At 31.2% G+C, this 115,122-nt stretch overlaps 11 protein-coding genes and 1 long non-coding RNA gene across 21 annotated transcripts; 7 read left to right on the top strand and 5 right to left on the bottom strand.

Moving 5' to 3' along the window:
- Window positions 1-18,319: 18,319 nt before the first annotated feature.
- Window positions 18,320-19,664, bottom strand: LOC124929154 (photosystem I reaction center subunit psaK, chloroplastic-like). The gene is made up of 3 exons (XM_047469443.1): window positions 19,496-19,664; window positions 18,709-18,795; window positions 18,320-18,609 (listed from the first exon to the last, which is right to left on the bottom strand). The coding sequence occupies exons 1-3, from the start codon at window positions 19,574-19,576 to the stop codon at window positions 18,382-18,384; spliced, it is 396 nt and encodes a 131-aa protein (XP_047325399.1). The 5' UTR covers window positions 19,577-19,664; the 3' UTR covers window positions 18,320-18,381.
- A 7,988-nt stretch (window positions 19,665-27,652) lies between these two features.
- LOC124929152 (protein kinase PINOID-like) lies at window positions 27,653-29,305 on the top strand. The gene is made up of 2 exons (XM_047469441.1): window positions 27,653-28,434; window positions 28,509-29,305. The coding sequence occupies exons 1-2, from the start codon at window positions 27,929-27,931 to the stop codon at window positions 29,284-29,286; spliced, it is 1,284 nt and encodes a 427-aa protein (XP_047325397.1). The 5' UTR covers window positions 27,653-27,928; the 3' UTR covers window positions 29,287-29,305.
- Window positions 29,306-31,364: 2,059 nt separating this feature from the next.
- LOC124929155 lies at window positions 31,365-32,791 on the top strand. The gene is made up of 3 exons (XM_047469444.1): window positions 31,365-31,449; window positions 31,514-32,356; window positions 32,734-32,791. The coding sequence occupies exons 1-3, from the start codon at window positions 31,365-31,367 to the stop codon at window positions 32,748-32,750; spliced, it is 945 nt and encodes a 314-aa protein (XP_047325400.1). The 3' UTR covers window positions 32,751-32,791.
- A 112-nt stretch (window positions 32,792-32,903) lies between these two features.
- On the bottom strand, window positions 32,904-35,665 carry LOC124929153 (BAG family molecular chaperone regulator 2-like). Its single transcript, XM_047469442.1, has 4 exons — window positions 35,347-35,665; window positions 34,911-35,167; window positions 34,620-34,766; window positions 32,904-33,206 (listed from the first exon to the last, which is right to left on the bottom strand). Exons 1-4 carry the CDS (start codon window positions 35,573-35,575, stop codon window positions 33,036-33,038), a joined length of 804 nt encoding a protein of 267 aa, XP_047325398.1. The 5' UTR covers window positions 35,576-35,665; the 3' UTR covers window positions 32,904-33,035.
- Window positions 35,666-42,409: 6,744 nt separating this feature from the next.
- Window positions 42,410-43,236, top strand: LOC124928624. The gene is made up of 2 exons (XR_007098569.1): window positions 42,410-42,489; window positions 42,933-43,236. It is a non-coding gene; the product is annotated as an uncharacterized LOC124928624 (long non-coding RNA).
- An 8,182-nt stretch (window positions 43,237-51,418) lies between these two features.
- LOC124929897 lies at window positions 51,419-53,087 on the bottom strand. The gene is made up of 2 exons (XM_047470279.1): window positions 52,314-53,087; window positions 51,419-52,090 (listed from the first exon to the last, which is right to left on the bottom strand). Exons 1-2 carry the CDS (start codon window positions 53,085-53,087, stop codon window positions 51,419-51,421), a joined length of 1,446 nt encoding a protein of 481 aa, XP_047326235.1.
- A 4,456-nt stretch (window positions 53,088-57,543) lies between these two features.
- Window positions 57,544-59,952, top strand: LOC124931154 (putative hydrolase C777.06c). The gene is made up of 9 exons (XM_047471550.1): window positions 57,544-57,833; window positions 58,119-58,257; window positions 58,351-58,478; window positions 58,557-58,704; window positions 58,789-58,894; window positions 59,033-59,091; window positions 59,374-59,409; window positions 59,505-59,614; window positions 59,693-59,952. The coding sequence occupies exons 1-9, from the start codon at window positions 57,637-57,639 to the stop codon at window positions 59,748-59,750; spliced, it is 981 nt and encodes a 326-aa protein (XP_047327506.1). The 5' UTR covers window positions 57,544-57,636; the 3' UTR covers window positions 59,751-59,952.
- Window positions 59,953-62,907: 2,955 nt separating this feature from the next.
- LOC124931233 lies at window positions 62,908-65,038 on the top strand. Its single transcript, XM_047471658.1, has 5 exons — window positions 62,908-63,517; window positions 63,695-64,268; window positions 64,344-64,433; window positions 64,512-64,688; window positions 64,801-65,038. The coding sequence occupies exons 1-5, from the start codon at window positions 62,970-62,972 to the stop codon at window positions 64,837-64,839; spliced, it is 1,428 nt and encodes a 475-aa protein (XP_047327614.1). The 5' UTR covers window positions 62,908-62,969; the 3' UTR covers window positions 64,840-65,038.
- Window positions 65,039-80,243: 15,205 nt separating this feature from the next.
- On the bottom strand, window positions 80,244-81,131 carry LOC124929896 (probable CCR4-associated factor 1 homolog 11). Its single transcript, XM_047470278.1, has one exon. It carries the CDS (start codon window positions 81,129-81,131, stop codon window positions 80,244-80,246), a length of 888 nt encoding a protein of 295 aa, XP_047326234.1.
- Window positions 81,132-89,036: 7,905 nt separating this feature from the next.
- On the top strand, window positions 89,037-92,022 carry LOC124930894 (CBL-interacting serine/threonine-protein kinase 23-like). The gene is made up of 14 exons (XM_047471263.1): window positions 89,037-89,684; window positions 89,766-89,828; window positions 89,915-89,986; window positions 90,052-90,159; window positions 90,230-90,310; window positions 90,389-90,442; window positions 90,540-90,665; window positions 90,745-90,834; window positions 90,923-91,042; window positions 91,116-91,241; window positions 91,330-91,446; window positions 91,514-91,570; window positions 91,674-91,748; window positions 91,819-92,022. Exons 1-14 carry the CDS (start codon window positions 89,487-89,489, stop codon window positions 91,891-91,893), a joined length of 1,362 nt encoding a protein of 453 aa, XP_047327219.1. The 5' UTR covers window positions 89,037-89,486; the 3' UTR covers window positions 91,894-92,022.
- A 10,420-nt stretch (window positions 92,023-102,442) lies between these two features.
- Window positions 102,443-111,054, top strand: LOC124931796 (transcription factor TCP2-like). Of its 10 annotated transcripts, none has more exons than XM_047472355.1 (6): window positions 102,443-102,644; window positions 102,784-102,839; window positions 103,436-103,510; window positions 106,155-106,185; window positions 106,327-107,980; window positions 110,844-111,054. In XM_047472355.1, the coding sequence occupies exon 5, from the start codon at window positions 106,534-106,536 to the stop codon at window positions 107,734-107,736; it is 1,203 nt and encodes a 400-aa protein (XP_047328311.1). In that variant the 5' UTR covers window positions 102,443-102,644; window positions 102,784-102,839; window positions 103,436-103,510; window positions 106,155-106,185; window positions 106,327-106,533; the 3' UTR covers window positions 107,737-107,980; window positions 110,844-111,054. The 10 variants fall into 10 exon arrangements, with proteins under 10 accessions (XP_047328311.1, XP_047328310.1, XP_047328309.1 ...); XM_047472354.1 differs by having other exon boundaries at window positions 106,155-106,244; XM_047472353.1 differs by having other exon boundaries at window positions 106,111-106,185.
- Window positions 111,055-111,822: 768 nt separating this feature from the next.
- LOC124931570 (F-box protein At5g46170) lies at window positions 111,823-113,606 on the bottom strand. Its single transcript, XM_047472067.1, has one exon. It carries the CDS (start codon window positions 113,283-113,285, stop codon window positions 112,128-112,130), a length of 1,158 nt encoding a protein of 385 aa, XP_047328023.1. The 5' UTR covers window positions 113,286-113,606; the 3' UTR covers window positions 111,823-112,127.
- Between the last annotated feature and the right edge of the window lie 1,516 nt (window positions 113,607-115,122).

Raw genomic sequence — 115,122 nt, 5'->3', positions numbered from 1 at the left:
CAATATCAAGAAGTTCAATTGGTGCAAATTTGTACTTGAAGGATTAGTTCAATCATGCGCAAAAGTGAAGCAGAATGAAAAACGACATTTCCAAGGACCACATACGTTCTTTATCGTAAGTTATCACTCATTCATTTTCATGTTTTCAAAAATATTTAGTTTTAACATATGTATGTTTTCAGCTATGCTACGTGTATAGGGTGAGCAACCCTGTACTGGGAGGAGTTACTGAGCGACGATTTCCTATACTGTCATGTTGGAATGACACAACGTTGAAGTTTAGGCTGGATACAGAGTTGGATAATGGAGGATTCGGACTTGGAAGCGTTCTGGGACGCATTCCACTACCCGGGATGTGGAATGAGAGCGACGACGAGGATAATGATTTCAGAGAGAACGACGAGGAGGAGAACGAGGAGGGTGATATTGATGGGGTGTCTCAGACCCCAAAGGAGGCGGCGGCAGCAGCAACAGAACCTAGGAATAGGTCACCTCCTCTGAACACAGCTCCGGATGAGGTCGGAATTACATTTACAGAGAATTTGGTGTGCGTTACGAAATGTACAGTGATGCTTGAAAAAGCGATGAGAAAAATGGAATGTTTAAGTTCAGGCTGGGATGCAACACCATTGTATGACAACGCCATGCACATCATTTACAGAGCAATGGACAAGAATAAACTTTTCAGGGATGCCATGCATAAATACTTCAAGGATGAAGCACCTTCTGAAACACAATGTGACAAAGATGACGAGGAGGTGGGTCTTGATGAGGCCGGTGACAAGGAGCCTGCTCAAAATGACGGTGGTCTTGATGAGGCCGCTGACAAGGAGGTGGGTCTTGATGAGGCCGGTGACAAGGAGCCTGCTGCTCAAAATGTTGAGGGGAATCACACAGATGACGATGGAAAAGAGGTGCCTCCAAGAAAAAGAAGGAAAAATCCCGTGCGACAAATGAAAGTTCCAGCAAACCTTAAATCTCCATATATGACGCAGGACAAGCCAAAGAACTTCGAGTCTGCCCAAATTCATCGGGATGCAGGATATGAATTGCAGGTTCAAAAAGAGGGTGGTGAAGAAGTTCCTATATCGGTGTTCAAAGGAAACAAATTTGTCATCAAAAAACCTAAAAAAAATCCCCAAGAAGTCACGAAAATTCCACCACGCCTTCAATGTCAATATTTGAAAGAGAACAGAAAAAGATATAAAAATTTCTTCAATTTTGTCCGTTTAAGTGACAAGGATGAGATCGTTTTGGCAATGGTTTTTGACAATAAAGCTGATGAGGATGCGAGGTAAATCAATCTTTCTTAGTTCATTTGTTTTTGTCAATATTCTTTATGTGTTTGGCTGAATTTAGGGTCCCGAAAGGTGGTTTCGGGACCCGAAATGGTTGGTTTCGGGACCCGAAACGGGTGGTTTCGGGACCCGAAAGGTGGTTTCGGGACCCGAAACGGGTGGTTTCGGGACCCGAAAGGTGGTTTCGGGACCCGAAATGGATGGTTTCGGGACCCGAAAGGTGGTTTCGGGACCCGAAATGGATGGTTTCGGGACCCGAAAGGTGGTTTCGGGACCCGAAACAGGTGGTTTCGGGACCCGAAACGGGTGGTTTCGGGACCCAAATTTGTTTTTTTTTAACTTCATTTCTTCTTTATGTGGTTGGTTTCAGGAAGGAAGAAGTGTATGTATCCGAGAATACCAATATCAACATAGAGCAATTTCAATCGATGAAAAGTAGATGCCATGTTGAAAGTGGTATTATTGATGCTTGGGCAAACGTTATGACACTGCACTGCAAAATGGGCTCCGAAGCGAAAATCGTTTTTTTCAACAGTCCTTACGGTAAGTCTCTATATCTTTCATTATTGTATAAACCAATTGTCTTATTGTCATGTTGTCTTTGCAGGACTTTTGGAGAACGAAAGAGCTTTTTATTGAAAGACTGATTGAAGAAATGAGAATTTTCCAAATAACACCCGAAGACATGAAAACTACTAATCTGGTAAGTTCAATATGCTTATATTAAATACTTATTCTTGCTCATATATGTCATCTGATTCATGGTCATAATTTTGCAGATATTTTTCCCAATTTTATACGAAAGTCATTATTATGTTGTTGTCATCAACATTGCGAAGAAAGTAATTGAAGTCCTCGACAATCTACCACTCGACCCAGATATAGAATGGGAACATAAATATGTTACAGTTCGGAAACTGGTATTGTTGAAGTGTTTTTTACACATAATGTATGTTAAAGTGTTTATGTTTATTAACTTCTTTTGTAAAACAGGTTGAAAACGTTGTGGAGTACTTCAATACTATCGACCAAGAGATCTCAACCCAAATTGCCCAATTCCCGGTCAATGTTTTAAATTTACATTGGCAAGACAGTTCAAATAAAACGGATTGCGGAATATACTGCATGAGACATATTCATACTTACATTGGCAATGCAGATTGGGAATGTGCTATAAGCCAAAAAAATGTAAGTTAAATATTTTCACATTTTATTTGTTTCACAAATCTTTAATAAATAACCGGTGAATTATCATTTTCTTAGGCAAAGGGAATCATTGAAGCTTTGCGAGCCAAATACACCGCAATGATCATCCGTTCAAGTTTGAACCGAAATCTGAGGAACCTCTTCATGAAGTATGTGGAAATTTTAAAAGAAGATTGTCCTGATACATATAGGTTGTTTGAACCAATTATAAGCCAAGTATAAATTTTTTGTATTCAATTATTTTCTAGTCTTCAATTATAGTCTTCAATTATTTTCTAGTCTTCAATTATAGTCTTCAATTATAGTCTTCAATTATAGTATGAGTTAAAAAACAAGAAACAAGTATAATATGAGTTGAAAATGCCATTTCGGGAAAAAAATAGTATAATATGAGTTGAAAATGTCATTTCGTGACAATAAAACAAGTATAATATGAGTTGAAAATGCCATTTCGGGACAAAAATAGTATAATATGAGTTGAAAATGTCATTTCGTGACAATAAAACAAGTATAATATGAGTTGAAAATGCCATTTCGGGACAAAAATAGTATAATATGAGTTGAAAATGTCATTTCGTGACAATAAAACAAGTATAATATGAGTTGAAAATGCCATTTCGGGACAAAAATAGTATAAATGGATGGTTTCGGGACCCGAAATGGATGGTTTCGGGACCAGAAACTGGTTGTTTCGGGACCCGAAACTGGTTGTTTCGGGACCCGAAAAATTGTTTCGGGACCCGAAATGGATGGTTTCGGGACCCGAAAGGTGGTTTCGGGACCCGAAAGGTGGTTTCGGGACCCGAAAGGTGGTTTCGGGACCCGAAAGGTGGTTTCGGGACCCGAAAGGTGGTTTCGGGACCCGAAATGGATGGTTTCGGGACCCGAAATGGATGATTTCGGGACCCGAAAAGTTGTTTCGGGACCCGAAAGGTGGTTTCGGGACCCGAAATGGATGGTTTCGGGACCCGAAATGGATGGTTTCGGGACCCGAAATGGATGATTTCGGGACCCGAAAAGTTGTTTCGGGACAAGAAACGTGTGGTTTCGGGATAAAAACATTATCAAATAAGTACTATCTTCGTTAAAGATATGATAAAAAAGTAAAAATATTCAAAGTGACAACAACATTATCAAATAAGTACTCTCTTCATTATCAAATAAATACTATCTTCGTTGAATGTTATCCCCACACGCATTATCTTCGACATATACTTGAGAGGACAAAAGTGATGTAAAGGATAATTGAGTTGAAAGTGGATCATTCCATTGCTGTTGTTGTTGTGTTGAATCCAAAACTGTAGATGTTGTGGCCGTATTTCTCTTCTTTTTGGATCTCGAAGTCTTGGGGATTTTTTCAATTAAGGATTGTTTCCTCTTTGTTGGTGGTCGTCCTCGACTTCTAACTTTGTTAGGAGAGTGTATCAAAATGGATGTAGCTGGAGATTGAAATGGAGATGGAGATGGAGATGCTTCTGTGCTTTGGTCTTTAGATGCTTCAGTATGGCTTCCATGATGATTAAGTGACAGAAACTGTTCCATCAAGCCTTTTATTCCGTTCATCCAAAAAGAACAGCTGACTTCAGATTTTACTCCAACTTGTTGAACCTCTTGCATCAATCGAGTTAGACTATTGTGACGTTTTTTTTCTTCAACAGACATATCTGAATCATAAATGTTGGTGATATTTTGATACCCACGCTTAATATCTTTACGCCACCGGTCCATTATATAATGCATTGGTACCTCATTCACCCTCATTTTTTTCAATACAGCCATGATATGCCTACACAAAACACCTCTGAACTCAAACAATCGACATTGACATTTCACATTGCAATCATTTTCTGTGTAATGTACTTTGTAAGAAACATCTCTTACATGTTCTCCATTAACCCCCAGAATGATTTCCTCAACTCTAAATATACTAACTGACCCTTCCTCTTCAATGACTGAGATGTCGCACAACATCAAACCTCTAACTTCTTCTTGAACCAATCTAAATATATCAGGAGTGTAGAAGGTTTGGTATTGTCTTTCAAAGGCAAATCCACTTACAGTTGGTATCAAAGAATTAAAAGATTTGAAATCCAATTTCTTTTCTCTCTCGATATTTCGCAACAGAGCCCTATCATATTGCTCGACGAATTGTTTGAGAGATGTTTTGGACTGCACGTAGTCATCAAAGAATGCGTTCATACTTTCACTCCGTTGAGATGTTGACATGCCGGCCCAAAATTGTCCTTTGACATAAACAGGTATCCATTTAGATCTTTCCAAATACAAAGATTTCAACCAAACATTATCTTCCAACTGATAATCTTCAATTAATCTATTCCAATCCTCTTCACATTGTTGAATATTTATGGAATTGTATACTATGTTTTTCAGCCTCTTCTTTATTAGATGATATTCAGTATGGCTTCCAAGTTTTATAGGAAGTTTCTTCATTATATGCCACAAACAAAATCGATGATGAGTTTTAGGAAATACCTTCTCAATTGCAATCGCCATGGATCGACATTGGTCTGTGATTATGGCATTTGGAGGTCTATCATGCATACATTCCAACCAAGTTCTAAACAACCAAGTGAAAGAATTTGAATCCTCACTTGACAATAATCCACATCCAAGCAAAATGGATTGACCATGATGATTAACACCAACAAACGGAGCGAAAGGCATGTCATAGCGATTTGTCAAATAGGTTGTATCGAAAGAGATAACGTCATGAAAATCTTCAAAGGCAGCCCTGCACCTACCATCTGCCCAAAACACGTTTTTAATTCGGGATTCCTCGTCCAAATCAATAAGGTAGAAGAAGTTTGAGTTCCTGGTTTGCATTCTTAAGAAATAATTAGTGAGTGCTTCAGCATCCCCAATCCCTAACCTCAACCGTCGTGCTTCTGTAACGTAATTTCTACATGTCCTCTCATCGAAAGACATGTTTTCATACCCTCCAGCTTCAACTACAAGTGATTGAAATGTTTTGGCCACAGTTATTCCAGCTTCATCGTTTGTATCCAATCTTCTTTTTACATTTCCGTCAATCACTTTGTAGGATCTAACATGACGTATTCTCTTTGGGCTTAATGTATGGTTGTGCTCAAGAGAAATACTTGTTATCACATATTCCCCTTCATTTCGAACAACAACATTAATCTTTGCTTTACAATCTGTCTTCGTTATTGGTCTAGGCTGATGAAACTTATTTTTTGCCTTCGATTCTTTCATAAAACTCTTGGCACAACCAACGCTGAAATATTTCCTCTTACCACCTACATTTTTGCTCCCTAATTTGGTAATGCCGAATCCCGTTAAGTGGGCATATGATGTGTAGAATTCAAGAAGTTGTTCTTCGGAGGAAAATGTCATTCCAACACTAGGAATGTGACTGCAAAAATTATGTGAAACCGTAAGAAAAAGTCCATAAAACACCCATTTCGGGTCCCGAAACAACTCGTTTCGGGTCCCGAAACCACCTTTCGGGTCCCGAAACCACCAGTTTCGGGTCCCGAAACCACCCGTTTAGGGTCCCGAAACCACCCGTTTAGGGTCCCGAAACCACCTTTCGGGTCCCGAAACCACCTTTCGGGTCCCGAAACCACCATGTTGTCCCGAAACGACCTATTTCGGGTCCCGAAACAACACAATGTTTGTCCCGAAATGGTTGATTTTGACCCTTTCTTGTCCCGAAACGACTCATTTCGGGTCCCGAAACACAAAATTTTTTTACCCAAAACACAGCATTTTCTTACAAGACACCACACATTTCGGGACAAGGAAGGACCCTTTCTTGTCCCGAAACCAACCATTTCGGGACAAGGAAGGACCCTTTCTTGTCCCGAAACCACTAGATCTGTTCAGGGTACCTTTGGGGTTCAACGGGGGTGGATCTGTTCAGGTTAAGTTCTTCATCTACTGGGTTGTGCAAGTTTGGTGCTTCTGTATCCTGAAAATTCAAACCGTTTAAATCCCATATATACATCTGTAAAATGTAAAACCCTAGATCTGTAAAATCTAAACCCTAGATCTATAAAATCTAAACTCTGGATCTATTAAAAAAATAATAAAGATCCTTAAAAAGGATACCATTGAGAAGTAAATGCAGCCGTGGAAAAGAAATAAATGCAGCCGGAGAAGAGAAATAAATGCTGCCGGAGCTGGAGAAGAGAAATAAATGAAGTTTTTCAGAGAGAGAAAGAAATGCAGAAATATGAAACCCTATTGGGTGAAAGAGGAGCAGAAACGTTTTAATTTTTTTTTTTTTTTTTTTTTTTTTTTTTTTCTCTCCTAGCTGGCAAGGCCACGTAGGATTCGTGGCCTTGCTTTCGCTAGCCATTCGTTGGCTTTATCATTTCTCTTACGATAATTGTATACTTTTTTTTATAATTTTAATGAATTAATTTGCATATGTTATCAAATAAAATAGCATCCACAATGTGTTATATTTTCACATAAAATAAATATTACAAGAATGAGTTAAAAAAATTAATAATAAAATATCTTAAAATAACTAGGATGATTCATGTGCGATACACATGTATAAACAAAAAAAAAATAATTAAAAAAGTTATGTACTAATGTTTAATTTTTTTAATAAATCATGAATATTATATTAAAATAAAAAATAGAACACTCTTCTTCCACATTTTATTCACTTCGGTAAACCAACTTATCTTCTCACATATCTCATCACATAATTTTTTTGAATGAACCTCTCATCTCGTGACCTTACACTTTCATTTTGATCAATCAAATATTTGATTTATATTTTTTAACATTTAGCATCGTGACCTCACACTTTGATCAATCAAATATTTGATTCATATTTTCTAACCATTTTCAATTGATACTAGCATCCATCCGCAAACCACATGTCAATCACACTTGGTTATCGGATTGTATTTGCTGTGTTATGTTATAAGTTTAAAACATACCTATAGTATTTTTAATTCTATTTTAATCATTTGAAGTTAATTAGCGTGTCAACCCACAATCCGACTCAAATATTCATTACTCTCACATATATATCCAAATTAAGCACAACTCTCGATCCGACAATCTAGAGACTTTAAAAATTAAGTATCATTGTATATATATATATAGATTAGTTAGTTAAAAAGTCGAACTTCTATTGTTAAAATGTCTCACGTTCATCAAATTTGGTGTTAAATTTAAAATATAAAGTCTTATTAGCTTAGTTGGTTAAATGGTTGTATTTGTTTTTGTTAGGTTATAAGTTCGAAACATACCTATAGCATTTTTATTTTTAACCGTTTGAAGTTTATGGCGGATCAACCCACAATCCGACTCAACTATCAATTTACTCTCACATATATATCAAAATCAACCACAATTCTCAATCCGACAATCCGAAAACTTTCAAAAATTAAGCATCATATTATATATATAATTAAGAAGTTGAATTAAAATGTTCCACGTTCATCAAATTTGGTGTTGAATTTTAAATATAAAGTCTTATTAGCATAGTTGTATTGTATTATTATGTTGCAAGTTTCCGTTTAAAGTTTATGGGCGGATCAATCAACAATTCGACCCAAATATTATTTATATATATATATATATAATTAAAAGATTATCATCTCATCTTAGAGCATGGCTATCCATGACCCAAAAATTGGTCATGATGCCGGTTGTCGTTGATTGTGTCGTTGATTGTGTGGGTTTATCATGACCAATTGGTTGGTCCTTCAATGACCAATTGGTTGGTCATTCATGACCAATTGGTTGGTCCTTCAATGACCAATTGGTTGGTCATTCATGACCAATTGGTTGGTCCTTCAATGACCAATTGGTTGATCATTCAATGACCAAAACTACAATCAGTTCATTGCGTCTTACTTTTTGTCAAATTTTGACAAAAATCACAACCAAACTCATCCAATAAAATCCTGTCATTTGTCAAGCCTTTGATTGGTTGCCTCCCGATTTTAGTATTATTTATAATTTTAAAAAATAAATAAAATATATACCAAAATTCATAATTTTTCAAGATCTATAAATAGAGACCACTCTTGCTATATTTCGGAGCACAAAAAAAAATCACAATTTTCTCCATTTCTTACTAATTATCCTTCTTTATTTACAACTACGAAGATTCTCGTGCGATGCACACAGATAAAAATATATTTTTACAACGTTCCCGCGTTCATCAAATTTGGTGTTGAATTAAAAATATTAGCCTAGTTGGTTAAAAAATTGTACTTGTTTTGTTAGGTTGCGAGTTCGAAACATACATATAGCATTTTTAATTTTATTTTTAATCGTTTTAAGTTTATGTGCGGGTCAACCCAGAATCCGACCCAAATATCTATTTACTCTCACATATATATCCAAATTAACCATAGCTCTCGACCTGGCAATCCGGACACCTTCAAAATTAAGCATCATTATATATATAGATTATCCATAATTAATACTAAATTATTATGGATAACTACAACAATAATCCAAACACTTCTGCTGATTTTGATCTCGATTATGAAAGTTTTCGACCGTTCAAGCGTAATAATCCAACCGGGTGGCAAAATATGATGTCTCCGGGAGATAAAAATTGATAGGAATGCTCTTATGTGGAGAATGAAACAAAAAGAAAATAGTTTGTACAAAAACTTTGCCGCGAATAAGAAACTTCTAGAGCTGAGATGGAATGGAAGATCCTCAAGATGCTCGATCATCCTTTCCTCCCTACTCTACACGCCGAATTCGAAGCTTCAAATTTCCCATGCGTCGTCATGGAGTATTGCTCCGGCGGCGATTTGCATTCCCTAAGACACAAATAGCCTCAGAAACGCTTCTCGTTAAGCTCCGCAAGGTACATTTACATTTACAAATCACCATTAATCTATACAATCAGCCATTAATGTGTGTTTTTTCTTCTCTCTTGACAGGTTTTATGCTGCAGAAGTTTGTTGGTAATATTATCTCGTAAAAAATTACACGTAAATAATATATGAATACAATAAAAGGATAATACAACAGATACAATAGATTATGTAATGAGATGAAAAAATGTCTTCTCGTTTGCTCCGAGGCCTGTGAAACACAGTTCCCTTATAACAGTTTCAACGTCTCCCGTTTGTGCTGAAGAGTTTCGTCGGTGGCTGCTTCCCAGGGTACAACGGAACCTGTAATGATTTAGCACAGAAAAACCACTATAACAGCGAACTAGACAAAAGTACCTGAATCACAATCACCGGGTTTTGCACAGAAATGATCGAGTCAAGAAACTCGAAGAACGTTCACAAGAACACTCACAAGAACAAGGAAAGACTTTAGAATTCTAGAGAGAGAATTGATAAAATAATGTATGGAGAGGAATACAATGTGAAAGGATATTTATAGTTGAAAATTAAACTCATAATCAATTCTTTAATCCAACGGTCACTAATCCATCATCCATTCATCCAATGGTTATCGTTGCTTTCCTTTTCATCATCTTTGCAAGTTACATCCTACAATAAATATTTTGTAGTTACAATGGCAATTAACATCATTTGTTAATTGCCTCATTCAAGACATTTATGTTAATTGTAACAATTAACAAATTTAATTCACAATGAATTTGATGTGAATTTCATTTGGATGAAATTTCACCTTAATTTACATTTGAATTTCATGTGAATTTCATTTGGATTAATTTCACTTTAATTCACATTTGAATTTCATGTGAATTTCATTTGGATTAATTTCACTTTAATTCACATTTGAATTTCATGTGAATTTCATTTGGATTAATTTCACACTTAATTCACATTTGAATTTGGTGTGAATTTCATTAGCCCAAATATCATTTGCATTTAATTAATGGAATTAGTTTAATTCCAACAATCCCCCACATTAATGGAAATTGAAAGATTAACCCGGTGAAAGGTTCAACAGTTGAATTTTATATAGGATAGGTAGGTGCAACCCTTTGAACTTTCCCTTATGAAAGTATATAACTTTACTAGCCGATTAGTAGACTCGATGTCCTTGAACTATTCTACCTTTTGTGTAAACGATTACACACTTTCACATAAAATTCTTCCTGATACACGTCAGTTCTCATGATTGTGTTCGTTTTGGTCATGAACACTCGCCTGGTTCAGTGAGAGGGTTTAGAATTGAGCCGTGCAATTCTTTCGAAGCGCCCCCACTTCTCTCTCACATAGGTGATCTCTTTATTCATAAAGAATCATTAAAAGCCTGTGTGCTTATCCTTTCCCGAAATGCTATTTTATCGTAGGATTTTTTACCCATAGCAATCTACCAAGTTTAGTACAATTAGGTTGTCCCATTGAACCTAGTTCTTGGGATCTCCAGTCATCATAGGTTGGGTTTCCCTTCATACTAACTTATTGTAGGCTTAAGTCTCATTCCTTGTGAGGACTTTAACACCAACTCTCTATTTAACCCTTTAGTTAGCGGATCCGCAATATTATCTTTTGATTTTACGTAATCAATTGAGATAATTCCAGTAGAGAGTAATTGTCTAATGGTATTATGTCTACGACGTATATGTCTAGACTTACCATTATACATATGACTCTTAGCTCGTCCAATCGCAGATTGACTATCACAATGAATAGGAATTGCTGGTACGGGCTTAGACCATATTGGAATATCTTCTAAGAATAGACGTAGCCATTCAGCTTCTTCACCACATTTGTCAAGAGCTATAAATTCAGATTCCATCGTGGATCTAGCAATAACAGTTTGTTTAGAATATTTCCAAGATATAGCTGCACCTCCAAGTGTAAATACATATCCACTTGTTGACTTAGAGTCTTTCATATCTAAAATCCAATTAGCATCAGTGTACCCTTCGATAACAGCAGGATGTCTCGTGTAGTGCAGACCATAATCACGAGTATTTCTTAAATACCTAAGTAATCGTACAATGACTTTTCAATGATTATTACCCGGATTACTCGTGTATCTACTTAGTTTGTTTACTGCATAGGCTATATTTGGTCTTGTACTCATTAAGTACATTAGACTTCCAATTATTCGAGAATATTCTAATTGAGAAACACTCTCTCCGCGATTTTTAGATAGATGTTGACTCGTATCTATCGGAGTCTTAGCCAATGCAGAATCATCCTTGTTAAATTTTTCGAGGATTTTATCCACATAATGTGATTGACTTAGAACTATCCATTACGATGTTCTAATCACTTTGATTCTAAGAATCACATCAACCAATCCCATATCTTTCATGTCAAATTTTGAATTTAACATATCTTTAGTGGATTTAACCATTTTATCATTACTTCCAATGATAAGTATGTCATCTACATAAAGACATAAAATGACGTAACCATTTTTTGTGTCTTTAATATAAATACATTTATCACATTCATTGATCTTAAATCCACTTGAGATCATAGCATGATCAAATTTCTCATGCCATTGTTTTGGAGCTTGTTTTAAGCCATACAATGACTTAATCAATTTACAAACTTTACTTTCTTGCCCTTGAGAAGAAAACCCTTGAGGTTGATCTATGTAAATTTCTTCTTCCAAGTCTCCATTTAAGAAAGCTGTTTTTACGTCCATTTGATGAACTTCTAGATTACGCAAAGAAGCAATCGCAAAAATCAATCGAATAGAAGTTATTCTCGTAACTGGAGAATATGTATCAAAATAATCAAGACCTTCTCGTTGGCGATATCCTTTTACCACCAGTCTTGCCTTATATTTATCAATTGATCCATCAGCTTTCATTTTCCTTTTGAAAATCCATCGGCAGCCTAGTGGTTTATTTCCCGGAGGCAGATCCACTAGTTCCCATGTATGGTTTTGTAAGATATATTCTATCTCACTATTAATTTCCTCTTTCCATTGAGGCCCTTCAGACGAGTTAATTGCCTCATTATACGTTTGAGGTTCACTTTCCATCATGAAAGTAATAAAATCTGGACCAAATGATTTTTCGGTTCTAGCTCGTTTACTTCGTCTAAGTTCAACCTCAACTTCATTCTCCTTTTCTTGTTCATCTAGTTCAAGAAATCTTTTTGGAGAACGTTGTTCTTCATTAGACTTATATGGAAGTACATGTTCAAAGAACGATGCATTTCTCGATTCCATTATCGTATTCTTATGAATATTCGGAATGTCCGATTTAAACACAAGAAAGCGATAAGCACTACTGTTATGTGCATATCCAATAAATATACAATCAATAGTTTTTTGTCCAACTTTCACCTTTTTAGGTAATGGTACAGCTACCTTAGCTAGACACCCCCACATTCGTAAGTATTCATATGATGGTTTTCTTTCATGCCATAATTCATATGGACTCTTATCTAGCTTTTTTCGTGGAACCTTATTTAAAAGGTAATTAACTGTCAAAATAGCTTCTCCCCACATGTTCTGTGGTAGACCAGAACTTAATAGAAGTGAATTCATCATTTCTTTTAATGTTCTATTTTTTTCCTCTCAGCCGTACCATTTTGCTGAGGAGAATAAGGTGTTGTCGTCTCATGGATTATACCATGTTGAGCACATAGCTCGGCAAAAGGTGATTCATATTCACCTCCTCTATCACTTCTTAACACCTTGATCTTTTTACCAAATTGGTTTTCAACATCATTTTTATTGAGAGTGAATTTCTCTATGGCTTCATCTTTACTTTTAAGAATATACACATAACAATATTTTGTGTTATCATCAATAAAAGTAATGAAATATTTTCCTCCACCACGTGTTGGTGTTCCTTTTAAATCACACACATCTGTATGAATTAAATCAAGCGGTCTATTACTTCTTTCAACGTTTCGAAAGGATGATCTCGTCAATTTCGCTTCAACACAAATTTCACACTTGTGTTTTCTTATTAATTTCGAATGTAGGTATACTATTCAGTTTTATTAATCGATGCATCGAATCATAATTAATATGACCTAGTCTACCATGCCATAAAATGGAAGACTCCAACAAATAAATAGAAGACTTATTCTTTTCATTCATACTTGGCTTAACTGCCATTACATTTATCTTAAAAAGCCCATCAGTAGCATAACCTCTACCTACAAACATTCCACCTTTGGATAAAATAATTTTATCCGACTCAATCACAATTCTAAAACCATGCTTACTTAGAAGAGATCTGGATATCAAATTTTTCCGAATCTCCGGAACATACAACACATTAGTCAATGTTAAATCTTTCCCTGAAGACAACCTTAACACCACTTTTCCTTCACATTGTATGTCAGAAGTGGCAGAATTCCCCATGAACAGTTTTTCACCATTCTTCACTTCTTCGAGGCTTGAAAATACTTCTTTGTTGGAGCAAACATGTCTTGTTGCTCCTGTGTCAACCCACCATTCTCTTGGATTAGACCCCACCAAGTTAACCTCAGATATTACCGCACATAGATCCATGTCCGATAATCCTTGAGTCAAGTTAGCCTCTCGAACTCTTCTCGGCTTCTTGCAATCGGAAGATTTATGTCCCATACCATTGCAATTGAAACACTTGCTCGTGAACTTCTTAGAAATTCCTCCTTTAGGATTAAGGCTCCGGTTTTTGACAAAAGAATTGTGTTTCTTCTTGTCTTTACCATGCTCAACCACATTTGCTTTAGCCATATATTGACTAAAGTATTTCTTTGAGGCGCTTTTATTTTCCTCTTTAATGCGTAGACGAATCACCAATTCTTTTACGTTCATCTCCTTTCGCTTGTGCTTAAGGTAGTTCTTGAAATCGTTCCAAGACGGTGGCAACTTCTCAATAATAGCAGCCACTTGGAAAGTTTCTCCCAAAATCATGCCCTCGGCATGAATTTTGTGCAAAATAACTTGGATGTCTTGAACTTGTTTAATGACCGGTCTTGAATCTACCATTTTGTAGTCCAAAAATCGACCGACCATAAACTTTTTTGCACCCGCATCTTCTGTTTTGTACTTACGTTCAAGAGATTGCCATAGTTCTTTGGCCGTATTCTTCTCACTGTACACATTGTACAATGAATCTGATAAGCCATTCAACACATAATTTCTACATAAGAAATCTGAATGGTGCCAAGCATCAATGGCCGAAGCCGCTTGCACATCAACTTTCGGATGCACGTTTGCATCCGACGATGAAGCCACGTTTGGCTCATCGATTTTGGGAGTGGGAGGATCCTCCGTGAGGAATCGCGCAAGACTTAGGGTCGTGAGGTAGAAGAACATCTTCTGTTGCCATCTCTTAAAGTTAAAGCCATCAAACTTTTCTGGCTTATCCAGATGGTTAGCTGGAACTGGCATCCTCATGTTAGAAGCAGGTGTTTCGGTAGTCATTTCTGAATCACAAAACCAGAAACGTGTAAGAATCTGAGATAAGTAATATTTGCTAACTGTTTTAAGATTGTTGGTAATATTATCTCGTAAAAAATTACACGTAAATAATATATGAATACAATAAAAGGATAATACAACAGATACAATAGATTATGTAATGAGATGAAAAAATGTCTTCTCGTTTGCTCTGAGGCCTGTGAAACACAGTTCCCTTAAAACAGTTTCACCGTCTCCCGTTTGTGCTGGAGAGTTTCGTCGGTGGCTGCTTCCCAGGGTACAACGGAACCTGTAATGATTTAGAACAGAAAAACCACTACAACAGCGAACTAGACAAAAGTACCTGAATCACAATTGCCGGGTTTTGCACAGAAATGATCGAGTCAAAAAACTCGAAGAACGTTCACAAGAACACTCACAAGAACAAGGAAAGACTTTAGAATTCTAGAGAGAGAATTGATAAGATAATGTATGGAGACGAATACAATGTGAAGGGATATTTATAGTTGAAAATTAAACTCATAATCAATTTTTTAATCCAACGGTCACTAATCCATCATTCATTCATCCAACGGTTATCGTTGCTTGCCTTTTCATCATCTTTGCAAGTTACATCCTACAATAAATATTTTGTAGTTACAATGGCAATTAACATCATTTGTTAATTGCCTCATTCAAGACATTTATGTTAATTGTAACAATTAACAAATTTAATTCACAATGAATTTGTTGTGAATTTCATTTGGATGAAATTTCACCTTAATTTACATTTGAATTTCATGTGAATTTCATTTGGATTAATTTCACTTTAATTCACATTTGAATTTCATGTGAATTTCATTTGGATTAATTTCACTTTAATTCACATTTGAATTTCATGTGAATTTCATTTGAATTAATTTCACACTTAATTCACATTTGAATTTGGTGTGAATTTCATTAGCCCAAATATCATTTCCATTTAATTAATGGAATTAGTTTAATTCCAACAAAGTTCTTGTGGCTCTAGAATACCTTCATATGTTGGGAATAATCTACAGAGATTTAAAGCCGGAGAATGTATTAGTCAGATCAGACGACCATATAATGTTATCCGATTTCGATCTCTCACACAAGTGCAAAACTCTATTTATATATATATATATATATATATATATATATATATATATAACAAATAAAATGTTATGGGAAGAATGCCAATTTTACACACTAAGTTGTAAGAAAGTGTCAAATTTACTTATTAAGTATCAAAATTCCATTTATATGTATGAACTTGTCAAAAAGTGTCAAATATATTTAAAATAACAGAAATGTTAAACGGTGTTAGAATTTTTGCCACATGTAATATCCACATATTTTTTATTTTTTTTAAATTGACATTACTTTAATTATTTTTTATTCAAACAAAACATTAAAATCTTTTCTTATTTATTTTCTCTTTCTTTACCCTCACAACTTACCATTTTCTTTAAATATTTCTCTCTTCATTTCTCCACCTATGAGTAATTTTATTATTAATAATAATATTTAATTGATTAATTATAAAAATTGTTCTAAAAAGTAACGAGTTATTAAGACTTTGTCACAGCACTGGCAATTTAGGATTCGGCCAACAAAGACTTCACCACAACATTGACAATTTAGGATTCGATCAATGAATGTTTCAACCAATGATGATGATAGTGTAAGATTTAACTGAGAAAGACTTGGATTTGGGGGTTACGTCTGGGAGCTGATAAAGTTTAACATGGTGAGAATTATGAAAACTAAAATTAAAACAAGTCGGTTAAATGAGATTTTACCTTGATTCGGCATTGTCCGCTAATGGCGACAATAATTTATGGTTCGACTAATGAAGATTTTGGCCACAACGTCTATGATTTAGGAATCGGCCAACAAAAACTTCCACCAACGATGATGACTATTTAAAGTTCAGTTAGGGAGCACTTGGAGGTTAGAAGAAGGTAAAAATCCAAAAGAACTTGAGTTAATCAAAGAGAGAAAAGTTAGAAAAAAAGGGAGAGTTGTGGAGGGATGAGAGAGAAAGTAAAAATAAGTTTTGTTTAAATGGAAAAATAATTAAAGTAATGTCAATTTAAAAAAATAAAAAATATGTGGATATTACATGTGGCAAAAAATTTAACACCGTTTAACATTTCTGTTATTTTAAATATATTTGACACTTTTTGACAAATTCATACATATAAATAGAATTTTGATACTTAATAAGTAAATTTGACATCTTCCTACAACTTGGTGTGTAAAATTGACATTCTTCCCAAAATGTTATTCGATCCTGGTTATTTGATTAACCAAAACTATAAAATATCATAAATTACTCTTTTCTCTTTCATTAATTACATTGCTCAATTTATTAAACAAAATATTAAAATATTTTTTATTTTAAATTATTATTCATTATTTTATCATTAAAAAAAATGGGACAACGGATTAAATATGTAGCCCGCAAATGCACTTAACCATTTTAATCAGGCGCAAAACATGCGGCCTGACAAAATAACTCAAGCATCTCTTAATTGATGATTTCCAAGTGCAAAACTCTATATATGTAACAAATAAAATGTTCTTCGATCGTGGTTATTTGAATAACAAAAACAATAAAATATCACGAATCACTTTTTTCTCTTTCATTATATCATTTAATTCATTAAACAAAATATTAAAATATTATTTATTTTAAATTATTATTTATTATTTTATTATGATAAAAAAATGTAACAACAGATTAAATATGTAGTCCGCAAATACACTTAACCATTTTAACTAGGCGCAGAACATATGACAAAATAACTCAAACATCTCTTAATTGTTGATTTCCAAGTGCAAAACTCTCTATATATATAACAAATAAAATGTTATTCGATCGTGGTTATTTGATTAACCAAAACTATAAAATATCAAAATCACTCTTTTCTTTTTCATTACATCGTACAATTCATTAAATAAAATATTAAAATATTCTTTATTTTAAATTATTATTTATTATTTTATTATTATAAAAAAATAGGACAACAGATTAAATATGTAACCCGTAAATACACTTAACCATTTTAACCAGGCGCAGAATATGCGGCATGACGAGCTCGAACCCAGAAACTTAGGGTTAATATCCACCTCTTATTGCTGTTAGGCTAGAAGAGGGGATAAAATGGGACAACGAATTAAGTATGTAGACCGCAAACACACTTAACCTTAACCAGACGCAAAAGTTAACGCCTGATAGGCTCGAACCTAAAAACTTATAATTAATATTTACCTCTTATTTTATTATTAGGCTAGAAGAAATAATTTATTTTATTATTATATATTAATACTTTTTAAATCTTCTTAACAAAAAATAATTATCAATATTCAAAATCATCACTAACTATTCTTTTTCAAATAACTATATTTGTAATAACCTCAATCAGAACAGCCCCATAGTGTTGATTTCCAAACAAAGCAAATGAATTCAGATCAAGTTTGAACAACATAAATATGAATATTAACATGCACATGCAATCAACAATATATAGATGTTTATTTAAAAGTTCAAGGATGATAAAATAAATTACAAATATTGTTATTACAATGCACCAATGTTCTTGAGACCAAGAACTACCCCAACTCCAATAATGTGTCCAACACTTCCACAAGCAAGAGTATCAGCTAGTGTGAATCCAGCCGGATCACCGGTCTGCAGCCCAGATTCCCTAACCTCAAGCTTTAACCCCGCGGTTGTCTTTCGGTTAGCTGATGGAGCCAAACCGAACCGGCCCGCAAACAGCATCAGGCTCGTAGATGTCACCATTATCTGCATGCATAGGATTTGAATTGTAATGTCACAATTTATAATATATAGTCTATTTGCATTTTCATAATTTAATTTTCCATATTAAGTAATCTTAATTACCAAGTTGGTGGGTGAACCAATAAAGTCACACTTAGCGCCCAAAGCTCCATTTCCCTTGCGCCTCACACTCAATGGTTGTAGTGCTACCTGCATTATCATTATATTTGTTTTATTTTCATGTTTAATATAGTTAGTTACAGTACTTAAACAATAATTATTTAATTTTATGCACTAAACCTTTTTTTTAAATCATGTCCAATTAGATGGTTTTTAGAGTTTTTATTTTTAATTTAGAAAACCGGTACTAACTTAATTATTAGATGGCTCATGCATTGTTAGTTGGGATTTTTAAAAATAATTTAACCTAATTAAACAGAATTCCAATTTTATCATTTTCTTTTACCAAAAATACTATACTTTTCAAAATCATCAATATTAAAATACTCTTTATTTAAAATAAATAAATTATTTTATTATTTTCTTTAAAAAAAAACTATATTTTTCAAAATCACTCGAATTAATTTTTTTTACTATATGCATAATTAAGAATAATCAAAACATTATTTCATTCGTAAACGTTAAGATGTTAAAAAGTAATATTTAAATAAATTAAAAATATATATATGTCCGAAGTCCAAACCCAAACATGGCCAACAATACACAATTTTTTAAATAACCCACCTTAGAGTTCAAATCATTAATAACTTAAATTGAGTTGGGTTATCAATGAAAGTTCTTAAAATAAAACTAAACTACAACCTACAAGTGTCTAATAACTCTATAATTTGAATTATATAATATAATTTTAGAGAATTAATGAAAAGAAAAGAGTGGGAAATGGACTAACCAAGTTCTGAACCGGAGAGAGATTTGTGGATCTGAGTCCGTTGAACTGTGGGATCGTTGTCATCGTCATAGCAGCCGCCATTTTTGTTTTTTCAGATCAACCTCTTAATTTCTCTCTCTATATATTCTCGTTTTCTTCTTTCTTGTTAAATTAAAAATGTTTTTGAAAAAGAATTATAAGATGACTGATTGTCTTTCCACCTTCAAAGATCTACACGAACAGGTTTTGTGGCTTACGAACCATCCTATTGGATACATTTAGATACTTCATGCTTATGTGGCATTCTCTTATTGGCTTCTTCCTGTGGATAAGATATCATTAGGACACGTGTACTGGACATAAACCCATTTTATAAATATTTTTATTTAAATAAAATAAAACATTAATAAATTTATAAATGTTTGTTGATGATTCAAAATGAGTAATGTATAGAGTTTGGATTTGGACTCTTCAAATCCATTCATCAATATGGGCCATTTTCATATGGCTAATGCCCATTTCCGGCCCAATCAATTCTCAAATCCATTTCAAAGTTCTTGAATTTTTATTTTATTTGTGAAGTCAAAAATAGAAGATAAACAATTTTGTTTTCACAAACAGGACTCTTAATAATAAGCTTAATAACTTGTTATACAAATGATATCAAACCAAACATCTTATTTAGAATACATGAAACAAAAAAAATCTAGATATGGATCCATTTATATCATTAGGGTGTGCGATAATTTAAGATTAAAATTGTAATAGCAATTAAGTTGAATTCAAAATAATGTAGTTTTGTAATTTAAAATCTCACTCTTTTTAGTTCTAATTTTAATATTTATTTTATAATATAATTTATTTATTTTTTAATTTAGAAAGTAAAATATTGAACCATTTTTTTTTAAATATATAAGTTAACATGTTGAATAATATTTTTTTTTTTAATGAGAATTCAATTTTATATTAAATTTTTTTTTTTTGACATTCCAACTTTCTAGTTGGACATGTGAAACAGAGATGGTTAAAATCTCGAGTTAACACTTAAAATTCTACGATTTTACGATTTCGCATTAGGTTAATGAGTTTTAAATAAACTTTTAAAGAGATAATCTCTTACGATTTTAAATTTACGATAATAATATTTTACAAGTTTATAAATATTTTAATTTCACAATTATATACAATTTTACATTTAAAAAATAATTTTATATTTAAAAATTAAAAAATAAAGTTATTATTTATTCAAATAAATTAATTAATATAATTAATTTTGTAACTATAGATTTTTAATAGTGTTATTTTATTATTATTATTTAATTAATTTTATATTTAAATATATAAAAAAAATTAAATTAATTAAGTTAAAATACTTAATTATATATTAAATAATATAATATATAATTATTATTTTTTAAAATTAAATTTGTGTGATTTTAAGGAGTCTATACCTTGTCAACCATTTTACGTAAATTTTCTATTTTCACTTGTAATATAAATAATGTATATATATATATATTATATATTTAATCAATGTGCTTTGATTCAAAATTAGTAATAGTAATAGTTGAGACCAAGAGTTTGGAATCTTCAAATCCATTAATGAATATGGGCCATTTAAATCTCGCTAATGACTATTGCCGGCCCAATCAATTCTCAAATCCATTTAAAAGTTCTATGAATTTTTTATTTTATTTTTTAAGTAAAAAATAGATTTGTTATCTTAAACAAGATTTTTTATTATTATTTAATAACTTATTAGATAGATAATGTCAAACCAAACATCTTATCTAGAATACATGAAACACACACAAAAAAAATATATATATATAAATATGAATATTATAATGTGTTTGGTAATCTTGTAATTGAAATTAAAATTAAAATGAATGCTGTAATTAATTTTAATTTTAATGTTTGTCAGAATATTTAAGATTAAGAATTAAAATTTGAATTTTATTTATTTTATTTTAATTTTAATATATTTTTTATTTATTTTTCAAACAAAACATCTTTTATTTTATTATTTATAACATGGTAACGTGTTGAATCGTTTTTATTTTATTTAGAAAGTTAAATGTCGAATATTTTTTTTAATTTAAAAGGTTAAATGTCGAATTATTTTTCTTAAAGAATCGAATTCTTGAACGAATCCAGGATTATGAGTTAGGGTGGCTTGAATTTTTTTTGAGGTGGGCATAATAAAATAACAATAAAATTTGGAATAAAATGAGTAGATAAATTTTGTCAATTTTTTTAATAATTAATTAAACAAAAATGAATTAAATTGAATTTTTTAAAGAAAATTAAAGGAAATATCACATTTTTACTGTAAAAAAATTATTATTATTTTTTTTTGGGTGGGCTTCAACCCACCTAAGCCTCTATGTAGATCGCCTTTGGTGTCAAATCAATATCTTAGGGCTTGTTCGAATTGGAGTTTTTGAAAAAACTTAGAGAGAGAAAAAAATAATGATTGGTGATAATTTTGAGGAGGTGGTGATTATTTTTGGTAAAAAAAACCTAAAGGGTATTGATATATATGAATAAAATAAAAAATAATAATTTAAAATTGAGGGTATTTTAATATTTTGGTTAATGAAATGAGTGATGTGATTGTTGAGAAGTGATTGATTGAAAAATTGATTTTGGATGAATTTTTTAAAACCCAAAGAGAACAAGGCCTTAGTAATGTAAATATATATTAAAATTATTTTTATTATATATTTTTTAAATATAAAAATTACAATTCAATAGTGGAAAAGGACACTTAAAAAAATTGATGTTTAATGGAAGGTATTATTGAAGAATAGTTGTCATAATTAATCCTTTCACAATATAGTATAAAAACAACATTAGTGATCTAATAATTAACTAAATTAAGTTATAAGAAACATAATAACATGTCATCATCAAATGACAGTGGGACAAAATCTGTGAAACCATAATATTATAAATAAATAAATAAATTCATTAATGAAAATCTGTATCAAGCAGACATTACTCCTGCAATGTGAACTGTGAAGGGATAACATTAATTAAGGCCTTGTTTGGAATTCACTTGTTTAATAATTTTTTTTTGTAAAGATACCCATGCTCATGAAACAATCAAACAATAACAATATGTTACAAGTAGTTTTTGTAGATAGTGTTATTTTGATATATTTATATTTTCAGGTTGATTTTCTGTGTGGAAGCTCCAAGAAATGTAAATCCAAACAAGCCACTGGATTGTGCATAATTTTATTTAGAAATAAAAGAATTTTATATGTACATTATTTAGATCAGATTCTTTTGGTTGGATACCTTAATTTTATTTTAGTGCTGTTAATGTTCTTGACAAATTAAGTAGTGATGTTACAGACCTTCTATATATTTAAATTAATTTGTTCTCTAAAAACAATTAACTAATACTCATCCCATCATTAATCATTTGAAATAACAGATAAATATCAGACCAGATTAATTTAAAGTAATGAAAAAAAGGACAACTTGATCAGGATCCCCACTATCAATTAGATGTGGGTTAATTTTCTTCTTTTTTTTTACTGAAATTCTATATATTTTATCATATTGAGATATTATAATAATTGAATCCATTAAAAATTCAAATTTAATCAAAGCCCATTGCGGAGGAATCAAATTTATTCTACATGTTTGAATAAATGGAAAGAGAATAATAAAAAACCATTTAAAACTCCTTTACTTTATTTTATTTTTATCTAGATAGCTTATTTAATCAATGAATTGGTTTAATCTAAAAAAACAATTACGAAAAGGTTATAGGAGCTAAATTTATTTCAATCCAGAAATTAGCAAAATTATTTTTTCAATCCACAACATACATCGGGTTTACGCACACAACTTATTGTAGGAAATACGCCAACAGGAAGATCACACACAGCTTATTGAAGATGTAATAAAAATAATTTTGGTTAAAACGTTTTATAACAATAATTTCCAAAGCCAAATGGTCCTTATATTTCAAAAGAGTTCAATCACGGGTGTATGACTTGCAAACTTTTATTGGAACAGATGTGACTTATGAACTATTAACATACAAAACATTTTCATTAATCAAAAAATAAAGTTATTACAAAATTGATTGGTCATAGAAAGTAGAAACTTTGTGTTTCTTATACACTTCAACAAAAAAAATCACATAAAAAGGTTTGTGTATTCCATGAGTCCTTAAGCTTCTAACTATTATCAAATTATCCCATGAAATTTAATTACATACATAAGTAATTAAACTTATATTTTTTACAACCATAAACCATAATATGATCATTGTCAAAATGGTTCTTCAATATGTTATGTTTTGGAGTAAACAATTTGATTAAAACTTGTATCTTTGAAGAATAATGGAGACTTTGTATATATACTTTTCATTTATATATAAAGTAGTCTTTATATCACAATTTTTACTATCTTAATTAATTTAATTGGTAACATTTAAAAAATAAGCATATTAAAAACACTCATTAGGAATAACATCTATAACTATCCCTCGATTTGCGATCTTATCCTGTTAAGGACGGTTTTTCTTCGGTTTGACCGGTAGTTGACCACGGAGGGAGACTGAAGCGGAATGATATTTGTGTTCTCCACCTCGACTCCGTCCCGTTATCACCATAATTTTGCTCTGAATACTAGTAAACACAATCAAATATATAACATCATCTCTATATATATATTTTAATTTATAAGAGTTTTAAGTTTAGTTTTTTTAATAATATAAATTTTCATATATTAAAATATATATATTATTAAAAAAATAATTTATATATAAATTTATTATTTTTTAAAAATGAATATGGTATAACCGGACGAGAATAATAGTAAAAAAAATCTCCAATTATAATAGAATGGAAACGATAAGCAAATTCCTCGTCCAAAATTGTCTCATTATCATCCCTAATCACTTGTTAATATTTAGAATTGATTTAAAACGAAAATTATGATTACGATGGTTGAATTAGATTTCTCTAGAATAAAAAGTAGATTTTAAAAAAAGGAATTGCTTTGAGTATATACTTGTATACAAATTCCATACATTTCCATAATTTTTAGATTGTTAAGATAGGTGTATCAAAATTATTAGTTTAATTGTCAAAAATCGACTAAGTTAGTTAAAAAAAATATCTGTAAGAGACACTTGTCTCATATTCAATTCTCTTAAAAATATTTTAAATTAAATTGAAAAATTAATTAATTACTTAATTGAGACAACAATAACATCAAACTAATGACTAGTCACACTAATTTGATGGCAACTACAAATAATCAATTACACATTTACATTAGTATATATATATTTCAATATATTATTTGTTGGAAAATTAAGAGGTAAAAGAATCATGGCACATGTTTGTAGGGCAGTAATGTTTTATTTTTATTCTTCTATATAAAATGATAAAAACAATTATATAACTAAATGATTTGTGATGCCTTACATGAAATATAAGGATATTTGATTTTGTTAAAAGAATGAAATAAAAATAGTACTATAAATGACTATATATAGAATTATAATTGTAATATAGGGACCACAAACATGCAAAGCATTAGCTTTCTTTTTCTTACATGGTGGTTGTGTTGAGTCCATGTGAATGATCACAAGCTTTGATTTGAAGGCTAAAGAATTTGTCATTGTCCAATATTGCCATTGCAATTTGCAACCAAATATGGCCACTTAAATAAAGGCTGTTTCTTCTCTTTTAATTTAATTTATTTTAATTATTTTCTCAAGTATTCTTTGAGGGATCTGCCCTTTTCCAAGACAATAATTCCCACATACTCAAACTATCATTGGGTCCATACCATCAATTTCTGTCCTACTTTGTGAATGACTTTGTCTCCTTTATATCTCACATCTCTCTTATAATCTTATCCTACTTTTGTTTGTGAAAGAAGGGTTGCTTTCATATTTGTGATTGATCTGCAATTCATTTCATTATTTTTGTATAATAAGATTATAATTATTGAAAATTAAGTTGTTTCTTAATGTCCCGTCAATGAAGACCGCGTTTAAAGTTAATTTTTTTTTTTTATTTTTAGAAAAGTGACTTGTAGTAAAGTTTAAAAGTAAAAAAGTTATAATTGTTTTCGGAAAGTAAAACAAATATTTGTATGAATATATTTAGAATTTCAAACGGAATTAAACAATTACGTCATAATGTTAAAAATAATACATAAAATAAATTTAACTATCTCACGTAATATTGAGTTTTTTTTGTAAGTTCGACATATTTTTTAGCTTATTTAGATGACTGAGAATCTTCTCCACTTGCGAGTGATGTTGTGCATATAAGTTTGAATACCTCTCCAAATTGGAACGTTTGTCCATTTACTCCTTGAGAAAATTCTTGTGTTTTTTTATACCAAACTTGGTATACTATAGTTGTAAAGGTATTTTGAGGATGTTAACATATTCTATGTATCGATTGTGAATGAATACCTTCCAAATAGATGAAATGATGAATTCGTCATCTTTGTTGCGCATAGGACATATTGTGCATCCGATATAGTCATAAACTTGTCTTTTGACGTGAATCTCTTTCGTCACGTAAACTAAATGATAAAGCGATGTCTTAATTGGTTAATCTTTCAAATACGAGAACTTTTTAGAATAATTTGTTATTTTTTTTACTAAAACTTGATATCTTAAACTTTTACTAGCCCTTTTTTATAGGGAGATATTCACCCATTGTAATGAAAAAATTCTTAATGTGAATTTGAACATGATATCTTTTGAGCTACTCTTTTAAGTTTTATGGGTCCTCTCTTTTATCCTATCATGTTTTGCGCTTAGCTAGTTTCTCAATAAAGAAAAAGGTAATTAATTAAGAACACAATCAAACAAGCCCTTGATTTTAATATTTTTGGCATTGATTGGGTCATGAGGAGAAGAGACGTCAAGCCATTGAATTGTAGAGGGCCTTTTTTTGTTTCCATAACTGATGACATGTCATGCATGCATATAGTGTCCTGTTTGGCCAAATGGGATTTTATTATGTTAATCAATAAATTGATGTTCCTTTACCCATGAGGGGTTTTCGTCACCCTACCATATATTAATTTGGGGGCCATATGATAAGAATTCATATCCAAACAAGGATTACTATTCACCAAGTACTACTTTCAAATTATTATTTTTAATTCAAATCACATTTTATGATTTGAATCATTATTTATTGAATATGTTTTATTATTACATTTTATGTTTTGGTTTATGATACCAAGAATTTAGCACTTGTTTTTGATGCAATGACTCTAAGATGAAGATGTTGGAGCATAATTATGACTGGGTTTCTGTCTGCTTTCTAAATTCCAAAAAATTAAAATTGAAATACAATGTATACTCTCACTTTTAGAAATTATTTAGTACTAGATCCAAAATATTTCTCAAAAAAGCTTCAAAGTAAAATATGCAATTTTTTTGTCGTTGAATAAGTGTTAAATAAGAAAAAAGTATTGAGTGGGGTATTTATTATGTGTTAAATAAGGAAAAAGTATTCAGTGGGGTATTTTATTATAGTTAAAAATGAATGTATAATATTTTAAAATTTAGGGTTAAGTATGATTTAGTTTATTCACTATAAACTTCTTAGCTAATAACTCAGTCATAAATGTACGTATGATAATATTAATTTAATGGAATTCGTTTTGGAGGGTTCAATGAGAAATGATTTAGTGAGGAAATTGAGAGTTATTTCAATGCTATTTATATTGATAATGTTTGTATTTCACTCGTAAAATGACACATATACACAAAAGTGAAACATCACCTTCCTCATTTGTTGATTTTTTTTCTCTTTACATGTATGTATGAGTAGCATCCAATCGAAATTGGGAGAGTGAATTTGAAAAATAATTACATGATGCAATTTGGTACACTGAAAAAACAACAAATTTTTCATTTCTTTATATTTTTTCCATTTGATGGTCACCTCTAATTCCACGTGACAATTATCTCTTAAAAATTATTCTCCATGATTATAAAATCACTGTATTAATTATTATAATCTATATATTTTTTTTTTAATATTATATTTTAAATAAATTTAGCACATAAAATGATAATAATAAGAAGATTACTAAAATTAAAATAACAATAATATAAACAGGAAGGAACCCAAATTATAAATACCACACCGACCTTCTCCAGTGAAGACGAAGGCGGGAATCTCTCTCTTCTTTACTCATCTGACTGACTACTCTCATTCAAGCTCCATTAATGGCGGTCCAACTTAAGCGCACTTTCCGCTATCAATAATATTCAAATTCATTACTCTAATCCTCGTCTTATCTATTGTTTAAGTTAGGTGAAGATCCATACATTGTTTCCTTCTGTTTCGGCGCGCAAGATAGCTTATACAAATTTGAATTGTCCGATTGATCATTTTCAAAGAGCAGGTGTATAATGTTGGTGAAGTTTGGACCAGACTAAGAATGAGCACCGAATACAGTTGCACCAGTTTTAGCCGATTATCCTTCGACGCCGTCGATTTACCGTCATTGAAAGATCAAAAGTCGCCGGAGAATCTCTCTCTGAAGCCACACAGATCCTCCGATTCGTCGTGGCAGGCGATTCGATCGGCGCTTTTCCGGCGTAAAGTATCCGGACTTAGCTTCCGTGATTTCCGACTAGTACAACAGATCGGAAGCGGCGACATCGGTAGAGTTTATCTCTGTAACCTCCATGGCCACGACGATAATAGCTTCTACGCGATGAAGATCGTCGATAGACAGATCCTTGCCGCCAAGAAGAAACTTCATAGAGCTGAGATGGAACGGAAGATCCTCAAGATGCTCGATCATCCTTTCCTCCCTACTCTTTACGCCGAATTCGAAGCTTCAAATTTCTCATGCGTCGTCATGGAGTATTGCTCCGGCGGCGATTTACATTCCCTAAGACACAAACAGCCTCAGAAACGCTTCCCGTTAAGCTCCGCAAGGTACATTTACATTTACAAATCACCATTAATCTATACAATCCGCCATTAATCTCTGTTTCTTCTTCTATTGACAGGTTTTACGCAGCAGAAGTTCTCGTGGCTCTAGAATACCTTCATATGCTGGGAATAATCTACAGAGATTTAAAGCCGGAGAATGTATTAGTCAGATCAGACGGCCACATAATGTTATCCGATTTCGATCTCTCACTCTGTTCAGACACAATCGCCGCCGTTGAATCCCCTGAACTCTCCCCGCCGGACCAACTTCCGGCGGTGGATTCAACCACGCCATTCTCCTGCATCTCGAATCGTCTATTCAGATCTAAGAAAATCGAAAACCTAACGAAGAGTCGTATGTTCGTGGCTGAACCGGTGACGGCCCGATCATGCTCATTCGTCGGGACACATGAATACGTGGCGCCGGAGGTCGCCGGCGGTAGGTCACATGGAAACGCGGTAGATTGGTGGGCGTTTGGGATCTTTATCTACGAGATTATATATGGACGAACGCCATTCTGCGGGAACAGTAATGAAGATACGCTGCGTAACATTGTAAAAATGCCGCTTAAGTTTCCGACGACGATGGTGGGTAGCGCGAGTGAGATGCAGGCGCGTGATTTGATATCGGGTTTGTTGGTAAAGGAACCGGCGGTTCGACTTGGGTCGAGACGTGGGGCGGCTGAAGTTAAAACCCACCCGTTTTTTAAAGGGCTTAACTTTGCACTTGTGAGGACTCTTAGGCCGCCGGATATTCCTCAAGGAATTCGGAGACGGAAGATTCCACCGATCACCGCAGTTAGGTTTCCGACGAAGAATGTTAATAACTGCGCAGTCACGTTCGACTGTTTTTGATCTTTAGAATTCATTTGCCTTTCTCATTTTGGCTTAGTTTCACCTCAAATTAATTTGATGGCGATTTTTCTTAATCTTTATTTAAATTGATCCAACCAAAACCAAGATCACGATTTAGATTTGTGAAACCGCCAAACTATAAAACTAATTGAACAATCGAAATGGATTGTTTCACCGACCAAATCGAACCGAAGAATAATATGAAATTGATCGTAAAAGAAGAGCGAATGAGGTATACTTGATCCAATTAAAATGCTGGGCACTTCAGACATCGATTTGGAATCAAGAGTAGTCTCAGGCTCGGATTAATTTTTTTTTTAAATATATGTTGCTCTATAAAACAAATTTAAAACAATATTTATCATTCCAAATGATAAGTATATTAGACCCTTGGTTGAGGAAGAATCCAACGACTCATTGATGGTTATCATTGATGGTTAGTCGGCTAATATTGAGAATTCACATATTGTTGCGCCTTAACACATCATAAGACTTCACGTAGATAGGGAGGGTAATGAATACAATTGTTTGGAATATAAACGAATATGTGAAATTTTGATCTTCTTAATCAGATTGGTAATGATCTTGGAGGATTTATCGAGCTTCATGAAGACATTCATTTATTGCAGGAGACCGATTGAGTTAGAATGAGGACGCATAACTTAGATCTACATGTTCGTTATCCAATATTCATGTGTTGACAATGTAACACATATGTATAAGATGATGGTATGACCTAAACGTTCTACTGGCGTGTCTCTTTATCAGGAACAAACACATCGAATATACGTGTGTTGGAGTTGTCAATTTCGTTTAGGCAAATGAGAGAGTCAGTAATAACCTCATTTTATCCTGATCGGATTTGTAAGGTTAGCCTTGTTCGGGGAGATTTGATATGGGCTGAAGGGATGTCATGCATGATGAGGAGGGATTAAATGAGCCAGCAGATTTTCGTGAGGCTAAGGTTGATTATCCGTCTTCACAACCCTCGAGTTGCGGTGCCACCCTGAATGTCGAAAAAGGGGAATGCGGGTATGTGATTGCTAGGGACCAAGAAGGGTCCCTCCCATTCTATTTTGCAGGAGTCTTATTTGAACGTAATTTCAAATGACTCTTCTTTAATCATGAGATCGTGTAAAATGTTACCGGTAGTGAATATGCTCAAGTCATCAACATCCATCCTATTTCGTATTTGTTGTCCAAACAAAATGTGATTAATCATGTGTCAAAAGAATGTTGAATCGGCGACTCATTACTTTTACATTTTCAATGGGTTACTAGTATTTAAAATCTTTTGTGGAATATAATTAGGATTACTAGTTGACGCCCAAATTCTTGAGTAGTTGCTTAAAAATTTGAGTTGAATTAGTAGCTAATATGACATATGTACATATTTATCATTCCGATTATTTTTTAGTGGATTATCTAGTTGGAAATAAATCGTCGAACCTTCAACGATCCTAATCGTATGATGTATATTCATAATATTATTATTATTATAATATTTTGTAGATTCGTTTGAGAAAGTCGGTCAATTCGATAACTCGTTGGGTAACGTATTTGTATTCTTTTCTTCTTTTCTTATTTTTTGTCACTTTTTTTTATATATATAATATTATATCGTTGTCATTAAAGATCATTCAAAAACAAACTAAAATATTCATGTTCAAATTAAAAAATAAACCATGAAAATATGAATATAATAAGAATCACCATAATTTAATTCAAATTTAGATTTGTATGATCTGATCCAATCCAGATAATAATAATAAATAAATATAAAAATAAAATACACTAGTTAATCCAAAAATAACTTCCTCTTTAAAAATCCCAAAACCAACCATCCAATTCAATCCAAGCCCTTTTAAAAGAACAACCATTCACCCAAAGAATGCATGCAAAATGTATTATTACCCTACCTACCCCATTAGAGGACATAAATAGACAAAAACAAAGAAAAGAGATCTAGAGACAAACCTGATTATTCCTTCTTTCTGGGCAATTAATTAAAATTAGAGAGATTTCTTTTTCTGAATTCTTCTTCTGCTGCATACATATTAAGAAACATGTTACCAAACATGAATAAAATCAGAGTATCATCATCCCCTGAATTACATCCTCCTCCATCCCACACACAGAGGTTCGATGATTCAAGTCTTCAAGGTCAGTTTTTTTCTTCTTCTTTTTTTATGTCTATCCATGATTCAATTTCAACATCTTTAATTAGGGATTGCCGCAAATGTGAAATTACTTTTGAAACTAATCGAGGATCACAAGGAGGCATGTTCAAAGGAGCAGAACGATGGCAGAAGAATGTTAAGGGTGGCAGGAATGATGACCATCCTTGAAAACATCAGAAGCCGTATTCAACATTGCATGTCATCATGCAAGAAAAGAGACGCCGTTCTACGACGTTCTAATTCAGATCTCCATAGATCCATCCAACTCACCAGGGATAAGAAACCATCTAACAACGAAACCCCAGACGATAGAGATAAGCTTAAGAGAGATCTCGACTCAAGTTTGGCTGCAAGGAAAGGTCTGGAGGCTATGTGTTTCAGCCTCGGCAAAGAAAAGAAGATCATGGCCGATGAGTTAACAAAGAAGGCCCAAGAATTGAATGAAATGGAGGAGTTTGTTAATGATATGAGAGCTCAGAATGATGCACTTTTAGCTAGGGTTAGAGATTCCAATTCATCAAACACTGGATCCGGAGGAGGAGGAGATCATCAAATGCAAACGGGAAATAATCATTGGGCCTTACAGGAAAGAAACAAGACCTTGTCTGAACAGTTGCAGAGGCTGCTCGCCGGTTATAAATCTGCAAAGAGGAGATTACAAGAGTCTGAGATTGAAAATGGATCGGTTAATGCTACCATGGATCAGATGGCTATGGAAATGAAAGAGGGACGCTTGAGAATTCAAGGGCTTAGAGAGCGAATTGCAACAGAAAGGAATGTTGAAGGAGAAGGAGAAAGAGCTTCGTTTGATGTTGAAGAGGAGATCTCTGGATTGGAGCATATGTTTCTTTCCTTTGAAACCAAGCTCTCCAGAAACGGGAAGAGAAAAGGTATTCAATATCTCGTATTATCAATCAAAATACTAAACTATCCTTAAAACTTAAATCATATCGGTTCTTCTCCTTCCCTATCAAATGTATAAAAGACTATATTATACCGATTTGAATAATGTACGTATGATTGGATGGTTAATCTCATATGACATTAACCATGACCCCTTAATCACATTATTCAAATCATTAATCAAAATACTAAATGCATGTCTTTTTCAATAACCTATATGAAACAAGGTTATTTGAAATGAACCATTTGGTTATTCAAATATAACCCATGATCAAACAATTTCAAATATTAAATACAAAGAAGGATATTATAGTCTTTTCATGGAACAAGAATATCTGACCTTGAAATTTTCTGTAATTTGCAGCCAACAATGGAGCATAAGAATCTGAATGATGAATCACCAGAGGTCATAAACAGAAACTGCATTGGAGCTGGAAGTTGAGATGCCAGATATTCCTGCATAAAAACTGAACCTGGTTCTAGCAAGAGATTAAGAAAAAAAGGATGGCCATTGTAGAATTCAAAACATCAGTATTAACAACTAAAAGGGAATTTATTGCATAAAAAGAAATTTCAATTGTATCTACAGATTCTAAAACAAATGTAGAGGGATAAATCAATGATCAAGCAAAAGGCAATGAGGCAGGAGTACTGCAGATCAACCAATCAATCGAATAGTTCCCAGTAAGTTGTTATTGTAGTTGTTGGTTTTCTTATCGGGGGTGGAAGAGGATGATCAAATGTTTCCCATTTGGTTGTGATAGAATTCGGCTTAATTCTTGCATTTGAAACCTTTAGCATATCAAGGCTCTCTACACACTTCTGTATTCTCATTCCCTGCAATAATTAATAACATTAGAGTTTCCCAGTTATATATGTTCATTTCTTCTTTAGCAAACATTTTCATGTTTTTTGTTAGCAAACTTCAAAATAGATTAAGTTCTCATATATGCCAACATTATCTAGATTCTATATTAAAGCCTTTTTTAAATATGTGTAGCATTTATCATCTATATAATACTTGAGGGTTGAAGGTCTATATAATACTAATCATAATCTCCATTATTGAGATTAAATGGGTTGTTTTGAAAAACAAAAAACATAACACATCAGCAACTATTACAGAAAATCATACTTAGTGCCTAAACTGTTTGACTTCCCTAAACTGTTGGGATTTCCAACAGTTTCATCCTTGGTTCATGTATTCATATGTTTAAATAAAAATATAATATTTATTGAGTAGCATCATTTGTTCTACTACATGCTCTTTCCTTTTCATTTGGGATAACTGTACTAAGACAAATTTTAACATTTTAAAAAATAATTTTAGTGTGAATAATGGTATTTGCAATAGTTTAATAATAAAACTAACAATATCATATTTATAAATATAAAATCTAGTAAAAATAAAGTGCAACTAAGGTGATTGGTATATTTTTATCATATTTTATGATCCAAAAATCCATATTTATTATGTTTGTAGAAGATCAATATTAAGAAACAATCTAAAATATATACTAAATTAAGTCTAAATTATACAATAATCTGGATCTTGATCTAAAAGCTAATGTTTACATGAAGCAACCAATCACAATATAACTTGAAATATGTTGCAAAAAGTAATTTAAATCATAATAAAAAACAATCCTATACCAAATAAAAAGATGATAACTTATGCTTGACAAATTTTAAACGAGTTCAGTTTGTGATAAAATACTAGTTTTTCCATAATTATAAAGGATGGTAAAATAAGTTAACATTATCTTCTTTCTTTTTACATTTAAAAAGTGAGACTTTAAAAAGGAAAAAAGCCACATTCATTGTGAAAAAAACTAAACTATTACAAAAGAATGTATTATCATTAATAATTTTATTTAATTATTATTATTTTTTATTTGTAAATGATCCAGAGTGAAGGACTCGAACCATGACTATAAGAACATGAGTTTATATGCTCTACAACCAAGTTACGAGTCTCCACAAACATTATTATTATTATTATTATTCATAAACTCGAACCTATGTCCCCGCGAGGAAATGAGTTCACTAAGATATGAATCTCTACTTCTTCCTAATCTTAGTAAACAAACTATATGAGGAAGTATAATTATACATAGTAGCATATAGCATCTAGGTATAAGGCATCCTTAAGATTATTAGTGTTGGTATTGTAGCTAAACTAGATAACATACATAGAATGGATTGAACAGAATAACAGTATAATAGGTTAAGATGAAGAAAAATGGTTACCTGCAAATCCTTTTCAGCAAATAATTCTCCATCTACAGATATGCCATCTAGCTTGACTGCTTGAAGCATCAACATCTCTATCAACGTAGAGATTCGAACTTCTGCCACCTTCTTTCCATTTTCTACAGATTTCTCAATAGCAGATACCTATTACAGAAGAGCAGGAAATTGAATTGAAATTGAATGATTGTGGACTAACATATATACATACAGACTACAGTACAGTTTGAAATCAAACTGTAGACGACAAAAGCATATGTTAACGAGCATTAGAGAAAACAATCTGCTCACCTGCTCCGCAAGTCTACCAATCTCAGAGGTAGCGTCGGAGATCCTGCGATGAATTGCCTTGATCTTCGCGTCCCTGCGCAATTCGAGAAGCCTCTTGAACCTGCTGAGTTCATCCTCGATTAAGATGATCTTCGATCGGTCTTTCACTCCACACATATCCAAATAGTCACCGTTTTCTCGCTCTTTCCCTCTGTAATTCAGTCTCTGCTCGCTCGGCGTTAACCCCGTCTCCGTGGTCAATAGTTTCTTCACCTCCCCTGCCATTCTTCCGAATTAAATACAATTCGGTTTGAATTTTGAAATAAAATCTGCCTGACCTATTTAGACTGAATTCGGCGCGAAAACTTTCGTTGATTTGCCTACATTTTCGAATTTCGAATCTCTATGCATAAAAATAACTGAATTAGAGAAGACGAAGAAACGAATGCATACATACCGAATGTCATCTGATGATTAACGGAGATCTCGTATCGGAGATCGCCATGGACGACTCGAACTCGGAAGTGCGGTATTGCGAGAGTGTTGGTAATTTCGGTCCTTCTCTGCACGAACATGCCGCCAGGTCTCGTCTCCCAGTCAATCTGTTGTTCTTCAGAGGCGCTTAGCGACGCCATTGTCGATTTCATCGTGTTTTGGTTGAATTGCAGTGTTCGTTTAATGTTCATCTTCTTCGTATGATGAACTGAGAATGGAGAATTACTCTACCGACACTGAAGTTAGTAAGCTACTGTTGTATTAGAGAGAGAGAGAGAGGGAAGAGGAGAAGTTGGTTTTGGTTAATTAATGCACCTTTTTATCTTATTCTAAGATTTTTATTTTTGGGAAATTAAATAACATCTAAAAGATTATATAAAATATAAATTATTCAGTTTAGATTAAAAAAAAATAAGTAAAATATTTTTTATGATTTTAAATAGCCTCTAAGTAATATGCTTTCTTATAAAACTGTTCATTGTTATGTTTATTAAGATTTGGAAAAAAAATCAAACATTATTATATTATTTTTAACAACTATTAAAATATTTTAATTTAAAATTATTATTATTATTTTATTTATATATATTAATACGTTTTATCTTAAAAAAAATTATTACCTTCTTAATATTATTATAATCATCTCTCTTAATGTTTAAAATAAGTTAGTCTTTAGTATAAAAGTTATTTCTAAATAATCATCTAAATTATAATCTAGATTTTTAATTTTAGTTAGTATAAATAATTTTATGTGATTGATCATACTCTATATCAATTTCTAATATTATTAGAATTTTATTAAAAAATAAAAAAGAAATTAAATAATAATTTATATTTTAAAATATAATAACAAATAAATTATTACATTTTATTGTATAAACTTGTATTATGTTATTTTCTTTATCATAATTCACAATTATGGTTATGCACTTTCATTCAAAATTATTCAAATAACTTCTAGATAGAATTAACTTCTGAATTTTATCACTGGTGGTTATATTATGGAAATAATATATATAATCACCATACAATCCAATTTTCTAAATAAACTATTAATGCATTTTAATTTTTTAAGTCATAATTATATAATAAGTTATTAAAATAATTAAAAAATTAAATTATCGTGAATTTAAATTATTAAGCTTATTAAACACATTCAACGTTGACAATTTGTATAGGCTGAATAATATAAACATATTTAAACGTTTAGTGAATTAATTGAATTAAATTAACTCAAAAAATATCATAATTTAAAAGAAATAAAAAAAATTATATATGTTATTGTCATTCACCTAAATAACTTAAAATGATTTTTGAGTATCAATATTTTGGAACATAAGAATTAAGAAATTGTAGCTGCATTGACACTGAAGTTAATATTTTTTTAATAATAGTCTTTGTTGTTCTGTCTATTTAATTATTTTAAAATACAATTATAAATGTGTGTTGATGATGATTATTTTGTATAATAATGAAATTATTGTTTGTTAGTAGATAAAAACATATTTGAGTGGGCCATGATAATTATGAAAGGAAATGTGATGGGGAAATTGACCAATGAGGAGTCGACAAATCCAATGCTTTGTAAGGCATGATTGGGAACAGTATACGAATAAGAAAGTGCCAACAAGGCAACACGTCATGATGTCCTATCCTTGTCATTGTCGCATTCACGGACAGCTAAGCATTTGCTATTTGCCGACTATTTACGGAGATTTATTTATTTTTTTCTCTAAATTTATATTTTATATTATTATTCTTTATAAGTCTTCACTCGAAAATATAATAGTCAAGATTCTTGAATGAAAAATCAGAGGTGTAAGACTTTGATTTCAACTAAAAAGTCCTAAGAAATAGAGACCATTAGTCTAGTTTCATAAAATAAAATAAACATTTATTTATTTTTGAAATTTTATATTATATTTATGTTTTAATTTTTATTTTTATTCATACATATCAATTAAAAATGTAAGAATATTTTATATTTTTTTAATAAATACTAATACAATTAGATCATTACCCATAATAATTCAACTTTTCATTAACTCATACCAAATAACTGAAATCCCTAATGAATCATTATTATTATTATCTATAATTGAGATTTTAAAATGCACTAGCATTTAGCCCGTGCATTTGCACGAGTAATAATATAAAAAACCGTGAAAAAAATTACGGATAACATTTTTAATTTTATTTTTAACCGTTTTAAATTTATGGGTGGGTCAACACATAATCCGACCCAAGTATCCATTTACTCAACATCATTATATATTAGTTAGTTAAAAAGTTGAACTTATATTAATATTAAAACGTCCCGCATTTATCAAATTTGGTGTTTGAATTTAATATATAAAGTCTTTGTAGCCTAGTTGGTTAAAGAGTTGTACTTGTTTTGTTAGGTTGCAAGTTCAAAACATACCTCTAGCATTTTTAATTTTATTTTTAACCGTTTTAAATTTAAAAACGGGTAAACCCACAATCCGACCCAAGTATCCAAATTAACCACAGCTCTCGACCCGGCAATCCGGACACTTTAAAAATTAAGCATCATTATATATATATAGATTAGTTAGTTAAAAAGTTGAACTTATATTAATGTTAAAACGTCTCGCGTTTATCAAATTTGGTGTTGAATTTAAAATATAAAGTATTTGTAGCCTAGTTGGTTAAAGAGTTGTACTTGTTTTGTTAGGTTGCAAGTTTGAAACATACCTCTAGCATTTTTAATTTTATTTTTAAACGTTTTAAATTTAAAAACGGGTAAACCCACAATCTGACCCAAGTATCCAAATTAACCACAGCTCTCGACCCGGCAATCCGGACACTTTAAAAATTAAGCATCATTATATATATATAGATTAGGCCACCTAACTTGTCCTCACTGGGGTTTTGTATACTATTATATCTTTTTAATCTACATAAAACTAATTATAAGTTAGTGGTGGAATCTAAATAATATATATTTTTTTCATTAATATTAAAAAGAGATAATAGACCAAAAGTTAACTTTATCTTCTAATTATAACTTTCACTCTAACTTAAAAAGTTTTAAAAAATAATCAAATTATAAAATAATAAGTTAAATTGTTATGAAGTAAAACTATTAATTCTCAAATATTTAACTATGACATAAAAAAAAAATAACAATGAGTATGAGATTAGTGAGGAAGAAACTATTAATTATTACTAGATATAATATATGAGGTATAAATTATATATATATATATATATATATATATATATATATATATATATATATATATATATAAGAGAAATGATATTCTCAACGATAAGATAGCGAAAGCAAGGCCACGAATCCTACGTGGTCTTGCCAGCTAGGAGAGAGAAAAAAAATTAAAAAAAATTAAAATTTTCTATTTCCCCCCAAAACCAAAAATCCTATTATTTCTATATTTCTATTTTCCCAAAAAACCAAAATCTTATTCTTTCTCTCTCTTTTGTTTCATTCTCTCTCTTTCTCTTTTGTTTCATTTTTCCTAAACCCACCGGCGATTCTCTTCTTTCATTTTCACCGACTTCTCTTCCGATCGATCGAAATGGTAAGACTTCTTCTGTTAATGAAACGTTTTATTTTTTCCCAAAACCAAAACCCCCACGACAATCTCTCTCTTTATTTTTCGTTTCCATTTCCCAAAACCCAACCCACTGTCGATCTTACTGAAACGTTTCATCGACTTCTTATCTTCCGATCGATTGAAATATAAAGTCTTTTTTCTTTCTTTCGTTTATCTTCCGTTCGAAATGATTGTCATATCAATATTTATGTTTAACGTTTATGGTTTAGCTGCTGAATCGATTTAGATTAGAGTTCTAAAAGATCTGGATCTTCATACATTACAATAAGATTATTGACAAGAAAAGCTGGTTTCGGGACCAGAAAAGCTAGTTTCGGGACCAGAAAAGCTGGTTTCGGGACCAGAAAAACTGGTTTCGGGACCAGAAAAGCTGGTTTCGGGACCCGAAATGAGTGGTTTCGGGACCAGAAATGAGTGATTTCGGGACACTTTTTTTTAATTTTTTTTAATCTGAAACATTATAATGAATCTTAGAAAATCAAAAATAATTGAAGATAATGTTATTATACTAGAAATTTACATAATTAAACATTTATTTACAATGTTACAATCTGTCATTTATATCACATTTAAAATACAACCTACAATTTGAGAGATCTCAAATAATCTCATTTTTCATTAACTTGATCAATAAGAAGATTTGGATCTTCATACATGACCTACAAATCAAATTAACATTACAATAAGATTATTGGTTTATAAAAAAATAAAATAGCAATAAAAGATCGTATAGAAACCATTTCGGAGTTTGAAATCACCCTAAAATGGTTATTTCGGGACCAAAAATGCTAGTTTCGGACCAGAAAAACTGGTTTCGGGACCCGAAATGAGTAGTTTCGGGACCCGAAACGGCAAAATATTTTTTTTTTTTTTTTTTTTTTTTGGAAATTAGTGGTTTCGGGACCCGAAATGAGTGGTTTCGGGACCCGAAATGAGTGGTTTCGGGACCCGAAATGAGTGGTTTCGGGACCAGAAATGAGTGATTTTGGGACACTTTTTTTTAATTTTTTTTAATCTGAAACATTATAATGAATCTTAGAAAATCAAAAATAATTGAAGATAATGTTATTATACTAGAAATTTACATAATTAAACATTTATTTACAATGTTACAATCTGTCATTTATATCACATTTAAAATACAACCTACAATTTGAGAGATCTCAAATAATCTCATTTTTCATTAACTTGATCAATAAGAAGATTTGGATCTTCATACATGACCTACAAATCAAATTAACATTACAATAAGATTATTGGTTTATACAAAAATAAAATAGCCATAAAAGATCGTATAGAAACCATTTCGGAGTTTGAAATCACCCTAAAATGGTGATTTCGGGACAAAAAATGCTAGTTTCGGGACCAGAAAAGCTGGTTTCGGGACCAGAAAAGCTGGTTTCGGGACCCGAAATGAGTAGTTTCGGGACCCGAAACGGCCAAAAAAAATAATTTTTTTTTTTTTTGGGGAAATTAGTGGTTTCGGGACCCGAAATGAGTGGTTTCGGGACCAGAAATGAGTGATTTCGGGACCAGAAATGGTTTTTCTTACAACCTAATTGAAATTAGTTCTGCAACTAAACCCATAACAACAGCCAAACATTATATAATCATACTTTCGGGTCCCGAAATCACATTTTTGGGACCCATAACAGCCAAACATTATACAATCATACTTTCGGGTCTCTAAACCATCCATTTCCGGACTCATAATGCAGCAAATACACAATAATCATAGTTTTCTATCGTTAAAATCATTAAAATTATTAAAATCCCTAACCCTAACCGCAAAAAGCTAAACGATCTTCAAATCTTTAAAATGATCTACGATTCTAAAAAAGAAAATATTATTTACCTTGTCTTTTGAGATCTGGGAGATTTTGAAGTCTTGTATGGAGATGTACCTGGACCACCAGCCTGAAAAGATAGTATGAAGTGAACACGAAGGCAGACAATGAAGTGAACATACACGAAAGAGTTCTCTTACCATTTTCGATCGAAAGAAGATGAAGAAAGTAGAAGAAGTCGGGGATGCCGGAGAGAAAAATCGCCAGAGAAGAAATCGGGGTTCGCCGAAAGTGATAAATGAAAATAAGAAAGAGAGGAAAGAAGAAAGAGAGGAAAGAAGAAAGAGGGGGAAACTGAAATATTTAATTTTTTTATTTTGTTTTTTTTTTCTCTCTCTTAGCTGGCAAGGCCACGTAGGATTCGTGGCCTTACTTTCGCTAACCCTTTGTTGGGTTTATCATACCTCTATGTATAAATTGTAAGGAGGTATAAGAAGGTATAAGTTATATATATTATTATTGTTTGGTTGGAAGTATAAGATATAATATAAATTGTATAAGTTTATAATTTGTGTTGGTAGATAGTATAAAATTTAGTAAAAAAATTAAATATTATTTTTATTTTTGGTAATTGTTTTTTTAATATTATTTCTAGTTAAATTTATTGATATTTTAAATATTTATATTTTATTTTAATTAGTTTAAATATTATATCAAATAAATAAATAATAATATAATTGTGTTATTCTTAAATTAATAATATTATATAAAAATAAATAATTAGTAATATTATATAAAAATAAATAATTATAATTAATATTCATATTATTATTATTTTATACTACTAATTATAAAATTAACGTTAATTTTTTTTATTAAAAAAAATTAACTTTTTAATTATTAAAATTCTTAAATAATAAAATTTATAAAATAAGTTTATTTTATAAAAAAAAGTAAGTAATATATGTTAAAATTAAAAATTATTTTTATTTATTGATTAAATAAATGTTAATATTAAAAAAAATAAAAATAAAAATAATAATAAAAAGAAATTAAAATTTTAATACTGCCTTGTAACAAGTAGGATGTGTTACTAATTTATACCTCATCCAAGGTATAAATTATATCATTGGTTTTTCTGTACATATAAAATTAATCAAACCAAACACTTTTATAATTTCATTATTACTATAAGTATACTATTCTAATAGTCTAATACATCATACCAAACACTACCAAAGCATACAAAAATATGCTGACATTTTTTAGACGGTTCAAAATAATAAATGATAAAAACAAAATTAATATTTTAACATGAGTTTATAGTAACAGAAAACCTTGAAGAAATTTACTATTTGAGTTCATAATAGAGATTCTGAGTTTATTTGTTGTATTTTATTTTCAGTGTAATTTTTTTTATTCAACTTATTAAAATTAACTTTCTATGTAGTGATTGGATAATGAATATATTTATTTTAATATTCTAAAAAATAAAATAACAATAATATAAGTCATGGTTACAAAGTATAAATGTTTAAAGCTGAAGGATTAAATGAAAGCTTAAAAGAAGTTTAAAGTCTAGTTTGTAATTGTGTACCACTTTTCATTGTCTTATTTACGTGAATAACATTAGGGCTTCATTGATTGATTTTAACTCATTGCCAATCCATCATGTCTCTACCTACGGCTGCCGAAGCTCAGGAGCGGCTTGATCATCCCGTAAGTCCATTTTGCTACTGATTTCATTACATGGTCACAATTCATAGCTTATTTTGTTTATTGATTAAGTTCTAAGGAGTGGAGACCTAGTTTTGCAATTGTATTTGTTAATGAGATAGATCTTTGTTGTTTATAGTTTGTGATTCGGTTCATGCAAGTTTTTTGAGTCTTGATTAGAATCCAGATTGATTTGTTAATGGGTTTGTTTCACTGTTTATCAGAGCCTCATGATGAAAGGTATATTATGAGGTTTAAATCAGTGACAGAGCAAAACAAGGTTTTCATATTCCTTCTGATCCGGAATGGTCAGATGGGTTGATGATGTTTGAACAACTTGTTACATTTCAGAAGTTTGATTTGACTTCTCATGCTACATAATCTCTTCTTTTATTTCAATTTCAGATGAGACACATGAACTAATGTAGTTTTGTTTTCTCAAACAGATGGATTTGGATTTGGGTTTGGATTTGGATTTGAACATGATTGGTAACGATGGGTAATAGGGTACTTTGAATCCTTTTGAAAACTCTTAAGACCCCCTTCAAGTCTAGACAGGGTCCTTTGTGACCAAAATTCGTCTGTGCCCATGTGGATTTTGGTCAAATAGGACCCTGGCTGCTTCAAGCCATGTGGTCCTTTTCCTTAGTATAAGGCTGGTTATTGGGTAAGCCAAATCATGTAGCTCATTTGATACAATGTATTTTTATAATTGTTTTTCTGAATAATAGAATGTTTGTTTCTGGTGAATGCTAAGGGGTCACAATAAAATTGTGTAAAAAATGTCAAAATTATATAAATGAATATGAATGCAAATCAAAATTGAACCAATTCCTAGTGTTAAGCAGGTTGAGAAAGTGGTATTGGTTGGTTTAGTGATAGTGCTAAAAACAGATCATATCATGGTTAAAGTTTTAAAATATGCATAATTCCGTTGAAGTCAATTAGTGTTAATTCGATTCGACATAGTCTGTATACCTCTCATAAAGTGACACACACTCATACACAAAAGGTGAAGTATCACCTCCTTTATTGATTTTTTTATTCTCTTTATACATGTGACTTTATACATGTGACGCTTTTTTAATGGATTTAGGTAGATTGAACTAACCGTCAATTAGATATAGTTAAATTTTTGTCTTATAGATTTGGTCTGTTAGATTATGCAGACAATTTAGTTGACCATTTTGTTATACCAAGAACTGAATAACTTACCCTCAATCTGAATTTATTTTGAAAAGTTGCATTGAAGCTGAAATTGAAGCTGAAATTGAAGCCACTTAGTAGAGCTCTCCTTAAACTTATAGAATGCATGTTGATATCAGTTGGAGTTTGTCACATTAATTCTGGATTATTTGTATTTAATTCAAATTATTTTATTTTTATAATAAATTATATCAATCATGTCATCAATTAGTATAACAAATATTCATATTTTACATTTTATAATATGTAAAGATTATTTTGATAATTGTAACTTAAATAATCTACTTTTAAATTGAAAAAAAAATCAATCTAATTTCCTTCAAATAACAACTATCAAATAAGGTGAATAATCTCAAATAATTGATGTATCATGAAATATTCATTTATTCATAACAAAAATCCATAACAAGCATTAAGAAAGATTTTTATTAATTGGAACACAACACAAAATAAACCATTTTATTGAAGTATATTATGGTTTTGTTCTCTTTTGAGTTTTAAAAAAAACTTAATTAAAATCAGTTTTTAATTTAATCACTTCTCAACCATCGTATCATTAATTAAAATACTTTCTATTTTAAATTTTATCTTTTATTTTAATTACATATATTAATATTATTTAAGTTTTTTTATTAAAAAATAATATCACTTTCTCAAAATCATTACCAATACTAATATTATTAATATATTTAAGTCTCAATTCGAACAAAGCCTAATAATTTAACAAGAGTCATCAAAATTTAATATATAGTTAAAATATTCTATTTATTAATATTTTTTAAAATGTGTCAATTTAATTGAAAATTAATATATATTTTAAAATAATTTTTTTATTTGAATTTATCCTCAATTTAATAATTATAAATAAAATATATATACAAATTAAAATTATTAATTTAATTAAAATTTCAAAAAATAATAATTTAAAATATTTTTTACTTTACTTTCATTTTATTATAAATAATTAAGTTAATCAATTAAGTATTTAAAAAATATTTTTGACTTAGACCGAGTTTGTTTGGTAACCTTATAACTATTAACTATGTCTAGTTTCAATTATTATGTTGAGTAGATTTTTAATATTAATAATTAAAATTTCAATGAAATTTAATTTAATTTATAATTAAATTCACTCTTTTTAGTTCAGTATTATATTTTTAAATTTTATTTTTAAAAAAAAATTTCAAACAAAATAACTTAATATAATTTTATCATTTAAAACACTATTATCATTTTTAATGAAAAAATATATATACTTTTTTAATTTGTAATGTTAAAATATTGAATCAATATATATATTTAATTAAGTAAGTTAATATTTTAAACATATATATATTTTTAATTTAAAAAGTTAACTTAGAATATAAATTTAAACCAAACAAATTTTTTTTTTCTTACACTTAAATTGGGAAATTTGAGGAAATGACCTAAAAAAATGCCCTTATTTGAGCTGGTGGTAAATTATAATTTTAATTGCTTTCGTGGTCGTTTATTTTTTTTTTGACGAAATTGCCCTTTTCGCGAAACGCTAAGGGGCTTAGCGTTTCGGGAAGTGGATTATGTTTAGTATAAATATTGTAATTTTTTCATTTTCTTCATTTTTTTTCTCTCTCTTCTCTTGTTCCCTCTTTCACGACGGCGGCTGCGGGGCGACGGTTCAATTCATACAGATTTACAAGATCTTTATTTCTAACTCTAAAATCGATTTATGTTTTTATTTACACGATCTTCATAAACCCTAACCCTAAACCTATTTTGCATGCAGGTCTCCGATTCTAAGGATTTGAAGGTCGAAAAAGATGTTCATTTCAAACCTAAACCTAATTCGAGTTATGTTCATGTTTCCATTTTCTTCATTTCAAACCCTTCGATTTAACATGTTCTTATTTGGTTCATATTTGTTCATATTTGTGGGTTCATATTTGTTATTTGGTTCATATTGGTTCATATTTGAGCATTTCGTTAGGTTCATTAATGGTTTTTGCAGAAAATCTCGGATCTTATGGGTTTCCGTTTCAGGGAAGATTCGCTAAGTGCGTTTCGCTAAGTGTATTTCGCTAAGTGCATTTCGCTAAGTGCATTTCGTTAAGTGCTTAGCATTTCGCTAAGTGCTTATTTATTTTGATTAATAAATAAGTAATGTAATGCTTATTTATTTTGCTAATGATGTTTGAAGGATGAATATTGTGCTAATTTAAAATATATTTTAAATAATTTGGTGCAAAAATTTAGAAGAGATAAATCTGGAAAGTTATCGTCAAATATTCAAAGAAATTGGTGTAAATGGGGAATACTTAGAAAGCATGTCAATGTTCACGATAGAACAAATACTTAGGTTTATAAGACGATGTCACATGAAATGGGGTGACTTTATAACCTTTGCAAGGAACTGAGGCGAATTAAAGGTTGGTCGATTTCTTGTCCTTCCTTTACTCTCTTCCAAAACTATAATCTTATTAGCTTTAGTTTGTTGATAATAAGAAAATGAACTTTTTTTCAGTGGTTTGTTTGAAAGGAGAACAAAGGGTACGAAGGCCATGGTGGACACCTCCTTGTTTGGCGGTTGTTTTCGTCAAGTCTGCGAAGAGTAATCGGCAAGCCAGAGTTTTGTCGCTGAAACTTGAACCTTATTAGATTTTGCTCTTTTCTATGTATGTAATAATATGTATGTATGTGTGTAATTCTCATTTGTTTCATGACTTTAATCATCTAAAATTCATCTTTTAGTTCTTCAATGGAGAATTTATGTGAATTTCTTTCCTTTTTTTATTAGATTTTTTGGTTTTATGTTTGATTTTATCAGTGTTTTCCTATTTTAAATCTATGTATACAACTTTATAATGAAAGGAGTGCATTATGATCAGGATATATATGATATATCCAACCAATAATAGTCTACTTTCTTTATATGAATATTTATTGGACTCTTTTTCTTATGGATTATTATTTTCATCTTGATTATGATAAATGGGTAAATTTTTTTAAAAATTATGTTTGTCAAAATTAAAGTATAAATTAAATTACACTTTAAAGTAATTTTTGCACCAAATTATTTAAAATATATTTTAAATTAGCACAATATTCATCATTCAAACATCATTAGCAAAATAAATAAGTATTACATTACTTATTTATTAATCAAAATAAATAAGCACTTAGCGAAACGCTAAGCACTTAGAGAAATGCACTTAGCGAAATGCCTTTAGCGAAATACACTTAGCGAAATGCACTTAGCGAAATACTAAGCACTTAGCGAAATTCACTTAGCGAAATGCACTTAACGAAATGCACTTAGCGAAATACACTTAGCGAAACGCACTTAGCGAAACGCTAAGCACTTAGCGAAACGCTAAGCACTTAGCGAAACGCTAAGCACTTAGCGAATCTTCCCTGAAACGGAAACCCATATGATCCGAGATTTTCTGCAAAAACCATTAATGAACCTAACGAAATGCTCAAATATGAACCAATATGAACCAAATAACAAATATGAACCAACAAATACGAACAAATATGAACCAAATAACAAATATGAACCAATATGAACCAAATAAGAACAGGTTAAATCGAAAGGTTTGAAATGAAGAAAATGAAAACATGAACATAACTCGAATTAGGTTTAGGTTTGAAATGAACATCTTCTTCGACCTTCAAATCCTTAGAATCGGAGACCTGGATGCAAAATAGGTTTAGGGTTAGGGTTTATGAAAATCGTGTAAATAAAAACATAAATCGATTTAGGTTAGGGTTAGAAATAAAGATCTTGTAAATCTGTATGAATTGAACCGTCGCCCCGCAGCCTCCGTCGCCGCCGCCGTGAAAAAGAGAACAAGAGAAGAGAGAGAAAGAAAATGAAAAAATTACAGTATTTATACTAAACCTAATTCATTTTGCGAAACGCTAACCCCCTTAGCGTTTCGCGAAAAGGACAATTTTGTCAAAAAAAATAAAATAAACAACCATGAAAACAATTAAAATTATAATTTACCACCAGCTCAAATAAGGACATCTTTGGGGAAATTTGACGAAATGACCTTACAAACTGAAGTATTTGACCTGGTGGAAAAATGATAATTTTATTGCGCTCGTGGTAATTTTATTTTTTTTGGACGATTTTGCCCTTGTCGCGAAACGCTAAGTCACTTAGCGTTTCGCGAAGTGACGACATGTGAAATGTCCAAATTGCCCTTACTATTTAATATAACCTGGTGTACTTTTTTTTCATTTTTTTCTTCTCCTTCTCTCTCTTCCCGCTCTTCTCCTCCTTCTCTCTAAACTCCGGCGGCGGCGGCGGCGATCTCGTCGGAGAAGTTCGTTCGAAATCCACTATGAGCTCGACGACGTGCACGAGCACTGTTCCAATAGGTACGTCTATTTGAAGCATGTTTTATTGATGTTCGTTTTCTGAGATTGATTAGGGTTTACTTCCCGTTTCGCTAAGTGCCTTACGATTCGCGAAGGACTTCTCGTTTCGCTAAGTACCTTACGATTCGCGAAGGCCTTCCCGTTTCGCTAAGTTCATAGCGATTCGCGAAGTCTTAATTATCCGTTTCTTAATCAAATCATGTTTTTATATTGCAGCTGAAGTTTTCGTTTTCTATAATGGAGAGTGGAAACTTGATGCTGATGGAATACTGTTTTTTGATGCATCTTCAATCAAAACATTTGATCTACCCCAAAATACTCGTTATGCTGAATTACTTGATATACTCTACGATAGACTTAATCTCCAGATATCAGCATACGATTTAGTGCTCCAAGTGAAGTATGATATTCCGAATATCAGAAATCCAAAACCTGTTTTTATTGATAATGATGGGGATTTGAACACATATCTATCACGCTTGATTTTGGGTCGAACAGTGTCACCATTGTGTGTATCTGTAGTGGAGAAGTCAGCGTTTACTAAAGAAAAGATACCACTACTTACATACCCAACTCAAGAAAGTATACTACCACCACAACTTACTCAGAAATTTGTTCCACCTGTTGTACCCTTGGAATTCTTTGTTGAAAGTCAAAATGAAGCCGGAGAAACCTCTTTGCCTCACATCCCACTTACTCAGGACTTGCATGTTAATAGTGGTGAAAAAGCATCAATACCTATACATCCAAGTGCAAGAAGATCATCATTGGGTACACCAACTAGTGCAAGAAAGGCATCAAATGGTACACCAACAAGTGCAAGAAGATCATCAATGGGTACACCATCTAGTGCAAGACGATCTTCAATGGGTACACCATCGACAGACCCGACAGACACATCACCGCCAGACCCCACATTTGCGATGGCATTAACTAGTGAAACCGTATTGGAAGTTGGTTCGTTCTTTGAAAATAAAAAAGAACTTCAACTTGCTCTATATAAATATGCGATGGCCAATCATTTTGAATTCAAAGTGGAGAAGTCAAGAAAAAATCTTTGGGAACTCAAATGTTTGGATGAGACATGCAAGTGGAGTTTGCGGGCTGTGAAAGGTAAGTTTTCTGAGATGTTTGAGATCCGGACATTTGAGCATCAACACTCATGCTCAACTTTGTCGAGGCCGAAGAAAAAAATGCAAACACCAGCATGGGTTATTGGGCAGTGCGTGAAGAGCAAGTACATGGACCATCATCATAACCACTTGCCTAAGAAAATAATTGAAGACATGCAGACAACTTATGGGATATTTTTGACTTATAATAAGGCATGGAGGGCAAGGGAAAATGCTTTAATAGCGGTGCGAGGGACGGTAGAGGATTCTTATGGAATACTGCCATCATACCTTTACATGTTGGAGAAGTGTAATCCTGGTACCATAACCGACATACAGACAGACGAGCTCGGTCACTTCAAGTATATGTTCATGTCCCTAGGCCTCTCAATTAGGGGTTTCAAGTCCTTTTGCCGTCCTGTATTATGTGTTGATGCTAGTTTTCTTAAGCACAAGGTGGGTGGTCAATTATTGGTGGCTATTGCATTGGATGCGAATGAGCAACTATATCCTGTCGCATTCGGCGTTGTTGATTCAGAGAATAATAACTCCTGGACTTATTTCATGCAAAAACTGAGAGACGCAATTGGATTAGTTGATGATCTCGTCTTCGTATCCGACAGACACCCAAGCATCGCTAATGCCTTGTGTGCTGTTTTCCCAGAAGCAGACCACGGTGCGTGCACATATCACATAAAGATGAATATTGTGGCCAAATTCAAAAGTGATAAGTGTCATGCGGAGTTTGATTCGGCTTCAAGGGCATACACTGTCCACGAATTTAATCGTTGGTTTCAGAAAATCAAGGTTAAAGATCACCGGATTGCTGCCTATTTGGAAGAAATTGGGTTCCCAAGATGGAGTAGAGCATTTTTTCCCGGTAAGCGATACAATCAACTGACAAGCAATTATGCTGAGAGTTTCAATAGTCAGAGCAGGGAAGCCAGAAAGTATCCCATTTCAGAAATGGCTGAGTATTTAAGATTCACAATACAACAATGGTTTAACGATAGAAGAGAAAGAGCGTCTAATCACGAAGAAGTTTTATCTCCAAATTATGAGAAGGTGTTACGTGAGGGATTCGAGAAGGCCAGATTCTATACAGTCCAATCCCTTAACCGATTCGAGTTTTATGTGCATGACAATCAGTCCCATTTCAAAGTCAATTTGAAAGACATGAACTGCACTTGTAGAGTATTCGAAGTTTCGGGACTTCCTTGTACGCATGCAATGGCTGCTGCCCGTAGTCGGAATTTGGTTTCTTATGACTTCTGTTCAAGGTATTAATATCTAGCTCACGTGTTCATTCTGTTTAACCAATTAATAATTCTGTTGTGTTACACAGGTATTACACAACTGAGTGTTGGATAAATTCATATGCCGAGACATGTTATCCTCCCGGTGATGAAGAAAATTGGGATGTTCCCGAACATATCAAGCAACGTTCGTGTCTTAAACCAAATGTGAAGGTTAAGAAAGGCAGACCACAAACAAAGCGTAGGTCATCCCAGGGTGAGGTCCGTAAGATCCCGAGACGATGCAGCTCATGTGGTGGGCTTGGACATAATAGGGCAACATGCAAAGCAGTTATGCCTGCACCATCTACTGCACGAGCTTCATCATCTAAGCAGCATGACTCATCATCTAAGCAGCATGACTCATCATCTCAACAATATGAACCTTTAGCTTGATAGATACTATGTTGTAATATATGTTGTTAATTGAACTGGTATGGTACTGGTATGTTGTTAATTCAGGTTTAATGTGTTAATTCAGGTTTAATGTTTATGTTGTATGTTCTAGTAGTAGTATATGAGTAGGGAAACGATGAGTATTAATTTATCGAAACGGGAGGAACTTAGCGGATCGGGAGGGACTTAGCGAATCGAAAAGTGCTAACTTAGCGAAACGGAAGGGACTTAGCGAATCGAAAAGTGCTAACTTAGCGAAACGGAAGGGACTTAGCGAATCGAAAAGTGCTAACTTAGCGAAACGAAGGGTACTTGGCGAAACGAAAAGAGCTAACTTAGCGAAACGAAGGGTACTTGGAGAAACGAAGAGTACTGGGCGAAACGAAGAGTACTTGGCGAAACGAAGGCTACTAACTTATCTTTTTTGTAGGTTGAAGGGTCAATTTACAATACATCAATTTACACAAAATAATTTACAATACATCATCCAACTTCCAAAATATTCATCAAGGTTTACAATACATCAAAATAAGTTATCACTTTTACACAAAATAATGTTCAAGGTTCCATAATCTGATGGAATAACCTGACCGCCATCTTCTGCCTAAAAAACCCCATGTTTTCTGAGGTCACATTGTGCACGGGTTGATTAGCGGTCAAGTGTTCCATGTACATTAGCGTGAAGACCCCACAGTCCCCGCTCTCTGTTGCCCGTGGGACTTCTCCAACCTTAGCAGCAGCGGTTTTCACTTTGGGGTGTGGAAACCGTTTGTAAGTCATTGGTTGGATGGGGCCTTCGAAGTTGAAATTAGGATACCTTACCCTCTCACCGGGAGTGATTGTTTTGGCGAATATAATTGGAATCATGTCGCGGAAGGGTTTCAAATAAGGATCCAGATTCTTATAAAGATAGGCGTCACAGTCGTACACGTCAATGCGGTACTTTTGAAGACGTGCTACACATAAAATCCAGTGTTTCTGGTTAATGTTCACTGGCATGTAGACGTCGTCAATTGTTGACCACTCTGGCATATATCTATGTGGTGCGCCCATATAATAGTCTTTGAATTCGTCGACTGGAAATTTGGCAGGATCCTTAATAAAATCCCTGTGCAGTCGCCTGATTCTATCCGACAATACGCAATCCCCAATTGCCGCATGTGTATTTTTATATGTCTTGGGATAGCAGGAAATCCTTTTCCGCAGAAGATGGCAGAATGCATCGATTTCCTGCACAATGGGAGCATACAACATACATTGAGTACATATCAAACAACATTGACTAAGTAAGTACTTTGCGAAACGAAGAGTACTTTGCGAAACGAAGAGTACTTTGCGAAACGAAGAGTACTTAGCGAAACGAAGAGTACTTAGCGAATCGAAAAGTGCTAACTTTGCGAAACGAAGAGTACTTTGCGAAACGAAGATTAATGAATTGATTTGAACGACTTACCTCGTCTTCAATCCATGTAAGCCTTGTTACAACTCTAACCAACACTTCCTTCTTTGCTTGAACCGTATGTAAATCCGTTGTCGAATTATCGGTTTTTCGATCATCCAACCACGCCTTTACTTTATGAAGTAGCTCATCATCAAATTTTTGAAGGTGATTCACTTTCATAGGATCCTTTGTCTTGGGCATTTTTGACAAGGAAGGGTTGGTGTACGAGTCATCTTTTTTCGGCTTCCTCACTCTCCTCCCATAATTTCCTTTAGGAGGAGTATTGTATAACTGGAAATCGTCATTGTCATCATTGTCATCATTTGCCTTCACATCCCCCACAGTCTTCTCATCCTTCACCTTCACTTTCAAATCCTTCAGTTTCAGATCAACCTCCACATCATCCACCCTAGCCACACCATCCAGCTTCTCACCGTCCTCCAATTTAGCCTCAACCTCTATCTTTACGTCCTCCACCTTCGCATCGTTGTCTTTTCGTTCATCCTCCGCCTTCTCATCATCATCTACCTTCTCATCGTTTTCTTTTCTTTCATCCTCCACATTCTCTTCATCATCGACCTTCTCATCGTTCTCCACCTTATCCTCATCCATCTTTTCATCATCATCCACCTTCTCATCGGTCTCCACCTTCTGTGCGTCCTCCACCTTCTCAACGTCCTCTTTTTTTTCATCAGTCCCATCATTCACCTTCTCATTGTCCTCCATTACATCGTCTTTCCCATCAGTCCCATCATTCACCTTCTCATCCCCCACAGTCTCCTGCATCGCTATCATCTCCTACAAAATAGACAAAATTCACACTTAGCGAATCGACAACAAATAATTTGCGAAACGGAAACTACTTTGCGAAACGAAAAATGCTAACTTAGCGAAACAGAAACTACTTTGCGAAACGGAAACTACTAACTTAGCGAAACGGAAACTACTTTGCGAAACGAAAAGTTCGCAGAATACCTCTTTCTTCTCCTCCTCCTGTTCAACCTTGCTCTTCTCAACTTCGACATCCTTCTTAGAATCCTTAACCTGCAAAATATGTACTGGTTAGATCAGATATGTACTTGGCGAAGTAAAATGTAAAGTGCAAAATTGAATATCTCCATACCTCAGTAGTCTTTTCCTCTTCAACCTTCACAGCCTTCTTAGAATCCTTCTTCTTACTCTTCTTCTTCTTTATATTATCCTCCATATCATCTAATCTGGTTAATAATATGGACATCCTTTTGTTGGATTTTTCTAACAACTGTGTGGACATATTAAAAACCATCTTCTTGAACGACTCAACGTGAGTTTGTTGAGTTTCTTGGATTGTGATTTTCAGCTCTTTGATGAGCTCTGTTTTCATCTTTTTCATCTCCTCTTTCAACTCTACTTTCAGCTCCTCCTTCATCTCATTAAAATCACATCCAACAGTAGGTGTTGGAGCCCGAGGAGAAGGTGTGTCAGCCCGAGGAGAAGGTGTGTCAGCCCGAGGACTTGAGGTCGCGGATGGGGGAGTAAGAATGCGGGCCGGAATCGATTCATAAGCAAGCTTCTTCTTCAAGTTGGCTGCTTCTTTAAGAGTAGCATCAGCCTTTCTCTTCCTCGTGGCAGGTTTGGGGGGAATCGGAGTAACTTGTTCATCTTCACTTTCATCATCTTCATCAAAATCATCTTTTATTACCTTCCCATCAGTAAATCCCTCAAAAAAATCATCAGCTGTCTCGTCGATTTGCTCAAATACATCACCACTGTATAACCTCTTCTCCATGGAGGACTCTTCCATCTCAGTCACATCCGTGGTCTCTAGGGCAGTCTTTACCTCCGTCGATGTGTTTTTCCTGTTGGAATGATAGAGTAACAACCTTGGGCGTAGAGGGTCATTAATCTGATTCCTTCTGGCGAATTTAGGGATAAAGCTTTCGATGACCTCATACGTCCACACTTGAAGTGCCAATGCGAACCCATAGATGTTATATGCAAAAGGAGCATAAAGTTGTTCAGCCTTCTCCTTCTTGTCAAAAAATGAGGTACAGAGATGTTTCATGTTCTTGTTTAAACCCTTGAGGGTGGCTCTAAAGGTGACCTTACCCCATGGATATTTGAGGAAAGTGTCCTTGTCTTCCACCATGTTGAGTATTTTTGGAAATATAACTCTTTTTGGGTCAAATGTGAATAGGTACTGGCAAATCAGTACTACCAGCCCCATCTTGAATGCATCTTCCTTGTCTTTGCATTTGAAAAAAGCCTTCTCGAAGTCGCACATTTTCACACTCATGCTCCCTTTAAAGTATTTAACCGAGAGAGGTGGACAACAGCGCAATTTTTCTTGGTCCAACTCAGGATAAACGCCGAAACATAGGCCGGTAACTAACGCATACTCCTTCATACCAAATACAAGCTTTTGCCCATTCACCATGAAAGTTATCTCCTTGGAGTTTGAGCTTAACCTCCTCATCAACATTTGATGTACAATACTTCCTGAGAACTGCAAGAGGGGGGCTGTGAATAATGATCTGAACTGGGTATTGTACACACTCTCCAGAAGATCCATTTCCTCGAACTTATTCACAATCTTCTTCAGGGTGAGGGCACTTTTCCACGAAATCCGACCGGGAAACTCAGTAACAGTTGTTTCTGCCATCTACAAAAGGAAACAACATCATCAAAAATGTTAGAACAAACACATACAAACGTAAGAACTTAGCGAATCGGGAGGAACCTAGCGATTCGCTAAGTGCCTCCCGATTCGCTAAGTACTTCGCGAATCGGGAGGCACTTAGCGAATCGCTAGGCACTTAGCGAATCGGGAGGCAGATAGCGAATCGAGAGGTACCGAGCGAAACCGTTAACTAAACATAAGACAGCATTACCGAATCGGAAACAATACGAAACTAATCAGAAACAAACAATAAACTTAACATGCAAAAACCCTAAACAAAAAATCTGAAACAAACACTTAAACTTAACATGCAAAGACCAAAATCCATAAGCAAAAAACCAGAAAATGATCGACCACAACTAGGTATTTAGCGAATCGTTAGGTCCTTACCGAATCGGAAGGTACTTACCGAATCGGAAGGTACCTCGCGAAACCCTGATGAAACCCTAATGGCAACAAAAATATACTGAACCGAAACCCTACTGGCAAAAAAATATATACTGAACATTAACAACATTACACTAACATGCAAGAACCACCAATGAACAAAAAAGCAGAAAATGATAATGAACTAACCTTAATGACGAACGAGAAGAAAGCAGAAATGATCGGGCTTGACAAGATTCAGTGAAGAGAAAATGGGTTAGAGAGAGAGAGTCGGGCGGTTGAAATGAAATGTTCTGAATTTTTTGAATATATAAGGTCTAGCGCGTGTGAGTACGCGCGTCTCTTCAACTTCCGTAGCGAGTCGGGAGGCACTTAGCGAATCGAGAGGCACTTAGCGAATCGGGAGGGACTTAGCGAAACGGGAGGGACTTAGCGAATCGGGAGGGACTTAGCGAATCGGGAGGGACTTAGCGAATCGGGAGGGACTTAGCGAATCGAGAGGTCAACGAGCTCCAGCTAAGAGAAGATGGTTTGAATACGTTTTCGCTACTATATTGTAATAACGAAATCGAATTCAAACCATTCTCCTAGCTGGAGCTCGTAGTACTTAGCGAATCGTCAAGTACAAATTTTTTTATTGGTTTCATAGGTAATCTATCTCGTTTGACAAGGTATCAACAACAAAGTCATGGTTTTGAAAAGAACATGTGTTAGCAAAACAAACTCTATAATTTTACATGGAAACATTTAGATTCTTCAGAAAAAATCTTTGAAGAAGCGATCGTTGAACTCCAGATAAGAGAAAATTGTTTGAAATTTATTTCTTTAGCTTAACGACTAACGAAATCAAAGTCAGCCAATCTTTGCTTATCTGGAGGTCAATGATAGATTCTTCAAAGGCATTTTCTGAAGAATCTAAATGTTTCCAATGTAAAATTAGAAAGTTTGTTTTGTTAACACATGTTCTCTTCATAACCATGAAGTGATGTAAATACCTTGTCAAATGAAGTTCATGATTAACTATAAATAACAAAAAATCTTGATACTTAGCGAATCGCGAGGTATACTTTGCGAAACGGTAAGTCCGTAGCGAAACGGAAAGTCCGTAGCGAAACGGTAAGTCCGTAGCGAAACGGTAAGCAGATCTGAAACGGAAACAGATACGCTCTTATCAGACAGATTTTCTGCAAATATGAACAGATAACAAATAATAAAAACCTAACGAAATGCTCAATGAACCAATATGAACCATATAAGAAATAAGAATCAACCAAAACGGAGAAAATGATGGACATAAAGGAAATATGAAAAAGTTTTTGAAATGAAGAAAATGTAAACAAGAACATAACAGTTGGAATGAAGATCTACCTCGACGCCGTTCAAATAGTTAGAATCGGAGAACTCACATAAACCCTAGTATAAGAAACCTGCATGCAAATAGATCTAGGGTTAGAAATCGGCAATAGATAAACATAAATGAATTAGTTAGGTTAGAAGAGCTCTGATCGGGTTTGATTTGTATGGATATTGGAGGAAACGGAGATGTCGTCGCCGCCGGGCGCCGTCGCCGCCGGCCACCGTGAGTGAAGGAGAGAATTGGAGGAAGAGAGAGAAAAAAATTTAGTGAAATGAAAATATTTGGGTATTTATACAAACCTCTGATCCACTTCGCGAAACGCTAAGTGACTTAGCGTTTCGCGACAAGGGCAAAATCGTATAAAAAAAAATATAACACCACGAGCGCAAAAAAAATTATAAAATTCCACCAGGTCAAATAAACCAATTTGCAAGGTCATTTCGTCAAATTCCCCCATCTTTGAGGTCATGGTATAAAACTAATATTTTAAAATTATTTAACGTTAATTCACATAAAGTTAGAATTATAATTTTAATGCAAATTTTAATTTCAATTATCTAAACATATTCTAATTATATTTGTACGCGAGAATATAATTTTTTAATCATATTATATTTTTAAATTAAATAATAATAATAAAGTTACAATATTAAATATAACTTATTAGAAAAAGTTATATAACAAAAATTGTATAGTTAATAATTAACTTGTAGAGTATGACTATCCAAGTTAATATACATAAATAAAACAATTTATAAACTTATAGAAATAATATATTATTTTAATTTAATTTGGATGATTAAATAAAAAATAAACAAGTTCAAATGAGCAAATCGGAATATTATTGTTGAAGCAGTTCTAAGGGCAGAGGACAGAGGAGGACCTGGAACAACCACCGTGAGAATATTCCCTGCTCGCGATTTCATCGGAAAATGGACGCCGCCGGCAATGTAGCCGTAAATGGTTCTCCGGCGAAAGGTGCAGCAGCAGCATCAGCTTTGATATTCCTCGGCACTGGTTGTTCGAGTGCGGTTCCGAACGCCATGTGTCTGATCCAACCAACCAATCCTCCCTGCCATGTTTGCCACCAGTCGATGTCTCTCCCACCAGAACGCAATCCTAATTACAGGTAAATTATTATATCCAACTTCACTGGAATGGATCTTATAGCTCAGAGCTTAATTTTACTAGATCCTTAAAATGCTTGATTTGAATGTGATGATAAATGCTAGTCGATGAGTACTTTGCTTGAGCTAGTTTGTAATTATTTCTCCGATCTCAAATTTAGTTATGTAACATCCTAGCATTCTTAATTTTATACTTTTTACTGCTAAAAATGCTCTAAAATGATGCCAGAAAACCCTAATTCGAATGCTTTTACTTGTTATTTACATTTGAATTGCTGAAACTTCAGGTGCAACACATCATTGTTGATTGATTATTGTTCAAGTGACGGTGGTGAGCACAGTTACATATTAATTGATGTGGGAAAGACGTTTAGAGAACAGGTTCTTCGTTGGTTTACATATCATAAGATACCTCGGGTAGATTCTGTGAGTAAACAGTACAGTTTTAATAAATCTCCCTTTGCTTGGTTTCTAATCTTGTAATCTATCTATCTATTAATGATTTCCCCGCGTTTGCAGATCATTTTGACTCATGAGCATGCTGATGCAGTTCTGGGTCTCGATGACATTCGTGCTGTTCAACCGCATAGTCCTATAAATGACATTGATCCCACTCCCATTTATCTAACACAGCATTCAATGGACAGGTAGCTTTCTGCCCCTTTTTTCCCAGAACTATTCAATATCTGAGTTCTTTATGACACACATTTTCCTGTTTCACATAGCCTTGCTGTGAAATTTCCTTATTTGGTTGAAAAGAAGCTTAAGGAAGGGCAGGAAGTGAGAAGAGTAACACAGCTTGATTGGAGAATAATTGAGAATGACAGTAAGAAGCCGTTTGTTGCATCAGGACTGGAATTTGTTCCTTTACCAGTTAGTTGCACTTGTCAACCTCATTCGAACATATAATCTACGTACATATGGTTTATTTTTAACTGTTTTCTTTCTTAATGGTAGGTGATGCACGGTGAAGACTATGTTTCTTTGGGTTTTCTTTTTGGTGAAAGAAGTAAAGTAGCTTACATATCTGATGTTTCTCGCTTTCTTCCGGTTACTGAGAATTGTAAGTCAATTTTTAGGGACCACTTATAAAATCAAAATAGGAAAAAGAATTGCTGAAAACTCCGAGTTACTACATGTTCATATCTAAATTATTATTTTTCTCTCAAGTCCTTTTCATAAAAAATTTGTGGTTGTGCAGATATTTCAAAAAGTGGTGATCACCAGCTGGATCTCCTTATATTAGATACACTATATAGGGTAAGACTTGGCTGTTTCTCCTTCTTCTTGTCGTCACTTCAAAAAGAGAATTATTTTCCATTTTCTGCCCTATTATTTGTATCCATGAATTCTTAGATACATCAATCAAGTACACTAGGCATTAGGAGTCGAAATCCCTCTCAATAATTCGTCCTTTAGTTGTAAACTTAAGCCTTTTTAGCATTAACACGTGTTGAAAACTAGCTTATAAGTTTACTTTAGCTAAAATCCTTGAATTTTTCACATTAGATTTACTGAATTGCCCTTTTGCATCTTCTGCAGAAAGGATCCCATAATACTCACTTTTGCTTCCCACAGGTATGCTTTTCCTTCTTGATTGTTGCATTTTATTAACACACAGAAATTGGAATTGTATTCCAAAATGCTGCTTCTTTTTTCTATTTGGTTTTCAGTCGCTCGATGCTGTGAAGAAGTTACAACCGAAGAGAGTGTTGTTCATTGGCATGACCCATGAGTTTGATCATCACAAGGACAATGAGTTTTTGGCCGAATGGTCAAGAAGGTAAACATTTTACCCTAGAAAGTTCTAAAATTTGATGGGAGAACTAATGGGTGTTTCTTTTCTGATTTAATCATATAGAGAAGGGATCCAAGTTGAGCTTGCACATGATGGATTGAGAATCCCAATCGACCTGTAACGAGGCGAGTATTTCTTTTATATATGGAACTGTCCTTCGCTATTACAGTGGTGTTTTTCGATTGTTGTATTAATATATTTCCCTGCTTGAAAATGAATTTGATAAATACATAATTATTCATGTGGTATTGGACCAGATCAGTAGTATATGATTAGATAAGACATTCCATATCTTAGAAACTTGTCTGGTGGAGATTAATCTTCATTTGGCTGCTTGCTTTAGCCTTTTTGATTATTATATATATATAGATCTATTAAACTTTCCACATCATCAATCTTCCAAATCATAGTAGCCATAATACGAAAATCACTCAAATCAAATACAGTTAACTTGGAAAAAAAAAGGCAGTATGGATGACAAGACATAAAATTCACTAAAAGTTTTAGGCCTTGTTTGATATTGAGAGTGACGAGATCAATGAGATTAATGAATAGATTGTTAATTAGTTAGTGGGTTATTTGGAAGTATTATGAATTAACCGACACCAAACGAGAAGACTTTCCTATTAACTAGCCAAGTGTTTGTTAGGTTGAGGTGGTGCCTAAGTAGAACTAGAACTAGAAGTAGTGTATCCTATCATTTGATATGTCATTGTCTAGGAAAAAACCCAACCACTTGGTGTTGTAAAACTTTAAAGTTCCATTGATTTTTGTCTTCTTATTTATGTTGCATAGTCAGTCGATATGTGCCGACGTATCTAGCTAGCTATGACTTTGCTATTGCTTTCGCCTTTTTCGATCGTAACACAACACAAATACACAATTGAACTTGAATAAAAATGAAATAAATGTAAGTTGTCATTAGAGACAGCAGTCACATGTGTGTGCCCTGGCTTGTTGCTTTTTGCCTTGCACTCCTGAAGAGATTAATTGGTTCAAGTGTTTGTTTGTCTATCCTTCCATTTCCATTTCCATTTGATAATCACTTTATATATATAAAGAAAAGAATATTGGATCAATTGCCCTTTTACAAGGTGTGGTTTCCCACTTTTTTATACTCATCATATCTTATTAATGTTCTTTCTTTCTATGCCAGCACGCTCTAAGTGACATGTTTCAATAAAATATACTTTGAGTGCTTTTGTAATCCACTATTTCTAATTTTTTAAAGTGAGACTCTTTTTCATAGACCATCAATTATATCAATAATAAATTTGCCAATCAAATTAAGGTCATGTCCAAATTCTAAAAATTTTGGTTATTTAAAAAATAATGATAAATGATGTGTAAATTTAAATGATATTAATATATAACGATAAAATAAAAAATAAGAACTTGAAATAGAGGATATTTTAATATTTTGATTAATAAATTGAAGAGGTAAGAAAAAATGAAATATATTTTTTTAATTCAGTTATTTAAATAATTCAAACCAAAACTAAGACCAACTCCGTGTCTGTCTAATAAGTCAATTGTCATTCTCCAACTATCACTTCAAATTCAAAATGGTAGATACATAGTTTTATTTTTTTATATTTCAGTCCTTAAACTTTTATTTAATTAATTTTATATATTAAACTTATTTATATAATTAATTTATATAAGTTATTTATTATTTAAATTTTTATATATTTTATTTATTTATATTTTAATTAATTTATATTTATATTTATATTTATATTTATATTTATATTTTATCCTATATTTTATATTAAACTTATTTATATAATTTATTAATTTAATTTATTTATATAATATTTTTTATATAACATAAATTTATAATAATGTTCAAAAAAAAAATATTTTACTTAAATATATATATATATATATATATATATATATAATAATTATAAAAATTATAAAATACATTACAATAATATAACAATTCTAACATTTGAAAAATTATTTTTTTTTATTTGTACGGATCATTTTTTATTTCAATCTACATATTTTTTAGTTTATATATTTTAAGTTTAAAATAATTGAATGATATTATAATATTATGGTGTAATTTATAAGTTTATAAAATGTAGGTAGTAATATTAAAAAGTTATAAAAATTAATATAAAGAAGAATATTATAAAAATATTATTTGAAGTTGAGAATGAATTTTTTCATTAGAAAAGAATTAATGTTTGATATGATATTTATATAAAAATTTAGTTTAAAAATAAAATTTTCAGTTGGGATGATCTAATAAAAATATCTAAAACTTAACTTAGTTTGGCTAGTAATTAGGTCAGTCCTAAAATTTGAAAAAATAAGTTATTATTTTTTATTTAATGAAATATATTATGTTATAATTAATAAAAAAATTTAGTTTAATTGATGAGACGTTATACCAAACGTGCCAGCAACTCTTTCGTTATTGTCATTTTTACCTACCAAACCAAAGTAGCTTAGAGGTAAAAGTTGCCTTAAAAAGACTAAAATGTCAAGAGTTTGATTTCATCTTGAAGCGCCTTGTATTGAAACAAGATGAAGCGCCTTGTATTGAAACAAGAACCGTGATGGTGGGTGTTATGCTAGTTCTCCTTAATTCAAACAAAAAAAAAAATTTATTGTCATTTTTTAATTAGAGTATTTATGAAATTAAGATAATACTTATTTCACTCTCTCTAATGCAGTCCTTTCCTATAACTATAAATCATATGACACTATTTTTGGAATAAGAGAAAAGAAAAAATGAAAAAATTTAGGACATATTTGAAAAAAATAAAAATAAAGTTAGTAGCAATCAATATAGTACAGCATGCATTGTCTCCTGTTCAGGTATCCTCAATAATCCTTTCTCTTCACGACACCTGCTCCTTTATACTTATTAAATTCATTATTATTTCTATTTGAAGACAAAAAATTTTTGTGATATTTTGAAGATTGTGTTATTATTACAATAAGAAGGATTAAAAAGTTAAGTGAAAACATGTTACTTTTGTTAGTGGATAATTTAATGATGATTATTAATTTAATTAATCTTTTGTGGTGGGCACAATCGTGATTATTACATTAACATCCGACATTTATGCTTTAACTTAAAAATACAGTTGGATGATCTATCATTCATGTGGCACCCAAATATATTCTTATTTATTTTAAATTATATGTTTTCAAGGTATATTATTATTAAAATATATAAATTAAAAAAAAATAAAGAGTGCCCAGAAAACCTGCAATGTTTTTGGTTCATTTCTTCTTCTTATACATGCAATTGCATGAATTATATATATAATTAAAACACAGTAGAGAGAGAGTAGAGAGAGAGAGAATAACCGCCGGAGAAATGGACGAGTCGTGGCGGATGCAGATGGGAATGGGAATATTATCGACGTCGGCAAAGCCACGATCGAGTCTTCCTCGGAGGCGTTCGACTGAGGAGACACCTTCGAGGAACTCCGGTTCAGAAACTTTAGATCCCGAGGATTTCAGCGACGTCTTCGGCGGACCTCCGAGGAGCGTACTTCGCCGTCAATTCTCTGGAGATGCAGAGTTTTTTAGACCGGCGGCGGCATCCTCCTTCTACGAGGAGATTTTCCGGATCCCTGAGACTTTGATTCCGATGAGGAGCGGCGTAGGAAGCAGTAGCAGAAGGAGATTGCCGGAATTCAGGATTCCGACTTCTAGTCGAATAGAGAGAACCGACGATGGTTTCTACGGCGATATATTTGGTAAGGAAGACGAAATACGGAGGTCTAGGTCGCGATCGCTTTCGAAATCGCACTCTAAGTCGAATTGTTCGTCGGTGTTGAGTTCAGAGGATTTGAGTCCCCTCCGGCCAGCGATCCCTGAAGAAGACGACGTTTCGTTTTCCATTTTCGCTTCTAAGCTCAGGTACAATAACTGCTTCTGATTGACGGTTATTATTGCAAGTTAGGTTAGGATGAAAGTTGAAAGGTCTGAAATACCAATGGTTATTCAACCAAATTACAAACCCTACCTGCTCCATGGTTTATTCGAAATACGTCGTCGTTTCTGACAATTTAGGGTTTATGCTGTGTTTATTTGCAGGCCAATAAATGTACCGTCAAGAATCCATGAGGAACCTCTATGGAAACATGGATCTCCGGCTCTTTCATCAAATAATTATTATTATTATCCTTCATTTTACAATCATCAAATTGAACAAGGCCTTTACACAGATAGCTTTAGAAGCTTGCGTAATTCAATCCCAAGAAGGGTTACATCTCCAGAAACAAACCCAAATTCTCATGTGAGTTTCAAGGTATCCATAGATGATCTAGAACTCAACTCACCTTCTTCCGTCGTCTCCTCCCAATTTCAAGACTTTCACCAGCCCAAAACAGAGAAAATGACAAATGATCAACAAGAACAAGAGCTGGATCATGATTATGATGACGATGAAGATGAAGATGAAGTCATGAGCTCTTATGTTATTGAGATCAATTCTGACCATAGGGAAGGAACAGAGGAAGCTATTGGTATTGATGAAGCAATTGCTTGGGCTAAAGAGAAATTCCAGTCAGCTAGCCCAAACACAAACATGGGCATGGAAGAACATGATAAGAATCAGTCAGTAACCGCTAATACCAACAATGGGTACATAAACTTGTCATCTCCTGAGGTATGTATATAGATTAAATTCACAAATTCTACTAGAGAGAGTTTATTTGATCATATGATTCTTTTGAACAAGCAGAGGGAGCTTCAGGTCTTAGACAATGATATAAAGGAATGGTCAGCTGGTAAAGAAACCAATATCCGTCAGCTTCTCTCGACATTACACCATGTAAGTCTCTGAAATAACTTAGGTTCTTGTACAATCCATGGTGTTATAAGATAGATTTCTAATGAAATTGAAATACAGATCCTATGGGAAAACAGTGGTTGGCAGGAAATATCAATAGCAAATCTGATGGAGAATTCAAAAGTTAAGAAGGGTTATCAGAAAGCAAGGTTATGTTTGCATCCAGACAAAGTGCAGCAAAGAGGGTCCACATTGACTCAGAAATATATAGCAGAACAGACATTTGCTATTCTTCAGGTATGTTATATTAATTAATGAAGAAAGAAAGAACAAATATTTCACTATAGTTTGTTATTCAAATTTCTTACGAATTAAACTGTACTTGTTTGTAATGTGGGTCGGTTCACAGGAAGCATGGGATGCATTTATCTCACAAGATTCAATCTAGTACAACTACTGCTGTGCCAAAGGTACTGACTGCTCCTAAAGATTGTACATTTCTGAATCATAGAAATCAGAAGAAATATTATTTGATCAGTAAGATTTTGTAATATCCCCTGTATTTTTTATTTTATTTCCCTCTTGAATATTTATCTGAAATGTGTTCATGGGTTTAGGGTAATGTAAATGTTGGCATGCTTGGTTTGGAGTTCATTTTTATTTTTTTAATCTTAGAAAGCTAGACCAACCAAACTCTTTATTAGTGGGAATTGAATATTAAATATTTATTAATACTTGAGTTATCCTCAGCCCCGAGGTTTAGGCTGGATAGGTAGAAAAAGTTTGATACACTTTTTGTTGCCCTAAGTCTAGTTTTAAAAATTGATAATAAAAAATTCGTTTTTGATGAGATTTAAACCCATAATCATATTAAAACTTTAAACGTATATCTTGAACCACCAAACTACAATTATTTATGTTTTAAAATTATAATAAATATATATAAATATTTTGATATTTTTAACAAATGGGCAGTCCTGGGAATGAGTTGCCCTAGCCCGAGGGCTTGCCGGGCCGACCCTAGTTAGCCTTGGTTATCCTGTTTGTTTGATTTTGAATTTATACGGTGCACTTAAGTATTTAGAAAAAAAATTAAATCAACTTTCAGGACCCGAATTCTTTTGTATTCCAGTACTTCTGAAGGGGAAGGTTAGATTGCACCTTCCATCATAAATTCAATCCTCGTGAAACATTTAATTTAGAAAGGCTTCGTAAAAGGGTTTGTAAGAATGTTCACCGGTCGGGCTATCTTATAGGCAGGATGGGAAAGGATAACTCTACGGGTAGGCCTGTTTCATTCAAAGTAGCCCTCGCCGGAAAAGTCTTGAAACTAATGTTTAAGTTTTATTATTTTCTTTGTCATTATCTTTAACTTTTAGACCCGACTTCACAAATTAATTCTTATGTAAAACACTTTATAAAAGTCCCGTTATTAAGGTAATACTAACTTTTTATATTAAAAAAATATTTTCTTTTGCATTATCTAAAAATTCAATATTAAATCATTGTTATCTTTGTTTTAGTCTTTTATTTTTTTAATAAAACTTAATTTCATTAAGATTTCATAGATTTATTTAATTTTAAATAGTTGGCATGACTAACCACAATTATAATCCTATGACTAACCACAATTATAATCCTATTATAATTATTACTTTTTAGTGAGAATTAAACACTAGTAGAAATTATACTATTAGAGACGGCACAAACTCTCGTTAAAACCCTAATGCCGACGCTAATACTTATTAACGTCGGCGATCAAAACCGTTGACGTTAAAGATTTGAACGTTAAAAGTATTTGATTTTTATCGACGACGATCTTCCCCTAAATTCGACGTTGATAATCATTTCTGATTCGATTATTAACGTCGGCGTTAGGGGAGGAGAGCCGACATTGATAAAGAATGATATTAACGTCGGCATTAGAGGAGGAGAGTTGATGTTGATAAAGTAGGATATTAACGTCGACGTTAGGAGCGCCGACGTTGATATGTTGATATCGTTCTTTATCAACGTCGGCGTTAGAAAAGGAGAGTCGACGTTGATAAAGTATGATATTAACGTTGACGTTAGGAGCACCGACGTTAGGCGCGCCGACGTTGATATCCTTCTTTATCAACGTCGACTTTACCCTAAAGCCGACACTGATAATGCTTGCTCTCAGGTTGTTTGAACCTTTAATGATTCTCTTATTAACGCCGACATTCACCAACACCGACGTTAATATTGTTTTTATCAAACGTCGACACTCTTCTAACACTGACGTTGATAATGTTTACTCTCGGGTTTTTGGTATTTTTTTTGAATTTTATTAAACTTGTTTCATATGTTGACCATTCATAAAAAATACCATTCATAAATAAAATCAAATCCAAGTTTCAACAAAAATCTCAAATCATAATACGAAAATCTCAAATCGTATGTCAATCTAGTACTATTGGAGTGAGGAGGGAGAATCCTAGACATAAGCGCCTCTATAGCCTCTTTTTGTGCGCGCATCTGTGCCTATAGAGCGTCCCGTCGTGCGTCTTGTTGTGCTAGAGCCTCAGCTTCCCGATGACTCTAGAGCTTCCAGATGTGTGCACATCTACTCCATTTCCTCTCGTAGGATCCTATTCTCCTCGAACAACGTTTGTTGTAACACACATGAGTTGTGGATGCTCGAGGGAGAACTTTCCCGTTGATCAGGTCTAAAGTGCGTTGGACGTATTCCCGAGCCCATCCCGATCACCCTCCCGTGTCCATATCGTCCCAATGCAGCCTCATACACCTCAAGCAACGTCATATTAGGGTTTTCTTCAAGCCGCTCACACATCATAATCACAATCATTTACAACATTGTTAGTAATTTAAACTTAATTAGACATGCAAACTAAAACGATAGAAATGATTACAACTTACGACGGCCTACTGAACTTGGGGAGAATGCATGAGAGTCGTATCCTCGACGGTCGCTCTCCTAGTATGCGTATGTACGAAGAAGTCTGCATGATTAGGAGTAAGGATGACAATGGGTACCCAACGATCGGGTTCATGTATTTCAAATCGGGTTCGGGGTCGGGGAGTAAAAAATGTTACCCGATCGGGTTCGGGGATGGAGAATATTAGAAACCCAAACCCGATACCTGAATATATTAATATATATATATATATATTATATTGATAAAATTTAAATGTCTTTTCAATTTCCAAAAAATAAGTCATAGCCATCATTAAATAAATATATTAATTATTTTATCGTTACTCACACCACACATCACACTTGACATCATTAATTAATTTGTAATAAGTATTTATCTCTCTCATATAATTTGTAATAAGTATTTATCGTTACTTATATGAGAGAGATAAGTACTCTTAATCTTCCGTTTCATTCTTCATTCTAAATTCAACATTAATATACAGTTTCATTCTTCATTCTAAATTCAACCTTACTAGTTATTTCAATTTCTATCTTAATCTTCTCTATAAGTTTTGTTTAACCTCAAGTTTTTAATAAAAAACAAATTGCAAGTAAGTTATGTTTTTATTTGTGTTTTTAAAATTTGATATTACTTGTTTTAATTTTATTTAATAAAGTTATAATGGTTCTTTAACTTGTACAATTTTATACTTGTTTATTAGCATAATATTCAATCTTTATTTTGTAGTTTCTTCTTTAGTAACTTCTATACGGCTTCTTAAAAGGGTTAGTGTTTTAAGGAAAAAATAAAAGTAATTTTTTAAAACAAAAATAAAGGGTTATTTAGGAGGGTGTCCAATCTCCCTCTCCTGTACAAATAACATATCATCTGTTAAATATTATAAAAATTTAATACCTTTACTAAAACTTACCATATGTCACTCCAATTGCGAAAATGATTTGCTGCCGGTGTGATGGGGTATTGTAATTTTGATCTGTTGTCGGCGTTGGTTGCACTCCTTTTCTATAATTATAAGATAGTTTTAGTTGTTAGTTAATAGTTGATTAAACATAATGAAATATAAATGACTATTATACCTTAAATTCAGTTCAGCCGTGAAGTAGTGATGGTCAATGATATAATTCCAGTCTTTGAAGTAAAATTCAGAAGGAGAGTTTAGTCTGATTCTCTCCTCGTCGCTATTATGTTGGTCGATGTATCTCCTCTTGTTCGAGTATCTCCACATATCCCATGCTTTCTTCACTTGTGGCATCACCTTATCTATGTAGTAGTCAATTTGATTGACTGATGTAGACTTGAAAAAGATCCTAAAAAATAACAACATATTTTAGGATTGTGAAAGTTTCATATTATAAGATAACACGTTAAAAAATATCAAACTCACAAAAATGGACTGTCATATATGGTTTAACTGGGATTATGACAGATCAAACCATTTTTTTGAGACGATATGACACCACATCAGGCTTTCGAACAATACTGTCAATATGCCGAGACCAATAACAAGCGTTATCGCATATAATATTTCCATTTAATTCCCTGAACTCCAACCTCATCTTCTCCCTGGTTACCATTTTTACGAGAACCGTGCTTTTTCTTCCCCTGTCCCCTCCTCAATGAAGACCCTACAAAAGAATAGTGAAATGATATTTGTTAAAATTTATATAATCATTTAAATATAACGTATAAGTTATAAATAACTACCTATAGTCTCGGGAATGGGAAATTTTCTCTAAGGTGACAGACTTCTCGAGAATGATGGAATTTGGATCATCTAGTCTCTCAATATCATGAAGCCCCATGAAGCTATGATCCCATAAATTCCATAGAATCATCGAACTCTACATCAACTGTACGAGCTCGGAGCTCGTCTAAATGTCTCGATAGTGCTCGTCTGGTACCTCGTTTAGGTGCCATGATATCTATAAAAAAATAAAGTTAGAATTTTAAATAAGTCATCCAATTTGACACAAAAATAAAACCAAGATGTTCGAATAACGGGGATATCTTTGTGAAAATTTTCCATCCATGTCTAGATGCCATATCCATAGCATAAAAAACCTAGTGTGCTTAACTTTCCATTACAAACGGATCATGACTCCGAAATATCAATGTTCTATTCACATTTACACTTACAAACTCATATTTATCTACTTTTATACCACAATCTTTGGAATGTACATCAAACTATCTACACTTGAAAAAAATTACTCAGTTACTACCAAAATACTAAACTTCGATGATATCTGTGAGTACTCCGTAGTAATTTATCGTTTCGGCCCCATTGTTTTCAATTACACAGACACCACTATTTTGCATGGTTAACCATTTGTCATGCTTCTCGGTGTTGAACTTGTACCCGTTTATTTTACATGAGTTATACTTCTTAGCATAAATTGTCAGGCCACTTCCAAGAATTTTTAGACTCAAAGTTTGATCTGATTTATCATTCAATTGTCCCACTTTCATTATGAAAAAACTTATGTAAAGTTTATCGCGTTCAAGATTATAAAGATTAAGTCATTATGTATCGGTCAACTCTTGCGTGAATTCACTTCATATAATGAAATTTAATTGTAATTAGTTAATTACAAAATTCACACTAAGTCACTAATCAGGTTATGAACTCTTATTTGTAATATTGTTCGACTTCAATATAATTTCTCAAAATATATACGTGAGCACGCCCCCGATCACCTAATTCATATGTGTAAAGTGTTGCAATCGATAAATCTTCCATTTCCAAGAATATAGAAAGTGTTGAAGTTGGTTGTATCGTTGTCTCTATTGACTCCTGATTTTCTAAATATCGAACACATAAATTCATACTCTTGTGCAAAAAATAACTCTCACTGATTGACCCTTTAGGAAAGTTTTTATCTCGAAGGTATTTTTTCAAGGTATCCATATATTGTTCAATTGGATTCATCCATCGATACTGGATAAACCCCTAACAAAGCCTCATAGGTGAAGTGCACAGATAAATGTACAATTATATCAAAGAATGAAGGTGAAAATATTTTTTCCAATTTACAAATGGTCAAAACAATGTCATCCTGCAACTTTTCCAATTCATCTCAATTTAAGGATTTTTAACACAACAATCGGAATAACCTAGACAAGTGTACTAGCGCATCGTACACGTCATCCAAAAGTATAGCACGTGTGACAAGTGAAATTAAATACTGTAATAAGATGTGACAATCGTGACTCTTCAATTCAGAAATTTCTTATCAATTATGTTTACACACCCTCCAATATTGGAACAGAACCCTTCTTGCATTTTTACACCTTTAAAAAACATACATAATCGTTTCTTCTGATTTGAGGAAAATGCGTATGTGACTCTCGGACATTGAAGAACGCCATTGACCTCAACAAGATTTAATGAATACTTTATGTTCAATAATTCCAAATCTTTACGAGTTTTGAGTCCATCGATCATTTTTTCTTTAAGATCCATTATAATTCCCAACACGCTATCACAAATGTTTTTCTCAATATGCATCACATTCAAATTATGACTCAATAACAACGTTTTCTAGTATGGTAGTTCAAAATATATGCTGAGTTTATTTCAATTATCACGCCGAGATTCATGGAAATCTTTCTCTTTTTGGGATGGTATTTAGTCAAACACGTGCCTTTAAAATCTCTTGCATGCATTAATAATTCGGTTATAGACAAAAGGTTAGGTGGAGGTCTTAACTCTATATTACCGTCAAAAGAATCTCTTTCTCTGTGTCAACGATGAGTAGGTAAAAGAAATCTTCGATGACTCATGTAACATTCTTCTTTGCAGTGTACCAATCTCAACGAAGTTGTATCCTTATTACAACACGTACATGTAAGTATTCCCTTCATACTCCATCTAGATAAATTTGCACATGCTGGTAAATCATTATTAGTCCACAACATAACTACCCGCATATTGAAATATTCTTTACGTCTCGCATCGTAAGTCATCACATCAGTATTCCACAACTCTTTTAACTCATTAATCAATGGATGAAGAAACACGTCAATCAAATCCTTGAGACTTTTTGGCCTAGGGATTAACATGGAAAAAATGAAGTTATTTTTATCCATACAACTTGTAGAAGAGACATGTTAAGGGATAATTACAACATGCCTAATGCTATAAGAAGTCTTTCTATTTGCAAAAGGTTGGAACCCGTCACTTGCGAGAGAAAGTCTTACATTCCGAGGCTTAGAGGTGAAATCTTTAAACTTTTCATCGAAGGACGTTTATGTCATTGAATTAGCTGGATGCCTTAAGACTTCATCATCAACATTAATATTATATTTATACCAAGTCATCTGAGTAGCAGTTTTGGAGTATATGTACAACCTTTGCAATCACGGTGCAAGTGAGAAATATCATAAAATTTTATTTGGAATGAACTTCACATTCGCCTTTTTCTGAAGCGTACCACTTTTGGTTGATCTTCCATCTAGACACACCACAAACTTTACAATCTTTCAAATTTTATCTTCTTTACATAATAACACAATCATTCTTACAAGCATCAATTTTGTCATACGTTAAACTAATGTTTATAATAAATTTCTTGCACTCATAGTATGAACTTGGTAACTCCAAATTAGATATTATTATTTCCTCTTAATAATTTCAATAACAAATCAAATAAAGTGTTGGTCCATTGACCAACAATATTTATGTGGAGTAATTTAAGTATGGTGGAGACTTTTGAAATTCGGGATTTTTTGTACAATGAAAGTTTTGAATCATCTTACAACCTGTAGAATGCCTTAACATTATCAACATGTCTTTCATTATTTGAGGTTTCAGCGGTTGGATACAAATCATTTATGATGTCTTCCATAAATTGATTATTTTGATCAATTTCTTCGTTCATTTCATCATTAACGACATTATCTCCTACTCCACCCTAATTTGCATCTCTAAGGTCATCTAATTCATCATCCTCATTATCATTGTCCCTTACATTTCAAGATCTCGTTTCTCCTTGACAGTACAAAAAATTATAATTTTGAAAGATTTCAAACACAATTAGATGACCTCTCATCACTATTCTATTCTCATAGGTTCAATTTGCACATTTTACACACGGACAAGCAATTGAATTTCTGTTAATAAACCTAATCGCAAAGTATATTAACATTTTAACCCCTTGAATATAATTTGGATCATATCGGCTTAGAGTCATCCAACTTTTATCGGGAACTTCCATTTTAACTAAAATTAACAACCAATAATAAAATTAACATATACCTAAAATCAATTAATCAACATACTAATACAAATAAGTCATTTCTCTAAACATGCAACCCTAATAATCCAAGTAAGTCATTTATCTAAACATTCAACCTAATAATCTAAGTAAGTTATTTCTCTAAACATGCAACCTAATAATTCAAGTAAGTTATTTCTTAAACATGCAACCTAATAATTCAAGTAAGTAATTTCTCTAAACATGCAACCTTAATAATATAAAACATAGACAAATGTTAGAACTTACCAAATGAAGAATGCCGACAAAAAGTAAATCTAAAATACATATTTGATTCAACCGGAAAAACTGAAAATAAAGAACAACGACAATCTATCAGCAAACATTATTTAGAAATTGATCAAATAAAACATAAATATATCAATTTATCAATCTATCAATAATACCTATCAAACAACCTAAATCAACCAAAATCAAACAACTAATCAAATATATGAAACATTCAAACCTAAATCAATAACATAAACCTAAATCTATCAATAATACTTTTCAAATAACCTAAATCAAATAACATAAACCAAACCACATAATTCAACCAAAATCAAACAACTAATCAAATATATCAAACATTCAAACCTAAATTAATAATATAAACCTGAATAAAACAAAATCAAATAACTCAAATCTATCAATAAATCAAACCTATCTGACTTATCAAACCTAAATCACTAATTTAAAACTAAAATCTAAACATAAAAATATTTTTACTTGGCGGACGATCGACATGCGAAGAGAGGCAGATGAAGTGCGGTTTTCGATAAGCAGAAAGCGGTAGGCGGACGGTGGACGGCTTTCGAACGAACAACAGGATATTGATAGACATATTCAACCGGACGACGACTTTCGGATTCCGCGAGAGAAAGGAGAGGTGGTGCGACTTTCAAATTCGGTGAGAGAAAGGAGAGGAGAATCACGAGACATAAGCGGAAAATTCCGAGAAGAAAAAAGGAAGAAGGGAAAAAGAAGAAGTTCAAGATTTTATGTAAAAAAAGTATCAACGTCGGCATTATCGTGTGATATTATTAACACCGACTTTAGGATAAGGCCGGCGTTAATAAATGATATTATTAACGTCAGATTTAGGATAAGGTCGACGTTAATATTCTTTTCCAAAAAATGCTTTGTTTTTTGTAGTAACTCACATGTATTAATGCCGACCTTATCCTAAAGCCACCGTTAATATTCTATTCCAAAAACCAATTCGTTTTCGATAGTAACTCACTTGTATTAACGTCGGTCTTATCCTAAAGCCGACGTTAATAATTATATTAGCCATGACTTTAGCATAACGCCGACACTAATGTTAGATTACATAATTTAAACTTATCAAATAACTTAATTTCTAAATTTAAAATTTTTAATGGATCATGATACACATACATATATATAGTTTTTACTTCATTTCTATATTTGAAATGATTGAATGTTTCTATTCTAAAGAATCTAAACAAAGTGAAGAATCTTGAATTGTGATTAAATCTAAAAGGAAAATTAGAACAATAACCAAAGAAAATAGAACATATAAAATAACCAAAGATAAATTTAAACAATAACGTATCAAAGATAAATTGGAACAATAATCAATGAAAATACAACTAATGTGCTTCTAATCAATATCCATTCGGACTCTTATCATTCTTCATCTTCAATTTCTTTGTAACCAATTGAAGATGAAGATATCTCAAAAGAGTTTGAGAAGAGTCATAATAGATATTGGTTAGAAGGAAATTAGTATTTCCACTTATTTGGCAATCTCAAATTCCTTAAAAAAGAAACGAGAGAGGAGCATGCTATTCCTTAAGAATATATTGTTGATCATTGAAATTTTTTTAAGGAAAAGTGATTCAATCAATTAGATTTTTCCCAACCAATAGACAATGTGATATTCAGAAAAATCTTCAATTTCTTTTTAACCAATTAAAGATAGTTGAAAATGAAGATATCTCAAAAGAGATTGAGAAGATCTCGATTGGATATTTGTTATAAGAAAATCATTAGTTAGGAGAATCTCAAATTTCTTAAAGAGAAGCGAAAGAGGAGCGTGCTATTTATAAGCCTTGAAACTTATTTGGTAAAGAATGTCAACGACGACATTTGTCGGTAGGTCGTTGATAGTCTAAATATTGATTATTAAGGACGACGTTAGTATAATGCTGTGGCTAATATTATAGAGTATCAGCCACAATATTATGCTAATGCCGTCCCTAATAATGTGGCGGAGACGAATTAACGCCGGCTTACCTTAAAGCCGACGCTACTAATGTTTTAATATACATTTTTTGATCTAAGTAGTGAAGGAATAACTTTATATGTCGATAATATATAGTCAAAGTAATTAACTAAACCACATTGATGGACGACTTGATTAGACAATAGAAAATCAGGCTCTCCTGAAAATCTCCACTTTCAATTAATTCATTCTAACTATTTGAAGATGATAGAGATTTCCTAAAAGAGATTGATGATCATTGAGAATTATTTTTTTATGGAGAAGTGCTTATAACCAATAGACAATCAGGCTATCCTTGAAAATCTTCATCTTTTTTTTTTGAGAAAACGGTTAAAACGATCTCATTAAAATCCCAAAAGTGGGAGAGTCAATAATCAAAGCTAGACAAGTCTTAGTTAGGATTATAAGATGACAATCAAACGACCCTAAAAAACCTGATTATTAGCAATCAAACATACAAGAAATAGAGATTACAAACAAAGATTACAAACTGTATCAAATCCTAATTATCCCAATCAGTATTTTTATTTCCATACCAACCTGATGTTTCAACATATTGTCTTCCTCTTCCCCTTCCTCTTGCAATGAACGGGGGATGAACTGAAGAGGTTGATGAATACTGCATATTCTCATCTTGATTTCTTTATTTATATGAACTTGTTCTTATTTGATAGAAAAAATCATTCTTCAAAATTTCTGAGCTCTTCACCTTGTTGTTCTCAACTTGAATTTTGAGATCATTGTCTTTAATAACTTCAGCTTCATCTTTAGAATCCTCAACAACTTTAGATTCCTCTGTATCAACATTGACATTCTCTTCTTCCTCTTGATTAACCTGAGTATTTTCATCTCTGTTTTCATCAGCAACCACTTCAACTTGATTTGATTGAGATCATCAACTATCTCTTCAACATGATTCGGTTGATGATCCACCTTCTTCTTCGTATAGCTTTCTTCTTGTACATAATTTTCTTTATTTTCTATTTCCTGTTCTTTAACCACATTTTTCTCTTTAAAAATAGGAACATTTGTATCGTTTTCTTACATCTTTACTTTCTGACCATTATGAATTTTCTGATCTTCTTCCTTAGCCAAATCATATTTTGGACTTACATGTTGGAAAGTATTACAGAAAGAGCATCTGTCTGGCGTCCACTCATAAATGATTTCCATGACAGTAAGTTTTTCTTTTATGTCTACTACTGTCATACTTTTCGACAGTGTGCTTCTAGGATGCACCTCAATTCTAATTCTAGGAAATGTTAGGTGCTCTCCTCCTTCAGTAATTGGATCCATGTATAATGGTCTACCCAATAAACCTACAAAATGACTAAGGGCTTCACAATTGTACATATGTGCAGATATATTCCAGAGCTTGAACCATATCTGTGTAGTTTCTTTTGGCTTACTCAATAGGTTCAAGTCTTCAGACCATTTTTCTAACTTCATACAATTGGATCCTATATATGTATGCCCATTTTCTAGAATTTCCTTTAGATTAGATCCTTTCTTGAATTTAAGGAAATATAAATCATGGACATTTGCTGAAATCTTTTCCAGCCTTTTTCCTTCCCATTGCTTCAACAATGCATCTTTAGTAATTGGGAATGATACTTTATTTTTCCCTATGTAGTTTCCCACAACTACATTTTCCCATTCATTTATACAGTTTTCCTCTACTTCAGTAGGAAATTTAAATTCAAATGGAGAATTCAGTACCTCCACTTTTGTCTGTGTATTACCAAAGTAGATTTTCCCTTTATAAGAATAATTTTCTGACTTTTTTGCATTGTTGTTCTTCCAGACTTCATTAGTTTTCCATGTCGAGTTGCTCCTGATAGTATATGACTTAGATTTGGGAGCATTTATTAGTTTCTTCATTGTAGTAACTGACCATTGAACAATTTCTTCATATTCTTCTTTTTTCAACAGATTCCAGTCTTAAAGATAGTGGATGTTGAGTTGAATTGTAATCTGTTGTGTTTTCTCCTTATTGATGACAATTTCTCCCCCTTTGGCATGCATAAGGAGATTTGTAATCTGATTCTTGAGCCCAAACAGATTAACTCTTTCATTATAGCGTATCTTCCAAGCTCCTTCATTATCCCCTTGTTTTCCTGCATTATTTTCAATAGAATTTTTTCCAGCAGTAGTTGGAGCAGATTGCTTAATTGTGTTGGTATCTTGCTGTTCTTTGATAACTTCTTCAGAAATTCTTTCAAATTCTTTGACTGTTGCTTCCTTAATTCCTTCCAACACAAAATCCCTAACTTCTTTTGATTTATTACTTTTGTTCTTCCTCTTCTCCATAATGGCAGAGATAGAGTAATAGAACAAATTAATTGCAGAAACCCTAAGAGATGAACAAAAGTAAACCGCAATCGAGGCCAAATCTAACGGTGCTTACAAATATACAAGAAACCATAAACTAGCAACACTTAATGAACGACGCAAGACAATACCGGGATTCCCGTGTCGATCGTCCCGTGTCGCCTGTGTCTATTGTGTCGCATGTGTCGATCGTGTCGTACTGCTTGTGCCGATGACGCTTCCTTTGATTAATGATAATTCCGATGTCGATTTGATGACTTACGGTGCATGACAATATTGTGTCATCCGTGCCTTTCTGCCTGTGTCTATCGTGCCGCTGTACCAATCGTGCCGTCTGTGCCGATCGTGTCGCCCGTGCCGATCGTGCCGCCTGTGCCGATCGCGAATCAAATCTTCAGAGCTTTTCTCTCTTTTCTGATTTTTGCTGCTTTTGAAAAAAAAAACTTAATTGAAAATCTTCATCTTCAATTAATGCATTCTAACTAATTGAAGATGATAAAGATTACCAAGAAGAGATTGATGATCATTGAAAAAATTCAACTAATGTATTTCTAACTAATAGATTTTTTTTCCAACCAATAAACAATCAGGATCTTTTAAGAAATCTTTATCTTCAATTTCTTTTTAACTAATTGAAGATAGAGATATCTCAGAAGAGATCGATAAGATCCCGAATGAATATTAGTTGGAAGAAAATCATTAGTTCCACATTTAGGAGAATCTCAAATTCCTTAAGGAGAAACGAGAGAGGAAAAATATATTGACATATAATACAAATATTTATTTTTGAAATATATGGCTCATATATTTTCAGATTAAATTTAGTTTGGAATAAAAAAAATATATATTTTATTTATAAATATATTGTTTTAATATTGACTTAAATAAATTTGGAGTTTTTATTTTATGTAATGGACAAAATGAGAATGAGTGCGAAATAAATTGGTTGGATTAGATTTTGCATCTCGACGGTTAAGTTTTTTGTCATTGTTATCTCAGGGATTTTTTGAGAGCTCTAGAGGGATCAGACAGTGTGTTGTCATCTATGCCCAAATATATGATGTCGTTATTCATTCTTCCCAAGAGTGTGGCAGTGAAAATGAAAAAAAAAATAATGTTAAATTTCTATGGGAATCTTCTAACTCATCGTTTTATCATTTAGTTAGTTGAGATAATGTTAAATATTTTAAAGATTAAGGAGGTCTTATTTATTTTAATAAAGCTTTTTTTTTATCAAAATGAGTAGATTTGCAATAGAGCCGAATAGTCCTTGTGTATCGATAATCAGATGTAAGTATATAGTAATGATTGATCTGATTGGTTCACCAAAATGTCTAATTATCCAGCGAGGTGTAATATTTGGAGGGAAATTTATCCTATGTGGAAAAGTTTTCGTGAGCAGTCTAAATTCATTGTGGGGGATGATTTTTCGATTAAATTTTGGGACGAAATTTGGTGTAGTGTCAAAAGTCTAGATATGATGTATCATAGGATTTCTTCTATTGTTATATGTAGAAATGTCACAGTTAAGTACATATTTGATTCTTAGTCTAGTGGTTTCGCTAACCGAATAAGTTATAGAAGAAGATTAAACATTATAGAGACTTTGTCCCATAATAGAGTTATACTTTTGGCAGGACGCAAACAAGTGTCACCGTCTGAATAAGACATTATGCACTGATAAAATATGGATAGTTTTCATGTGAGACATTGCTACAAGTTGTTCGCTAAGATGATTCCATATAATTCTTATTATGAGTCAAATATTTAATCCAAGATCTCGTTCTTTGGATGAAACGTTATTGCATGGTGGAATTCTAACAGATGATATGTGAATGAAAAAATGTTATAATATGGCTAGTCGTATGTGTCAAGAAGATGTTAATTAGCAACTCATTTACTTTTGTATTGTCAAGGGTGACTATTATTTGAAGCCTTTTGTGGAGTATTACTAAAACTCATTGGGTGATGTCCGAGTCTTTAGATAATTGCTTGGAAGTATGGATTGATGCGGCTGAAATGACAGACCTACATATTTGGGTTATCATCCCTATTATTCTTTGGTGAACTATCTGGTTGGAGAGAAACGTCAAACTTTCAATGATCGTAGTCATCCGATGTTTTCTGAGATTCGTTAATGAAAGATAATAGAGTCTGTCGGAGAGTTAATCGCTCTTCTCGAGAATTTACGAGCTCGATAACTTTTTAAGTATTGTTTTTTTTTTGTTTTTTTTATATTTTATTGTCATGATTTGTCGTTTTGTTTAAACGATTATTTTCATTTTTAATACACATTCAACTTTAAAAAAAAAAGAATGATTGACTTATATAAGTTAATATTTTAAAACGTATTTAAGTTGTTTTGGGATGGTAATTTTTTTACACTTCATAATTATACAAATTTATTTTTAATTGTTAACTATTTTTTAATTAGGTGTTAATTATGAGAGAGACAAACTAATATGGTTGTTTGACATAATACAAAGCATGAAAGGAGAAAATTATGAAAAAATACAAAGTTGTTTTTAAGTTATAAGTTGCAAAAGAAAAAAGAAAAAAGTCTAATTAATATGGAAGAAGAAGGACCTGGCGGATCATGTATGTAGTAGATATTGACGACATAATTTGTGAATGAAAGAAAATAAAAGAATTGTTTTTTCTTTAAATTCTCCCTCCCTATAATCTCTCCTTATTTAAATAACAAAATTAGTTTGATATAATATAATTTATACATTTTGTTAAAATTTATATTATTATTTATTCAAATTTTTTATTTAAATATTTGTTTTTAATTCTCTGTTATCTCTTGTAAACCAATCAACAAACCCCATAAATATATGGCTTAATTATATATTTTCAGTTTTAATTAATAATAATATTTAAAATTATAAAATTTACAAAACTTTATTTGTTCATAAACATAAACATGAATATGTGTAATTATTTTTCATTGCAATGATTCAATGATTTGCTAATTAATATATATAGTTACAGACTTTATAAATAAATGAATTCAAAAAATAATATACTTATTGAAAAAACATTAAAAATATCTCATTTATATTAATTATGAGTTTTACAATACACATGATTAATAATAAGGTATAAGAATATAATGAGGTTGAAATTGAGGTTGAGGTTGATAGGCACGAATTAAGGATAACTCAAGTCCATGAATAATGTTTTTGAATCCATTGATTTTGCAAAGAGGAAGTTTATCCAAATAATCTTGTCGGAGTTTATAAAATACTTCCATAATAAGAAGACTATCTGAACCAGCTTGATGACTCTGAGTGCCCGGTCTTCTTTCCACTTGAAGAGTAGTCGCCAATCGGTCTAACCCACCGTAGAGTCCATTGAAAGACTTCATAACGTGTTTGAGGTCAAAAACTGATTCCCCAAATATTTGCCTAACTAGAACCATGAACATGATCGGATCCGATGGAAGGGGACTCCCGGTTAGAATCTTGACGATGAATCCAAAGTCATATGCACCATGAAAAGTGATCCAAACGCGAGGAATCTTAGAGCCCAACACTCCACAATCCGTCAACATAGAGACTAACAATCCCGAATCAATCCCATCTACTCTGTTCCTTGCAAAGTCAATACCCTGATTTTTTAAAAGTGCTATAGAGTCTGAGTTGTGAACATCTGAATCAATGTCAAAATCTTTGATGTTAAACTGCCACACAAACGAACGTACGGATCCGGAAAGAGGGTTGGGAGAAGTTGAAAGTGTTAGACCAATTTGGATTAACTTGAGTGCGTCTACATTGGCCTTCATATAAGAATAGTTAGTCTCAGGAGGTAGACTCGAAAGACAATAGTTTGGAACGTCGGGCTTGTAGATAGTGCCGGGGAATTCCGTATCGAATGACACAAACGGTGTGAAAGGAAATATTTTATAAATCATATCAATCTCTTCACTAACATTATAGTTCCAAACTTCACGAATGATACTGTGGTTGGAAGTCATGACTGTAAAATAAGAACTAAGTTATGGTTTGAAGAGAATGTATGACTAATTGATCAAAAAAACATCTTATATATAATTAAGTTTAATCTTAACTATAATCCTATTTTTAATCCTAAAATATTATTATTATTATTTATTTTAAATTTAATCAACTAAATAATTTGAATTAACAAATTATAAATTCAATAAATTTAGATCATCTTATAAATATCATAGATAAAATTTAAATTTAAATTATAATTAAAATGTATTATTTCATGTTTATTTTAAATTTAACGATTAATTTGTTTTTATGTTTAATTAAATGGTTTAATATAATTTAACAAAATACAGAGAAAAAAAAAGTAATATTATATATATATATATATATATATATATATATATATATATATATATATATATATATTAACCAATGAAATAAAATAAAATTGGATAATTAAAAAAAAAAAAAATGGAATCTAAACTCATTCAAATTATTGAGGGTATACCTACTTAAATCTAGACCTAAATTCTAGGCTTAAAACCCTGTTCTTTTTGTTTTTTAGTTGTACAATTTTAATCTCAACCATAATCCTAATTTTAATCCTAAAATATTATTATTATTATTAAATTTAATTAATTAAATTATTTGAATAGAGTAAATAAATATTAGAATTTGTAATTATATTATCATCTTATAACTATTATAGACAAAATTTTAATTATAATTAAAATGTATTATTTCTTTTTTATTTTAAATTTAAAGATTAATTTCTTTGTTTAAATAGATGGTTTATAATATAGAATTAAGTGAATATATATATATATATATATATATATATATATATATATTAACCAATGAGATAAAAAATTGTAAATTATTGAGGGTAAATTGATTAGATACTTTTAAGTATATTACTGTACGCTTAAAACATTGTTTTTTTTTTTTATAGTTTTAGAATTTTTATTTATTTATTTATTTTATATGTTCGAATGTTTTAAATTATTTTTAAAATAATTAGAAAACTGCTAAATATAATATTTTTAACAAAGAAAAAAAAAATACTATTTTTTTCCCATAAAAACCTACAAAACTATATCAAAATATTATAGACCCAATTCATATTTATTTATTTATATAATAAATAGTTTTATTCAAAGTTATTATATCTTTTTATCTCTTTCATCTTACTCATATTTATATCAAAAGTTTGATTTATTTTTTAATAGAATTTAACATTCTATTGAAATTTATTTTAATTAAAGTATTGTAAAAGATATCAAATAAAAATTCATGTAATTATGTAATTGCATTAAGATTTATGCTAAAAATTAAACGTACTTTATTCAATATAAAGTTAAGACTTAAAGAAAAATAATAAATAAACAAGAAACTAAAGAATATTTTATGTTATTATTTATGTTTTGTTAATGAGAATTAATGATATATACACATAAATTTAGGAAATTCATGTGTTAGCAAAATATAAAACTATAATAATATTCTAAACTTTAAATAAAGTATTTCCTAAATATATAATATTCCAATATCCAAATATATAATATTTCAATATATATTATCTATAAATTAAATAAATTAAATTTTAAAATACTCATTTTAAAAATAAAACTAAAAATATTTTTAAAAAACATAAAGTTAAAAAAATTCTTTAAAAATGTTCAAAATACTAAAATAGAAAAGTAAAAAAAGTTATAAAATATGATATAAATTATTTAATTTATTTTTAATTGAAGTCATGTCTATAATTTATTTAAACATCATTAAATTTTAAAATTATCGATTCATTCATTTTAGACTTATTAAAATAAGTAAATTAAGCACTATAATTATTTTTATAGTTCATAATGATATGATAAATAAAATAAAATAAAATTTAGGAACAAAATTAGTGAAAAGGTATAGCAATAATAGCGGTTATAGTATATTTCAAAATTTTTAGGTCAAACAAAGTTAAATTTGTTTTATTTTAAATTTAAGTCATCTAATTATATTTTCACTACTCAAATTCACAAATTAAAAAAAAATAAAACTTGGCATATTTAACTTAAAATTTTTTACTAAGTCAAGGGAGTGCGTAAAATTAATATTTTGTATTTTTTTTTTCATTAAAAATTAAATCATGTTAACTACTGTATAAAAATTTCCAAACTTCCAAACATAACTACATTTTCATAAAAGAGATAAAAAAATAGCATATATTTTCTTAACAATATTAACAAAGAAAAAAAAAAGATTGTAACGTTTCAAAAATTGATCCTAAATTCAATGTTGAAAATTCTGGATGTTTAAATTTAATAAAATTATATTAAATTGTTTACATTTTCTCCTAAATATATCAACTTTTTTTTTATCTTTATTGAAATATTTTTTTTATTCTCACTGTTTATATCTTAATTACTCTCTCATAAATATAATATATATATTAAGTCAACAAATTATAAATTAATAATTATATATAAAAAATAAAAAAATATATTAATATTTATTTTAATTATATTTTGTTTAATATATCAAATTATATAATTCAATATATTGAGTTTATTAATTAATATATAAAGATATAATAGTCTTCATATATTAGTTTTAGATCCAAAACAATTTAAATGTTGAGTATTTGAAGTTTAAATCATTGTTATCATTAAATATTTAAGTTATTATGTATTTTTAATTTTATCAACATTGTTATAGTAATAATTCATATATAAAAAAATTTAGTTTAGAATTTGAAACATTATTATTATTATATATATATATATATATATATATATATATATATATATATATATAATAATAATGTGCTATTTAAAGGCCATGAAACTTATTTGACAAAAAAATATCAGCGACGACATTTATCGGTGGGTCGTTGATACGATTATTAGGAACGACGATAAGATAATATCTTGTCTGATATTATAGATTATTAGTCACGACAATAACATAATTCCATGACTAATAATATTTTAAAAAATGGTGGAGAAATGGCGGGGATACCTGACTTTTAATCACGGTTTCATGACGGAAACCGTGGCTGATAATAAAGGTGGGAGAGGGGCGGAAAATCCTGAACATTAGCGGCGACGCCGACAATGAAAACCGTAGTCGATAATTTTTATTAACCACAACGTCAATTTACCAACACTAATAATTTTTAATAACCATGACGGAACAGTCACCGACGCTAATAAATTTTATTAATTACGGCGTAAGTTCGCCGTCACCAATGTTGGTCGTTAAAAACCCAATTTTTACTAGTGACGTGAGATTTTTTTATATATTTTTTATAAAAAAAATCACTTAAGGTAAGGTAGTTTTTTTTTAAAAAGACTTCATATATATTAAAAATGAAAAAAAAAACGTTGAAGCACAACGACAAAACATTTCATGAAAATAAAAAATAAGAAAATATTATACTTAATAAGTTATCGAACTCGTAAATCCTAATTGAGAATACAAATTAACTCTTCCAACAAACTCTATTGGATTTTTTGAACGAATATTAGAAAACATAATAATAGTATTATGAATGATAATAATCAGACGACTACGATCATTAAAAGTTCGACGATTTCTCTCCAACCAGATAGTGCACCAAAGAATAATTGGGATGGTAACCCAAATATGTAGGTCTGTCATATCAGCCGCATCAATCCAAACTTTTCAGCAACTACTTAGAACCGACATTATCAACGAATCTTAGTAATGTTATACAAAAGATTTCAAATACTAATCACTCCTCAACAATGCAAAAATAAGTGAGTTACCGATTCAATATTTTCTTGACACATACGACAATGATTATCTATAATACACCATTTTTTTTTCACGTACATCATTTTTTGTCTTTGCATAAAATAATTACACTTGATTTTGTTTCTTTTGGTTGTGACTTTGAATTGTAACTTTTGGCAAAGTTATGTTGGAATTTGTGCCTATTTGGTAGACTTTTCTTCATAAATGTGTATTGACTCACTTAGAAAACTAATAATGGAAACTTTAGTTTGAGCTTTCATAAAATTTTCCATTCTACCATTAAGAATTTTCATATTTTCATATGTATATAATGAGATATTATTATGATTCATAACACTTTTTTTTTTGATAAATCATTTAATTAATAAAACCCAATGGGAGAAAGTGAGTACAAGAGTTTTTTTTGTTAGGACAAAAACTTTTGTCCTAATTTGAATCAACCAATACAACAACAAACATTAATAACCAAAAACCATCAAACTAAAATCTGAAACAACATTAAAGCAGTATGAAACATAATCATCAAGCAATTTCACTTCATCTCGCCATATACGTTTGATTTTTTATAACTTTCTCGAATGTAATTTTCCATGGTTGACATAGTTCTCAATTAGTCAAAATTATAGGGATGCTTCGCCATGTGTGAATTAGGACTAGGCCATCAAAGACAACATCATACCAGATCTATTCTTCATTCCTTCTAACCCTTGAAAATATTCTAGAGTTTCTTTTCAGCCCAAATTTGATATACTATTGCTCCATAGAAACATTTGAATATATTAGCTTTGAACGTATATCCTTTAGTCTTCCTTAGAACAACCTCCTTAATAAGATTTCAATCCTCGGAAAACTACAAAAACTGAAGTTATTAACAAAATTTTCCAAAGTACCTTAGTATATATATTTCCCGAGGATATGAGCTATTGTTTCCTCACTGTTCGAACAGAGTACACATCTTATACATGGAATGGTCATAAACTCGTTGATCCTATCCCCTGTCACGAGCCTTTGTCTAAACGTCAGTCAAAGGACAATTCGATGCCGGGGTATAATTTTAGGAGACCTAACACAATGAGCCCACTCCACCAACTGTCCTTTGTTGCGTATAAGCTGTCATGCTAGCCCAGTAATGAACCTACTATTAATAACCACCTTCCACACATGCAAATTAATCCGATCATTAAACATGATTCAATTGATTTCATTAAGTATCCTCATCCCTTCTGAAGTAAGCCTCAAAAGGTCATTACATTTACTATCCTTCACCCTATTAACAGTTATATCAAGATATTGTCTTCTAATTCTAACATTTTCAGTTTTATACATTTTAAGGATTGGTGGTCCTTCATATCATGGATCATACCAGAATTTCATCTTCCTCCCATCTTCAAATCGAACTTGAAACATAGACCTTGCATATTGATTCAATTTGAGGACTTCTTCAATGACCATGACATTTCATCTTTAATTTTGCACATCTATATACTCCTCTCATTCTTCATAAACCTTGAATGAACCAATTTCACCCAAAAAGAGTCTTGTTTGCTCTCTATCTCCCAAAAATACTTGTATGTGAGTGCCCTATTCCATACTATGCAACTTTTAATTCCCAACCCACTTTCATCTTTTGGCTTACACACATCTTCCCACTTAACCTTCTTCCCACCTCTTCCGTGATTACCCCAAACGAAATCCCTCATTAGACGATTGAGATCTTTCATTACTTTCTTAGGGATCACAATCTGCTGCGCCCAGAAATTAATACTGTCCATAGTCACCTTAATAATAAGCTCTATTCTCCCAGCATATGATAGTCTTTTAGTTGCCCAACCATTAATCGTATTTTTAACTTTCTCAATTAGTGACCTGCAATGGGAGACTTGCAACTGTCTAGAAGATAAGGGAACTCCTAGGTAGAGAACTGATAATCCTAGGTAGAGAACTGATAAAGTTCCTTCCTTGATGCCCAATATGTTAAATATGTCTGCCTTAGTAATCTCAACACCGCCATAAAACACCATACTTTTATCCTGATTTATATAAAGACCTGTAATTTCAAAAAACAGAGTTAGCACATCCTTAACAATTTTAAAAGAATTCATGTCCGCATGAGCCACTATAAAGAGATCATCCGCAAAACACATGTGAGTAGGGCGGTGAATGAATGATTTACTCTTCACTATCTTTTTGAAGATACAATTAAAGAGCATCATGATTAAAACAAATATAGGATGAGAGCAGATCTCCCTGCCTAATCTCACAAATTCTTACTTTCTATTCCCTTATAATAATGAATCTCTATTTATATATAATGAGATATTATGAATTATATATATAAAAAATCTATAATATTTTATTCAAATAAATTATTTACGCGATAAAAGTTGTTTCTAAAAGTTAAAATTAGTGTTTAATTTCTACTTAGAACGCTTTAAAATGGAATATGAAATAATGATGGTGGAGTGTTGCTTTATTTTTTATTATTAAAAATATAATTAAAAAACATTTTTAAAAATTAGGATATTTTAAAATTGTGTTAGATATTCCATAAGAATAAAACTTTGATGACCATGTGCCAATATTAATAAATTGCATGAATAGTGACTGTTAATTGCTATTTTTTTTAATAAGAGTACAATTAAGAAGACTAATTAAAAGATACCGATCATTATAAAATAACCGACTCAAATCTAATAAAAAATAACTCTTGTTTATCGATACTAGGCTGCATTATTGAGATTAATTTATAGTTTTGCTGACAATGTACATTAATATATACAATTGACTAAAAGTGGTTAATATTTATTGCGTTTTTTTTTGTCCTTATGCGTAATATTTTATTCATTGATTATGTGATTTGTCATTAATTCATTCCCTAATTGGGCTGCTTTATTTTTCATTTTAATATACCCTGTTCAACCTAGGATTGTTATTTGCGTTGAGTAATACTTTTATTCATCAAATATATTTTATAACAATTATTATTGTTATTTTATTTTAAGTGTCATTGTTAAATTTATTTTTATGAGTTCAACCCATTCTTGAGAAATCAGGAGCACACTAATCACAATCTAACATTTCAAACTTGAAATCTTATAGGATAATAAACTACTTAGTTCAAATATAAAATAATTTAAATAAAAACAATATTATCTAAAAAAAAATTAAAAATAAAAGTCTCAAGTTGAATTTGATTGTGAGGATAAGTTAGTTATTTTTAAATAAAATAAAATAAAATAATAAATGTTAAATAAATAAATGGCTAGGAGAGGAGGGTGTGTAAATGACACCTTCACCAGATAAGTAAGTAATCATTAAATGAATTTATATAAAGTATATCCATTAATTTGATCAAGCTATTTTTTTTCTATCCCCACAAATAAGTAACATGTATCAATAAGTCCTTATAGTAAATAAGATGTTCAAATCAATCTAAAAACAACAAAATTCAAAACAAAACTAGTCAAAATTATGAAAATATATGACTTATAGTATTGTAAAGAGAAATAGCTTCTCCAACCTTGGAAACTAAAACCTAGATTTGATCTAAAACAATACTTTATTTTAGATCATAATTCAGAAATAAATAAACTCGTTTTCATTTGAAATGATTTATGTCGATCAAATTATTTGAATTACTATTTGTTCTATGTTTCAAATAATAATAAAACTCACATATCATCCATATTTAATTTAACTTATAAATTTTTATTTCGCAAAAAAGTCACAAAATAATAGATATAAAAAAATCTATTTCAAAATGAATTAATGTAAGATAATAGTTCATTTTTTACCTCTATATTAAATTCAAACAAAATAACTTCATTTTTTTTGTTTGGCAAAATAATAATTCCGATCCTTTATATAAATTTTGTAAAAATAAAAAGAATTTTATTGAACTTAAATAATTTTTATTATATATATAATTAAGATAGTCATGGATACGATAAGTTGAAAACTATTGAAGAAAATTGAGTTATATAATTTTAGGGACAAAATGAATCCAATTAAAATGTAGTGGCTTAATGAGACAATCTAAAGAACTTTAGGGACTAATTTAACCTTATTTCTAAATTTGTCAACTCATTGACTGCTTTTGTCTCTGTCTAACATAAGACGAACTTTTTCCCGTGAGTTGTTGAGGGTCCTTCAGTCGGTAGAGACAAAGAAAGGGAGAGAAACACAGAGTTTTGACCCTTTTCCGAACAGTAAACCTCGTCGGAATCGATACAAGAAAATTCCGATCCGAACCGAAAAAGTTTTCAAATACTATGTAAACAAAAAGATAATCTCTTTTCATCGGTTGTTGTGTCAAAGTTGAATCGAGTTTTATCTTTAATGGAGATCTGCAGCGTTCTTTCGTTGTCTGCGTTCTTAATCTCTTCTATCTCCTACTCTGGTCCCCTCTCTCGATTTCACCTTAACCTTATTCATTAAATCTTCTGTCGTTTGTTTCTCTCATTTGGTCACTGTCATTTTTTGGGTTTTTCGAAAAATGAGCTTTACAAAGTCTCAAGTTTGGCAGCCGTGTAAAAAGAAGAGGTCTTGATTTTCAAAGCTAGAGAAAAAGAGGAACAAAATTTATCTATCTATCAGATCGAACTATGTCTTCTCGCGGCGGCGGTGGCAGCGGAAGTACGGCGGCGAGTAGGATTCGGGTGGGGAGATATGAGCTTGGAAGAACAATCGGAGAAGGTAATTTCGCCAAGGTGAAATTCGCTAGGAATTTTGAAACAGGGGTTAATGTTGCTATCAAGATTCTAGACAAAGAAAAAGTTCTTAAGAATAAGATGATTGGACAGGTTCTTATAAATAAACCCTTCTTCTTTCTTTTACCTTTCTCTATAGTAGTTTTCAAATGATAATCTTTTTCTCAATTTCAGATTAAACGTGAGATCTCAACTATGAAACTTATTAGACACCCCAATGTTATTCGATTGTACGAGGTTTGTTTTGTTTATGCTAATGTTCCAAAATGAACAATTTGATTTTGGTTTGTGGGTGTTTTTGATATTCTTAATTGTTATTGTAGGTTATGGCTAGCAAGGCAAAGATATACATTGTAATGGAATTTGTGAATGGGGGAGAACTCTTTGATAAGATTGTAAGTAATTATTTGAATTGTATGTGTCTTGATCAATTGTTATATATGATTCAAATTAATTTCAGGGGAGTAAAGGTAAATTGAAAGAAGATGAAGCAAGGAAATACTTTCAGCAGCTAATAAACGCGGTTGATTATTGTCACAGTCGAGGCGTGTTTCATAGAGACCTAAAGGTTTAGTTTGAGTTATGATATGAATTGTTATAAACTGAGTTTTACAATTAATGTTTTATTAATTTCACAGCCTGAGAATCTGCTTCTGGATTCAACTGGTGTTCTTAAAGTGTCTGATTTTGGACTTAGTGCTTTAGCTCAACAAGTTCGGGTAAGTATATATTTTTTTATTGTTAAGATGTTTATGTTTTAAGACGATTTTTATGTATTTTTTGTTTGTGTAATGCAGGAAGATGGTTTATTGCATACAACATGTGGAACTCCAAATTATGTTGCTCCAGAGGTAATTCAATAGTTATTATTAAAAATTTACCACATTCATTTGTTTCTTGTTAATTGTTTGAATTTTTTAATCACAATGATCAAATATATGGTTTAAGGTTATACTAAATAAAGGTTACGATGGAGCTAAGGCCGATTTGTGGTCTTGTGGCGTGATTCTTTTTGTTCTTATGGCCGGTTATCTTCCTTTTGAAGAACCAAACCTTGTTGATTTATACAAGAAGGTTAAAATTGTATTTATTTCTTCCAGTTTTCATCAAGGATGTGGCTCTTTTTTTAAAAGATTTGATATTTTTCGAGCAGATAACGAAAGCTGACTTCAATAACCCTCCGTGGTTCTCGACAAGTGCAAAGAAACTGATTAACCGAATCCTCGATCCTAATCCTGAGAAAGTAAGTCCATATTGTCCCCCACCAATTATTAATTATGAAAATCAATTTTTTGTAAAATTTAATCCATAATTCTTATATTGACGAGCAGAGAATTACGATAGCTGAATTGATCGAAAATGAATGGTTTAAGAAGGGATACAAACAACCCACGTTTGAGCAAGCCGATGTTAACATTGATGATATCGACGCCATATTTGATGAATCAGGGGTATTTTTTATCTTGACGATTAGATTGGTTTTAAACAGTGTATTTTATTTAATGAATTTGTCAAAATGATCAGAATTTGGAAAATCTTGTCGTTGAAAGAAGGCAAGAACAAACTGCAACGCCAGTTGCTATGAATGCTTTCGAGCTCATCTCCACTTCTCAGGGTCTAAACCTCAGTTCCCTCTTTGAAAAGCAAATGGTATAATTGTGTTTTGAAAAATAATAATAGTCTCATAAATAATTATATCATTTGATAGTAATGGTATTTTCATATATATTTTTTTCAGGGTTTGGTTAAGAGGAGGACAAGGTTTACATCAAAGTGCCCTGCAAACGAAATCATCGCGAAAATTGAGCAGACTGCTAGCCCTCTCGGTTTTGATGTGACGAAGAACAATTACAAGGTAAATATTTTATAATCTTATTGATGTTCTTTTATTCATGAATTTAGATGTTTATGATATTCCACAGTTGAAGCTTCAAGGTGAGAAGAAAGGGCGAAAAGGTCAATTATCTGTCTCAACCGAGGTATGTATAATTATTTTTTCAACTTAATGAACTATTGAATTGAGTTAAATTATGCTAACAGTTAATTAATTTGTTATTATTTTCTACTATACTCTGAAAACAGATTTTTGAAGTGGCCCCATCGGTCCACATGGTCGAGCTACGAAAGGCTGGAGGGGACACTCTCGAGTTTCATAAGGTAACCTATTAATTTGTTAAAAACAAATTGGTTTTGTTTACACTTTTTCTTATTCTCGGTGGCGGCGCAGTTTTATAAGGAACTTTCTACTGGATTGAAAGACATTGTATGGAGATCTGAAGATGATCCTAAGGAGAAAGCTTAAGACTTATGACATGAATTTGCTGTTTTTATGTTATGAATTGAATTTGACTATTTTGAGAAATGGGGATTGTGGGGATGGTTTGGATGATTTTAAATGAATCAACATGCATATGTTATTGTTGTTTTTTAATTATATCTTGTTTTGTTGTAATAAAATTGATGATCGGATGATTTTGTTGGATATTATATGTTATTTTGTTAATTTGAGATTTTATTAAAAAGTATAATGTTATTTTATAAATTTAATTAAGTTTAAAATATTCTATGTATAGTTTGTTTTATATGTCAAATCATTTCTAAAATATAGAGATGTAATATAGTTAAAATGTAAATAATATGATAAAAATTACGAAAATATAAAATATGACATTGTAATATTAAACCCGTAATATGTTTGAATCGACCGTTAGACAGAATTTATACCAAAATAACGATTATCGATTTGTAAAAATAATTTAATTTGATTTAAACATGAAATAAGTTTATTAGTCAAAAATAAGTTCTAATCAAAATCTAAAAATAAAATTGTTCAAATTTTGATAATAAAATAAAAATTAATTATATTTAAAATTAAACTCTCAATTTATAATGCTTAAAATAATCAAACTAGTTTAAACAAAATTAAATGTACAAGTAACTGTTTCCTTTCAAATAAAATAATATATTAGGAGATTTTTAAAACTTTTTTAAATGTATCAAGATCATTCTACCAATTTTATTATTATTATTAATTAATTAATGAAACAAAATAGGTTGAATGAACAAACAAACAAGCAAGCCAACTGGGTAGGGCCTGAATCCATGTCCTTTTTAATTGTTATGTCTTAGTCATGGAAATCATATGAACTTATTTTTGGAGCAATCTCTCATAATTCAACTCTTCATTTTATTCATTTTGAGGGTTTTGTTTCACTTGAAAAGTCTTATTAGACCCCGTGACGCGTTATTAAAATTGCTTTCCATCTTTAACTATTTTCTTTCTCTCTAGATTTCTATTTTAGTGGATTTATCTTGTATTATGCCCTATTAATTATATTAATTATGGTAGTTAATTGGGCCTACAATCAATTAACTAGGTTATACAAAATTAATATTAATAAAAGAATCTATAACTAAATGGTTTGATTATTCATTGTATAAGTTGTTATATTTTCTTATTTGTAACATTTATATAATTAAAATTCTTACAATAAATATATAAAAATTAATTTGACTAATCACTCTAATTTTTTAACATTTTTTATAAATCATAAACAACAAATAAATTATTATTCAATTATATATTATTTCATTAATAATTTAATTTAAATTAGTAATAAAAATAATATATACATATATACTCAACTCAAATATTCTTCTAATTTATCTTTCTTTCTTTTCTTCAATTACATGTCTTTCTCTCTTTAAAAAATATTAATTATTAAACAAAATGTTTATGTATATTAAAAATTATGAAAATCATCTAAGCATAACGACAAAAATATGACACGAAGAGAAAATAAATTAAAAATTTAAACTAAAAAATAAAAAAAATATAAGTACGTTACTTAATATGTTAACGATTAACTCCCGACGAATTCTACCGACTTTCTGAAATGAATCTCAGAAAACATTATAATAATAACATTATTAATAATACACATCAGACGACTATGAGTTCGAGGATTTCTCTTCAATCAGATAACCCACCAAAAAATAATTAGGATGGTAAAAAATATCATTTATTATGAAATAATATTTTTTCTCTTATAAAAATAATCTAACTATTATAAAAAAAAAAAATAGAATAGTTTAAGCACAATCAAACTAAAAAATACATAAAAAGAAAATTAAAAATCATTAAAGATAATTAAATAAAGAGGAAAATAAAGATCAAATTAGGTCCTTCTAACTTTTTACCTTAAAACTTAAAAAAAATTAAAAAATAAAATAATAAAAATAAAATTATGTCAAGTAAACTAATAATTAATAAACATGGAGTTCATTAACCATGATTATTAACTCTTAGGCCAATTAGTGTCTTGATAATACACTTAAGTAAATTATATATATATATATATATATATATAAAATGGGTTGGATACGTTGCTTAGATACTATATTAATTAAGTTTATAGTTAATGGGTGGAGTCTAAAGTAGTTTAGTCTTTGTGACTTAATGTAATACTCTATAAATATTATGTAATAGAAGGTTTAACTCTAAAAGTGAAATAATATATTTGACGACACTTCCGAAAACGTAGACAGTTTGATCGAACCTCGTTATATATTGTGTTTTTTTCTTTTACTTTCTCTATTGATATTAGTTTACGTGGTTGCTCGAATCAACAATTGATATCAGAATGTTGTTGAGTTCTAAACTAAACTAATTAGAGAGAAAGAAGTTGTGTTTTATGTTCTAGTTCTAATAATTAGAGTTTATGGTTTAGGGTTCTAATTTTTCGGTAACAAGAAGTATGCCTCTTTTTTGTTAGTTAGTGAAAAGTTGAAAATAGGGTTTTTGGCTTACTCTTTGTTAGTGGGAATAGATCTGTAGAATCTGAAAGAGAAAAAAATTTAAATTTACAAAAAAATAGAAATTTGAAGATCTTTTTTAAAAAAGAATACAAAATATTTTAACATTAACTCATGCAAGGAGAGAGAAACAAATCAGAAAGCTTAAGCTTCCTTAATTTAGGTCCTGTTTGTTTGTCAAAATAAGTAAAATGCTTATTTGATTCAAGATTTCAACAAGTTCTTGAAATTTTTTAACTTTGGTTTTGAACTTTTTTGATTTGTATCGGAGTTTGTTGAGATGTCTTATAGTATCATATTTGAAGTTGAAAAGTTCAATGAAACATATAATTTTGGTCTGTGACATATGAGAGTTAAAGAACTGTTGCGCAACAAGGAATATTGAAAGTCTTGCATGCTGAAAAAATAACAGGAATGGAGGAGAAGATTGGGAAGACTTGCAACAACGGGCATTGAGGACCATACAATTTTGTTTGGCAGATGAAATCATGATGAATCTGTAATTTCCAATTGAGATATGGAAAAAGTTAGAAAGTCAATTTGTGTCTAGATTGTTGATGACCAAGTTGTACATGAAATAGAGGTTATATGGGCGGAAGATGTAATGGTTCATATTTGGATTAGAATGTGAATATTTTCAATCAAATAATCACGGATCTAGCACAACTTGATGTGAATATTGATGACAAAGACAAAACAATGATTCTTCGGTACTCGTTACCGTCTTTCTATGAGCATCTGGTGACTACTCTTACATATGGAAAAGAAACTATCAAAGTTGAAAAATTATTGCAACATTGTTGGGCCCAAAACCAATGGAAGTAGAATGCAGAGGGAAATTCTCAATCCGACAGTTTATATGTTACGGAAAATCAAGGTCATGGAAGAAGGCAAGAAAAAGAGCGTTTTAAAATAGGAAAATATAGATCCAAGTTTAGGAGCAAAAAGACATTTCGTTGTTATAATTACAGGGAGCCGAAACATATAAAGAAAAATAGTCTAGAAGATTCAACATCATTAATCGTCTTTGGATAATTATTCTTTATATGTCATAGCTTCCTACAATTATAACAACGAAACGTCTTTTTGCTCCTTGACTTGAATCTGGATTTTCCTCTTTTAGAACACTCTTTTTTATTTTGCATTCTTCCACGACCTTAATTTCCTGTAACATATAAATTGTTGGATTGAGAAGTTTCTCATGCATTCTGCTTTTGTTGGTTTTGGGCCAACAATGCTGCAATAATTTTTCAATTTTGATAGTTTCTTATATATATGTTAGAGTAGTCACCAGGTGCTCATAAGAAGACGATAACAACACAAAAGAATCGTTGTTCTATCTTTATCATCAATATTCATATCATACTTTGCTAGATTAATGATTATCTAATTGAAGCATGCTGAGTCAAATCTGAACTCTCCGTGCATCTTCAACCCATATAACCTCTCTCCTTCAGATACAACTTGGTCGTCAACGATCTGGATAAACTGACATTATAACTTTTTCCATATCTCAACTAAATATTATAGATTCTTTACATAATCCATGATTTAATCGGCCAAACAAATGCGTATGGTCCCCGATGGCCGTTGTTGCAACTCTTCCTAGTGAGGAACACCGCAACTTAGCCCTTGCTTCTCGAATGTCATTTTCAAGATTGAATTTTATCTTAAGTTAACCCTAGGTATTGATAGTACATAGACCTCTTTCTATGTCACTACTTCTTCTCCTCCACCACAACATTATTGTGTCTTCTAGGTATGTCGTGGTAGTATCTATCTTTCTTGCCTCTTCCACTAGGCCGAGTGCTTTGAAGTACTAATTCAGGCCCCATAAGAAGTTGTCGATCTCTTTTGTGTTCCTCTCACCTAAATATGCTTTAGGTCTTGGAACGTCTACCCTTGTTGGGTTACTGACTCTTATAAGTGCATGTTCGCAGTCTTGCGCGACCGCCTTCTTGAGTATCGTCACTTCTTCTCCAATGGCTTGTAACTTAGATGTCATTACCTTGAGTTTCTCGTTCAAGGTACTAATCTCACCAAGGAGGGTATGCTCCACGATCTGAGTTTCCTATTGACATTTGGACAATCCCTCGTTCAAGGCACCTTGCATCCTTTCTCAGGAGCTCGTATCTCTCCTTCTCAAACTCGGCGATGTGTTCCTAAAAATTCTTGGGAGTGGCTCGACAATTATGCTAAGAAGTATAACTCTTATAAAATAAACGGGTACAAGTTTAACACCGAGAAGCATGACGAAGGGTTCACCATGCAAATTAGTAGTGTCTTAGTAATTGGCAACAACCGAAACGATAAATTACTACTGAGTAATCATAGATATCATAGAAGTTTAGTATTTTTGTGGTAACCGAGTAATTATTTTCAAGTGTAGATGGTTTGATGTACATTCCAAAGACTATGGTATAAAAGTAGATAAATATGAGTTTGTAAGAGTTAATGTGAACAGTACATTGAGAACTTGGATTCATGATCCGTTTGTAATGGCAAGTCAAGCACAACAGGTTTTTTACGCTACAGATATGGCATCTAGACATGGATAGAAAATTATCACAAAGATAAATCTCTGTTATTCGAACATCTAGACAAATTTTATTTGTGTATGTCAAATATGTTGACTTCTTTAAAATTTTCATTTTATTTTTTTCAGATATTATGGCACCTAAACGGGCTACAAAACGAGCACTATCGAGACATTTAGACAAACTTCGAGCTTGTACAGATGACGTACACTCTGATGATCATATAAGCTATATGGGATCACTTCCGGACATTGAGGTACTAAATAGTCCATATTCCACCATTCCCGAGGTCTTAGTCACCTTAGAGGAGGAATCCTCATTCCCGAGACTATAGGTAGTTAATTACAACTTATACGTGATATTTTGAATAATTGTATAAATTTTAACACATGTCATTTCACTATTATTTTACAGGGTCTTCATCGAGGAGGAGAGGACGAGGGAAGAACAAAAGCACAATTCTCAGGAAACTAGCAACTAGGCAGAAGATGCATTTATAATTCAGAGTTGTGGATGGAAAGCCCATCTACGATAATGCCAGCTACTGGTCTCGACATATTGGCACAGTTTTCTGGAATCCCACGGTGGTGCCACATCGTCTAAGAAATTGGTTTGATCTATCGCATTTCCAGTTAAACCATATATGGCAGTCTATCTCCATGAGTTTGATATTTTTTAATGTGTTATCTTATAATTTGAAGCTTTCATAATCCTATAATCTGTTGTTATTTTTCAGGATCCTTTAGTCTGCAACCAATCTCATTGACTCCTACAGAGATAGAGTGATGCCACAAGTGAAGAAAACATTTGATAGGTGAAAATATACGAAGATTGGAATTATCTCATTGACCATCACTACTTCACGACTGAATTTAAGGTATAATAGTCATTTTTATATCATTATATGTTTAATGGACTATTAACTAACATCTATTACTATCTTATAATTGTAGAAAAAAAGTATGACCAACGCCGACAACAGAGCGAAATTGGTATACATCCACCACACCGGCTGCAAACCAGTTTTGGAAGTGAAGCGACAAATGGTAAGTTTTAGTAAGAGTATTAAATTTTCATAATATCTAACAGATGGTATGTATGTTATTTGTACAGGAGTGGGAGATTGGACACACCCCTAGTTATGCAGACTTTTTCCTATATACACATACTAGAATAGCGATCGTCGAAGATCTAACTCCCGTGCCTTCTCCACATGTTCAGTAGGCTGTCGTAAGTTCTAATCTTTTATATCATTTTAGTTTGCATGTCTAAGTTTAAAATTACTAACAATGTTGTAAATGATTGTAGACTGTGATGCGCGAGCAACTAAAAGAAAACCCTGATATGTCGTTGTTTGACGTGTATGATGCTGCTTTGGGACCACAAGGACACAAAAGGGTGACCAGGATGGGATCGAGAATATGTCCAACGCACTTTAGAGCGGATTAATGGGGAAATTCTTCCCCGAGCGTCAACAGCGCACGCGTGACACAACGTCAACAAACGGTAGTGTTGATCGAGGAGAATAAGAACATGCAAGAACGGATGGAAGAGACGTGCGCACAATAATGACGTGAAATGGAAGAGATGCGCGCACATCAGGGACATGAAATGGAAGAGATGCGTGCGATGATGCATGCACAACAAGAGGCTATACAGATGCTTATGTCTAGGATGCCCCCCTCCTCCCCCGATTAGTAGTGATTGACATACGATTTGAGATTTTTGTATTAATATGATTTGAAATTTTTATTGAAACATGGAATTGATTTTTATTTATGAATGATTTTTTTTGCTAATAGTAGTAAAACAAAATATGAAACAGGTTTAATAAAATTCAAAAAAATTCCAAAAACCCGATAGCAATGATTATCAGCGTTGGCGTTAGGGGAACGTTGACGTTGATTAAGAACAATATTAACGTCGTCGTTAGGGTAATACCGACGTTAATAAGAGAACCAAAAATGTCCAAAAAACCCGAGAGTAAGGATTATCGACATCGACGTTATGGGAGCGTTGACGTTGATAAAGAACAATATTAACGTCGACGTTAGGGGAATTCCACGCCGACATTAATAAGAGAATCAGAAATGTTTCAAAAACCCGAGAACACGGATTATCAACATCGACGTTAGGAAAATATCACCGTCGATAAAAACCATTATCTTTTAACGACAAACTTTTTAGCGACGACGGACGACGGTTATTTCGCCGACGCGCATTATGACTTTTATCGATAGTTTATGCCGTCGCTAATGATGTATTTTCCACTTGTGTAACCAACCATCTTGTACATCAATAAGCCTGCTTCGTTTGGTTTGTTTGTTCGTGACTTGTTGAATATTTTGGAGACAGGTCAACTTGCCCACATTTGTTTGTTTTTATTCATGTTTATGTATTTTATTTTATTTTCCATTTAGATCCTATTTTTCACTTTGACATTGTTTCATATTCTAAAAGCTATATATAGTGTTAAATATCAGAATTTTGATTACTCGTATCAAACGAGTCCCAAAAACATTTTGTAGATAAAAAGACTAGACAAAATAGTATAATACTTCCATTTAACAACTATATATGATGAGGGAATTATTTACTTCCTAAATTAACCAAGCAAGTAGAAAGCAATATTTTAGGGTGCTATATATCTATATATTATATATATTAAATTATATGTTTGGTGGTCCAATCAAATGTAAATATAAAAATTAATTGGGAGAGCAAAAGTACAACTTCATCAGCATTATTATCCCATTATAAAATAAAATAAAATAAAATATAATATATGATGGATAATGACTAGCTATATGCACACCAAAAAGAGTTTAATAATGAAATCAAACATGACCTTGTTTTGTAGTGTACATTCTGTAAGATGTCACCCTTCCAAGAGCCAAACATCACAATAAGGATTAAAAGAAAATGCATATTGATTGTACGGACATAATGCTCTTTTAGTTGATCTGACATTAAATATAAAGGTAAAAGATTAATTCATCAAATCATTTGCTTTGTTTAGAATATTGATTAATTAATCGAATTAATTCCCATATTGAGTCAGCTTTTTCCTTCTCTTTTGGGTTTTTCAAAAAAGGTTTGATGATTATTATAACTAACTAACATGTTTAATGGCTTCTCAACTTAACATTTGGCTACTTTTTTGGGTCACATATATGATTGCGTTTGTTTAAGAGCAATATCACTTTTTTTTCTTTCATTTTTTTTTATCTGTGGGTGTACCTTTATTTAAAATTATAAATTATGGGATAAAAATAAGTATTTTATATATAGTTTACAAAGTTATTTATGTAGAATGAACTAACAAAATTATCTAAAATTTGAATTAGTTAGTCAAATGTTATATGTATTCTAATGTTATTTATCATATTCTATGTACTAGATCACCGTTTTGAATATAAATAACATATCATACATTAAATAAGAGTATATATTTGGTTCAATTTTAGGAAAGTTTATGGCATGCTTTGAAGATAGAGGTAGAATTTAAATTTTGAGACAGATTTGAGGGTGGACTTGAATTAATTCAGACATAATTACTTAATATATAGATTCATATATATATATTCAGCAAATATGAGTGCATTATTGACCAAATAATAAAAGGACGTGAATCAATGTCGACTCACTTTATTTATGTCTGTGGTCCAGTTTTTAGATGGCAAGAGACATCTGTAAACATTTTATTATAAAATTAATTTAGAGATATTTTATATATGTAAATTTAAAAATTAATGATTTGTAAATATATATATATATATATATATATGTTTTAATTAAAGAATTCCAAGAGGATCTTTTAGGTTTTTATTAAGTTTTTTTTGTTTCAATACTTAATAATCAATTAAAATATCAAAATACCTTTATTCTACTTTTAATAAATTTAAATTTTAAATTTAAAATGACATTTTGATAACTAATCCTACAAAATTTTCAAATAACTTATTGTTTTTATTGAATATGTTTTTTTTAATTAATATTTTTTTGGAAACTGAATATCAAATAAGCTTAACTGAAAGATAGTTCAATCAAATGATAGATATAAAAAAATGTAATGAAATGAGTTAGTTTGAAAATAATAAAATTGAAGTAACTCACTAAAGTTGTTTAAGTAGTAAAAATAGTTTTGAAGAGATAAATGTCATATATTATATGCTCACTTAAAACGTTTTAAATAAAAATAGATGTGATGTTAATTTTTAGTTTAAAAAGAATTGAAAGATTAAAACTGTTCATAAAATCTAAAATATATATATATATAAAAATAGTTAAATATTAATTCTTTTAATTATAGTTATTTAAATATTAATTCTTATAAGATAATTTTTTATGTATTAATAAATTTAATAATTTTTTAGTTTCAAACTCCAACTCTACTTTCTTAACGCATCAAATTCTTATGGTTAATTATTGGAATAATTTGTAAATTATTTTAATAATTTTGTTCAATATAAATTTAAAAAATGTATGTCTTTTTTTAATAAAAACTTAAAAAATAGTAATATGATATATAATAATAATAATTTTTAAAAAAATATAATATAATTTAGTATTTTTATTTATGAATTGAATGATAGGATTTATAATGAAATGATATTTTGATTAAGTTGAATTGTTAAAAAATAAAATCAAATTAGGTCTATATATTTGATCAATTTGACAGCAACTCTTTCAATTTGACTTCAACATATTTAATCAATTTGACATCAACTCTTTTAATTTGACTTCAACTCTTTCAATTTAGGTTATTAATATATTACTTTTGAATATTTTTCTTTCAATATTTATCTCATTAATTAAAGTATCTCTGTGTCATGACTTGTTTATAAGTGATATTGGAACTAATCAGTAAAATACAAAAAAAAAAATCTAAGAAAAGAAAACTCTGGTGATCATTATATTTTGAAATAAATAATTAATATATATTTAATTACACTAACATGGCTTCAAGAAGCTTATTTATTTTATTTTTTTTTAGAGAGATTATTATTAAAATCCACCTTAATTGTCTACTAATTTTATCGATCTTATATGAATTAAAAAAAGTGTTGACAGATAACAGAAATTTGGTGTTATGAATAGTGTCAGGAATGAATTAAATGACGTGACAATACGTGATTGAACTTGAAAAATAAAATTTCTTTCGTATTATATTTAAGTTCAATCACGTGTTGTCATATCATATCATTTCCGACAGTATTCATAATACAAAATTATCGCTCTCTAACTTCACACATTAACAAAATAATTTTAATATAATATTCAATTGAAATTGAAAGAATTAATTTTTAAGAAAATAAAGTAAAATATATATAAAAGTTGTTCGGATTTACTTGGAATAGTTACTGAGGCAATTATCACAAATTGGATGACTGGATGACAGAAGGTAAAATAATAATGAAAGACGCGTGACCAATTTCATTTATGTTTTGGCTTAGCATGGAAATTTGGGAATTTAAATGGTGAAAAAGTGAAACGGCGCTGTGTCTGTGAAAGGATTACGATATCGATACTCGAGCCCCACTCTCTCTCCTCTCTCTTTATTGTTACAGTTCGTTTCCATCTCCTCATGAACCCTAACTAAACCATCGTCAAAATATAACAAATCCTTACATCCTCGATACAAGAGATCCTTGAACCTAGCTAGCTAGCTCTGTTTCGCTCCAAATCCGGAACGCTTTAGGTAAAGTCAAGGTCGGCTAATGGCGATTTACGATTTACAGTATAGCTTCGGGATTGCTTATAGACTTGCAGAGAAAGCGATAACAGAGACGACGAAGAACAGTGAACAATAACTATCTTCCATTTCCTTATTTTGACAGGTGTCGACGGTGAGAGAGACCGATGCTAAAAATTTGAATCTCGGGAACAACTTCAGGTCAGGTCAGATTTACTTAATCAGTTTTCTCTCCTCTGAATCCTCTGAAAATCTCCATTGAAAGCTCTAAATGACTAGTTCTAAGACTTCAGTGACAAATTTCAATTCAATCTCGTAATATCTTCTATAGATTTCAATTAATTATTAGTTTGATTACGTAATTGAGTTGTACGGTTTGATTCGAAGGACCTAAAATCCATGGTTCCTCTTTGGTTTAATTTGTTCAATCGGTTTGATTCAGGCGATATTATCAATGATATCAGATCTATTGCATGTATTGATAGAACAGTTGCAGACATTATAATTTACTTCTTTCTAATCACTATACATTAATCTATTCTTACATGCATGTGTATATATATAATATATATAGTAAACAGTATCAATTAAACAAGAACAATTTACTAAACTGTATGAATTAATCACTTCTTGTATATATATATATGATCATTTACACAGAAATTGAAGCTATGTGTCATGGATCTTAATGTCTGCAATTTTTTAGTGTCAGTGAGCAGCTTTAATTACGGATCTAAAGGCTTTTTACAAATTGTCGCCATTACTTCTGATCATCCATTGTTGTTTTCTTCTATCAGAGGGGAGCTGCTATCTAGCTAGCTTGAATAGGAAGCAGGGAAAATTCAGATCTATTCAAGAGAGAGACTGAATCGGTAAATACTCAAATCTTGTTTTTTTCCTTCTATCTTTCATCATTTTGCTTTGTCATTATCAAATTCATTTTCATAACTCATCCAAATGCAAGCTCATAAACCTAAAATAGGTCATAACTATTTTTTAAATTATATTACAATATAAATTTCATTATTTCAAGGAATTATTGTTTTGGGATAGTTCAAATAAAAAAAGTTTAAAACATAGTTTTGATTTCATTAAAACTACATTTATAACTAGTTTTGAAAGTAATTACCATGTAAACTTCATTATTTAAAAAATTACGGTTATAGTGATCATATTTTGTAAAGAAATCACCTACAAATAAAATGTTCATGTTCATTAATGTTCGATTCTAATTAAGAACATTATTAAGTTGAAGTAATGATTCCCAGATAATAAACGCTGGATAGTTAATTATATATTGCTTAAAAATTAATATATAAACTTGGATGATATTAAACTTTGGACTAAAATGTAGCAGCTAGTTAGAGTTCTTAGGTGCACCTCTAGAGTACTAACTTATGTATAATTTATTTTTGATAAAGTTTTATATGATTTTAGTGTGCAAATTATGAATTAATGCAATTCTTTGATGCAATTATAACTATATATTATCTTTGTTTAGACCTGAATGTTATCCTATATATATAAACATTCATGATATTAGGGATCAAATGAAAAAACTTATTACTTAAAAAAAATATTTATATATTTTTCATGCTTGAGTAATAAGTTATTCACATATAAAATTGAAATGTAGCACTTGAGGGCTTTGTTTAGCCAAGTTAATAATAAGAAAAAAGCTTTACCAATTGTATGATGTTAAGATATCAGTATTTTTTTTGTATTTATTTGTATTAAATTGGTGACAAAATAGATATATTATACATTTTTATTTTGTATATTTGAAAAACATAAAGCAATTATATTTGACAATTTGAAAATGGCTATGGAAGCTATTTTGTTTTTAATATTTAACATATTTAAAAACAGTTATATTTTCAAAATCTAATTACTGTCATGATCTCAATAATGAGAAAATTTCAAGGCTTTTTTATCCTAGGTTTTTAGGAATTTTATAAATATTTTGGAAAAATATGTTTTTGATAAAATGTAGGTTATTTTTTTATTTTTTAGAGTGAATTATTAAAATATTTTTATATTTAAAAAGTTAATTTAATAAAACTAAAATAAAGTCTTATTCCTGTGGAATTTTTTTAAATAATTACAATTTAATCATATATCATTTCATTTAATATTTTATTAATCATGTAACTCAATTACTCAGTTATATTAGATAGATTATATTAGTAATGGTTTCTAATGTAGAATTTTAGAACATTAACTAAAATATTATATTCTTTAAGTTAAAAAAAAAACAATTCACTTTTTTAAAATTATATTAAATAAGATTATTGAAATAATTTATGTATTATTTCAATAATTTTATATCGAATAAGTTTAATGTTGTTTTGATATTTTAGTTAATAAATTAATTGATTAGTGATTATAATGATAATCATATAAACGATAAAGTTTTTTTAAATAGATCAGTTGACGGGTTCCTAACTAAAAGTGAGAAGATTAGTTGTGTTTATTTCTTTTCCTGAATTATGATTTAATTATATTGCGATTATTTACTCAATTTAGTTGAAAATATATATTTTTTAAACTAAAATATATTTTTAATAATGATTTACGTTTTAGTATTGATGAAAAAACTTAAAAGATATTAATATTTGATAAAAAAAAAAAATGTATTTGTTTAAAATAGTAAATAAATGATAATTTAGTATTTTAATGATAAATTAATTAATTTGAATGGTGAAAGAAATAGATGAGAGAATGATAAATTATTTAAAAAACTCAATAGCTAATATTCAAGTAACAAGTCTCTTATATTATAAATTAAAAATATCTTTATATAAAATATAAATATCATAAACCAAATGAAAAACAAGTCTTATTTATATTGTAAAAATGTTAATTTCTTTTACTTGAATCAAACTGTTTTTTTCTTCTTCTCAATATGTGATATAATATACAGGTTTATTTTCTAAAACTTTTATAAATGACTCAAAATATGTTTGTTGTCCTTCTTGAGTTTACTCCATTAATTAATGTATGAATATGCACTTTAAAAAGAACAAATATTTGAGTTAAGAACATTGATTAAAAGGAGAATATAAAATTGTCTATAATAGTCATTTTAAAACTAGAAGTAATTAAAATAAAATGAATTCTTAACTTAATCCCTGTTAAGTAGTAGAAGTAAAATAGTATTTTTTATAAATTTAAAGGTCAATTTCACTAAAACAATTTGTAACATATTAGGATTTGTTCAAATGACTTTAATTTAATTTATATTAATAAGATGTTAAAATAAAATGAAGTGTAACAAATTAGGAAAGCAGTCATTAAAATCGGGGGTCGGTCTCATTGAAAACCTGATCCTATATTAAAATGATTGGAGTCGTCCTCTTGTTTACCTTTATTTATTTACTATTAATCTTTTCTTTTTAAGTAATCCTTTTACAATGTTTTCTTCCTCAGTTAAATTCCTCCCTCCTCTCTTTTTTTACCCCTTTTTTTACAGTGATTGCGGATTCAGTGGCTTTGCTTTGCTTTGCTTTTGAGCAGTGCAAAAAAGCTTGGGTCGAAGGAGGAGGAGGTATTGTTCTGAGTTCTGACATATTAACCGGCCTGGGAACGAACGTGATATATCGAAACGTAAAAAAGGGATCTATGATGGTGCAGTATTACAGATGTGTATATGTATATCTCAGTACTAAAAAGCCAAACTACTCTGCAGGATTGTCATCAATGTAAAGGACATAGCCACATCTACAACAACTGCAGCAGCAGACCTTCCACTCTTTCTCTTTCTCTCTCTCTCTCACACACACACACCAAACACACACAGAGAAAAGCTCTCTAAAGCAAGCTGGGACAGACAGAAGAAGGATAAAGAGAGTTTGCTTCCACTCTCCTTTGGGAAAGGTATGAAACTAGTAGTAATATGGAAGTCGACGATATTCAAACACAATCCTTCAAGTTTCCCAGGATCCGCCGCGGCGGCGAAGAAGATGAAGAAGAAGTAACAGATGGTAACACTAATAATAACAACAAGATGCATCATCAGGCGGCTAGTCAGTGGCCGTCATCGAGGATTGTTAGGGTTTCAAGAACATCAGGTGGAAAAGATCGTCACAGTAAGGTTTTAACCTCCAGAGGACCGCGTGACCGGCGTATTCGTCTCTCCGTAACCACCGCTATTCAATTCTACGATCTACAGGATCGCCTTGGTTACGATCAACCTAGCAAGGCAGTTGAGTGGCTACTTCAAGCTGCTTCGACTTCCATCGATGAACTTCCTTGTATCAATTCGCCGTTTCCTGAAACTCCTAAACAGATCAGCGATGGTAAGAGGTCTAGTCCTGAGGATGTTGAGAGAGACGACGGCGAACCTATTTTCCAGCAGCTTCATCAACAGCAGCAGCGTGTTTGTTCAATCTCTAGGTCTACTTGTAGCAGTAACTCTGAGACGAGTAAGGGATCTGGTTTATCGCTATCTCGAAGTGAAACGCGCGTTAAGGCTCGAGAACGAGCTAGGGAAAGGGCGGCTGAGAAAGATAAAGAGAAAGAACAACACAATAGATCTATTATTTCTCATAATTCATTCACTCAACTTCTCGCATCTGGAATGAACAACAACAACAACAATTCCGGCCAAGATTCGAATCTATTAAAGAAATCATCAGGACAGTGGTCAATGGACTGTTTCTCCACCGGATTTTCAGGATCTTCTTCTGCTGCTGCTTGTTACAACAACAACAATAATAATAATATGAGCGTTTCTCCTTTCAATGTCGATCACCACCAACAACAACAACAACAACACCATTTCTCTCTACTTCCTGATCACTCCACCTGTGGTGAGTATGACTTAAACTTCTCGATCTCTCCGGCCAGTTTTACTGGTTACAGTAGGGGGACCCTTCAGTCCAATTCCCAATCTCTGTCAACATTGCCTCATCTACAGAGATTCTCTCATGACATAGAGGGATCAAATTCAAATCTACCCTTGTTCACATCCACTCCTGTTGAAAACAACCACCAGTTCCCGGCTGCACTGGAGGGTCGGCGCCACTTGCATCTAGGATATGGGGGTGACGGATTCCTTCACTCTGACCTTAATAATAAGGGTAAAGGAAAGAACTGATTCCTCCTTCTTCTTCTCCTTCCAGGTAAATATTTCAATCTTTTTCTCTATTATTATTATTATGCATATCTTGATTTATTTGAAATGGATTGTTTAATTATTAGAAAAACAATTTAAGATTGTGAATGAAAGAGGGAACCGGGGGGTGTGATTGTAGCCATTGTCCCCTGCTTGCTAGCAAGCACGAATGTGGTCTGGACAGGTGTTAATGAATTAATAAGAAAGAACGCACTTTAAAACACTGGTGAGATTCCAATGGGGTCAGTTTTCAAAAGTAGTGCATAGAAATGCTTCACTTTTGATTTTTTTAAAATAATATTTTTAATTTTGGTATTTTAGGTTAGATTCAACCTCCTCCAATATATAATATCTGCCACACCACATCTCTGTCAGTTCAATACTATTAATAATTTAATTAGTTGGGGTGGGGTAGTGATTAAAAGCTTGTTAAACAGTATAATAGTAGACCCATTGGAAAGCATTTATTTTGACAATAACTTTTTGTGATTGTGAAACGTCAATTAATGAATAGTTCTTCTATATTAAACAAACACATTTTAATTAATTAGGAATTATTATATCCTACTTTAGTTTGTTCTATCTGTGTATTTGTATTACTCTGACTGAAAACACAGTAGTTCTATATGTGTATTTGTATTACCCTGTTTGAAAACACTAGATAGATATGGTTCTGAGAAAAAAAATTATTTAAAAATTATTATTTTTCAAATATTTTTTTGAGATATATATTTATTTAGTTTATAATATTTTTAAATTACTTTAATAATGTATATATATTAATAAATTTAATAATATTTATTTGGTTTCCAACATGACCATTATGTAACTTTTAAGTAAATAAAATTCATATTTATCATTATTATTATTTATAATTATTATTTTCTAAATTATATTAAAAAAATTATTTTGTAACCACTCGTTTATAATTGAAATTGGCATTGCAATTGATAGGTCCAATTTCAATTTTTAAGTTTGATAGGCAGAATTAAAATTGAAGTTATGATTTTAATGAAATTCAATCTAGTGTAATTTTATAATTATTAATTCTACTCTTTTTAGGTCATAAATTTTTTTTTATGTATTTTTTTAATAAAATAACTTATTATTTTATAATTTAAAATACGATTAAAATTTTCAATTTATAAATATTATTTTAGAATTTAGGAGGTTAAAATAGCGAACTAATTTTTTTTTATTTTTTTTTAATTTAGTAAATTAACATTTTAAACTAATATAATATATTATATATATATATATATTAATTTAAGAAATTAAAATATTAAACCGATATTTTGTTTTTGAATTTAAGAAGTTAAAATATCGAACCGAGATTTTGTTTTTAATATATGAAGTTAACATATTGAATCAATATTTTTTTTGAATGAAAGTCGAAACTTACAAATGTTTCTTGATCCTCGAGTTATCTTATTTGGTTGTGTTAAATTAAAATTTTAATAAAATAGATAATATATATTAAAAAATATTATTTTTTATTTTTATTTTTACCGACATAGAATTATAATTCTATAGTTTTCTAAACATCGAAATTGAATTATAATTGAATGAGAATATAAGAATTGAAATTATACACATCTAAAGTAAGAGATTTTTCTAGTCTTTTTATATGGAATAATGGAAATTGGTTTTTATTTTAAATTTTAAATTTTATTTCATGATGTGATGGTTAAATAAATATTGATTATGTAATAAATTGGATATACATGTATATGTTATCTGTTTATGCTGATGGTTATTAAATATAATCTAATATGAATTATAATCGCTCTGAATTGAACTAGTTTATGGATAGTGGCTAATATAATGTATGTATGTATAGTATGCAGAATTACATGTCTACTACATATAGTATATCATCTAAGGCAAACTGTTTACCTTATCTATAACAAATCTAAAACATATAGTATATCATCTAAGGCAAACTGATTAGTTTATCGATAACAAATTTAAAAAAAAAAACTTTTGAAAAGTTACATCCTTAAGAAATAGAAATAAAACTGTTAAACTCTTGAGTGGTGATTTTAATAAAATAAAAAACTAAAATTCTTCTATTGTTGATTTTCTATCAAATCTTAATCAATTAATACAATGTAGATATTAAAATTGAAACATGTTTATTTGTTTATTATATTATTTTATAAGGTTAATAATATTTTCCTTAATTAATAATGAAATCCTCTAAATACAGGTTTATTACATGGAAAAACAAGTTTCATTTTTATTGTTGCACAGTTATGATTCATTATTTCAACTTAAGATATTTTAGGTGAAAATTAAATATATAAAATTTTATTTATTAAAACTATTTTTATGATTTGAGTTAACTAGTGAGTTAAAAACCAGTTCTATTATTAGTAGTATAATGGAGAAGATGTACCTTCTCTATGGTCTTGTTCGGATTAGTCGAGAAAATAATAATGATTTGTGATAACTTTGAGGAGATAATGATTATGTTTTGTAAAAAAATTTAATGGGTATTAATATATATAAATATAATATAATATAATAATTTAAAATATAAGATATTTTAGTATTTTGGTTAATGAATTGAATTATGTGATAGAATAGAAGAAAATGATGTGATGAAATAGAAGAAAATGAAGTGATGTTTGATTTTGTTTGAACAACTCAAACAGAACGAGGCCTATATCATAAACAAGTTTTCATTCAAAAATCACCCTAAGTTAAAAATTGAGTGAATTTTTTATTTTCAGTTTGATATAAGATTTTCTATAAATCATGATTTTATTAGTGATATTTATTTTGCTTCATTTAGTCAATCGAGATTATAATGTGGTTTTTGAACTATTAGTGTGATATTGATTTAGTCATACTCAATGATTCTAAGGAATGCTGATATATTTAATTGTTCCTATTAATTAATACTAAGAACACATTTGACTCTTTGTCTAGTTATTACATAAACTAGTCAGATATGCCTTTAGAACCATCTTCTTTTTTTCTTTTTTTTCAGGACTAATATTAGAACTTAAGATTGACATGACAGATTAGTTGCACACTAAAAAACCAAACACCTTTAATTTATGATGGTTTCAAATTATTTACAGGTTATGCAAGGGTGGAGGTGATTGGTTGAGAGTTGGTTCATCAGTGATTAAAAAGTGTAAGTTTCACCCAAAGCATGCATATGCTTATTTTGAGTAATTAATTAATTAAAGACACCAAATGGAAGTAAGTGTTTGTTAAAGATCCATGTACTATGATGTGATCTTTTTTTTTTGAGAGTGTGTTTGCTTTTGATTCTAGTATTTAAGTTGTTAAAATACTCTTTCTATCTTTTATTTCCCTTACTTGGTTGGTTTAAGTTTTTATATTTATGGTTTACATTCTCATCATCATATTCTTTCTTCTTCTATATGTAGATTTATACTCAAAATTATTATCTTATATCTGTATAGATTATGTGGTAAATGAGAATCAAAAACATAAAGGAGATTTTTAAATAAGCCCAATGATTAGACCATCCTATCATAAGCAGGTGGATAATATTTTTTTAAAGTTTGTGATTATAATGTTTAAGGTTATCACCATATTTTCTTTCTTCTTTTTATTTGACCTTTTTCTATTGATAATATGTCCAAATATGACTCAAACCTCATATTCAATGCAATTCAGTTCTTGGCAAACTTTGCAAATTCTCAGAAATCTAATTTAACAGAAAAGTGATCTACTTTACCAAACTCAACTGCTTCACTTAAATTTGTAAAAAAGGACATTTAAGTTTAAGGTTACAGAATGCTTCTATTAATCCAAGTAGACCAACCAGTTTTTGAAATGAAGTGTTTCTTGACATCAACATCATACCAAACCAAACATTTACATGTTATTTGCTCATTTTTTCACCTAAAAGCATATGGTAGTTAAATAAACACCAACCTCCCAGAGAAAAATCTATTGCTCTAACCGACAATTAATCTTGAAAAACTTGCTATTTTCGTTCATTAATAACTCACCACTATAGTTTCATATCCAATGAGAATTAAAAAGATACTAAACTTGCACTATGCCAGCTCAAAACATAACACATAAATGAAATAATTGCTGAAAATAGTAGTAGTCTATCATATAATTATTCCCTAGAAGAGGAGGAGGCTAAAACATCAAACCGAGTTCATTGTGGTGAATCGAAAACTTATACTTTTTTTTAGTAAAGACTCTTATGTAATAAACAAACATAACTATTTTTTAGGGATTAACCATTGCACCAACATCTCTAAGCCTCTTTTTTCATAAATGAGATCATCTTTAAGATGAGAACTCATCCTATTTGGTAAAAACAAAAGTACACAAATCACCTTAAAGATCATCATCATCATCATCATTAGAAGTGATTAGAACGAATTCATCTCCAAGCAATAAGTTCTCTTCTTCACAAGCACCTTCGTGGCTGACCCATAAGGCTCATTAAACGCAGACAAAACCCAAGAGACATCCGACGATGAAGCTTCCCCTGCTGATGACGATGATTGAACACTTGGCCTAATCGCAACCAAAGTCGCACCTTTCAGTACAGTCCCATCAGACATTTTCACAAACGGCGAATACCAAAGCCTCATATTTAGTGCTGGTACAACCGTCCTCTTTGATGCTGATGATGCACACAATGGCTTCACTCTTAACTCCTCCAACTGTTCTTTGTTCATAGTCACAACACCTTGGTCATCTCCGTCGCTCAATACCACCTTCTCTAATGTCTTATGCTCGTTAATTATCGGTTGTAGCAAATAATGTCTTGCAGAAGCTGCGATTAAGGAACTTATCGTCCATACCACTCTTAGTTTCAGACCTCCGTTTGTGTAGAATGATTCCGGGATGCTTCCTCCATTATGATCATCCTCATTGATATTGTCATCATCTTCTGAAGATGATTGCTTGTCAGGATTTGGGTGAATAACTGAGGAAGCTCCTAGTATCACACAGGTGTCTAGGGTTGAACCGAAAGTAGCTCTCCATTTGAGAAGAACACCATTTTCAATCCCGAGTTCGCCGCTAGGAAGTTCAATTTTGAGGCTGCGGATGTCAATGAAGTTCTTCAAGACCTGCGTCGGCGAATGGTGCATTACAACGCCGTCATCCAAATCAGAGGAATCATCATCTCCATCTGCAGACAGAGTTGACGAAGAACAAGAGATGGATCTTTTATTTGATAGTAACTGACCTAAGGATTGAATAGGCCTGATAACTCCTCCGAAAAGAAGACGAAAAAGAGTAGAGAAAGTGTTGCGAGATTTGTCGGCGGATCCGGATATGGAAGATGGATCGTCATCTGAAATGACGCAATCGACGCGGACGACGATGGATTCAACCTGAAGAACTAAGGATTGAAAGCGGCGAGAAACGCCGACGCATCTACCTAGGGCTTTAACATCGCTGATCTTGTTGAATATAAGGAGAAGGATAGAATCGGGAAGCGTATCGAAATGATCGATTCCAGACGGTGAAGAGATTGATTCTGGATAAACCTTGTTAGTTAGATCAAGACAAGACATGGCTGAAACAGAGAATTGTGAAACCCTAGAGATTGCTATATATATAGAAAGAAGTAATCAGCGAAATTGAGTTAGATCCAGTAGCGCATGTATAGAAGAAAGAGAGATCAGATGTGTGAAAAACAAAGATAAACAAACAGAGAAGATAAGTTATGAAACAGATAAGAAAGTAAGTTATTATGATTCAGTTTGGTTTGGTTTGGTTTGAAACAGATGAAGAGAAATGGATCGACAGACAGACAATTATCTTACCGGAGAAGAGCATCCATGAGTGAGGACAGAGAAGAAGATTTACAGAAGAGAGAGAAAGTGGCGGTTTCTATGTAGAAGAAGAAGATGATGAAGAAGATAGAGTGAGTGAAAGAGAACTGAGAGAGTCGGTCCGTACACTTATTGGAAAAAAAAATAAATAATAAATATTAAGATAATTCATCTAGGTTCTGTTTGATTACAGATATATTCTCCTGAAAATAAATACTCAGACAGCATAAATAGGATGTTTCTAGTTTCTACACATTTTCTTTCAGATTCTTTCCTAATATTATTTTTTATGGATTACATTTTAAAATCTAATTAATATTCTGAAATATAATATATACACAACTTTGTAATTATTAAAATCTGATTTTAGATACTAAAAATATATATGTTAGCTTAGTCTCTATAATATAATTTCTGGTTTCAAAAATAAAAAGAAGATTACCACAATTATGAAAATATAACTTGTTTTATTTTTTCTAGTAATGTAAAAACAAATTATATAATTGTTCTCATTTAGAAAGAAAATTAGTAACAAAGAATAATCATCAATTTGGTAACTGATCATAATTAAAATAAAAAATATAAATTAATACAATTAGTTCAAAGTGTTCTCTCAAAATAATTAACTTTTTTAATAATTGAATTATAATAGTTATTTAAAAAATATAATAAATCTTAAGGGAAGATCTTTTATACTTTATTTTTCTAATCTTTTAAAAAATTTAGCAATGTAATTCTTTTTTTTATTAAAAATAGAATAACAGATTAAACACATAATCCCGCAAACACAGAATTTGTCGAGACTGCAGGCTCGACCTCAAGGTGCCGAACTAAACAACTACTTACACATTTGTGATTAATTATTTATTTCCCATGTTAAAAACAGAATGGTTTAAACATTAGGTAGGTTAATTACTTTACTTTGATAAGTCAACTTAATCTAATGGGATAAAAACAAATGAATTTTTTTTTAAAAAATGTGGATAATTGTTTCCATTATGACTATCACACAGCAATCATATACAATATGTTTAATAATTAACATATATATTAAATTATCAAATCCAAATAATTATTAATGAAACAAAATGAATACACTTAGTATATATAGTTTTTCTTTCTAATGAAAAAATTGTTTTAGGCAAGGGATTTAAGATAGAAATTAGTCATTCCCAACTTCTTCACATTAGAGTAAAACAAATTAAATGCTATACAATTAAAATGTATATTATTTGTTAAAAAAATGCACCATAAGACAACCAACCAACCCCTTCTTATAAATATACTCAAAGTCAACAAGTAGAGATTTTAATGTGAATTATAATGAATAAGTTAACCTAACCTAACCTGAATACCTTATTGAAGTGTAATTTGATGTGATGAAATATTAATTTTATGTACATATTACCTGCTATATATAAACATAGACTACATCATCTTGCAATTTAATTTTAAACAAAGGCAGCATCTCTTAGAAAATTGCTGGCTGCAACCAACAAGGAAAGGGCATAGGAAAGAAGGGCCACCCATAATATATTATGTCTCTTATTTTTTAAACATACCAACCAAAAGCTGT

The sequence above is a fragment of the Impatiens glandulifera genome, chromosome 3 (genome assembly GCF_907164915.1).
Source record: "Impatiens glandulifera chromosome 3, dImpGla2.1, whole genome shotgun sequence".
NCBI classification, from domain to species: domain Eukaryota; kingdom Viridiplantae; phylum Streptophyta; class Magnoliopsida; order Ericales; family Balsaminaceae; genus Impatiens; species Impatiens glandulifera.
This window is presented reverse-complemented; position numbering and strand designations above follow the sequence as displayed.

What these genes read in the sequence shown, in the direction of transcription:
- LOC124929154 (XM_047469443.1), bottom strand. Translation starts at nt 19,576, where the DNA reads ATGGCGGCTGCTATGACGATGACAACGATCCCACAGTTCAACGGACTC. An exon ending in TCTCTCCGGTTCAGAACTTG is followed by an intron (nt 18,796 to 19,495) that starts GTTAGTCCATTT and finishes ATGATAATGCAG; the next exon opens with GTAGCACTACAACCATTGAG. An exon ending in TTGGTTCACCCACCAACTTG is followed by an intron (nt 18,610 to 18,708) that starts GTAATTAAGATT and finishes CTATGCATGCAG; the next exon opens with ATAATGGTGACATCTACGAG.
- LOC124929152 (XM_047469441.1), top strand. Translation starts at nt 27,929, where the DNA reads ATGAGCACCGAATACAGTTGCACCAGTTTTAGCCGATTATCCTTCGAC. An exon ending in TTCCCGTTAAGCTCCGCAAG is followed by an intron (nt 28,435 to 28,508) that starts GTACATTTACAT and finishes TTCTATTGACAG; the next exon opens with GTTTTACGCAGCAGAAGTTC.
- LOC124929155 (XM_047469444.1), top strand. Translation starts at nt 31,365, where the DNA reads ATGAATAAAATCAGAGTATCATCATCCCCTGAATTACATCCTCCTCCA. An exon ending in CGATGATTCAAGTCTTCAAG is followed by an intron (nt 31,450 to 31,513) that starts GTCAGTTTTTTT and finishes ATCTTTAATTAG; the next exon opens with GGATTGCCGCAAATGTGAAA.
- LOC124929153 (XM_047469442.1), bottom strand. Translation starts at nt 35,575, where the DNA reads ATGAACATTAAACGAACACTGCAATTCAACCAAAACACGATGAAATCG. An exon ending in TAATCATCAGATGACATTCG is followed by an intron (nt 35,168 to 35,346) that starts GTATGTATGCAT and finishes GAAGAATGGCAG; the next exon opens with GGGAGGTGAAGAAACTATTG. An exon ending in TTGGTAGACTTGCGGAGCAG is followed by an intron (nt 34,767 to 34,910) that starts GTGAGCAGATTG and finishes CTTCTGTAATAG; the next exon opens with GTATCTGCTATTGAGAAATC.
- LOC124929897 (XM_047470279.1), bottom strand. Translation starts at nt 53,087, where the DNA reads ATGCAGGAGACTGTGGGGGATGAGAAGGTGAATGATGGGACTGATGGG. An exon ending in TTACATGGATTGAAGACGAG is followed by an intron (nt 52,091 to 52,313) that starts GTAAGTCGTTCA and finishes CCCATTGTGCAG; the next exon opens with GAAATCGATGCATTCTGCCA.
- LOC124931154 (XM_047471550.1), top strand. Translation starts at nt 57,637, where the DNA reads ATGGACGCCGCCGGCAATGTAGCCGTAAATGGTTCTCCGGCGAAAGGT. An exon ending in GAACGCAATCCTAATTACAG is followed by an intron (nt 57,834 to 58,118) that starts GTAAATTATTAT and finishes CTGAAACTTCAG; the next exon opens with GTGCAACACATCATTGTTGA. An exon ending in TTGGCCGAATGGTCAAGAAG is followed by an intron (nt 59,615 to 59,692) that starts GTAAACATTTTA and finishes TTAATCATATAG; the next exon opens with AGAAGGGATCCAAGTTGAGC.
- LOC124931233 (XM_047471658.1), top strand. Translation starts at nt 62,970, where the DNA reads ATGGACGAGTCGTGGCGGATGCAGATGGGAATGGGAATATTATCGACG. An exon ending in TAAACTTGTCATCTCCTGAG is followed by an intron (nt 64,269 to 64,343) that starts GTATGTATATAG and finishes TTGAACAAGCAG; the next exon opens with AGGGAGCTTCAGGTCTTAGA. An exon ending in AGACATTTGCTATTCTTCAG is followed by an intron (nt 64,689 to 64,800) that starts GTATGTTATATT and finishes GTCGGTTCACAG; the next exon opens with GAAGCATGGGATGCATTTAT.
- LOC124929896 (XM_047470278.1), bottom strand. Translation starts at nt 81,131, where the DNA reads ATGACTTCCAACCACAGTATCATTCGTGAAGTTTGGAACTATAATGTT.
- LOC124930894 (XM_047471263.1), top strand. Translation starts at nt 89,487, where the DNA reads ATGTCTTCTCGCGGCGGCGGTGGCAGCGGAAGTACGGCGGCGAGTAGG. An exon ending in CTTTAGCTCAACAAGTTCGG is followed by an intron (nt 90,311 to 90,388) that starts GTAAGTATATAT and finishes TGTGTAATGCAG; the next exon opens with GAAGATGGTTTATTGCATAC. An exon ending in CCATATTTGATGAATCAGGG is followed by an intron (nt 91,043 to 91,115) that starts GTATTTTTTATC and finishes CAAAATGATCAG; the next exon opens with AATTTGGAAAATCTTGTCGT.
- LOC124931796 (XM_047472355.1), top strand. Translation starts at nt 106,534, where the DNA reads ATGGAAGTCGACGATATTCAAACACAATCCTTCAAGTTTCCCAGGATC.
- LOC124931570 (XM_047472067.1), bottom strand. Translation starts at nt 113,285, where the DNA reads ATGTCTTGTCTTGATCTAACTAACAAGGTTTATCCAGAATCAATCTCT.